Source organism: Chiloscyllium plagiosum, unplaced genomic scaffold (genome assembly GCF_037043375.1).
Source record: "Chiloscyllium plagiosum isolate Xiang-an unplaced genomic scaffold, Cpla_swu_hap1 HiC_scaffold_46, whole genome shotgun sequence".
Classification (NCBI taxonomy): domain Eukaryota; kingdom Metazoa; phylum Chordata; class Chondrichthyes; order Orectolobiformes; family Hemiscylliidae; genus Chiloscyllium; species Chiloscyllium plagiosum.
In genome coordinates this window covers 63,199,034-63,343,212 of record NW_028270184.1, presented here as the reverse complement: position 1 = coordinate 63,343,212, position 144,179 = coordinate 63,199,034, and positions in this window count along the sequence as shown.

The following is a 144,179-nucleotide window of genomic DNA, read 5'->3' as shown; positions in this document are numbered from 1 at the left end:
TGTTTCTGTGTATATCTGTTTAAGGTCAGTAGGCAGGGTGCTCGTGGAAGGTTGTATGTGTGTTTCTGTGTATGTCTGCTTACTGGCAAGAGACAGGCTGGTGGTAGAGGTTTATGTGTGTGTTTCTGTGTATATCTGTTTACTGTCAGGAGACAGGGTGGTGCTCGAGGCTGGTGTGTCCGTGTTTCTATGTATACCGATTAAATGCAGGATATAGGCTGGTGGTGGAGGGTGGTATGCGTTTGTTTCGGATTATATCTATTTCATGACAGGAGACATGGTGGCGGTTGAGGCTTGTGCTTGTGTTTCTGTGTATATCTGCTTAATGGCAGGCAACAAGATGTTGGTCAGGGGGTCTGTGTGTGCATTTCTGTGCCCATCTGTTTGATGGCAGAAAATAATTTGATGGTTACAGTTGTGTATTTGTGTGTTTATATGTATATTTGATTAATGGCAGCAAACAAGTGGTGGTGGAGGGTTCTGTCTGTGTGTGTGTTTCTGTGTATATATGTTTATTGGCAGGAGAAAGGGTGGTGATGGAGTGTAGAATGCCTGTTTGTGTGTATATCTACTTAATGGCAGGAAATAAGGTGGTGGTGGAGGGTTGTGTGTGTGTGTTTCTGCATACATCGGTTTAATGGCGGGTGATAGGGTGGTAGTGGAGGGTTGAGTGTGTGTGTTTATGTATATAACTGTTGAATTGTAGGAGACAGGGTGGTAGTTGAGGGTTGTGTGTGCGTATTTCTGTATATATCTATTGAATCACAGCAGACAGGAAGGCAGTGGAGGGTTGTGTGTTTCTGTATATATCTATTGAATTGCAGGCGACAGGGTGGTAGTGGAGAGTTGTGTGTGTGTTTCTGTGTATAAATGATTTATGGAAGCAAACAGGGTGGTGTTGGAGGGTTCTCTATGTGTGTGTTTCTGTGTATATCTTTAATTGCTGGAGACAGGTGGGTGGTGGAGGCTGGTATGTGTTTGTTTCTGAGTATATCTGTTTCATGGCAAGAGACTTGGTGGCGATTGATAGTTGTGCGTGTGTGTGTGCATATCTGCTTAAAGGCAGAAAACCTTGGTGGCGTGCCGTTGTGTGTGTATTTCTATGTATATCTGTTTAATGGCAGGAGACAGGGTTGTGGTAGAAGGTGGTGTGTGTGTGTGTTTCTGCGTATATCTGTTTAATGATAGGCGAGAGAGTGGTCGTGGTGGTGTGTGTGTGTCTTTGTGTCTATCTGTTTAATGACAGGCGACAGTGTGTGAAGGATTGCCTGGATGTTTCTGTAAATATCCGTTTAATTGCAGGAGACAGTGTGGTTTTGGAGGTTGGTGAGTGTGTGTTTCTGTATATAACTGTGTAATGAATGTAGACATGATGGTCGTGGAGGGTTGTATGTGTGTTTCTGTGTATATCTGCTTCATGACATGAAACAAATTGGTGGTCAATGGTTGTGTGTACGCGTGCGTGCGTCTGTGTTTCTGTGCATGTATGTTTAATGGCAGGAGACAGGGTGGGGCTAAACATATGCGTTTATGTTTCTGTATATATCTGTTTAATTGTAGGAGACACGGTGGTGGAGGAGGGTGGTGTGTCTGTGCGTTTGTGTGTATTTATGTTTAAATGCAGGAGACAGAGTGGTGTTGGAGGATTGTGTGTGCGTGTTTTTGTGTATATCTGTTTAATGACAGGAGACCGGGTGGTGGTGGAGGGTTGTATATATGTTTCTGTAAATATCTGTTTAATTGCATAATGACAGGAAACAAATTGCTGTTGAAGGTGTGTGTGCGTGTGTTTCTGTGTATGTCTGTTTAATGGAAGGTGACAGCGTGATGGTGGAAGGTTGTGTCTGTGTGTGTTTCTGCATGTATTTGTTTAATGGCAGGAGACAGGGAGGTGGTGGAGGGAATATGTGCGTGTTTCTGTGTCTACCTGTTTAATTGCAGGAGACAGGTTGGTGATGGAGGGTTGGGTATGTGTGTGCGTGAGTTTCAGTGCATATCTGTTTAAAGACAGGGGACAGGTTGTGGATTGTGGGTTGTATGTGTTTGTGCTCCTGTCTATATCTGTTTAATGACAGGAGACAGGGTGGTGGTGGTGGGTTGTCTATATCTTTCTGTAAATTTCTGTTTAATAGCAGGAGACAGCGTGGTGGTGGAGAATGGCGAGTGTGTGTTTCTTTATATAACTGTCTAATGGCCGGAGACAGAGTGGTGCTGGTGTTTTGTGTGTGTATTTCTTTTGTATCTGCTTAATTGCAGGGTGGTCGTGGAGGGTTGTGTGTGTGTCTTTCTGTGTATATCTGCTTAATGACAGGAAACAAATTGGGTGTCAGGGGTTGTGTGCGTGTGTATCTCTTTAATGGCAGAAAACAATGTGGTGCTGGAGGGTTGTGTGTGTGTGTCTATTTCATGGCAGGGGACAGGGTGATGGTGTCAAGATGTGTGTGTGTTTCTATTTATACCTGCTTAATCGCTGGAGAGAGAGTGTGTGTGTGTGTGTGGGGGGGGGGTTCTGTGTATATCTGTGTAATGGCAGCAGACAGAAAGTTCGTGGAGGCTTGTATGTGCGTGTTTCTGTGTATATCTGTTTCATGGACGGAGAGGGAGGTGGTTTAGTTTTGTGTGTGTTTCTGTATATATCTGTTTATTGACAGGTGGCAGGGTGTTAGTGGAGGGTTGTGTATGTGTGTGTTTCTGTGTATATCTGCTTAATGGCAGAAAACAATGTGGTGGTGGAGGGTTGTGTTGTGTGTTTCTGTGTATGTCAGTTTAATGGAAGGTGACAGCGTGATGGTGGAGGGTTGTGTGTGTATGTTTCTGTGTATATCTTTTTAATGGAAGGTGAGAGCGTGATGATGGAGGGTTGTGTGTGTGTGTTTCTGCATATATTTGTTTAATGGCAGGAGACAGTGTGATGGTGAAGGGTCGTGTGTGTGTGTTTCCGCATATATCTGCTTAATGGCAGGAGACAGGGTGGTGGTGGAAGGTTGTGTGCTTGTGTTTCTGTCTACATCTGTTTAATAACAGGAGACAGGTATTGGTGCAGATTGGTGTGTATGTATTTCTGCATATCCCTGTTTAATGGTGGGAGTCAGGGCGGCGATTAGGGGTTGTGTGTGTGTGTTTCTGCGTATGTCTGTTTAATGGCAGGTAACAAGTTGGGAGTCAAGGGTTGTGTGTGCGTGTGTGTGTGTGTGTTTGTGTGTTTCCGTGTATATCTGTTTAAAGGCAGAAAACAATGTGGTGGTGAAGGGTTGTGTGAGTGTGTTTCTGTGTATGTCAGTTTAATGGCAGGAGACAGGGGGATGATGTCGAAATATGTGTGTGTTTCTGTTTATACCTGTTTAATTGCTGGAGAGTGTGTGATGGTGGACCATTTGTGTGTAAGTGTGTTTGTGTGTTTATGTGAAGATCTGTGTAATGGCAGGAGACAGGATGGTCGTAGAGGATTGTATGTGTGTGTTTCTATTTATATCTATTTAATGGCAGGAGACAGTGTGGTCGTGGATGATTGTGTGTGTTTCTGTGTATGTTTAATCACAGGAGACAAGGTGGACATGGAGTGTTTTGTGTGTGTGTTTCTGTTATATTTGTTTCATGGCAGGTGACCGAAGGTGGTTTAGAGTTTTGTGTCTGTTTCTGTGTATATCTGTTTATTGACCGTAGGTAGGGTGTTAGTGGAGGGTTGTTTGTGTGTGCGCGCGTGTGTGCTTCTGTGTAAATCTGCTTAATAGCGTGACACAACGTGGTGGAGGAGGGTTGTGTTGTGTGTTTCATTGTATATCTGATTATTGGCAGGAAACATGGTTTTGGTGGAGGGCTGTGTGTGTGTGTTTCTGTGTATATCTATTTAATTGAACAAGACAGCGTGATGATGGAGGGTTGTGTGTGTGTGTATGTTTCTGTATATATCTGTTTAATGGCAGGAGACAGTGTAGTGGTGGAAAGTTGTGTGCTTGTGTTTCTGTCTATAACTGTTTAATAACAGGAAACAGGTATTGGTGCAGATTGGTGTGTATGTGTTTCTGCATATTTCTGTTTATTGGCGGGAGACAGGGCGGCGGTGGAGGGTTGTGCGTGTGTGTTTTTGCATATATCTGTTTAATGGCAGGAGACAGTGTAGTGGTGGAAGGTTGTGTGCTTGTGTTTCTGTCTATAACTGTTTAATAACAGGAGACAGGTATTGGAGCAGGTTTGTGTGTATGTGTTTTTGTGTATCCCTGTTTAATGGGAGAGGCATGGCGGTGGTGGATGGTTGTGTGCATGTGTGTTTTATTTATATATCAGTTGAATTGCAGGAGATAACGTGTTTTTAGAGGGTTGTGTGTGTCCATTGCTGTGTATTTCTGTTTATTGGCAGGAGACAGAGTGCTTGAGGGGGATTGTGTTTGTGTGTTTCTGTATATATCTGATCAATAGCAGGAAACAACTTGGTGGCGTAGGGTTGTGTGTGTGTGTTTCTGTGTACAACTGCTTATTGGCAGGAGACTACGTGGTGGTGGAGGGTGGTCTGTCTGTGCTTCTGTTGTGGTTCTGTTCACCGAGCTGGGAATTTATGTTGCAGACGTGTTGTCCCCTCTCTAGGTGACATCCTCAGTGCTTGGGAGCCTCCTGTGAAGCCCGTCTGTGATGTTTCCTCCAGCATTTATAGTGGTTTGTCTCTGCAGCTTCTGGTTGTCAGTTCCAGCTGTCCGCTGCAGTGGCAAGTACATTGGGTCCAAGTCGATATGTTTGTTGATAGAAGCTGTGGATGAGTGCCATGCCTTCAGGATTTCCCTGGCTTTTCTCTGTTTGGCTTGCCCTATAATATTAGTGTTGTTCCAGTCGAACTCATGTTGCTTGTCATCTGCATGTGTGGCTACGAAGGATAGCTGGTTGTGTCGTTTCGTGGTTAGTTGGTGTTCATGGATACAGATCGTTATCTGTCTCCCTGTTTGTCCTATGTAGTGTTTTCTGCAGTCCTTACATTGACTCCATCAAGTCACATTTCAAAAATCATTTTAATCCACGTGCTCAGACATATAATGAAACATCTCTGCGTGATGTGAACGTTTAGGCTCAGAGGTTGGAGCACTATCACCACTCAACATTAGGCCCTAAAGCTGCAACGTGATTCTCCTGTGTGTTTGTTCATCAGCTTTCTTTGAACATACTGTGACACACCCCACAAGAGAATCGAGATCATCTGTTCCAGAGAAAGTGACACTACCACAAGTTCATGGAAGGGAATCGAATCCAGAGCTCTGCCCCAGGGGCAGGGGCGCTATCCACCACACAAGACTGATACCATGCTCAGAATTGTAAGTGTCAGTTTTAAGCTCTATATCGATTTATTACATTCTGATTAACATTACTGAAAAACACAGGAACAGTTCTCATTGTTAAACAAATAAAAGGTATTAGCCTCAACTATAGGATGATGAGTGCACGTGCTCTGCCAAGCAACTTGTTTAATTGCTTGGCTATGATTTCCAGCTTAAATGGCTATTATCTGTAATCTGCAATATTAGCGCAAGAAATATTGCAGAAACACTCTGCAATATGAGGGATCGCGAATAGATATCAACACTGAACACCAGAGATGAGGAAAGAGCACAATTTCTGGCCAAAAACACTGGCCACTATTTCCAACCTCTGACATGTGGCTTCCCTCTTCCTGAAATTATTAAGTGATACAAGGCATCGGTTTACTTTCCAGCCTCTCCTTACCCTCTCCTCCCTCAGCTTGCACATAGCAAATCAAGCTCTTGGTCTTTGGTAAACTCAAGGCCTGTGATGTAGGCCTTCTGGAGAGGGGAGGGCCTTTTAAACCTGAAGCAGGAGGGTGAGGGGGCAGTAATATCACTCACTGGGCTGAGGTGTGGCAGTTCAAGTTTAACTTGGATAAATGCGAGGTATTGCATTTTGGTAAAATAAAAAGCGAGGGCTTATGCAATTAATAATAGTGCGTTGGTAGTGTTGTAGAAAAGAGGGACCCACAGGTGCTGATCGAATTTACAGAAGTTTGTGGCACTTATAGACAAGCTGTTTAAGGCTACTTCATTGCTCAGATATTTGGGGTTAGAAATTGAGAAGTCATGCTGAGATTGTGCAGGACATTTATGAAGCCTCTTCTGCAGGACTGTGTGAAGTTCTGTTATTGGAAGGAGATTATTAAGCTGAAGAAGGTTCAGAAGAGATATACCGGGATGTCGCCATGAACACCTCATCTTCTGCCTCGGGATCCGACAAACACACGGCATGAACATTGAACTCACTAATTTGCAAATCTCCCCTCGACGACCCAGATCCCAGAGCCAACCCTTCTACTCAGATCCACCCTCTCGTGGGAACCTAACTGTCCATCTTCCTTCCTACCGATCCGCTCCAACTCCCCACCGACCTATCACTATCACCTCCTAGCTTCGCCCACCTATCACCAACCTTTCCCCCAGCCTCACCCCCACCACCCATTTATCTCTCAGCCCCTTTGCCCCTTCGCAGTTCTGAAGAAGTGTCCTGCTTGAAATGTTTACTCTCTTGCTCCTCGGATGCTGCCTGACCTTCTGTGCCTTCTCCACTATCATGCTTTATCTACACTGAATTCTCCTTACATCTGGAGTCCCCATTGTCATTTAGGTACAATTCTCTGTTACCATATCAATGCTGTCTGTCTGTTATAACCCCACGCTGTCTTAGGTACATATTGTCTCTTTTGGGCGGGACGGTGGCACAGTGGTTAGCACTGCTGCCTCACAGCGCCTGAGACCCGGGTTCAATTCCCGCCTCAGGCGACTGACTGTGTGGAGTTTGCACGTTCTCCCCGTGTCTGCGTGGGTTTCCTCCGGGTGCTCCGGTTTCCTCCCACAGTCCAAAAAGATGTGCAGGGTCAGGTGAATTGGCCATGCTAAATTGCCCGTAGTGTTAGGTAAGGGGTAAATGTAGGGGTATGGGTGGGTTTCGCTTCGGCGGGTCGGTGTGGACTTGTTGGGCCGAAGGGCCTGTTTCCACACTGTAATGTAATCTAATCTAATCTAAAAAAAATCTAATCATGACCTACAAAAGTTCTCTCAATCTCTTCCTGATATTGTCATGCCTCAGCAGTAGTTACAGGGTCTATGTTTCCATTTATAAGCAGAGAAAAATGTTGGTGTTACGATAAACCTTTGGCATTACTTTCATATCCAATGCAGACTGAATGGTTACACACAATTAATCTACCAGACTCAACATTCGTTCCCTCAGTCACCCTCGTACATCCAAACCAGACTGAGCAAATGTTAATCATTATTTTGAATTTTAATAAAACAATATTGAATTGAAAGGCGTTGGCTGCAGCTATTTGTTCAGTGACTGTGATTAATGTCAATCTCCGTGGATCCTAAATGTGTCACTGGAGGGCTTGCCTCTTTTATTAATTGAGGATTCAGTTCAATGTGTTATCCCATAGTATGAGTGGGAGCATCGCCGACAGTACTAACAGGGATCAGCAGCTCCAGAGAGACAGGGAGGAGATATCAGAATCTGAGAACACTAGACTGGAATGATCCAACAACGGACAGGAGTTTTTCCACTAGTCTTTCCTGGCTTTCCAAAGTTTGGATATCATTAGTATGGGGGATCTATGATGTACTGATTGTCATTCAAGCTGGTTACTATCCCATCCTCGCTATAGTTGGTGTTCCTGGTAAGTCATTCTAACTGTCTATTAAAGCAGGTGAAACTGAATTGTTGTTCATATTATTAACATTAGGAAAGGTGGAAGTCATCGTTTTCAGCTCCAATGAAAAGTCCCATTCCTTACAAATTATAATGAGCAAATTACTACTTTCAAATGACTCACCAATATGTGAGGAGAAACTCTAAAACTTCATAATCCTTCGAGCCCTGCACAGATCGATATCTCCATATCCTCCCCATTCGCTAATTCTGTTCAATATCACCTTCGTGATATCCCAGTCTCCTCCTCAGCCACAGTGCACCTTCTGAGTAAACCAGCATTTGAGACGCTGTAAAATTCGGAATCACCTGTTTCAAGCCCCTTCTAACCACACGGCAATCACAAAATAATTGCACTTGAAATGTTTAACTTGTTCTCTGCACAGAAACTGTCTGACGGGAAGATAATGCATCGTGCTCAAGTCATTGACCCATGATCTAGAGTCACAGAATAATAATCTGTTAATATGAAGGAAATTGGTGGCATTGAAGTGAAACCATCATCATCAAATATAAAAAGCCCATCTGCTTGCCTCATGTCCTTTAGTGAAGGCAATGGGTCATCCTTCCCTCATCAGGTCTCTGTGTGACTGCAAGCCCACAGCAATGTGTTTTACTCTTTAGTGTCCTGTGGAACAGCTGAACCAGCCGCTCAGTTTAAGATAGGCATAACATGTTGGCCTGACCTATGAGGGAAAAACAAAAGGAAATATAGCTCCCTTTCTCTGCCTGTTTCCCATATTCCTACAGCTCAATTCCATTCAGGTGGGTGACCATTCCTTAGTTCAAGTGCATTCTTTCTTAGCCTTTTCAATGCGTGTGATGTTCATTTCCCGTAGCACCTCTGGTGTTGGCTCTGTTGATGCTCACATATAGGTACAAGGAACTTTTAAATTCCACGTCAGTAGCAGTGTCGCGAGAAGGCAAGGCTTTTTACACCATAGGAAAAAAAACGGAGATGTCTCAGTGAGGGAAAGGAATTATTGTGATCAAACCTGAGAGCGTTGTTGAGGCAGTCTTGGGAAATTGTGGACAGATTTCCTTTCCTTTATAAGAAATAATCGTCCTGCCACGGAGAGAGTGCAAAGGTTTTTCACCAGACTAATCCCTGGGATGGTGGGAAAATGAGGGGTGAATGAAGATTAATCTTTAGCGCTGAGAGAGAATAAAAGATGATTGCATTGAAACTTAAGGGGAATGGACAGTTTCCCATGATGTTCTAAACAGATATTGATACGGTGATAAAATCCATGGCTTGTTTTTACTCGGATTACAAGAGCCTCTGAGGACGTTCCCCTCACCTCACCCCCACTCCCTATATCGACAGAGAGAGAGCGAGAGAGAGAGAGAGAGAGAGAGAGAGAGAGAGAGAGAGGGTCAGACTTTGAATATAGTGCATTTGGTGTGTGATCCTACATTAAACATCACGTTAACCAACATCCTGACAGCAGCCACAATGCCTTCATTCTAAAACAGTTAACTATTCCCATCATCTTCTGACCTCCATGGAGAACATAGGTCTGTCTTCTCAGAGATGGAAGATGCCGCTTTGAGACTTGATGCAAAACATCTGGCTTCCCTCCTCACTGCTAGCAAACCACGTTAAAGTAGCAGAGGTTCCACCGGCAAGTGACCCACGAGGAACCTCGTACGGCCATCCCCGAGTGCAGTCTCTGCTCCATTGGTTTGTTGTATTGGAGCATCAGTGACATCCTGTTCATGTATAACAAACTCGTGGGGCTGAATGGCCTCTTCCAGCTCCCATGAAACAGGTTCAAGGGTCTGATTGGACTCTACCTGATCCTGTTTAACAGCTCAATGTACTAACCAGACCCTTTCTCTTCCTATGGAACAAGCAGGAGTATTGAATGGGCTGTCCCTCTTCTTGTTCAATAGTTTCGATGGGCTGAATGGCTTCCACATTTATGTATGTAACCAGCTTGAGATGTTGAATGAGCTCCTCTTTTAACTGTGTCTGACAGCACTGTTACATGAATGTTACTGACACTTTAACAGCACAAGCCCAAATGCTGTCCGGGTCTTACTGAATACGGACACAGGCTGCATTAGCAGCTGATGGGAGAGAAAATGTTCTGAACATTGTGTGACCCTCAATGAACATCCCCACGTCCGGTCTTATGATGGCGAAAGACATTGGTGAAGCAGCTGAAGATGTTTGTGCTGAGGAAGCTACCCGGAGGATCTCCTGAAGTGATGTCCTGGGACTGAGATTTTCGGCCCCCAAACAGGCATCTTCCTTTGTGCTCTGAAAGACCCCAGCCAGTGGGGAAGGGACACCTGATTCCCATTAAACTCAAATAAGATGGCGCTTCCGATGACATTCTCAGTCAAATACTGCCTTGATATCAAGGCAATTCACCCTTTGCTGAGCCCCTGTGTTCCCGTCTTGTTCATATCAATAGGTGACGGTATCTGTGTGGGGAGTGTTTTCCTCTCACAGAGGGTAGTGAATTTCAGGAATTATCTTTTCTCGAGATCTAGGGGAGCTACATCACTGAAAGTATTTTAAAAAGGACGTGGATGGATTTTTGACCTGTCAGAGAGCTGAGAGGGTGTGAAGAATTGGACATGAAAGATGAGTTAATACGAACAGTAGATCGGCCATGATCGTATACAATGGCTTGATTATCCGAACTACCTGATCCTGTTTCTTATGTTCTCATATTCTGTAATTACAAAGTTAATGGTTGTAATTTTCCTGCACGTTCTGTTATTTAATGTTGCAATCAGAGAGAGCAAAGTACTTTCTGAGTCATTTCTTAGTGAGGTGGTCCTACTACGTAGGGCCTGGGGTCGAGAACACACCCACTCATATATCAATCACTTACCTTCCCGACCAGCTCTGTGCTCCAACCTCACTTCCGCCGAGCTCGCACAACTTTCTGCTGTGAAAAGACCGTTGGTGTCGAGGTAAGTTCTTTATATATATATCACTTACCTTCCCGACCAGCTCTGCAGGAAATGCAGTCAGATCCTACTCCTCACAGAACGAGTTAGGAAACTGGAATTGGAGTTGGATGAACTGAGGATTATTCGAGAGGCTGAGAGGGCGATTGATAGGAGCTACAGGGACATAGTTACGCCGGAGAACAGAGGTAGCTGGGTAACAGTTACAGGTGGGAAGGGGAGGAAGCAGGCAGTGCAGGGATCCCCTGTGGTCGTTCCCCTAAACAATAAGTATACAGCTTTGGATACTGTTGGGGGGGCGAGGGGGGGGGGGGGGGGGGGGCTAGCAGGGGTAAGCTGCAGTGACCGGGTCTGTGGCGCGAGGTCTGGCTCTGAGAATCAGAAAGGAAAGGGGGAGAGGAGAAGAGCGCTTGTTCTCGAAGACTCTCTCGTGAGAGGGACGGACAGGCGGTTCTGTGGACAAGGGCGAGACTCTCGGATGGTTTGTTGCCTCCCGGGTGCCAGGGTCCGAGACGTCTCGGACCGTGTCTTCAGAATCCTTAAAGGGGAGGGTGTGCAGCCAGAAGTCGTGGTACACATTGGCACCAACAACATCGGTAGGAAGAGGGGTGGGGAGGTCATTCAAGAGCTCAGGGAGTTAGGCTGGAAGCTAAAAGCTAGGACAGACAGAGTCGTCATCTCTGGGTTGTTGCCGGTGCCACGTGACAGTGAAGCAAGGAATAGGGAGAGAGTGCAGTTGAACACGTGGCTGCAAAGTTGGTGTAGGAGGGAGGGCTTAAGGTATTTGGATAATTGGACTGCATTCTGGGGAAGGTGGGACCTGTACAAGAAAGACGGGTTGCACCTGAACCAGAAGGGCACCAATATCCTGGGAGGTAGGTTTGCTAGCACTCTTCGGGGGGGGGTTAAACTAATTTGGCAGGGGGATGGGATCCGGGCCTATCGTCCAGCAAGTAGGCTAGCTGTTTGTCAGGATGTCCAAGAATGTAGGGAGGAATTGAAGGTGATAGGTCAGGGTGGAGATCTAAGGCCCTAAAGGAGCCTTTCATATCCATCAAAGTTTTACCTGCACATCCACGAATATCATTTATTGTATCCGTTACTCCAGATGCGGTCTCCTTTACATTGGGGAGACTGGGCGCCTCCTAGCAGAGCGCTTTAGGGAACATCTCCGAGACACCCGCACCAATCAACCAAACCGCCCCGTGGCCCAACATTTCAACTCCCCCTCCCACTCTGCCGAGGACATGAAGGTCCTGGGCCTCCTCCACCGCCGCACCCTCACCACCAGACGCCTGGAGGAAGAACGCCTCATCTTCCGCCTCGGAACACTTCAACCCCAGGGCAAAAATGTGGACTTCAACAGCTTCTTCATTTCCCCTTCCCCCACCTCATCCTAGTTTCAAACTTCTAGTCCCTTGACTTGTCCGGACTTGTTCGACCTGCCTAGCTAGTTTCCACCTATCCACTCCACCCTCTCCTCCCTGACCTATCACCTTCAACTCGTCCCCCACTCACCCATTGTACTCTCTGCTACTTTCTCCCCACCCCCACCCTCCTCTAGCTTATCTCTCCACGATTCAGGCTCTCTGCCTTTATTCCAGATGAAGGGCGTTTGCCCGAAACGTCGATTTTGCTGAGGCTCCTCGGATGCTGCCTGAACTGCTGTGCTCTTCCAACGCCATTGATCTAGAAGACATACTTGTTAGGAAGGAAGATATATAGGACATCTTGAAAAATCTCAGGATAGACAAGTTCCTCGGACCTGACGGGATATATCCTAGGATTATGTGGGAACCAAGAGAGGAAATTTCAGTACCGTTGGCAATGATCTTTTCGTCTTCACTGTCAACGGGGGTGGTACCAGGGGACTGGAGAGTGGAGAATGTTGTGCCCCTATTCAAAAAAGGGAATAGGGATATTCCGGGAATTACAGGCCAGTTAGTCTTAGTTCTGTGGTAGGCAAATGGAAAGGGTACTGAGGGATAGGATTTATGAGTATCTGGAAAGACACTGCTTGATTAGGGACAGCCAGCACGGATTTGTGAAGGGTAGGTCTTGCCTTACAAGTCTTATTGAATTCTTTGAGGAGATGACCAAGCATGTGGATGAGGGTAGAGCAGTGGATGTACTGTACATGGATTTTAGTAAGGCATTTGATAAGGTTCCCCATGGTAGGCTTATGCGGAAATTCAGGAGGCATAGGATAGTGGGAAATTTGGCCAATTGGATAGAAAACTGGCTAACCGGTCGAAGTCAGAGAGTGGTGGCAGATGGCAAATATTCAGCCTGGAGCCCAGTTACAAGTGCAATTCCGCAGGGATCAGTTCTGGGTCCTCAGCTGTTTGTAATTTTTATTAATGACTTGGATGAGGGAGTCGAAGGGTGGTTCAGTAAATTTGCAGATGATACGAAGATTGGTGGAGTTGTGGATAGTGAGGGGGGCTGTTGTCGGCTGCAAAGGGACTGAGATATGATGCAGAGCTGGGCTGAGGAATGGCAGATGGAGTTCAACCCTGCCAAGTGTGAGGTTGTCCATTTTGGAAGGACAAATAAGAATGCGGAATACAGGGTTAATGGTAGGGTTCTTAGTCAGATTGAGGAACAGAGGGATCTTGGGGTCTATGTTCATAGATCTTTAAAAGTTGGCACTCAGGTGGATAGAGCTTGTAAGAAGGCCTATGGTGTATTAGCGTTCATTAGCCGAGGGATTGAATTCAAGAGTCATGAAGTGATGTTGCAGCTGTACAGGACTTTGGTTAGGCCACATTTGGAGTACTGTGTGCAGTTCTCGTCGCCTCACTTTAGGAAAGATGTGGAAGCTTTGGAGAGGGTGCAGAGAAGATTTACCAGGATATTGCCTGGAATGGAGAATAGGTCGCACGAGGATAGGTTGAGAGTGCTAGGCCTTTTCTCGTTGGAACGGAGAAGGATGAGGGGTGACTTGATAGAGATTTATAAGATTATCAGAGGAATAGATAAAGTAGACAGTCAGAAACTTTTTCCCCGTTACAACAGAGTGTTACAAGGGGACATAAATTTAAGGTGAAGGGTGGAAGGTATAGGGGAGATGTCAGGGGTGGGTTCTTGACCCAGAGAGTGGTGAGGGCATGGAATGCGCTGCCTGTGGGAGTGGTAGAGTCAGAATCATTGGTGACCTTTAAGCGGCACTTGGATAGGTACATGGATGAGTGCTTAAGCTAGGACAAATGTTCGGCACAACATCGTGGGCCTAAGGGCCTGTTCTGTGCTGTATTGTTCTATGTTCTATGTTCTCGGTCTGGGGGCTGATTCACAGTGAATCTGGGTCTATACCATGACCAACAAATGAAGCACAAGTTGCAGGGCGGAGACACTCTGCAAAGAGACCAGAGTTGTCTTTCGAACCCAGCCTGGGTTTTGAAGTAACATTTTCCAACCCACACCAAACTATGCGTGACAGCTTGGAGGGAATGAATGACAGCCTGTGTTACTGTGGACCAGGTATTTGGAGCAAGATGCCCCCGTCAGTACCAATGCAGGAGGTTTGCGGGGCTGAATTGAACATAGGAACATAGGACTGAGGAGCAGGAGTGGGTCATTAGACACATTGTCACTGTTCCACAAGGCACTAAGATCGTAGATGCTCTGATTGTGGTCTCAGCAGCACTTTTCTGTCTGTATACAATTTTCCAACGTGCACTTATCTGTCAAATGTTTGAATACAGCACAACCTTAAACAAATGCATACATCCAGGCACCATAAACATTTGGTAAAGGGAAGTCCCACTTGAACAGTCCAATAAGAATTTCTCATTCGTGTTCCGACAAATGTTGGAGGGTCACTGTTTCCTGTTCCAGTCCCACTCCTCCACTGGTTACAACAAATTTTAAATGTAGCCAGTTTAGTGATATGACCAATTGTATAGGACTCAGGCTGGGTCATTTTTAAGAAAAATGTGAAATGCAGGAAGTTGAACTCACAGCAAATGGTAAAATAATAGTGTCCCAAATGTTCTTCTGCCTTTGAAATTATTCTGCTCACACAAGCTGCTGGTAATGGGATTTATTTGTGGAACAGTTGGATTCGGCTCAACTACCTTTGCTTCCAGCAGTGGAGAGGTTCCAATGAGTCCTCACCAGTAACCCTTCACAAGTGGTGAAGATTGCTCAGGGCTTTTATGGTCTCACATTTTGCATTCGGGTGGACAAATTAAGAGAGAGGGATCAATCATCTGCTGCTTCTCAGCCCGGGAACATTTGTCTCACTCTCTGTAATGAACCATACAATAATGTCAACTGAACATCAAACTGGGCCATGTGTGCTCTCCTGGAGCATTCTCTGGAAGGGATGATAATGGACGATAATTGAGAGAACAACACAATGGGTAGGAGCAGCTGTATATCTCTGTAACAGCCTCGAGGGGTGGATTGAGGGAACAACCCAAGCGGTAGGGGCAGCAGTATATGTCTGTGATAACCTGGGGGTGATTGAGGGAACAACACATGGGGTAGGTGCAGCAGTATAACTCTGTAACAGCCTCGAGGGGTGGATTGAGAGAACAACACAATGGGTAGGGGCAGCAGTATATCTCTGTAACAGCTTCGAGTGGTGGATTGAGAGAACAACACAAGCGGTAGGGGCAGCAGGATATCCCCGTGATAGCTTTGAGTGGTGGATTGAGGGAACAACGCATGGGGTAGGTGCAGCAGTATAACTCTGTATCAGCCTCGAGGGGTGGATTGAGAGAACAACACAATGGGTAGGGGCAGCTGTATATCTCTGTAACAGCCTCGAGGAGTGGATTGAGAGAACAACACAATGGGTAGGGCTACCTGTATAACTCTGTAACAGCCTCGAGGGGTGGATTGAGGGAACAACACAAGCAGTAGGGGCAGCAGTATATGTCTGTGATAGCCTGGAGTGGTGGATTGAGGGAACAACACATGGGTTAGGGGCAGCAGTATATCTCTGTGATAGCCTGGAGTGGTGGATTGAGGGAACAACACATGGGGTAGGGGGAGCAGTACATCTCTGTAACAACTTCGAGGGTGGATTGAGGGCACAGCGCATGTGGTAGGGGCAGCAGTTGGTCATTCAGCTGCACCATTCAGAGTGCTCATAATTGATCCGATTGTGTCTGACCATCCGTCTCCTGTCTGTTCCCAATAAACATTGGCTCTCCTGTCCAGCAAAGATCAGTCAACCTCAGAGTTGAATATCTTCAATAACCGAGTCTTCACTGCTCCCTGAGGATGAGGACACCACAGATAGCACAACACTAAAGTGAAATGAACATCCTTGTTTCATTGTGGGACCCGTTATTTTAAACCGTGTTAACCTCACATCAAATTACCACTTCTTTTCAGACATAAGGACACAATAATTAGGAATGAACATAAAGCATTCTGGACTTCAAACCTGTCCCACATTCCCACTGACACTTTCCAATCAAATGTGTATCAAACCCAGCCTCTGCTACTGTCTCAGGAAGAGAATACCCGAGAGCATAACACCACAAGAACATTCAAGCAAGGAGCAGAATGAGGCCATTCGGCCCATCGAGTCTAAAATTCATTTCAATAATGTCTTATATGTACCTCAACCTCATCATTCTGCCTTCTCCTTAGAATACTTGATCTCCTTACTAATCCAAAGCATATCGATTTGCGTCTTAATGACACTAATTTCTGTTCCTGTGTGACTGCATGTGTTTGTGTGTGTCTCTATGTGTGTGTGTGTGTGTATACGTATATGCGTGTGTGCCTGTGTGTGAATGTGTGTGTACATATATATGCGTGTGTGTCCATGTGCCTGTTATCTGTGTGTTAGTGTCTCTATTTCTCTCTGCCTGTGTATCAGCCTGTGTGTTTCTTAACTGTGTTTGTGTCTATTTGTATGTGACTGCATATGTCTCTGTGTGTTTATACTTGTGTGTATGCCTATCTCCTTGTAAGTAATGTGCGTGTTCGCATATTGGGGTGTTAACCAATACTTCTGTGTATTTCTCTGTCTGCGTCTCTGTGCAGTGAGGTACCTGTGTCTTTTTTGGAAGTGAAAGGACTGCCGTTGGAACTGCCAGTGGGTTTAAAGTGAGAATTGTCTTTCACAAGACATTATTCCTTAATCGGTCGGTGGTACATGGATGTTTCAGAATCTCACACGAGGCGTCCCAGTCCTCTCTGGCTCATACCAGTGTCCTACCCACATGGCTGGGGGAGCGGGTGAGCGAATGGATATCAGGCACTCCACCACCCGGCTTTGCCTTTCTGTCCTATTCCAGGCTCTTCTTCCTCGAATGGGAGAAAAGGAGGATGGGAGGGAGAGTGGGAATGGGTGATCCTGCTGTTAGTGCTGGCGTAGTTGGGGGGAATTTTGAGTTGTCTGGAATGAATCAGTCGACAGTTTTGAATCCATATAGTATTATTATTGTGGGGTTATTGCGTAGGTGACAGAGAAAGTGAGGAAGAAAGTTGCTGAATTCAATAGTGAGAGTGGTTGTGCCTGACCCTTATTTGGAGATAGAGCATGAGCCTTGTTCAGGGGTCGGTGCTATAACAGATGCACAGTGAGTGTGAGGGAGCATGAGCTTTGTTCGGGGATCGGTGCTATAACAGATATACAGTGAGTGTGAGGGAGCAGAGAGTATACGGTAACTCTTATCCTGACAGAGCAGGGAGGATATTGATGCATATCCTGTATTGCAGGACATTTATTCAGATCATCTCAGTGTCGAGGTGAGCCCCCGTGTATATCTTGTCCAGGTCTATCACTAATAACGACACAGACCTGTCCCTCAGCTTAAACAGGATCAGTTTTGGTAGAGCTTACAGATAGCAAGGAGAAGCAAATATTGGTGTGTTATATATCAAAACCAAAACGCTAGCAGAAAATCTCAGCATCACATGCTCTGGAAATTAGATATGCACGTATTGTGGATGCCGCAGTCTTATTGGATGCTCTCAAGTTGCATCTAAACTGCGTTAGCAAAGTGACTGCTCATGTTGTGAAAAATAAATTCCGTAAGTGTATATAAGGTTGTAGAGTATGTTGTGAAGAGAACTGGAGAGTAAGTTATTTTGGATTTGGTATTATGTGGTCAGAAGGACGAATTAATAACCTTGTACTGAAGCAGCCTTTAAGGAATAATAACATTAATAAGGTGCATTTTACACGGCGTCTGCATACAAAATAGAATGCTTGAACTTTCTAGTTTAACATCATGGATGACTGGAGGTTAGAGGGTCAAGATAGCTCCAGTGAATTTTGAAAGTACAATATAACATTCAGTGGGAAACAAGCAATAGTGTCTCAGTGAGTGTGTCTCAGTGAGTGTGTGTGTGTGTGTGTCTCAGTCAGAGAGAGTGTGTGTGTGTCATAGAGTCCGACAGCACGGAGACAGGCCCTTCAGCCCAAACTGGTCCATTCTGACCAAAATGTCCATCCACGCTAACCCCATTGCCTCGTATCCTTCTAATCCTTTCCTGTCCGTGTATTTGGCCAAATGCCTTTTAAAGGTTGTTAATGTATCCACCAAAATCACTTCCCCTGGCAGCTCATTTCATATGCATACCAGCCCCTGTGTGTAAAAAGGTTGTTCCTCAGGTTCCCTTTCATTCTTTCTCCTCTGACCTGACACGGATTCTCTCTTGTTTGTGACTGCCCAACCCTGGGAAAAAAGACTGGGTACATTCACTCTATCCATGCCTGTCATGATCTTACAGACTTCAATAAGATCCTTCCTCAGTCTCATACACACAAAAGTAAAAAAGTTCTAGCTTGTCCAACCTCTCCTAATAACTCAGTCTATTGAGTCCTTGGCAACATTCTTATAAATGTTTTCTGCAATCTTTCCAGTATTATAACATCCTTCGTGTAGCAAAGTGAACAAAACTGAGCATAACACTACTAATATGGCCTCAAAAGCGTCCTGTATAACTGAAACATAACTCCCTAATTTCGATACTCAGTGAACTACACTGAATCAGGCCAATGTGCCAAAAGCTTTCTTCACTGTCTTCCTCTGAATCAGCTTCCAGAGAACCATGCACCTGAATTCCGAGGTCACTCTATTCCACTCCACTCCTAACGACCTAACCATTAACCATGAATTTCCAACCTTGATTTGACTTTCTAAAATGTAAGAACTTACACTGAGCTATATTAAAATCCATTTGCGATTTCTCAGTCCACTTCCCCAGCTGATCAAAGCACTGCTGTAATTTCTGAAATTTATGATAACCTTCCTCACTCTCTATGATGCCGCCTATTTTAGTGTCGTCTTCAAACTTACGAATCATGCCTGTACATTCTCATCTAAATCATAGATTTCTGTAATATGCAGTGGTCCCGGCATCAACCCCAGATGCATTCCACTAGTCACAGGCCTCCAATCTGACCTGCATTCTTCCAGTATTAATCTCTGCTTCCTACCATCAAGCCAATTTTGTACCTAATTTGCCAGCTCCCCTTCAATTCCATGTGATCTAACCTTCCAGAGCAGCGCACTATGTGGAACCTTACTGAAGGCCTTACTGCAATCCATATGGACGATGTATACCACCCTTCCCTCCTCAACGTTGCTGGTGACTTCATCAAAGAACGCCAACACATTTACGATTCAAGATCTCCCATGCACAAAGCCGTGCTGAATTTGATGAAGGGATTTTGCCCAAAACATCGATTTTCCTGCTCCTTGGATGGTGTCTGACCTGCTCTGCGTTTCCAGCACCATTGTAATCTGACTTCGAATCACACCCTGTCTTTCCAAATGCAGGTGTATCCAATCTCTCCGAAACTTCTCAAGTAACCTACCCGCTAGATTTAAGTTTTACTGGTCTCTCGTTCCCAGGTTTATCTTTGTAGCCTTTCTTGAATATGGGCTCAGCATATGCTACAACCAGTCGTATAGGACTTCACTTGTTGGCCAGCAATGACTGAAAAGAACCAACCCAGGAGCCCGCAATTTCTTCTCTGTCCTCCTCTCCTCCTGCACTGTACATGAATGTATCTGGTCAGGACCAGGAGTTCTTAGAAATACTGCAAAGTCTGAAAAATACGTCATTTCTTTTAGGTGTAAACACGAAAGAGTGAGAAAGTGACTCAATGATCGTTAACATAACAAATTAGAAAATATATTAATCATAGGAAGTGACTTGAGAAGAATTCCAGATATTGTGAAAAGCTGATAATTCTCAGAAATTAACAATCCAGAAAAGGAGGGCCATGAATCTGAAAAGGAAATCAGAAAGAGAACATACCTGCTAACAAACAGGAACACTAATACTGCATCAGTCTACAATCTATATTTCAAAGGAAACAAAATGAAAGCAAGCTCAAATGTGGAAATTTGTCATCGGGAGAGGAGAGATCATTGTGGAGAACAGGGAAATGGCCAAGAAAATAACCAGTTACTTTGCATCTGTCTTCATGGAGGAAGATCCAGAAAATCACCCAATAATACCAAGTGATCATATCGGACTTCTGGAGCTAAAGACATAAAGTCAATTCATATCAGTAACAAAGTAATACTTGAACATGTAGCTGGATTGAGCATTGCTAAGTCTGACGAAACAGATGTACTTCATATCAAAATGTCAGAAATGAATCACCAATAGAAGTATTCATTGCACTGCCGATGACTGTGTTTTATTTTCCTGCACATTCTGCAGAGACCAGAAACTATTGTGCGTAAACATGATCCAAGCACTTTAGATGAATGGAAGGGATCTAAACAGCTACAAAGGGAAAAAGACATAGTGTGGAGAACTTCAGATCAATTAACTTGACATTCGTAGGGAAACTGTTCGAATCTATTACACAGGATGACATTTTTGATATTTAAAAATTAACAGCAACAATGGAGAGAATCAGCATGTACCTCTGATCGAGAAATCATACTTGATAAACTTTGGAATTGTTTGAAGTTGTTTCTTACAGCACAGATAACGGGGAACCTAGTAGAAGTGGTATATATTGGATTTTCGGAAGGGTTTCCATAAGAGCTCAGTGAGTTCGTAAATGCAATGAATGTGAAGGGTATTTGGAGGAAGAAATGCAATTGGAAAGTTAAAGTGTGGTTCGCCTTCATTTCAGGGAGTCAGAACATTGATGTAAAGACATATTGAAGCAGTTTCACAGCGTGTTGGTGGGACTATACCTGGAGTATTGTGTACAGTTTTGGTGACCGAATCTCAGAAATAATATACTGTCCTGAGAGGAAGTGCAATGGACATTCTCCAGATTAATCCCTCAGATGGTGAGCTTGCCTGATGAGGAAACTCGGCCTGTGTTCTCTGGAGATTCAGAGAATGAGAGGTGGGTCACAGTTAAATTTAGAAAATTCACAAAACATCTGACAAGTTGGAAATGAACAGAACGCTTCCCTCGCTGTCTATTCCACAGTCAAGGCAAATAATGGCAGGATCTGGGACAGGCCAGTTAAGGCTACAATAAGGAGGAAATTCATCAGTTGTAGGTGACTGTCTAACACAGGGGCATGGAAAACTACTGGCAGGCAAGGTTAGTGAGAATCTCCAGATATTCCCTAAGTGTGTCCAGCGGAACAGAATAACCAGTGAAGAGGTAGGACTCATTAGTGACTTGCCAAGCTGCATCCAAATCAACTTTAATGGTAGGAGACGGAGGGTAGTGGTAGAAGGCTGTTTGTGTGATTGGAGGCCAGTGTCCAATGGTGTACCAGGGGCATCAGTGCTATGTCTCTTATTATTTCTGATTCGGAGGTGTTGGTGTTGGACTGGGGTGGAAAAAGCTAAAAATTGCATAACACCAGGTTATCGTCCAAAAGGTTTATTCGGTGGCACTAGCTTTCAAAGCGCTTCATCAAAGCGCACAGCCAACTGATGAAAAAGCAGCGCTTCGAAAGCTCGTGCCTCAGAAAAAAGCAGTTGGACTATAAGGTGACGTTTTCTGATTTTTAACCTTATCATAAAGGATGCAGCTGTGAATATGGACGAGTGGTGGGGGGTGTCATAAGTAAGTTTGTGTTTGATACGAAGATTGGCCGGGTGGTTGACAGTGAAGAGGAAGGCCTTATGTTTCATGAAGATACATGGAATGGTCAGTTGGGTGAATCAATGGCAGATGGAAAGTAACCTTGACAACTATGAAGTGATGCACTTTGCAAGAAGGAACAAGACAGGGGAGTACTAAATGAATGGCAGCACATTAGGAAGGTGTGGAGAAGCACACATCACTGAATGTGATGGACAGGTTATTGCACATCTTGGGAACGCATAGGGGAGCGTAAACACAGCCTTTATACATAGATTATTAGAGCTATGCGGAAATTTGATTACGCCAAGATGGAATACTGTGTGTAGTTATGGGAGCCACATTACAGGAAGGATGTGATTGCACTGGAGGGAGTGCAGAGGAGATTCACCAGGATGTTCCCTCACCAGCTATGGAGAGAGGCTGGATAAGCTATGGCTGTTTACTTTGGAGCAGAGAAAGCTGAGGGGGATGTGAATCAGAAGGATAAGATTACGAGAGACATGGACAGGTTGGACAGACCGCAGCTGTTCCTTTTAGTCAAATGGCCACATTTTTTAAGTGAAGGGTTTAAGGTTTAGTGTGGATTTGAGGACTGCTTTTCACCCAGAGTTTGTGGGGTCTGGAATGCACTGCTTGAGAGGGGAGTTGTCATGGTAACCTCAAAATCTTTAGAAAATACATGGTTGTGCAGTTGAAATGCCATAAGATTCACAGGTACGGGTCTTGTTCGGAAAGTGGGCCGAATGTAGACCGTACTGTATTTCTGATGGAACAGAGACTGTGCTTCTGGTATTGTATGGATGTGGGAGGTCAATCATTGAGTAGCTTAAGATAAGAATTGATGGGTTTCTGAAGAATATCTTACCAAAGAATGTAAGAGGGAACTTGTAATGTCTTTTGAAAATATGTCAATGGCAAAATCAAGGGAAAAAGTTGCAGCTTTCTTATAGTCTGATACCAGGTAATTGAGGACAGGGAAATAGCAGAACTATGGAATAAATACTTCAGTTATCCCTTCACAGAAGATTAAAAAAACAAACAAAAAATATATTCCTAGAAATACTAGAGAACTTTAGTGCGGTGAGAAAAAGGGAATAGCAACTAAATTAGCAACTAAACAGTTTTACAGAAAAATATTGGACTGAAAAAATGAGCATAGACAAAGTAGACAGCGATTTATGAAATGGGAATCATATTTGAGAAAGTGGCTTTTAACAAAATTATGAGGCGGTATCAATGCAATACTATTGGAATCTCAGAAAGATTTTTGATAAAGCCCCAAGCCTATTGTGCAAATTCGAATCCTGTGGGACTGGGGCTAATATATGGTCATGGTTTTAGAATGAGAGAGCTGGCAGGAAACACTGAGTAAGAATAAAACCATGTTGTTTTTGAATGGAACACTTCGAGGATATAACAAGGATATATCGAGATTTGATATTCAGCTATTCCCAGTACACATCATATCTTTGGTTGAGGGGCTCATATGCTATATTCCCCAGTCTTCTGACAGTACTAAACGTTGTCAGCTTATGAGTTGATGAGGAGGATGTAAAAAGACTCCAAGGTGATTGAGACATGTGGAGAGACTGGGCAAATTCATGGTAGATGGAGAGCAATTGGAGAGATGAGATATTGTGCACTTTGATGGGAACAATAGAATGGCAGCCTATCATTTGCAAAGGGAGTGGTTGAAAAATGTTGATATAAAAATGAACCTAAGCTGCATATTCATTTTATTTCTGCGCAGCCCTCCGAGTTCATGTAAGTGAGTTCTGAAGTCAGGAGTCAATACTAGGAATAGCATTGGCACGTTGACCAGTGTATATAGACCCAAGAAGTGGGGAGCTATAACATTGAAAACGACCTGTATGTCCCTGTACACCAATCACTGAACGTAATATTGTAGGAGCAGAAAGCAGGTAGGCAGATAAATGGTGTATTCAACTTCATTTCAGGGAGATTTTAATACACGAGTAAGGGTGATTTACTGCAACTGTATAGGACCTTAGTGGGGCCCCATCTCAAACATTGTGCAATATTGTTTGCAGTTTTGGTCTCCTTGCCTAGTAAAGGACATTGAGGGAGAGCAGTGGAGGATGACCAAACTGATCTCTGGGATGACAGGCTTGTTGAGGGATCAGCGATTTGGGGTGACTGGGCCTGTATTTCATGGGGTTTATGAAAATGAGTGGAAATATCAATAGACAATAGACAATAGACAATAGGAGCAGGAGTAAGCCATTCTGCCCTTTGAGTCTGCACCACCATTCATTATGTTCATGACTGATCATCCTTAATCAGTATCCTATTCCTGCCTTATCTCCATAACCCTTGATTCCACTATCCTTGAGAGCTCTATCCAACTCTTTCTTAAATGAATCCAGAGACTGGGCCTCCACTGCCCTCTGGAGTAGAGCATTCCACACAGTCACCACTCTCTGGGTGAAGATGTTTCTCCTCATCTCTGTCCTAAATGGTCTATCCGGTATTTTTAAGCTGCGTCCTCTTGTTTGGCACTCATCAGTTCACCCATCAGTGGAAACATGTTTCCTGCCTCCAGAGTGTCCAATCCTTTAATAATCTTGTGTGTCTCAATCAGATCCCCTCTCAGTCTTCGAAACTCAAGGGTATACAAGCCCAGTCACTCCAGTCTTTCAGTGCAAGGTAGTCCCGCCATTCCAGGAATTGACCTCGTGAACCTACGCTGCACTCCCTCAATAACCAGAATGTCTTTGCTCAAATTTGGAGACCAGAACTGCGCACAATACTCCAGGTGTGGTCTCACCAGGACCCTGTACAGCTGCAGAAGAACCTCTTTGCTTCTATAGCCAATCCCTCTTTTCTGGAGACCACCATGTTTCACTACCTGCTGTACCTGCATGCTTGCCTTCATTGACCGGTGTACAAGAACACCCAGATCTGTTTGTACTGCCCCTTTACCTAAATTGATTCCATTTAGGTAGTAATCTGCCTTCCTGTTCTTGCCACCAAAGTGGATAATCAAACATTTTTTCCACATTAACCTGCATCTGCCATGCATCTGACCACTCACCTAACCTGTCCAGGTCACCCTGTAATCGCCTAACATCCTCCTCACATTTCACCCTGCCAACCAGCTTTGTATCATCATCAAATTTGCTTATGTTATTACTCATGCCATCTTCTATATCATTAATATATATTGTCAAAAGCTGCGGTCCCAGCACTGATCCCTGCGGTACCCCACTGGTCACTGCCTGCCATTCTGAAATGGAGCTGTTTATCAGTATACTTTGTTTCCTGTCAGCCAACCAACTTTCAATCCAAGTTAGTAGTTTGCGCTCAATACCATGCACCCTAATTTTGCTCACTAACCTCCGATGTGGGATTTTATAAAAAGCTTTCTGAAAGTCCAGGTACACTACATCTACTGGATCTGTCTCGTCCATCTTCAGAGTTACATCCTCAAAAAATTCCAGAAAATTATATTTCCCCTTCATAAATCCATGCTGACTCTGACCTAGCCTGTTATTACTATCCAGATGTGTCGTAAGTTCGTCCTTTACAATTGACTCCAGCATCTTTCCCACCAGTGAGGTCAGACTAACTGGTCTATAATTTCCTGTTTTCTCTCTCCCACCTTTTTGAAAAAGTGGTACAAAATTAGCCACCCTCCATTCCGCAGGAACTGATCCCGAATCTATGAAATTCTGGAAAATAATCGCCAACGCATCCACGATTTCTCGAGCCACCTCCTTCAATACCCTGGGATGTAGACCATCAGGCCCCGGGGACTTATCAACCTTCAGACCTAACAGTCTCTCCAACACCAATTCCTGACAAATATAAATTCCCTTCAGTTCGGGTCCTTCAGCCACTGTTACCCCAGGGAGATTGTTTGTGTCTTCCCCTGTGAACACAGATCTGAAGTACCAATTTAATTCTTCTGCCATGTCTTTGTTTCCTGTAATATGTTCCCCTGTTTCTGTCTTCAAGGGCCCAATTTAAGTCTTAATCATTTTTTTTTTTGCTTTGCACATACCTGAAAAAGCTTTTACTACCCTCCTTTATATTTTTGGCCAGTTTACCTTCGTACCTCATTTTTTTCTCTATGTATTTCCTTCTTAGTAATCCTCTGTTTTTCTGTAAAAGCCTCCCAGTCCTCCGTTTTCCCACTTATCTTTGCTACGTTATACTTTTTCTCTTCTAACTTTATATGTTTCATAACTTCCCTCGTCAGCCACGGCCACCCATGCCTCCTCCCGGGATCTTTCTTCCTTTTTGGAATGAACTTACCCTGCATCTTCTGCATTATACACATAAATATTCGCCATTGCTACTACACTGTCGTCCCTGCAAAGGCATTGCACCTTGAACTTTGGCCAGCTCCTCCATCATAGCTCCATAGTTCCCTTTATTCAACTGAAATATTGTCACTTCCGATTGTACCCTCTCCCTTTCAAATTGCAGATTGAAGCCTATTGTATTATGGTCACTACTTCCCAATGGCCCCTTCACTTCGAGGTCCCCGATCAATTCTGGTTTGTTGCATAATACCATATCCAGAATTACCTTCTCCCTAGTAATCTCCAGCACTTGCTGTTCGAAGAATCCATCTCGGAGGCACTCCACAAAGTCTCTTTCTTGAGGTCCAATTCCACCCTGATTCTCCCAGTTTACCTGCATATTGAAATACCCATAACAACTGTAGTAACATCTTTGCGACAGGCCAATTTCAGCTCCTGATTCAACTTAAATCCGACATCCAGACTACTGTTTGGGGGCCTGTAGATAATTCCCAAGAGTGTCTTTTTACCCTTAGAATTTCTCAGCTCTATCCACACTGACTCTACATCCCCAGATTCTGGGTCCCCCCGCGCAAGGGACTGAATATCATACCTTACCAACGTAGCCACCCCACCCCCTCTGCCCGTCAGACTGTTCATACGATAGCACGTGTAGCCTTGAATATTCATTTCCCAGGCCCTGTCCACTTGAAGCCACGTCTCAGTTATCCCCACAATATCGTATCTGCCAATTTCCAAAAGAGCCTCAAGCTCATCCATCTTATTTCTAATGCTTCCTGCATTCATATATAGTATTTTTAATTTGTTAACATCCTCAACCTTCCCAAAAACTCCTATTTCACTCAACCTTACAGCATGATCCCTTTTTGAGTTTTCTGCGTCATTGATACAGTTGTCTTTCTTGACTTCCCTTTTTCTAACTTTCTCTTTAATTTCCTTCGTAAACATTCAGTTTGTCCCCTCCCCTCCGCCCCGCTATCTAGTTTAAATGCAGCTGTGTTGCAGTAGCAAACCTGTCTGCCAGAATGCTGGTCTCCCAACCTATTAAGGTGCAAACCATCTCTCTTGTATAATTTATGCTTACCACAAAACATACCCCAGTGATCCAAGAATTTAAATCGTTGCTTCCTGGGCCAGTCCCCCAGCCACAAGTTCAAGTCCATTATCGCCCTATTTCTGGCCTCACCAGTCCGAGAAAATATATCAAACACTGACAGTGTGAGACAGATTGGAAGCAGGGATGATAGTTCATTTTAAAGAAAACAGTCAAATCGTATTTAATACACAAGCCTTATCAAAGAACCGCGTGTATATTGAATAGAGAATCAAACTTGATGGGCCGAAAGCACTACATCAGTTCTTGTTTTATATTTCACAATGTTTAAACATATTATGTGATATGAACATTGTATGGGGAGAGCTGCATTGAGGAGATATTCGGTCATGAACTAGCATGAGGAAAGCTCAACGTATTGAATGACCTCCTCCTTTCCAGATGTTTGTGTGCAGTCTGTGGGAATGCTCTGTAAATGTTTTCACAAGCTCTCAGATGTTAGGAAGGAGGCCTCTGCAGGATCAACAGGACTGTGTTTCCCATTCCATTTTCTGATAACGAGGCTGGTGCCAGGTGTTCTGTCCGGTTTTATCCTTTAAGACCCCAGAGCAGTTTGATCCGATTGAGTGTCTTACTTGACCGATTCAGAGACCATTGAAGAGTTGATCTGTGCGTCTGGAGTCACGTTTAGGTCAGACTAGGAAAGCACGGGAGATCCACTTCCAGAAAGTACATTGGGGAAGGAGATCAATGTTTAAAATCAACATTGGACACAAGCTCAATATTACTGATACCAGATTTTCGGACTCGATAGTTTATTATTTTTTCTTAACTTCCACCAACTGCCAGAGCATTACCCTGGTCTGGATTCGTAATCCAATGATAGTTCCACAACAACATCATCTCCACATGGGGAACTATCGGAAAACAAACGGACCTGATTATTTGGGTGCTACGTGACAGCTCTGTCAAAAATAATTCCCACCAATTTGACTGTCGTGATGGGAGTTCTAGGTGGCAATTGGTCAGATTGTAATTATTCTCCTCTTCGGGGACTGGACATAGCTGAGCAATTTTCCACACTAGCAGGTGATGTCAGAGTTGGAGCTGGAATGAAACAGCTTCCCTCGGGACGCGGCTTGTTGTGCAGCACAAGTCTTCAGTCCCATTGCAGGAATGGTTTCAGGGCCCATTGCCTTTATCGTATCTACTGTGTCCAGCTGTTATTTCATGTCACGTACAGCAAATCGAATTGTTTGAATACTGGCATCTGTGAGTGTGTGGGCATCATGATGAGGGTGAGTTTGATCATCCAGTCAACACCTCTGGCTGAGGGTAGTGCAGACACCATGTCCTTGACCTTTTTTCACTGATTTCGAGTTGTTACGATATTTAGCATGAGGATATTTGTGACGTCCTCCGCTCCAGTAAATTGTTTAATAATCCATCGACATTTATGATTGGATTTAGCAGGACAACAGAGCTTAGATCGGATCTGTTAGTCTTGGGATCATTTCCCCTTCTCCATCAGACGTTATTTCTGCTGTTTGGAATGCAAACCAATCATGTGTGGGTTGTCAACAGGTTTAGGTGCACATGATACCGACATTGGCATCAACCCTGTATTCAGTGGCCTAACCTGGTTTCTGATGCGGTAACACTTCCATTTTTATATTCTCATTCTGCTGATGGCATCTCCCTGGTTTCACGCCCCCAATTTGTTACTTTATCTCAATCCATTTAAGGTAATAACCTAAATCGTTTCTTTTCCACAATGTCAACTTCTGTATTTGAAGTGAATGTGTTTCCCTCTGTTTTTCTCTCTGACCATGATTAAGAGCTCTGTAGTGTCAGTGATGTCAGTCTTATGCAGTTTCAGAGTCAAGGAACTTGTCCACCATGCATTATCGTTCAGTTCCCAGTGTACGGCGCTCCAGGTTGGACGGGATGTTTGAGCATCATTGACATCCTTCTTTGGAAATTGTCCAAAAACAGTAATTGCTGAAGAAATTAATAAAAATGTTGCAGCATCTTCTGGAATGAATGCAGAGGTAAACTTTCAGGTCCAGTGGCCCTTTATAAAACTCCCAGTTTCTCCAACAATTTTTGTACTTTTATTTCCAGTATCCATAGTTATTTGTTTTAGTGAAAATTTGTTCTGTGCCTATTCATTTGTGGAGAAACTCACCAGGTCTGTCACCATCTGCAGAGACAGAGAAACAGCGTTAGCGTTTCAAGCCCAGTGTGGCACTTCTTCAGAACTGAAAAGGATTGGAACCTGGGATTGTTAATCCCTTGTCAGAGGTGGGATGGGTGATAGGGAAAAGAGGGTGTGGGAAAGATAAACGGGCTTTTAGCACAGGTGAACGAGTGGATGATGTAAAATGTGTTTAATTTAAGGTGTGAATGGGGAAAGGGGTTCTCTCTATTGAGTGCAAGATAAAGAAGACACAACCACACAAGGTCATAGGGAGACCAAGAGGCAGAATGTTAACTATGTGGCATTATATAGATCTGGCCATAGATACGTTTTCACTGTCGAGATCATCGCCCCATTTAGACAAAGGAATCCAGGTGTTTGCCTTCTTATTGGCACTCGTAAGCGTTTCATGCTGCCTTAGTATTGTAATATGGAGAAAAACAAATCACCATATGAAGTTGATCTGAGTATAATTTACCTGTCATGTTTAATATTGTTTAAATTTGCAGTGGTTATCTTTAAATGCTTGTTCTTGAAATTAATATCAGATGGAGTGTACGAGGTTGGGTAGTGACATTGTAAAAGTTTCGAAAACCATGTGTGATATGGATAGGGTGAATAGCCAAGATCTTTCCAAAGGCATGGGGGAGTTCAGCCATAGAAGGCATAGGTTTTAGGTGAAAGAGGAAAGCTTTAAAAGGAACGAAGGGGCAACTTTTTTACACAGTGGGTGGTTGGGTATGGAATGAGCTGTCAGAGCAAGTGTGGTAGATGCCAGTACAGGTACAACATTTAAAACTCATTTGGACAAACATATGAATGGGAAACATTTCGAGGCACATGGACCAAATGAAGGCAGGTGGGAGGAGCTTAATTTGGAAAACTTGGCCAGCATGGACATTTAGAAAAGCTTCACGCAGGGTCCGAGTGGGTTTGTCAAAGGAAAATTATACTTTGCCGTGTAGAATTATGCAAAGTATTTCTTGAGACGCCTGAGAATGCAACAAGTAGACTTGATAAAGGGGATCTGGTAGAAACCAGGCTTTCCAGAGATTTTTGACAAAGTATTACAAAATAAAAGTTCTTACACATGACAGAAGGTCGTAGGATGATGGATAATGAATTAACATGGGATGATGATTGGTTCGCACATAGAAATCGGAGAGTCAGGATAAATGAATCTTCATGATAAAGGGGAACTGCTGGAGAACCACAGCTATGAGTCCAATGGCATCAGTTATTTACAATCTATACTGCTGGCCTGAAAGACGTAGTTGAGTGCAACATACATCCGAGTTTGTGGATGACACTGAGAACCAAAGGCAGGCTGTTATTGAATGGAGATGACTTCCAGAAAAGGAGCAGTACGATGGGATTGGAGTCTTCCTGTGTATGAAACATTAAGTTAGCAAGCTGATGCAGCAAGTAACTGGGAGTGATACTGCTGAAAATTACAAGACACAGAGAGGGGTTGACACTGTAGATGTTGAGAAGTTGTTACCATTCCTGGGTGGAGTCCCGAACTTGAGGAGATAGATACCGAATATGGAACTTGGATTTCAGTCTGAGATGCAAAGTGATGTCTTCTCTCAGAAAGTAGTGAATGTCTGGAATTCCCTGACCCGAAAGGGTGTGGAGGGACAACAAATTTGGACTATACAAACACCCAGCAGGTATATACCTCATTCACTCTCCTCAAGGAGTCGGCAAGAAAGTGGAGTCGAGTCCTGGAGTAGATCAGCCATGTCTGCATTAAATTACAGGGCAAGCTTGAGGGACCAAATAGCCTACTGTTGTTCCTCTTTAATAATTTCACATGTTATGCTTTTGGAAAGTAACTGATTATTTTCCTGGAAGTTGTGTTGTGTAAATGCTACATTCGGATGAGCAGAGGATTTGTTTGAGTTAACCCTGGGTTGGGTATGGGGGATGTAGTCACAGCGAATCTGGGTCTGGGACATGACTTAAATATAGAGCAGAAGTTACAGAGATGGGAAGCCTGGAAACAGGGATTGGGGGTGAGGGTCACTTCCTGATCCAGCCTGGATTTTCCAAGTACATTTCCAAAACTACACCTAACCATCGGAGTGGCCTCGATTCGCAGGTCCGAAGGGCTGAATGGAACATCAGAACACAGGGCTGAGTGATAGGAGTGGGCCAATCGGCCTTTTAACACGACTCCACCAGTAGGTAAGGTCATGGCTCATCTCATTGTGCTCCCTTCGGCACTTTGCTCTCCATGAACCATTATCCCTGATTCACCTGTCTATGGAAAATCAGACGAAGCCAGCCTCGATATAATATAAAGATTCAGCCATCTCAAACTTCTGGGAAAGAGGATTTCCACTTGACTGAATTCCCACTTTCTGAATTTCTTCTCACTCCATTTGTGACTGAGGATGAAGGGTGTCACTATTTCCTTTTCTAGTCCCACTCCTCCACTGCTCACAACAAATTTCAAATGTAACCAGGTTGGTGAGATGGCCAATGATAAAGGTCTCAGACTGGGTCTGGTTCAGTGATAAGAACAAGTCAGGCAGATTTCTTTAGTCAGCCACAAGTTACTTACAGAACTAACGGAGGAGTATGGTGGATCTGTGGGTAGCACTGCTTCCTCACATCACCAAGGGGCTGGGTTCAATTCCAACCTCGGGCAACCCTCTATGTGGAGTTTGAACATCCTCCCAATACCTGTGTGGGTTTCCTCCCAGTGCTCCAGTTTCCTGCCACAGTCCAAAGATGAGCACTTTAAAGTGGATTGCCCATAGTGCCCAGGGATGTGTAGGTTAGGTGGGTTAGTTGTGGGAAATGTAGGGTTACATGGATAAGGTAGGGGGCCACATCCAGGTAGGATGCTGTTTGGTGCATCAGTGCGGACGTAATGGACGGAATGCCCTGCCTCCACACTGAAGAGGTTCTATGACAATGACAACAAATTTGGACTATACAAACACCCAGTGGGTATATTCCTAATCCACTCACCTCAAGGTCTTCTATGTTTCATTCTCATTCCAAGAGTAACCTGTTAAAGCCTTCATAATATAAGCACTTCACCCCAGGAATACATGAAATGAAACATCTCTGAACTGCTTTCAATGTAATTATATCTTTTCTCAGATAACGAGACACAAAAAAACAAATCTCACACTCAGATCATAACGTCTATAATTGTTTTCTCAAAGTGCTGTGAGTCTTTGGAACACTCTTCCCCACATCTATTGGAGGCAGAAATATTGAATATTTTTGAGGCACCGACAGAAGGTTCATGAATCACAACAGAGTCAAGGATTATCGAGGAATGGGCAGCAATTTGCAGCGTAGGGGAAAATGTAGACAGTGGTATCAAATTACACGGGTCCAGAACATCCAGGAATATAATGCAAAATTAAATGATAATATTGATAAAACATTAAGTGGGAATCCAAGATGGCGGCGATGCGGAAGGTCTGCTTTGCTGGGCTCTGCATCACAGCACGGGCAAAGTGGTTCTCTAACCCATCGCATCGCAGCCATTTACATAAAATGCAACACTAAAAGAGCGATAGAATCTTTATAATCCCGTTTTGTCAAGTGGAAATGACAAAAGACGGGAAAGCATCGAGTAAATCCCAACAAGCGGTGCACCCGTCAGAAGCATCGAGCATGCCTGAGGCTGTAGCTGCAACGCCCTCTGCTCGTTCAATAGATCCAGTTACTCACCAGGCCTTGGTTACTGAGTTCACCAAGTTATGTGAAATGATTGAAGCCATGATTGAAGAAGGGTTCAGCCGTGGCGAGAGCCGCTCTCAGCCGTGCTCCAAAAACATGGGCAGCAACTTGACAGCCTTTGAAACAGAACAGACGATGTCAAGCGCCAAACTGCAGCGACAGAGACCGGGATCGATTCCTTTCAGGAGAGGATCCGCGCCTTTGAAAGCCAGGTCCATACCTTAACTGAACATTACGGCCACCTCGAGAACAGGGGTAGGATGAAGAATGTTCACATCGTCGGTTTGCTGGACCGGACGGAAGGTGGTCAGCGGGTGAATTTATTGAGAACTGTCTGCAGCGATTCCTTCATTTCAAAACTGAAAAGGGACAGGTGAAGATGAGACAGTTCGTCGGGTTACGGTGCGGAGGTCAGACTCAGACCAACGCCTTCGCCCTGTCCTTGTGTGGTTACATAGTTATGGGGATAAACAAAGACTGATGGAATCTTCCAGAACCCAGGGGAAAGATCCGATTGCTTTTATTCACGAGGGCTCCAGGATTATGTTCGTTCAGGACTTTTCAACGGTGGTGATTCAGAAAAGAAAGTCTTTTGATGATATCAAGAGAAGAGTAAGGGAACTCGGCAGTCAGTATTCCTTAAGGTACCTAGCGGTGCTCCGTATTGCTTTCAATGGATCCATACACTCGTCTGACACTCAGAGAAAGTGAAAACTTTGTGACATTTTAAAGTACGATGGATGTTTAGATAATCATGTTTCTCTCTTCAAGAAATTTTCTTGTATTTTCCTGGTGTTAAATTGTAGTCCGGGATGGGTAGAGTCTTCAGTCTTAACTTCTTCATTAGGATTACTACTCTTTTTTTTCTTTCCTTGCTTGTGTCTGGGGTGCGACTCAAGCTGGAGCGGGTTACAAAGGTACTTGTGATGATTAAATACCGACCAAAGGGCAGTTGAAGCCCGGTTTTTGTCGTTAATTGCCCTGAAGGTCATATTGGTAGCAGGCAGAAGATGACGTTTTGGGGTATGTAACCGTCCCCACTGGTCGGGCGTGGTGGTTGGAGGGGGAGGGGATAAATTCCCTATGGAGTGTCATTGGCACTTTGGATTTTGTTTCATTTTTTGTTTTTTGTGTGTTTAGTTTTGTAAAGTTTTGAGAGCTTGTTAGATGTAGTAGTCTTAGTTTGTGTTGTTATTAAGCTCTATGAGTCTTGTTCATTCATGATCAGTGATGTGTAATTCGGGTTCTTCCTCTCTAGAGCTCAAATGTTGCTACAGTGTGTGATGCATAATGATGTTCTTAAATGGTGTACCTGGAACAAGAAGCGGAGCCATCGTCCAGTCAAGAGCAATAATGTACTTTCTAGTCTTCGAAAGGAGAGGGTGGATGTTGTCCTATTGCAGGAGATGCCCCTTGATGACAAGGAACATTTGACATTACAGCAGGGCGGGTTTGGTCGGGTTTATTTCTCGTTTTATTAATAGTAGGAGTAGGGGAGAAGCCATATTGGATAGAAAGAATCTTCCAATTGAATTACTAGATTACATTAGACATTCACAGGAGGATCATAATCCCCAAACCCTTGAACTGTGGGAAAGAATACAGTATTTTGAATGGCTACTGCCTCCCGGCGCACCCTCTTAAAACTGTGTTAGATGCATTCTCCAAATTAAGTTATCTTGTCTCTTGGTGCATTAGTGTAGATGATTTCAACAGTCTTATGGACCCCACAGTGGACAGAATGTCCAAAGGTCACCCAATACTCTCGTCATAATGTAAGCAATTAGTTGATTCTTGTGCAGAACTAGAGCTGGTGGATGTCTGGAGGCAGATCCACATCACAAGTAGGGATTTTATTTTCTCCTATAATTCGCACAAATGCCACACGAATGTTGAACTCTTCTCCATCCCTGCAACAATCTTAGATTCGGTGGCATCCTGCACAATTGGGAAAATTACCATTTCTGACCATGAAGCAGTATAACAGTTTCGAGACGCTGGCGAATGGATCCTTTTTTTTCTTAAGGCTAGTTAGTTCATTGAGTATTTCTGTAAAGATTTCAGATCTTTCTTAGCCATTTCTGCAGATTCAACCAGTAACACATCCATTCTATGGGAAACTGCTTTTGCACATGCCAAGGGAATAGTCATTCCTCAGGAAGAGACAGAAGGGGGAGCAGGAACGCTGGCTTGAGGCACAGCTGAGGACAGCCGAGATGGAATACTGTGATAGCCCCTCAGTGCCTAATCTGCAGAGGATCACAACGCTTCTGTTTACAGTGAATTCCTCGCTCACACAAACAGCCAGGAAGGAACTTACTTTTGAAAAACAAAGGCTGTTTGAACATGGTGATACGCCAGGCAAGTATTTAGCCTAACTTGCCAGGAAAACGAGCCCCCCCCCCCCCCCCCCCTTAAGCCATTACCTCAATTAGGGAAGGTACTGGGATCCTTCCCTCCGATTGCAAAAAGATTAATGCAGCCTGTCCGAGATTCTCCTCCGAATTATTTCAGACTGAACATTTTGAGGATAGATGGATTAAGATGGAGTCATTTTTCAAATACCTGGGTATTCTAGGTAACCCCTGAATAAGTATTGTGTCTTAATACACCCTTGTCAGCACGGGAGGGTGGAAAGCAGCTTCAGAATGCAAAGGTCCACGTTCTTGATGGATTTCCTAGTGAATTTTATAAATAATTTATAAACCTATTGTCAGGGCTGATGTTTAACATGTTCTGTCACTCATACAGCCAGTAACCCCTCCCCCCATCCTTAAGAGAGGCTCATATCTCTCTGATGCTTAAGAAAGGAAGACCCTGGAGGATTGTGCTTCTTACACGCCAATCTCACTTTTAAATGTTGGTTTCAAAATCCTGTCTGAGACACGTGCATTAAGGTTGGAAACTTTGCTGCCTTCTCTAACCAAAGAGGACCAAACAGGCTTTATAAAGGGCCTCAGATCTTCCGACAATGTTAAGAGGTTACTCAATATGATCCAAGAGTGTCAACAACAATCTGTCCAGGGATTATTGATCTCTTTAGACGAGAGAAGACATTTGATTGGGTTGAGTGGCCGGATCTCTTCTGAACATTAGAATGGTTTGGTCTATGCAAAGTTTTTATCAAGTGGGTGAGGTTCCTTTATTGCAATCCTCTGGCTGCAGTTCTCACTAATGGTGTGCCAACCAGTAATATTAATATTTCTCCAGGCAGTCGACAAGGCTGACACCTTTCACCATTGTTGTTTACGTTGGTGATTGAGCCACTGGCGGAGACCATCCGTCGGGATGCCAACATATCTGCCCCAGAAGTGGGATAGAAGTCGCGTGAGATTACATTGTATGCAGATGAGGGTCTTATGTTTTTTGTCAAATCCCGCAATTTCGGTATTTCATGTGATGCAATGCATTACTTCGCTTGTTGACTTTCCAGGCAACAAGATTAATTTTACAAAGTTGGAGGCCATGCCTATGGGAGGTCTTAGGGAAATACCTGATACTGAGGGCAAATACTGGTTTCCTTTTAAATGGTCACGGGGGTGGTTTCCCTATTTCAGTATATTCATTACATTTGTCTTTGATCATTTACTTAATGTGATCTATGACCATTTGTTTGACAAAATTAAACAAGACCTTCAAAGATGGGAGGCATTTTCAATATCCTGGCTAGGTCCGATAGCTTTTATTAAAATGAATGTCCTTCACCCCGTGCGAATGCCTTCTATGATGTTTCCCAGACAGATATTTCGGAAACAAAATGGCTGATTTAGCTCTTTTATTTGGCACCATAAACGATTCTTTATCTAGCTATTAAAATTGCAAATGCCCCCAGTAGATCTCCCCGATTAAAATCAACCAATTAAGTTTTTTTTAATCGTATGTTAGTGCCTGGGCTGCTGATGTCTCAGCATCAATATGGCTAGACATTGAGCCCTCTCAGACAAAGTGAACCCTTATTAGTCTGTTGTTCTTAGGTAAAATGACAACATTTATGGAATATTGTCATAAAATAATGATTATCAATACTGTTAAACCTTGAACGACAATGCCTCAGATCGAGGCAATACAGCTAAAACCATGTTTCTTAACCTGTAATTGGTATACCGGGGATAATGGATTCCAGGTTTAAACTGTGGGCAGCGAGGGGGATACCTTGTTTGGGTGATTTAGAATTAGTAGCATCCCTACAGATCCTTTGGCCCAGCAAGTCCACTTCGATCCTCTGAAGAGTAACCCACCCACACCCATTCCCCTACCATCTTATATTTACCGTGATTAATGCCCCAACTTACAGATCCTGGAACACGATGAGTGATTGAGCAATGGCCAAGTCATCTAACCTGCACATGTTTGTGACTGTGGGAGGAAACCTACGCAGTCACAGTTGAGAATATACTAACTCCACACAGCAGTCACCCAAGGCTGGAACTAAACCTGTGACCCTGGTGCGGTGAGTCAGCAGTGCAAACCACCGAGCCACCACGTGTTACTTGAAGGAGAAACAATGATACCGTTTGATCAGGTAACTCGTAAGTATGGACTACAGAGTAGAGACTTCTTCTGTTTTTTTTTTCCAGATTAGAGATTTGATTAAAAAACACAATTTTAAAAGACACTTACAGATCCAATACAGAGAAGCAGGTGATTATTGTAAAGAATACACTCTCTGTCAGTACCCTTTACCATTTGTTGGAGTGTGTCCCCTCAGACAAGACTCGTGACGTCTGTGCGAAAGAGTTGGGGGTTGAGATCTCTTCGGAGACATGGGAGGATATTTGTGAAAATGCTCTAAGGATTTTGATCTGAAATAGGACCCATTCCATGCAGTTGAAAATTCTTCACAGGGTTTCTCTCAAAATTCAAAGTGGGACTATCTTCAGCGTGTCCTAACTGCAGAATGACGACAGACACTCTTACTCATTGCTTGTGGTCCTGCTGCAGGCCTTGTATATATTGGAGCACTGTTTTCGGTGTGGTAGAGTGGGTCTTGGGGACCGAATTGGAGATGGACCCGGTTTCTCTTTTCCTGGGCCTGCCCAGAGTATCTTACACAGATGCACATGGGAAAAAAATATATCTTTACTTTCTGGGCTAAGGAAAATATTATGTTGTGTTGTATGTCTGAAAAATCTCCGGGTCTGTTCGGGCTTTGTAAGCTCATCATGGAGAATATCCCTTTGGACTTTCACACCAACATGGTGCAACAAAAAACAGAGATTAATATAAGTCATAGGGTCATAGAGTCATAGAGATGTACAGCACAGAAACAGACCCTTCGGTCCAACCCATCCCTGGTATCCCAACCCATTCTAGTCCCACCTGCCAGCACCCGGCCCATATTCCTCCAAACCCTTCTTATTCATTCACCCATCCAAATGCCTCTTAAATGTTGCACTTGGACCAGCCTCCCCAACATTACCTGGCAGTTCATTCCATGCACGTACCATTCTCTGTGTGAAATAGTTGCCCTGTAGTTCTCTATTATATTTTTCCCCTCTCACCCTAAACCTATACCCTCTCGTTCTGACTCCCTGAACCCAGGAAAAATACTTTACCTATTTACCCTATCCATGCCCATCATAATTTTGTAAAACTCTATAATGTCAGCACTCAGCCACCGACGCTCCTGGGAAAACAGCCCCAGTCTGTTCAGCCTCTCTCTACAGCTCAAATCCTTCAACGCTGGCAACATCCGTGAAATCTTTTCTGAACCCTTTGAAGTTTCACAACATCTTTCCGATAGGCAGGAGACCAGAATTGCACGCAACATACCAACACTGGCCTAACTAGTTTCCTGTACAGCCGCAACATGATCTTACAACTCCTGTACTCTATACTCTGACTAATAAAGGAAACGCCTTCATCACTATGCTATCTACGTGCAACTCCCCTTTCAAGGAGCTATGTACCTGCACTCCAAGGTCTCTTTGTTCAGCAACACTCCCTGCGACCTTATCCTTAAGTGTATAAGTCCTGCTAAGATTTTCTTTCGCAAAATGCAGCACCTCGCATTTATCTGAATTAAACTCCATCTGCCACTCCTCAGCCCATTGGCCATTTGGTCAATATGAAGTGACCCTCTTCGCTCTCCACTACACCTCCAGTTTTGGTGTCATCTGCAAACTTACTAATTGTATCTCTTATGCTTACATCCAAATCATTTATGTCAATGACAAAACGTAGTGAATCCAGCACCGATCATTGTGGCACAGCACTTGTCACAGGCCTCCAGTCTGAAAAACAACCCTCCACCACCACCCTCTGTCTTCTACCTTTGAGCCAGTTCTGTATCCAAATGGCTAGTTCTCCATGTATTCCATGAGATCGAACCATGCCATTCAGTCTCCCATGGGGAACCTCATCAAAACCCTTGTTGAAGTCCATATAGATCACATCTACCCCTCTGCCCTCATCAATCCTCTTTGTTACTTCCTCAAAAAACTAAATCAAGTTTGTGAGACATTTTTCTCAGGCACAAAGCCATGTTGACTATCCCTAATCAGCCCTTGCCTTTCCAAATACATGCACATCCTGTCCCTCACGATTCCCTCCAACAACTTGCCAATCACCAACGTCAGGCCCACTGGTCTATAGTTCCCTGGCTTGTACTTAACACCCTTCTTATACAATGACACAGGGTTTGCCAACTCCAGTCTTCCGGCACCTCACCTGTGACTATCCATATTACAAATATCTCAGCAAGAGGCCCAGGAAGCACTTCTCTAGCTTCCCACAGAGTTCTAGGATACACCTGATCACATACTGGGGATTTATCCAAATTTACCCGTTTCAAGACATCCAGCACTTCCTCCTCTGTAATATGGACAGTTTGCAAGGTGTCACCATCTATTTCCTACATTTTATATCTTCCATATCATTTTCCACAGCAAATACTGATGCACAATACTCCTTTCGTATCTCCCCCATACTTCCTGTGCTAGAAAAAATATTCTGTTGTTTTGGATGTCTAATAAACCTCCGGGTCTATTGGGTAGTTGTAAGGTCGTCATGGAGAATATCCCTTTGGACTTTTTCACCAGGATGGTGCACCGAAAAGCAGAGATTTATATAAGATATGGCAACCCTTTTTGGATTACCGCGATACAGGCTTATCTGCCACTCTAAAAAGGGCGTTTATATAGTCATGACGATATTGTCTAATGAATCACATATTAGGAATTATGAACGTATGAATGTGTATCAGTTAATGCTCTCGAAGAACGAGAGCTATCACTTTGTTATGCTGAACCGTATATTTATTTATTATTTATTGTTTAATTTTGTTTTTCCTCTGTCCGTTGAGAGACTAACTTATTTTGTATATACATGCACATGGGTGTAATTTTGTTCAGTTATTTGAGTTGTTTTATTATTGGTTTAATATAATAATAAAAATATCTTTTTCAATAAAAAAATTTGCTAAAAAATTAAAATGCTCACATTGATAGATTAGAGTCCCAAATAACTTTCATTAGAGAGACCACTCGTGGTGGTTTACGTTGAAAGTCACCACACGGGTGATGGGATGAGGTTGAGAGAGCATCCCCTTCAAGGTAACCTCTGTCAGTGTGGGGAATTGAACCTGCGTTAGTGGCCTCCCTCTGCACCACAAACCAACCATCCAGACAACTTAGTGGGAGATGGTGCAACTGCTACACACAGAATTAGCCGCAGAAAAAGGGCAAGAGAAATTTTAATGACAAGGAAAAACGTGTATTTGAGACAAAAATGTTCTCTGCTAGAAATTGTATTTTATAATGAGACAAATGTTTGGAAGCTGTCTTTGGCTGAATCCAATAAGGTGAGACAAGTGAAATAACCAGGATGACTAATTGTGATTGGATACCGATAACCATAAAATAAGTGCATGTTTATGAAAGATCTGTGGAAAGCATGCTGATTGTTGCATGAATGTATAAATCAGATGAAAGATATTGTGAGGAGAATCAGTCCCCATGGGAAATGCCTTCTGAACACATGCTAGAAGAAACCCGGGGTATGAAGTGTCTGAGAATCGTCTGCTCGGTAACAGGAACCTGGGGGTTGAATGACTGAAAGTTCCTGTAACGTGGAGCTGAGAAAACCATCAGATCACCCCAAACGTATTGAATGCTGGAACATATTTGAAGTACTGAATGGCCTCATGATGGATTTTGATTGTGTGTGATTTGAAAAACGTACATCTCTACTCCATCCTGTTTCGTGTTACACACTGGGGCACAGCCGTTTTCCTGAAACTGGGAATATTTTGGAATAATACCTAGAATATTCCATAATTGATATTCCCCAGAATATCCTATAACTATGTGGGGGTATTAGAAAGGCAAGAGAGAAAGAGAGGGAAGGTGCTGCATGCAGTACTGAGAGTAGTGGACCATGAGCCTTGCTCGGGGTCGGTACTATAACAGATATATAGTGAGTGTGAGGGAGCAGAGAGAATACGGTGACCCTTATCCCTTCAGAGTGGGGAAGGTTATTGATGCTTGTCCTGTATTGATGGACATTTCTTCAGACCGCAGATACTGCACTGAGCTGGGTGGTGAGAACAGACCATGCTCAGTCGGTCTGGTAGTGTGGCCCCCTCTGGGAAGAGCATGGTCCCCTTTTATACTAGCCCATCCACCAGGACCTCCGTGCTGCTGTCGACAAACCGTGGTGCAATTTCCACTTCGCTGCCATGCTTGGGGAAAATGTGCTGGGCAGGTCCAAACTGAGAAAGTGCAACCGTGTGCCCATTGGCCTTTTAAATATGGCACCAGTGTCACGGATCACAGAATATCTAGGGGCATCCGGGCGATTGCGAGAGGTCTGTGTCTTCGCCTGGAGTCAGATCGGGCTTGTTCCCAAAGTACGAGCTCATAAAATACAGCATTAACTGACTGCCTCCAAATTTTATGTTTTTGGAACAAAATAAAAGTGTATCTGCAAATGCAAATGTGCACATGCAAATTCACCCCACAAATTTATGCGTGCATACATATGTGTGTGAAAGAGGGTGTCTGTGTGAAGGGCAGCGAGACAATGTGTGTAAGTGAGAGAGTCTAAGAGGGTATGTGTGACTGAGTACAGGAGGGAAACAGAGTGGATGTGGGCTTGGGTGTGACAGAGCAGAGTGTGCATGTGCACATGTGAGACAGGATGATTATGAACGTGCGCGTGTGTGGAGCGGGTGAGGAGAGTGTGCATCAGTGTATGGAAAGGGGAGAGTGAGAACGTGTGCTTGCCCAGGCTAAGACACAGACAAATTTGGCAGCTCCATTTCCCCACACACTCACTCCGTGGTTTCAGAGCTTCCCCTCTCTGCAGCCTCTGCTCCATTGTTATCCATGTTGTCGACACAGATGTTGTAGGCACAGACACAGTCCTCATGCTCCATCGAGAGTTGGGTCACCAAATCCTCAGGTCTCCCTGAATGTCTGAGGTCGCTCACAGCACAATATCCAGGAAATCATCCCCAGCAGCTCCACTAACTTTTCAATAACAGGAGACAGTCAGAAGCCCCTGAGCTACAAGATCGATGCCTGCTCCTTTACAATAATATTCGAGGGGCTTCCTCGTGTAACTGACCGCACGATCAGCTGAGATGGACAAACACAGGTGTTCAGTGGACAGGCACAGAACAAGTTTCAAAGGCGTGAGTCAAAGCTACTGGAATCCCCCTGCCTACATGGAACACCACATGGGACACAGCGGGAAGTGAACAACAGCCCGACACACACCATTTCAATGTTTTTGAGCTTCATAATGCCACCAGTCGATGCACGAGGTAGCCAAAAACCAAAGCCAGGGAAAGATACAGAAAGAAAAAAAAAACAAATAATTAATAAACTGATAACTTCGAGAAAATATGATTAAGGAGGCATGGGAATGAACGTAACTGGAGAAGGGAGAAAATGATGGGACACATCACAAGAATGCAAACATTGAATAAAGACATTGCCAGATCAGCTGGAATTTCCATTGCCTCAAAGTCTGAATCTGCCGCACAGAACCAGTCCTGACACCATAAACTGGGACAAGGTAACAGCCAGGATGGAGAGCTGTGCAGACCGTGCTCAGGGATTACTCCATAAACTGGACTATTTGCCCAGTATTGCAAACCTTTGCCGGTATATCGCAAACCTCCACCACTACCGTCTGTCTCCTACCTTTGAACAAAATTTATATCCATATGTCTAGTTCTCCATATATTCATATGAACCAACCGTGTTAACCAGATGCCCATGCACAACATTATTAAACGCCTTACCAAAGTCTATATTGACAATGTACACCTTTCTGCTGCAATTAATCATCTTAGTCGCTTCTTCAAAAAAACTCAGACAAGTTAGAGAGACACAATATCGCTTGCATAAAGCCATGTTGAAGATCCCTAATCAGTTATTACCTTTCAAAATGCGTACAGATCCAATGCCTCATAATCCCCTCCAACAAATTACCCACTGCTGACGTCAGACTCACTGGCTTTTTCCTATCACCCTTAAATCTTAAATCATTTAAGAAGTGTCATCACATTAGGCAACCTCTAGCGTGGGATATAGGTAAAGTAGTGTTACTTCCACAATTATAATTACTTTCGCAAGGTAAATGAACTCACACCAGTGTTTAGTGTGATAGATTTAAAGGATGCCTTTTGGTCTTGTCCCTTGGCGGAGGAAAGTATGAACTTGTTTGCCTTTGAATGGGAAGACCCCAAGACAGGACGGAAACAGGTGGACTGTGGACTGTGCTCCCCCAGGGGGTTATGGAATCCCCGAAATTATTTAGACAGATGTTAAAACAAATATTGGAGAAATTTAGCAGCCCCAAGGGGACAACCCTGTTGCAGTATATAGACTACCTCTTAGTAACAGGAAAATGATTCATTCCCTAATACCTACTGTCTCAGGTCCTCGGGAAGCTCCTCTATTTACTGAAAGAGAGGAAAAAGAATTGAAAGATTTACGGGCTTCAAAAACAGTAGATTGGATGTTACCTGATAGAAGGGAAAAGTTAAACAAAATGATGATGCAAGAGATGATGCGAGAAATGATGATGTCCTACACCAAGGCAACCGTTGGGGAGTACAAGCATTGTGTGATTTAGGTCTTAGGGAATATGGATGTAAAGGAATATATACAATTGCAAAACAAATATGTGAGGGCTGTATAATATGCACAAATGTAAATTAGAAAGTCTTGAGAAAACAGACCCCAGGAGGAAGAGACCCAGTATTGAGACCCTTCCAGAGTGTACAAGTAGATTATACTGAACTAGCCAGAGTAGGAAGACTAAAATATATGCTGGTCCTAGTAGATCATCTATCTGGTTAGTTTGAGGCATACCCTGAGCTGCTGCCACTGCAAGTGGGGTGTCTAAAACAATATTAGAGCACATAATTCCCCGATTTGGGCTAGTGAACTGTATAGATTCCGACCAATGAACTCATTTTACCTCTAAAGTGTTACAGGGTGTAATGAAATTGTTGGTCATTTCCTGGGAGTTCCATACTCCATGGCACCCGCCATCATCAGGAAGTGTTGAGAGAATGAACCAAACACTCAAACGACAGCTCTCTAAATTGATAATAGAATCCAGACTCCCTTGGACCAAATGTTTACCTACAGCTCTCTTGCGAGTACGAACAGTCCCAAGGAAAGATTTGGGACTGTCCCCCTATGAACTCTTATTTGGATTTCCTTATCTGAGAAGGAATGGAGAATTGCCAATTCCCAAAACTAAAGACTTATTCTTAAAGAAGTATATACTGGGCTTGTCCTCCTCTTTGTCTTTCCTCAGGAAACAGGCTTTATTGGCACAGACTCCATCCCTAGAATTCACCGTTCATCCCATCCGGCCGGGCGATTGGGTCTTAGTAAAATCATGATCAGAGACTAAATTTCAGCCGGACTGGGAACGGGCATATCAGGCTCTTTTGACTACCGTAACGGCAATAAGGACGGCGGAGAAAGGTTGGACTCACTACACTCGGATCAAAGGGCCAGTGGACTCTTCAGTTGAGGAAGAAGTCTGGACAGCCGAATCAACACAAGACCCGCTGAAACTCAGGCGAAAGAGACTTTGAGTAACTGACTATACAGTGGCGATGCGAGCGCGGGATTATTTCCATATGATTGTATATTAAGTCTTTTTTGTGCTTCAGCACAATTTTTAGAAAACTGGGAATACTTAGAGTCATGATGCTAGCCCTCTTAGTGTTGTGATTTTGTCAAATATCATTTTCATATGTATTATTAACGGTTCCTGAGTCAGATAATCCACAAGTAATAGATGCTGATGCATGCTGTTTAGTAAATTGTGGTGATGTAGATAATCAGAGACAGTACCGCAGCTCAGTGATACATCTTAAGTCCTTTGGAGATGGTACTTGGTATAATGGTCTTGTCACAATACACAGGGCCACCTTCCGATCACCTTTCGATTGTTCCGATATTGTTCCAATATACCTAATGATAAAGAAAACCACATGGCACAAAGCAATTCTGGGAGTGGGGGGGGGGGGGGGGGGGGGGTGAATCGATGAGGTATAATTCGATGAAACATTTCGGATAGAAATGTAAGCAAACGGGAAGGATTTCTCGGGCTGCTGTTTTCAAATTAGCGTAGGACAGGGAAAACGGGCAGAACTATTGGATAATAAGGTACGACCTTTCACCCCTCCCGATGACCCTAAAGTAATAAAAATTATACAGATAAAGGACTTGAAACAGACCATTGAAATAGAAACTGGATATGGGGATGCAAATGCCTGGTTTGAATGGGGAAAGTATACTGTTAAAAGTCTGAACAAGAGCAATTGCTATGCTTGTGCCTCCGGAAGGCCAGTGGCCCAGGTGGTTCCCTTCCCGCTCGGGTGTAAGTGAGACAGGAAGGGCATGAAATGTATGATAGCCCTGTATCAAGATAAGACAGCATGGAATGATAAGAATTATACCTCCCTATCTCTGATGTTCGCTCCCTTGGAGAATAAAGATTCAAAAGCCCCCCCTACGTTTTCAGCTGCAGTCAGAAATCACACGACGTGTGTGCATAGACAAGGTACAAATCGGTCTAGAGATTTAGGGGAGCTGAAAGTATGTACAGAGATTAAGAATGTCACCGAAACGGACAAGGGAGGGAACTACTCAGCACCAAAGGCTCCCCGAGCGGATATGTGGTGGTACTGTGGAGGCAAAATATTGAGACCCACCCTACCACCGGATTGGAGAGGGATACGTGCAATGGTACAATTGGTAATTCCATTTACCCTGGCATTTGAGAAGGAAAAGGTAGTGGGGAAAAAGGGAAAGAGTAAGAGATCACTGTTAGACACATCTTTCGATGACAGGATTTATCTCGGATCTGTAGGAGTCACTAGGAGGGTACCTGATGAGTTCAAGGCTCGTAATCAGATTGCAGAAGACTTTGAGTCAGCTCTCTTTTGGTGGGTAACAATTAAAAAAAATGTAGATTGGATAAATTAATTTTCTAAAATCAACAGCGATTTATAAATTATACAAGAGATGCGGTTAAAGGAATATCAGAACAGCTTGATGTGACAAGTAGGATGGCATGGGAAAACAGAATGGCCCTTGATATGATTTTAGCAGAAAAAAGGTTGTGTATGTGTGATGTTAGGAGGAAGCTGTTGCACCTTTATTCCTAATAACACTGCACCTGATGGTTCAATTACTCAGGCGTTAAGGGGATTGACTACCTTAGCAGGGGAACTGGCTGAGAATTCAAGAGTAGACATATCTCTCACGGGATGGCGTGAATCATGGTTTGGAAAATGGAAGGGGGTGGTGGTTTCTATCCTTACTTCCCTGATAGTAGTAGCCGGGGTATTGGTAGCCATTGGCTGTTGTATCATGCCCTGCATACGAGGACCCACCCAAAGACTGATTGAGACAGCCTTAATAAAACAGATACCCCTAAAATAGAATCAGGAAGAGGAACTTTGTCGATTAAATAATGAGGGGATGAGTGAGAAAAAGATGGATGAAATCTCCAGAATGATGCTTGCGAATTTTGGGGGCAATGTTTAAAAGAAAAATTCAGAAAATAACAAATGGTAATTAAAGAAAAAGGGGGAAATTATGGGATATAGGTAAAGTAGTTTCACTTCTGCAACATAATTATTTATGCAATGTTTATGCACTCACACCACTGTATAATGGTTTCAACCAAGAGCTGAGTTAATAAGAATGAAAACTAGGTAAAAAACAATGACTGCAGATGCTGGAAACCAGATTCTGGATTTTGGTTCTGGAAGAGCACAGCAGTTCAGGCCGCATCCAAGTAGCTTCGAAATCGACGTTTCGGGCAAAATCCAGAACAGCTGTGCTCTCCCAGCACCACTAATCAAGAATGAAAACTATGTGAAGGAAATATATAATTGTTTTTGTATTAGCTAAAATGTGCATACAAGAATGAAACGTGCCTGCAAACAATGGTAGATGTTACAGACAAATAGATAAGATGCTATGAGAATGTAGGTTAAGCCAGATATGCTTGTACAGGCAGTCGTTATAAGCATCTGTTTCCCACTTCTGCAAAAACACAAAAACAAACCCCAAATAAAGGTCATAAGGATCAATATGGTTGGGGAAAGGGAGGAAATGTCACAGTTGGGGGATTTAGATAGTGGTGATGGAGGATATACCTAACAATGGACCACAGCAGGATGTGGTGAAACGGCCCAGTAAAACTTGTAATTTGTTAAGCACAAGGTCGGATAAGCCAAGCGAGAAACAATAGTAATGGGCACCGGAATAGTGAATCCTATATAAGATATGTATATGCTAAACCCTGTGTGCCTTATTCCAGGCACCAACTTGCAAGAGTCTAATAAACAAACTGATTACTTCAGATCTTGTCTTGGGCTGAAATTATTGAAGTGAGTGAGCTTTGTTTCTCACAGTCTGTAATTTAAATTTACTGTGCTTTCTATTCTCTCAAGTTCTCATATTAATTGATCCTCGTTTTCTTCTTAACTTTGAGACAAATCTCAAAATTCCGGGCACAATAAAAGCGATATGAATTATAAATTAGTATCTGGACAAGAGAACCAATGAACAGCTACATAGACCTCTTGAACATGGGGGCTGGGCATTGAGAACAGAGGATCAGTGGTTAGCACTCGTGTCTTACAGTGTTGTGCACTTGGGTTTGATTCCATCCTCGGCCACGTTTGTGTGGAGTTTGCATGTTCTGGTTTTCTCCCACAATCCAAAGATATGCAGGTTAGGTACATTGGCCATGCTAAGCTGCACGTTCTGTTCAGGGATGTGTAGGTTATGTGCATTAGTCAGGGGTAAATGTCCAGTAATCTGAGAGCAGAATGGTGCTGAGTGGATTATTCTTTGGAACATCAGTGTAGACTTGTTGGGCCTAATGGCCTGTTTCCACACAGTAGGGATTCCATAAATTTAGAATTGTGTTTCGCTCAACAAAACTGACAATGTTTTTAAATGTTGCATTTAAAACTTATCTTTAACAGTCAATTGTCAATCTTGTAAAATATTTCAATGCTACTGAAATCAATGTTCAAACAAAACACGGCACATAAAGCCACTCAAGGATCTTCATGATCATCTAATTACTGTTCAGTGGAATAATCACAGTAAATATCTTACTGTTCCTGAGATCAATCACCACTATCACAGTAAGGATCTGGTTATCATTCCCTTCAATAAATGCAATCGTTGTCCCTCTGGTATTTCAGTTCAGTCGTTATACACCATACTGGTTGTTCAAAGCATGGTTATTCTTTATTATGAAGGGCCAATGGTTCTAACGGCAAGAGATGTTGTTCGATCTGATTTGTTGTATGTTCTCAAACAAGTTTTCACTATAAATATTGCAAAAAATGTGTTTATTTGATCTTGTTCAACTGCTGATGCTAACATTTTCAGTTCATGTTCATTAAGCATATTTGGAGAAAGTGAGGAAAGCTGTGGTGTTGAAAAAGTGCAGGCACATTCAAAGAGCAGGAGTATCGAAAAGATTCCTGATGAAGGGCTTATGCTCAAAATTGATTCCCTGAACAGAACGTGCAGCTTAGCATGGCCAAAGTTGATTCTGCTTCTCTTGAATGCTGCCTGACCTGCTGTGCTTTACCGGCACAACACTCTTGCCATTAGAAATATTTGACTGAACATTCAGAGACAATACTAAAAGTTACCTCTGTCAATTTATTTACTGCGCTTTCTATTCACTGAAGTTTTCATGTTAATTGCTCCTCTTTTTCTTCTTAAATCTGAAACAAATTTCAAAACACAGAACACAATAAAATTCACATGAATTATAAATTTACATTCTGGACAAGAAAACCAATGCAAGGCGATGTAGAATTCTTGAACAGCCTACACATTTGAATGAAAAAGCAATTCCTTATAAAATAAAATTCCACGTCTGTATCGTTTTCTCAATTCAATAATCCTGCAAGTAGTTTATAATTGTCAGTTGATGTCTCTGAATGAGTACCTAATCAATGTCAATGTAACAGCTGAAACATTAACAACAGATTGATAACTGGGTGTTAAAGACCTTATTTGAAGCCAACAAATGTTTGGTATTTACTAGAATCCCACCAGAAAACATTCTTGAATCATAATACAAGAAGTGAGATATGTGAGAGATGTGCAAACCTTATTTTTAAATGAACAAACTCCAATATTTTCAAAGCATTGCAATCTTACGGTCAGAATTAACGTGTGAATTGAAAAATAAAAACAAGTTTCTGACATTTCATAAACTGAACAACAATTACAAAGTCACTTTGATCAAATGACAGAGTAATATTTAGATGAATCACAACATTTAGTTAAATCATCGGTAGCCAGCTGACTGACAAGTAATAGGTGGGAGCATTCAGGGAGTATCCTGAAGAAGATATCAAGTTTATTTCCAATTTATAGCACGTCAGAATAATGTTTAATGTGTATCAATTGTTTGAATTTGCCCCTTTGCAACAAAATAAAGGATCAATCTCATCGTAATCTTTAATTCTGCAACATTTTCAAATATTCTCCAGGAACTTATAAGCAACAGAATTAGATACAGGTATCCCCACTATCTGAAAGTAGAGCGTTATTATGAAACCTTACATAAGCTGAAAAGGCTTAAATCGAAGAAGCTTTAATCTTTTTCGTTTTTTTTTCGTAAAAGTGAAAATCCTCTTCAGATTTCTTTCAGTTAGAGAAAGCAGGGACAGATGGAAGTCTTTTGTAAAAGCAAAGTGGCTAAAGCAAACTTTCCAAAAGTGGGGGATACGTGTACACATATTTCATGGTAACGTGACACAAATAAGTATCAGATTTTGTGATTATTCTTATAATAGATAAAAGCAGATCTAATGTTGGATTGAAAAGCAATTCAATCTGTGCTTGGGTACTCTCTAATCACCATTCAGAGCAGCTCTTGATATATTTCTGTTGAAGGTGTGATGTGAAACATTCCCTCGGGTCTAGTAATTGAGACCCTGCCACAGCTCCACAAGCTCCTTTCATAATGTTCCCACTCAGGACGGCAGGACTGCAATATTATGTTTAATGTGGTAACTCAAATCAAAACTAATCAGCTGTTTATTGCAGTAATTTGGATGGGAATTAATTAGGTAGTTTCTGTGTGTAATGGACTGGAAATTAAACAATATTTTACAATAACAATAGAATAAAGGAATGATAAACTTAAATAAACAGGAATCTCATGACAATTCTTTGAAAGACAAATTGACAAAACTGCGTGATCATTGTACTTTGATTTCTAATATGCATCAGTCACTCAATGTGAATATTCAGCTGAAGACAATTTCCCTTCCTTTCAACAACGTACAACTTTCACCAATTCAAAATGAGCAGGCATTGAAAAAGGAAGGAACACGCAGATGGTAATTCGATTTTCTTTACATAAACATGCGATTAATGTTAAGTACGTTTTATATATGTAAAAAGGAAACTCTTATTGTGGTTCGAAATACAATAAATGTGAGCATGAAGTGAAATATAATCAAATCAATTTAACTGTGTTTTCGCAGTTAAAATACAGTTCAATATTCAAAGTAATCGAGTAATTGTACACTGCAATATCTTTAATTCAGTGCTGAGACATAATTCCACATTTATACCCCTTATAGTGAAGCAAACTTGTGCCAGGAGTCAGAGGAGGTAGGGGAGTTTCTGAATGAGTACTTTGCTTAAGTATTTACGAGTGAGTGGGACCTTGTTCTTTGTGAGAACAATGTGAAACAGGCTGATATGGTCGAACAGGTCGATATTAAGATGGAGAATGTGCTGAAAATATTGAAAAATCATGGGGATAGATAAGTCCCCTGGGCCAGAAAGGATATAACTTTGGTTGTTATGGGAAGGGAGGCAAAGGATTACTGTGTTTTGGCACGATGATCATTGCATCCCCACTGTCCACTGGAGTCATACCAGATGATTGGAGGGTGTCAAACGTTATTCCCTTATTCAAGAAAGGCAACTGAGATATTCCTGGGAATTATCGATGAGTCAGTCTTACATCACATGTGGGCAAATTATTGGAGAGGATTCTGAGAGACAGAATTTATGATTATTTGGAAAAGCATAGATTGATTAGAGATGGTCAGCATGGCTTTGTGAGCGGCAGGTCATGCCTCACAAACTTTATTGAATTATTTGAGGATGTGACAAACACATTGGTGACGACAGAGTAGTGGATGTGGTGTATCTGGACTTTAGCAAGATGTGTGATTAGGTTCCCCATGGTAGCTCATTTAGAAAGTAATGAGGTCTGGGATACAGGGAAACCTGCCTGGTTAAATAATAAATTGGCTGGCCCATAGAAGACAGGGTGAGATTACATGGATAGTTTTCAGCTTGGAGCACGGTGACCAATGGTGTTCTGAAGGGATTAGTTCTGGGGCCTCTGCTCTTTGTGATCTTTTATAAATGACTTAGATGAGGAAGTGGAAGGGTGGGTTAGGAAGTTTCCAATGACACGAGAGTTGGTGGAGTTGTGGATAGTGTGGAGAGCCTTTGTAGGTTGCTAGAGGACATTGACAGGATGCAGAGCTGGGCTGAGAAGTGGCAGATGGAATTCTACCTGGGAAAATGTGAAGTTAGTTATTTTGGAATTTCAAATTTGAGTGCATATTTTCAGGTTAAATGCAGGATTCTTGACACTGTGGTGGAAAAGAGGGATCGTGCGGTGCACTTCCATATATCCCTCATAGCTGACATCCGAGGTGATAGGGTTATTAAGACGGTGAATGGTGTGTTGGCTTTCATCAGCAGGGAGATTGAGTCTTAGTGCCACGTGGTTATGCTGCAGCTCTGTGGATCAGTGGTGAGACTACACTTAGAATGTTGTGTTCGGTTCTGATCACCTCATTATACATAGGATGCGGAAGCTTTAGAGAAGGTGCAGATGAGATTTATCAAGATGTTGCCTGGACTGGAAGGCATGTATTATGAAGAAATATTGAGGGAGCTGGGACTTTGCTCATTACAGTGAAGAGGGTGAGAGCTTACTTGATAGTTTTGTGTTAGATGATGAGAGGCATAGATAGAGTGGATGATGAAAGATTTTTCCCCACAAAGTGGCATAATTTTAAGGTGAATGGGGAAAGTTGTGGGGAGATGTCAGAGATAGTTTCTTTATAGATAGTGTTTGGTGCGTGGAATGCACTGCCAGTGGTGGTAGTAGATTCAGATCCATCAGGGACATCTAAGCGACTCTTGGATAGGCACATGGATGATAGTAAATGAAGGGCATGTTGGTTAGTTTGATCTTAGAGTTGGATAAAAGATCGGAACAATATCGTGGCCAAAGGGCCTGTACTGTGCTGTACTGTTCTATATTCTATGGATGGAAATGAACATTTATATATTAGCAACGTACAGATTTTCAAAACTCTATTAGCATACTTAAGAATAATGATAAATTTCATCTTGCTATTTGACTGCGCTTTCTGCAAAAATGACCAGGAATTATTACAGGGAAAAGTAATTAGGTTTTTCTAAATTTATGAGGCTGGGATTACACAAATCATTCAAATGAGCAAAAGTCATATTTTTAACAGTGCGTGTTGCAGCAGAAAAAAATGATTCTTTTGTAGGTGCATTGATTGGAAATAAAATTTATTTTTATATTACTGTATAGGTGGTGGGGAATATTGGATTAAATTCAGATATAAACTTCACTGCTGTTGTTAGCAAGACTAAACTAAAGCATATAATAATTATTATCATGCAAATGCCTTAATAATTACTGTTAGAATTCTGAAAAAAGATATATTGCACCATTTTTCAAACATTCAATAAATTAAATTGTGAATCTCAGTATACTTGTTACCCAGATCAATTATTATGCAAATTATTGTAATGGTAATTACTTAAAAACTAATGCTAAATCCTAAACAGATACATTGGTTCAATAATTTGTCAGCCTGTTGATCTGAAATTAATTGGATAATTATTAAGATCCGTAAACTGAGGGACAAAATATATTAGCTCGCTTGATAGAATTGAGGGAAAAAATGAGACAATGTTTATTGAAAAGGATTGTTTTTGTTTAAAAATGCAATTGATGCAAGAATAATATATTTTCCTCCATTGATTTTCTTGTAGAAACTTTTTTTAAATTGTCATGATTCAATGTTGAGACACTTGTGTCAGAGTCTGCAAAGGGGAGAGTGAGAGAAAAAGAACTTTTTTAAAAGCTGAAATGAAAGGAACTGGCGAGCAGAGGAGCTCCAACTGTAGTGTCTCACCCTGCCAACATCTTATTGGGTGAGCTGGAATGCAGACTAGTCAAGGAACAACCTGACACAGTCATACGCACAGAACTTTAGCTTACAATGTCCTAGACACCACCGTCACCATCCCTGTATGTCCTGTCCCACCGGCAGGACATGGATGTAACTGAAATGCTGGAACATGCAGGGTTTTGGACTAAGATCTACAGAATGTGATCAATGTGATTTCTTTGACATTTCTCCAGAATGTTAAACTCCAGTCCAATTTGAAAAGTTATTAGCGTCATCAGACTTGAACTACAAATGTCAGAAAAACAATTATCAGGAAGTTGCAGCACAGATCGAGGCCACTTGGCCCGTCCTGTATGTGTTGACTGTAATAGAACTCCCCAGGCTTTACAGCTTTTTGTACACACCATTGAAAGCAACAATTTCAGCCTGTGAACTCTGCCCAATATGCTTTTATAATCTGTTTTATAAATGTATTTCTTTGACAGCTGCACACCTTGTTTCCTTGTTTCTTTCCCAGACATAACTCCATTCCCCGTGGCCTTGTGGGACGACCATTTATGCTGTTTAATCTCTCCTTCCTTCCCCCGTGTGACAGACTGTCTTTTTGTCCTTGTCTCACCCCCACCTTGCTCACAGCCTATTACATTTCTGATGGTTCCCAGGCCTCTCTAACTTTCACTGCGCCCCCTGGGTCAATGGCACGAGTTTTGAATTCTCTTCCTCCTGAGATAATCAGAAATCTTTCCGGTTGCAGTTTCCCCCAGTTTTTATTTCGAAAAGCAGAGCATCTGTGTCAGACTCAAGTATTTGTCAGCCTTCATCCACAATTCCGAGCATTTGGATGTAATTTGTGACCCTCCCACAGATGTGTAACGTTACTAGATTGGTCATGTTAACACGGCCGCAGTGTGCAATATAGTTGGGTTGGGCTAGCCATGGGTAATGTAGGGTTATGGGGGTAGAGTGGGTGAGCAGGTCATTGCAGACTCGATGGGCCGAATAGACTCTTTCTGCACCCACGGGATTCTGTGATTCTAACGAGTTGTGGTTGTTGTCCCATTTTCCTCATGCCAGGTTCATTCAACTCAGATACGTATGATTCTGTGGGTGCTCACTCACTGTTTCCCTTCAGTTTTACATCAACTTCACACTGTATGTGAGGGTGGGAATGGGTGTGTAAATATAAATACTCCAACCGAAACCCCTCACAGGTCAGGAACTGTTTCTGCTACTTTCATCACTCACAAGGAACAGGAAAATAAAAGTTCTGTCACAAATCTTACTGGAACATAGCGGTTATAATCACCAGGAAAGGCTGAACAGCTCAAAACTCTTTTCTCAAGAGGAGGCTCAGAGACAGCGTGGTACAAGTAGAAAGCTTTGTGTCTGTGTTTTCCGAGATTTGTGGTTGAAGTCATTGGATTGGAAGTATGTTTCATTGCCCCAGATCATCAAAGGTGCGATCTAAATGTGCATCTTTCCTTCTATCTCTCTGAGTTAACAATCAGATGGACAGGTCAATGTCTGAGTGTCTTACCAAATCCCTGATTGAATCTGTTTCCGCCCACAAACTCAGGTGCCTCGCCACTCACTGGGTCACGGAGAAACTCTGCCGTTACAATGAGAACTGTCTTTGCTGTCACCGCTCATCGTGCTTCTGCCTAAATGCCCACTTCCCTTCATTAAATCCCAGCTGCCTCTAGCCCACCCACATGGGCATGTTGAAGAGCATGACAGGAGAACGGATTGAAACCGAGAGTTCAATAACAAGAATGAAAGAGGAAGAAGGAAATAAACGGTGATTGTGGATCCCAGGGGATACAGACTCCAGGATTAGTCCTTGTGGGCATTCCCGCAGTAATACAAGACAGCATTCCATGATGAGAGTTAAACCCGGGTGGCAGGAGAGGGAGCCACTGAACATGAGCAGGTTTAGTTCAAACACAGGAGGTCTGTTCAGTCAGTTAACAGTGTGTTCGATATGGATGTGAAGTGAGCAGTGAGGGGTAATGTTAACACAAGCTGCCGATGGATAACTTTCATTGGAACAGGAGGAGGCCATTCAGCCCCTCAACTCTGCTCTGTCATTCATGATGATCATAGCTGATGTGTGACCTAACGTACAACTTTCAAACCCCTCTAATTTCATCAATATACTCCTCTGGAACAGACAAGATGAGTATTGGAAAACTAAACATCTGCAAATACTGGGAAATCTGAAATAAAAACAGGAATTGCTGGAAAAAATCAGTAGGTCTGGCAGCATCTGTGGAGAGTGAACCGTTCATGTCCAGTGACCAGTCAGGTGACCAGCTGCAGCTGACCACTCTGCTGTTCCTTTAACACTGGAACAGGTTCTGGTGCGAGGGAATGAGATTGCCATAACAACTGAGAAAAGAGGAGGACGAATTCAATCAGAATTAAGAATTCACTCCCAGTGGGACACTCACCGACAAAGTCACACTGCGGAGTGGCCCCTCAACTGCCCCACGTATGGGAAGGGACACTCGATCTTACAATCTGATGAGGCACCAGAGATGGCACAGTCGATTTAGACCCTTCACCTGCTCCATGTGTGAGAAAGGATTCATTCAAATCTCTCACCAACGGAGACATTAGTGCATTTCCACCAGGGAGAGGCTATTCACTGCTCAGTGTGTGGGAAAGCATTCACTCAGTCCTCTGACTTGCTTAACCACCAGCGAGCTCACTCTGGGGAAAGGTCATTCACTTGTACCCAGTGTGGGATTCACTCAAATGCAGCAGCTACGGAGTCCCCAGTGAGCCCACACAGGGGGAGAGGCCATTAACTTGGATGTGTGTGTGAGAGGGGATTCAGTGATTCATCACTCCTGCTGAGACCGCAAGGAGGCCACACAGGGGAGAGGTCATTCAGATGTGCAGTGTGGGAGAAGGGATTCAGTGATTCATCCTGCCCCCGAGACCCCACTGAGCCCATACAGGGGAGAGGCAATGCAGATGCTCAGTGTGGGAGAAGGGATTCAGTGATTCATCCTGCCCCCGAAACCCCAGCGGGTTCACTCTGGGTAGGAGCTGTTCACCCCTCTGTGTGACACGGGATTTGCTGCGTCTTCAACATGATTGAGAGACCAGTGTGTGCTCACAGCGAAGTGGTCATCCCCCTGCTCCGTGCGGACTGCAGGACTCTGATTCTGATGTTACTGTCCATCAGAGCTGGAAATGTGTTGCTGGAAAAACGCAGCAGGTCAGGCAGCATCCAGGGAACAGGAGAATCGACGTTTCGGGCATAAGCCCTTCTTCAGGAAGTCCATCAGAGTCAGGAGTGGACCTTGTACATGATGACACTGCTGGAGTATTGATGTTGTTGTTGTTAACCACATTAACTGGGCTGGAGTTGACTGAACTTACATTGCCACTTTCTGAATCTCAGCATGTCTCTCTGGACAGTAAGTCTCCACATACAGCAATGTGACAATGAGCAAGGATCATCTGTTTTAATTTAAATTATGATTGTAGCACGGCTGCTTCACAGCATCAGGTACAAGGTTGGAGTCCAACCTTGGTCAAAGGCCTGTGTGGAGTTCCCACATTCTCCCCATGATAGTGTGGATCCCCTCCAGGTGTTCTGGTTTCCTCCCACAGTCCAAAGATGTGCAGGTTAGGTGGATCAGTCGTGCTAAATTGTCCATGGTGTCAAGGATTGTGCAGACTAGGTGGATCAGCCATGGGAAATGCAGTGCTACAGTGATAGAGTGCTCTGGGCTTGATGTTCTTCAGATGGTCGGTGAGGTTTGATGGGCCAATGCTCTCCTTCCATACTGTCGGGATTCTATTCTATGATTGAGGATAAAGGCTACACAGCAGGGTGTCCTTGGAGAAGGAGCATGTGGTGTGCATCAATACTCTCGATGCCTATAGATAGGGGATAGAGTGCTTTATCTCCACCGCTGCCCCCTCCCCACAACTCTACTTTGATTTAGTCCCTTCTCACTCTGCCATTTGTAATGGCTTGCTTGGACTATAAGAGGCTTGTTTGGGAATATTCAATTGGTTATACAAATGGTTTACTGCTGGTGATTATATGTGTAGATTAGAGTGGTGCTGGAAAAACACAGCAGGTCAGGCATGATCCGTGGAACAGGAAAATCAACATTTTGGCAAAATCCCTTTTCCAGCACCACTCTAATCTAGGTTCTGGTTTCCAGCATCTGCGGTCCTCACTTTTGCAATGCTGGTGATTCTATGTTAACCAAAAGCAAAATGGCGTAATGATGATTTTGATGGTGGGAAGATTGCTGTGATAACACTTCTGGGTCGGAGAAATGGGGGAAAAAGAACGCTTCACAGCTCACAGAACGAGAACTGAAAAGCAGTTAAATCAAACCAAAGGTTCAGACAGGGAGAGAATATTTCCCTGGAGTTTGAGTAGCTGGAAAGTGATGGTGTCCGGGACGAGACAGGATTTTTTTTTTTACAGAGGTGAATGCTTTAAAACTGTTATATTCAGACAGTTTAATTAATTTTCTTTAATTTTATTTGCTGTGCAAAAAACTTTTACAACATTTTAAAACCAAAATTTACAAACCTTGTGTTAAAGATAAATGTTAAATAAAATCTATCAAACCATCCCTCACTGAAAACTGTTGTGGAATGCGCTGTTACTGTGTGGGTGTAGGTGGGGATAAGGTGTTGGTGCTGCCTCCTGGAGGATGCACTCAGCATCCCTCATCATCCTGCAGTAACATCAATTGGGTTTCAGCAACTAGATATGGGCATCACTGGCTCAGCCAGCATTTGTTCCCCATCTCTAGTTACCCTTGAGAAGATGGTAGTGAGCTGCTGTCTTGAACCATTCACAGTCCATTTGGCGCAGAGAGACCGACAATGCTGGGAGGGAGAGTGTTGCAGGATTTTGGCCGAGTGATTCTCTATCTTTGCTTCTTAAAACGCTGGTTAACGTAATCACAATCTGCACATGATTTTGAGATTTCAGTCTGCAAATCTTCACCATCAACAACTTTTATAAAGGAATATTTACAGATTAGAAATTCAGAACAGACAATTCTAATTTCTCTGGAATATCTTTTTTTCCCTTTCTTCCCCAAAAGCTGTAAAACTTCAGCCCACTTACTCTCTCCCACCATTCTGACTCTGCTACCCCCTAATATACACCCTCCACATTCTCACGGAGTGCCTGATAAACAGATCCATGCCACCACTTCCCGTCCCTGGTTAGACTCTGCACACTTTCTGGGTTCATTTCCTTTCCCTTCAGTTGCTGCAAGTCAATAATGTAAAAGCAGAATGAAACAAAAGGAAACAGAAAGGGAGGTGGCAGATCCTGGACAGAAGAGGAACCTTCAATCTGGGAGAATGGGTCACATCCTTCTTTGTTTCCCATTAGTTGATTCCCAGCGTTACAATGAGTTGGGGATGGAGGGTGGTCCTATATGAGTGTGGTGACACTTTGACCCCCCGACAGATCAATACTCTTAGCACATGCATTCCTCCTCCAGCCAAACACAGTGTGAAATACTTTCTGCAAAGTATACTTACCCAAAGCACACGCTCCAAAACCCGCCCACATTCTGTGCATGTATAGTGCCGGGTTTCCCCACACATGTGTGGTCCCTGCTTCAGGGATTGTGGGGGTTGTTGTCCCCATGAAACCACTGCCGCCCTGTCTCTGGAAAGTGAACGAAAAGTGTGGACTGGAGGGTGTTGTGTATAGGATTGCCATTCAGACATACAGAACATATGGCTGTAATTGGGTTTTACTGAGACATCTGCTTCCACAACCTGATTTCTGATGTTAGGAATATAGATTCAGCCAACTGGGGCGTGGGGAGGTTAATAGGATGAGCAGATTTTAAGCAGATGTGATTCAATGGTTAGCATTGCTGACTCACAGCGTCAGGGACCTGGATTTGTTTCCAGCCTTAGGCGACTGTGTGGAGTTTACACGTTCTCCCTGTGTCTGTGCGGGTTTCCTCTGGGTGCTCCAGTTTCATCCTACAGTCCAAAGATGTGCAGGTTAAATGGATTGGCTATGCTAAATTCCCACAGTGTCCATGAATGTGCAGGTTAAGCCATTAACCATGGGAAATACAGGAACTTGGTGAGTCTGAATGGGATGCTCATAAAAGGCTTGGTGTAGACTCCATGGACGAATAACTCTGTTTCTGCACTGTAGGGACTCTATTCAATTCTCATGAAGAAGAAGGTACTTATCTCAATGTGCTGTGAATCTGTGGAATTCCCTATTCAAAATGCAGTGGATGCTAGGACAATGAGCAAATTTAGTGAAGAGACAGAGATGTTGAATTTGCAATGAGATGAAGAGTGAGAGAGAGCAGGTGGGAAAATCCAGCTGAGATCGAGGTGAGCTCAATCATCACCGTATTAAATGGTGGAGCTGGTTGGAAGGGCTGCATTGCCTCACCTGTGCCCAGTGCTTATCTTCTTACGGTAATAACTGGAAAGCTGAATCCAAAACTCACCACCTTCCCCAAAGGAGATTTCTGGAAAAAGCAGGATAGTCAGGTAGATTAGCGTTCCAGACTTAGATAGTGAGGAAGCATGTGGGAGATAATGATTTTGCAATTTTCAACTGAGGTGAGTTAAAAATCACACAACAACAGGTTTATTTGGATCATGATGAAGGAGCAACGCTCCGAAATCCAGTGTGCTTCCAATTAAACCTGAAGGAATATAACCTGGTGTTGTGAGATTTTTAACTTTGTACACCCCAGCATCTCCAAATCATGTAAACTGAGGGGAGACAGTGATTTATGATTTTAGACTGTGTAATACATTCACACCATCCAGAATACTCTGTTGTGAATATCTATGTTGTACTTTATTACAAAACCAAGGTCTCTGACAATGATAACCAAAACACCCAGGTAACATCGCCTCACCTCGTAGTCTGATAAAAGACTTTTGATAAGTATGGTTGAATTTAGAATACAGAAGGAGAGCGGGAAGATTAAATTCAATCCCAAGATCCTGTGCTTAAACAAAGGATACTACAATAGGATGAGGCAGGAGTTGGCTAATGTAGACTGGAAGCAAAGACTTGACGGTGGGACAGTTGACAGACAGTGGAGGAATATCAAAGAATTTTTCAAACTGCTCAGCAACAGTATATATCAGTGAAAAGGAAGGACTGTAGGAAAAGGAGTAATCTGCCATGGGTGGCTAAGGAAATAAGGGAGTCTATGAAATTGAAATAGAAAGCATACAAATTGTCAAAGACAAAGGAGAAACTAGGAGATTAGAAAAACTTTAAAGATCAACAGAAAGCTAGATGGGATTGGGGTAGAAAAGTGATGAGTTGCTATCCCCAGGGCCAGAATAGCAGTTTACACTGCAAGAGGGGAACCTATTGTGTGGGGAACATATGGCCTCTGTAATTGTTGAAGCACTTCACTGATACCATAGAGATAATCCTGATCGAGTTACAAATAGCAGCACACTCCAAAAGCTTGTGTTTCCAAATAAACCTGTTGGACTATATCCTGGTGACGTGTGGTTTTAAACTTTGCCTCCCCCGCTCCAACACCACTTCTTCCACATCAGAATCCTGGAACTGAAGTGCCTGTCAGATACAGGGGCGTGGAGGTGGGGTATGTGGTTTAACCACAAAGTGCTGAGCTGAACTTGACTTTTTAACTACCATTGCCATGGAGATAATATTGAGAGACAGCTTCCATTCAAACCCACAAACCACAAAGGTATAAGAATGGGAGCCATACATCGTTAAGGCGGGGAGTTACCTGATGCTGCCTGGAGGTGTTCTGCATGTACACTATCCAGGTAACTGCCATGTCTCATCAATAAAGACTCGAAGAGGACCTCTCGGAGTTCTGTGCCTCGTTACTCCTGTCAAACAGGGTTTAGCAATATGAGTACACAGCAGTCAGTCTTCACAGTGGAGGATACGAAGAATATGCCAGTAATTGATAAGGAGACTAAGGAAGGTGAGGACCAAGAAACAATCATTAGAAAGCATTAGAACTGGGCAAGCTAATGGAGCTAAAGAGAGATAAGTCTCTTTGCCCAGATGGAATATAGCCCAGGTTGCTCCCAGAGATAGCGGGAGTAATAGTAAATATACCTGGAGTCAGAGTCCTACAACAGAGGCAGGCACTTCGGCCCAAACTGGCCCATGCGGGCCAGAGTGTCCATCCACGCTAACCCCATTTCCATGCACTTGGCCCATCTGCTTCTGACCCTTTGCTGTCCATGTATTTGTCCAAATATATTTTACATGTTGTTAATGTACCCACCTCAATCACTTCTATTGGCAGCTCATTCCATTTCCATACCACCCTCTGTGTAAAACAGTTGCCCCTCAGGTTCCCTTTCATAATTTCTCCTCTAACCTTAAACTGATGCCCTCCACTCCTTGATTCCCTGGGAAAAAGACTCATGGTCTTATACACTTCCAGAAAAGCTTCCCCCCTCTGGTTCCTCTGCTCTAAACAAATAAAAAAAGATTCCTCGCTTATCCAACCTCTCCCTATAACTCAGACCACTGAGCACTGGCAAAAATTCTCGTAAATTTCGTCTGCACTTTTTCCAGTTTAATAACTGAAACCTACATTACATTCATCACATTTCCAGTGTTTCCCCACGGCACTGGAGCCGACGTGACAACGCCAATGGATTACAAGCCATGATCGATAATTAACTCCTTTACAACAATCCCGTTTTCATAGTTATTTTTCCAATGGTGCAGGTATCCTTGTGTCTTTCTGGTTGCATGATTAATTAAAAACTTGTCCTCATACAAAACAAATCTCTAACTTAATTGTTCCTGGGAATTGTGCCATGTTTTTTCAGACTATTAAAAACAAATGAACTCTCTCTCCACCGTCATCATAGAACATAGAACATAGAAAAATACAGCGCCTTTGGCCCTCGATGTTGCGCCGATCCAAGCCCACCTAACCTACACGAGCCCACTATCCTCCATATGCCCATCCAATGCCCGTTTAAATGCCCATAAAGAGGGAAAGTCCACCACTGCTACTGGCAGGGCATTCCATGAACTCACGACTCGCTGAGTAAAGAATCTACCCCAACATCTGTGCTATACCTACCACCCCTTAATTTAAAGCTATGCCCCCTCGTAATAGCTGACTCCATACGTGGAAAAAGGCTTTTATGGTCAACTCTATCTTAACCCCTAATCATCTTGTACACCTCTAACCTGCACTTCCTTCCTGAGCCTTTTACTTGAGCTGATGATCACCCATTCCCTTTCTGCCTGTGTAATCCTCACCTGCAGTGTGAATAACTCACTAAACGTGCTGTCCATAACATTCGCAGTATTGTTCCACAGTGAGTCCGGTCTCAGCTCCAGGTCTGAAAAGCAGTTTCCCAGTAGCTGCACACTTCCTGCACACAAAACCGTCAAGGACACTGAAAGCGTCCGTTATTTCCCACATTGTGCAAGAGGAGCACAGCACGGATCTGAGGTCTCCTGTCACAACGTCTCTCCAGTTTCAGCTAGTTACTCCCATTAGGAGAATTTAAATGAGCTAGCAACCTTCCTTCTCTTCAAACATTTCCATTAAAATCAAAAGCCCCGATCTTCATTTAAGTTGACATTTTATAAATTAAAAACTGTTAAAAAAAACTCAGCAGGTATTGCTTACAACTTGGCTGTTCCCATTGGGACCATGTGAATTTCTGAATGGCCTGAACTAAAACTGAAGCTGTGTGTCACCTTCTCCCTGTCTCACCTCGCTCTGTTTACGCCCATTTCCAAAACACTCTCATTGAGCCAAGCAGCCCTCACAGTGCAGCCCTGTCATTTTCATTGTCTGCTCATACCTACACTGCCCTCAGCTTCCTGTAATGTTCCAATGCATCTCAATGGGAGCTCAGGGACAGCATCTCATCTTTCAATTCAGCCCTTTGTAACCGCAGTGTCAACATGGACTTCAGCAGTTTCTGAATGAGCAGACAGTTGACAGAACCTGGAACATTTCACCCGAAATGGTGAGTCCACAAAGCATTTTAATGAAAAGTTTGCAGGGAATTGAAAATGAGGAGTTTGCAGGTTAACATCATGACGTGGGTGACTGGGTCTAAATCTGACAGTTCTTATAAAGAGATGAGGTGTAATTTGGATAATCCTGCGCTCCCTCTCAGGTCAATACCTCCTTCCACAGCTGTAGGGCCCAGAACTGGGCACAAACCCCAAGGGTGGTCCAACCACAAATTTGAACATCTTTCTGCTTTTTGCTTGAAAAGAAAACAGATACTTTCCCACAGACAGAACAGACACACCTTTCTCCTTCCAAGTAAAATGTCAATGGTATTCAGATCCTGCTGACCCTGCTGACAATAGATGTTTTTTTAAGATCCCTGTCTCATTTATTCTCAATTAATATCCTATAAAATGAATTCACAAAACAAATCTCACACTCAGTGCAGGCTGAACAGTACAGACAAATATTTACCTTGGTATGTGTTTGCTGTGTAAATGCTCCTCTTCAAATCACTCCTCCCCCACCCAGGAAGAGGACATGTCCATGCGCCTCGCTGTACCTTGCCCCAAATAAAGATGGTGGCCATAAACCATAACCTATCACTGACTGAGGCACTCAGCCGTTTTCCCATTTGCTGTAAACGTGGGACCAAGAGTTTCTAATTCAGGCCTAACTACCTGTACAGAGTGTAATTACACACTCCCAGTCTAAACTGGATCCAACTCCCTTATCCCATTCCCTGCACACACCGACGGTCATTCTAGTTCCAGTGACCCTTCCTCAGAACCGACGGCAGCTGGGAAAATTAGAATCCCAACAAGTCCAACCCCCCCCCCCCCTCTGAAGAGTTTCTCAACCAAACCCATTCCCCGACCTTATTATTCTACATTTCCCCTGACTAATGCACCTAACCTTTTCATCCCTGAACACTATGGGAAATTTAGCTTGGCCAATTCACCTAACCTGCATATCTTTGGACTGCAGGAGATAGGGGTTAAAGAATAAATAATAGGTGGGGACAGAGCCCAAAAGAAACAGTAACATTTGGATAGACAAAGGAGTGGATTAAATTCTGGTTGGGAGGGTGCATAGCTGTTAATGGAGGGGACAGGAACCTGTGTCTGGCAACATCTCAGTGGAGGTGCTGGAAATGGCAGCTGATGATGATCTACCTTCTGCTACAAAAAAGAACCTGAACTTCCAGCTGCCTGCTACTTTAACACACGAGTCTGTTCCCTGACCAACATCTCTGTCGCATGCTCACTGCAGTGTTCCAGTGAAGCTTGATGCAAGCTGGCAGAACACTCCAGAACACACCAAAATGCCCCGTATTTCAAGGACTGCAAATCGCCTCCCATGTGGTCAACAATACTCTCCAGTGTATCACCACCACTTCCCGCACATCTGACATTGAACCACACCTCTCCAACTGCAACAAGGATAGAACCCCCCAGTCCTCACCTTCCACCCAGATACAACGCATCATACTCCGCCAATTACACCACCTACAATCAGATCCCACCAGAGATATATTTCACTCTCCATTCCTTTCAGCATTCCACAGAGACCATCGCCTGCGAATTCCTAGTCAGATCCATGCTCCCCACCAACACACACTCCACTCCCAGCACCTTCACTTGCCAATGCAAGAGTTGTAAAACCTGTGCCCACACCTCCCCCTCACCTCCAAAGGACACTTCCACATCCAGCAGAGATTATCTAGCACGTCCAAACACCTCACCTATTATGGTCTTTGCTTTCGATGGTCTCCTCTCCACTGGGGAGTCAGGACACCAACTTGCAGAATGTTTCACGGAACATTTCTGGGACACATGCACTAACCAACCCCACCATCCTGTGGCAGACCACTTCAACTTCCCCACCCACTCCGCCAAGTCCTGGGCCGCCTCCACCACCAAATGCCAGCCACCCGACGCCTGGAGGAAGAAAACCTCATCTTCTACATTGGGACCCTTTAACCACAAAATCAAGGTTTCCTCAGCTCCCCTCCCTTACCATACCCTAGATCCAACCCTTCAACTCGACACCACCCTCTTGAACTGTCCCACCTGTCCATCTTCCTTCCCAATTATCCACTCCACCCTCTCTCCATTACCTTCCACGTACATCTACCTATTGCCTTCCTAGCTCCCTTCCCACCATCCCCACACATCCCTCTTATTTATCTCTCAGCCCTCTTACTCCCTTCCCACCCCCCCCCCCCCAATGATCCCGGCATTCCTGATGAAAGGAATATGCCCCAAATGACGATTCTCTTGCTCCTGAGATGCTGCCTGACCTGCTGTGCTTTTCCAGCGCCACACTTTAACACAAGCTGGAAGAACAACACCTCATCTTCTACTTGGGGGCCCTGAACCATGCTAGCCCCAGTATCAAATTCAATAATTTTAGTTCCTGAACTCTCCAATGTCCTAGCGCCCTAGACTCTTAACCCACACACCAGGCCTTGTTATCACATAGCCTGTCATTACACACTACCTATGGCTAGCCGCTAACAGTCCCCGTATACAGTTATTCACCCTCCCCAGCCAGATCGTTATCCATTCCTTTGTCCAACTGCTCCTATCTCTTTTCTTGGACTCGACCACCACCTATCATTTACTCCTTAACTCCTACCTTCTGCATATAAACCTACATTTCTTTTCAGTAACATCAGTTCTGAGGAAGGGTCAGCGAATCCAAAATGTTAACTCTGATTTCTCTTCACAGATGCTGCCACACCTGCTGAGCTTTTCCAGTACCTTTTGGCTATTGCGTGAGATTTACAGCATCCGCAGTTCTTTTGGTTCTAATTTACAAGGAATTTCTAATTCAGGTCCAGCAGCCTAAAACCGTGTGTTTATAACACCCCCCCACCAGTCCACACAAACTCCATTTCCCTCCCAGGATCTGCTGTCTCTCTCACTCCCTTCACACTCACTAGGTTCCCCACCTCCTCACAGTGACACTGCACTGCAACACCTCGTGGTCACGTGTTGGCCTACTGGACACATCGCTCATTCACTCCCATTGGCTGGAGGATCACACCAACTCTCCTATTGGTCTGAAGCTGCCGTCAATCACCCGGGCCCCATTATGACACGAGTGGTGCACTCCTCCCAGGAGTATTGGAGGCTGAAGGGTGACCTTACAGAGGTTTATAAAATCATGAGGTGCATGGGTAGGCTAAATAGACAAGGTATTTACCCTGGGGTGGGGGAGTCCAGAACTAGAGGGCATAGGTTAATGTGAGAGGGAAAGATTTAAAAGGGATCCGAGGGTCAACTTTTTTCACAGCGGGTGGTGCGTGTATGGAATCTTCTGTCAGGGGAAGTGGTGGAGGTTGGTACAATGATACCATTTGGCATCTGGATGGGTATATGAATTGGAAGGGTGTAGTGGGATGTGAGCCAAGTGTTGGCAAATGTGACGAGATTGATTAGGATATCTGGTCAGCATGAACTAGTTTGACCAAAGGGGTTGTTTTCATGCTGTACATCTCTATGGCTCTGCCCTGACATGAGCTTCAACATTCACAGTGAATGGGGCAGATTCAAAGAGCTCAGTGGTTGGGGGCTATTGAGCCCATTGGAGCTGTACTCTATCCCTCTGTACATGGTGCCAGTCTGTCCCAACTCACCTCCCATTTGCCTGTAGTCCTCCAAATCCTTCCTTTAAAAAAGCTAAATTACCAATTTGTTTTAACAATAACTACCGAATCTGCATCCAGCTGTCGTTCAAACTGTTCCAGATGATCAGAATTTACTGAGAAAAATAATCTTCACATTTTAACCTGCATTATTTGCCAATTACTTGAAAGTAGTTACGAAAAATTGTGACGTTAATAATTTCTCTCTCTGCCTCTCTGTAAATTAAATATCCTGGAAAGAAATCTGCTCCTGGTTGAATTCACTGCTTAAGCTTCTGAGCTCCAAGGAGAATTATCCGACCTTCTGCTAACTCTCCACATAGAGAAACTTATCTTCATTTTAATGTTTCAGTGTTATCGAGATGCACAGCACAGAAACCAACCGTTCGGTCCAATTTGTCTATGCCGACCAGGTATTCTAAATTAATCTCCTCCCATTTGCCAGCACTTGGCCCATACCCTTCTAAACTTTTACTAATCACTTACCCAATCAGATGTCTTTTAAATGTTGCAATTGTACCAGCCTCCACACTTTCTCTGGCCGTTCATTCCAGACACATACCACGTTCAGTTTGAAAACGTTGCCCCTCAGATCCCTTATAAACATTTCCCTCACTGCTTAAGCCTGTACCCCATAGATTTGGACTCACCTAACCTGGGAATAAGAACCTGGTTGTTCACCCTATCCATGTCCCTCACAATTGTATCAACCAATGAGGTCACCTCTCAGCATCCGATGCTCCAGGGAAAACAGCCCAGCCTATTCAGCCTATCCCTATATAGCTGAAACCCTTAAGCCTGGTATCATCTTTGCACATCTTTTCTGAACCCTTTCAAGTTTCATAATATCATTCCGATAGCGAGGAGACCAGGAGTGAAAGCAGAATTCCAGAAGTGGCTGAATCATTGTGCTGTACAGCCACAAAATGACATCACAACTCCTGTACTCAATGCACTGACCAAAAAAGGCAAGGATACTAAACGCCTTTTCACTACCCTGCCAATCTCTGATTCGACTTTCAAGGAACTATAAACCTGCACTCCAAGATCTCTTTGTTCAGCAACACACCCCAGGACCTTGCCATTAAGTGTATAAGTTCTGCCCTGATTTGCTTTTCCAAAATGGAGCACCTCACATTTTTCTGAATTAAACTCCATCTGCCACTCATCAGAACATTTGCTTGAAGTCCCATTGTACTCGGAAGGAACCTTCTTCCCTGTCCACTGCAACTCCAATTTTGGTATCTATGTAAAGTCAATAACCATACCTCCTATATTCACATAGAAATAATTTACATAAATGATGAAAAGCAGTGGACCTAGCAATGATCCTTGCAGCATATTGCTCATAGAACATAGAACATTAAAGCGCTGTAGAGGCCCTTCGGCCCTCGATGTTGTGCCGACCTGTCATACCAATCTGAAGTCCATCTAACCTACACTACTCCATGTACGTCCATATGTTTGTCCAATGACGACTTAAATGTACTTAAAGTTGGCGAATCTGCTACCGTTGCAGGCAAAGCATTCCATACGCTTACTTCTCTCTCAGTAAAGAAATTGCCTCTGACATCTGTCCTATATCTATCACCCCTCAATTTAAAGCTATGCCCCCTCGTGCTGGCCGTCACTATTCTTGGAAAAAGGCTCTCCCTGTCCATTCTACCTAACCCTCTGATGATCTTATACGTTTTTATTAAGTCTCCTCTCAACCTTTTCTCTCCAACAAAAACAGCCTCAAGTCCTTTAGCATTTCCTCGTAAGGCCTTCCCTCCGTACCAGGCAACATCCTACTAAAACTCCTCTGCACCCTTTCCACATCCTCCTTATAATGTGGTGACCAGAACTGTATACAATACTTCAAGTGCAGCCACACTCGAGTTTTGTACAGCTGTGGCATAACTTTATGGTTCTGGAACTCGATCCCTCTATTAACAAAAGCTAAAACATTGTATGCCTTATAAACAACCCCGTCAACCTGGGTGGCAACTTTCAAGGATCTGTGTACCTGGACACTGAGATCTCTCTGCTCATCTACACGACCGAGAATCATACCATTAGCCCAGTACTTTGTATTCCGGTTACTCCGACCAAAGTTAATCACCTCACACTTGTCCGCATTAAACTCCATTTGCCACCTCTCAGCCCAGATATGCAGCCTATCTAAGTCTCAGTGCGGGGACCGCAGCTTTTTACAATATATATTAATGACATAGAAGATAGTATTAGTAATAACGTTAACAACTTTGGTGATGACATTAAGATGGGTGGCAGGGTGAAATCTGAGGAGGATGTTAGGAAATTACAGGGTGACCTGGACAGGTTCGGTGAGTGGTCAGATGCATGGCAGATGCGGTTTAATGTATATAAATGTATGGTTATCCACTTTGTTGGCAAGAACAGGAAGGCAGATTACTACCTCAATGGAATCAATTTAGCTAAAGGGGCAGTACAAAGAGATCTGAGTGTTCTTGTACACCAGTCAATGAAGGTAAGCATGCAGGTACAGCAAGTAGTGAAGAAGGCTAATAGCATGCTGGCCTTCATAACAAGAGGGATTGAGTATAGAAGCAAAGAGGTTCTTCGGCAGCTGTACAGGGCTCTGGTGAAACGACACCTGGAGTATTGTGTGCAGTTTTGGTTTCAAAATTTGAGGAAACACATTCTGGCTATTGAGGGAGTGCAGCGTAGGTTCACGAGGTCAATTCCTGGAATAGCGGGACTACCTTACACTGAAAGACTTGAGCGACTGGGCTTGTATACCCTTGGGTTTAGAAGACTGAGAGGGGATCTGATTGAGACAGAAAAGATTATTAAAGGATTGGACACTCTGGAGGCAGGAAACATGCGTCTGCTGATTGTTGAGTGCCAGACCAGAGAACACAGCTTAAAAATATGGGGTAGACCATTTAGGACAGAGATGAGGAGAAACTTTTGCATCCAGAGAGTGGTGGCTGTGTAGAATGCTCTGCCCCAGACGGCAGTGGAAGCCCAGTCTCTGGATTCATTTAAGGAAGAGTTGGATAGAGCTCTCAAAGATAGTGGAATCAAGGGTTATGGAGATAAGGCAGGAAGAGGATACTGATTCAGGATGATCAACCATGATGATAATGAATGGTGGTACAGGCTCGAAGGGCAGAATGGCCTACTCCTGCACCTATTGTCTATTGTCTCTCTGTAACCTACTACATCCTTCGTCACTATCCACAACTCCACCGACCTTAGTGTCGTCTGCAAATTTACTAACCCACCCTTCTACACCCTCATCCGAGTCATTTATAAAAATGACGAACAGCAGTGGACCCAACACCGACCCTTGCGGTACACTACTGGTAACTGGACTCCAGGATGAACATTTCCCATCAACCACCACCCTCTGCCTTCATTCAGCAAGCCAATTGCTATATTTCCCACAATCCCATTCCTCCGCATTTTGTACAATAGCATAATGTGTGGAACCTTATCGAACGCCTTGCTGAAATCCATATACACCACATCAACCGGCTTACTCTCATCTACCTGTTTGGTCACCTTCTCAAAAAACTCAGTAAGGTTTGTTTCGCACGACCTACCCTTCACAAAACCGTGCTGACTATCCCTAATCAAATTATTCTTTTCTAGATGATTATAAATCCTATCTCTTCCAACATTGCCCAACACTTTGCCAATAACTGAAGTAAGGCTCTCTAGTCTATAATTACCAGAGTTGTCTCGACTCACCTTCTTGATCAGGGGAACCACATTTTCTATTCTCCAGTCTTCTGACACTATACCTGTAGACAATGACGATTTAAATATCAATGCCAAAGGCTCGGCAATCTCCTCTCTGGTTTCCCAGAGGATCCTCGGATAAAACCCATCCGGCCCAGGGTATTTATCTATTTTCACACGCTGCAGGATTTCTAATATCTCTTCCTTGTGAAACTCAATCCCACCCAGTCTAGTAATCTCTATCTCAGTAATCTCCGCGATATAATTGTCGTTTTCTTGAATGAATACTGTTGAAAAATATTCATTTAGTGCTTCCCCGTAACCTCTGACTCCACACACAACTGCCCACTATTATCCTTGATTGGCCCTAATCTTACTCGTCATTCTTTTATTCATTGAATACCTATAGAAGGCCTTAGGGTTTACTCTGATCCTCCACGCCAACAACTTCTCATGTCTCCTCGTGGCTCTTCTGAGCTTTTTCTTTAGGTCTTTCCTGGCTACCCTCAAGCGGCCTAACTGAGCTTTCACATTTCATCCTAACATAAACCGCCTTCTTCCTTTTGACCAAAGATTCAACTTCCTTCGTAAACCGCAGCTTCCTCCCTGCCTAGGAGGTACATACTTATCGAGCTTTTCTTTGATCTTTGAGGGTCCCTATTCTCTGCCTCGTTACTCGTTTATCCTTAGTGTATTTCTGGAATCTCTGGATTCTCCTTGAACCTATTTCCCAAAGCCCTTCCATGTCCCGTTTTTGTTCTCCTGGTTTTCCTCGAGTATACTCCTACTGCCCCTATACTCCTCCAGGAATTCACATAAACACAGTTGTCTGTACCTGCCACATCCCTCCTTCATTTGCTTGACCAGATCCTCAATTTCTCTCGACAGGCAGCATTCCCTACACCTACCAGCCTTGGCCTTAACAGGAACATACTGTCTATGTACTCTCATCGTCGCAGGCATCTGGATGCAATGGCAGATGAGGACAGAAAAACAATCATTCTCAGTAAAGAGGTCGTGTTGGGAAAGCTAAGAGCCGAAACGTAGATGGGTATCCTGGTCGTGATGGAATGCATCCCAGAGAACGATAACAGATGGCAGAGGCTAAATATCAAATGCACTCGTGATAATTCACTAAAATTTGCTGGACTCTGGGACAGTTCTGACAGATTAGCAAGCTACAAATGTGACGCCAATATATTAAAATGGACCTGCTAGCATAACTTCTGTAGTGGGAAAAAAAGCCTGATCTCTCAAGGAAGAAATAGTGATCTATGTGGATTGAAATTGTCTCATCGAGCAGACACAGCATCGATTCATGAAAGGTAAACGACACTAAGATGAGTGGTAGAGCAATGTGTGCAGAGGCCGCTGTAAGTCTGCATAGGGATACAGGTAGGTTACGTGAGTGGGTAAAGATCTGGCAGATGGAGTACAACGTTGGGAAATGTGAGGTCATCCATTTTGGTCGGACTAACAGCAAACTGATGTTGAAATGGTGAAAACTTGCAGCATGCTGCTGTGCAGAGGGAGCTGGGTGTCTTTGTGCATGAATCACTGGAAGTTGGTTTGCAGATGCAGCAGGTAATTATGGCAGTGAAGGGAATATTATCCTTCACTGCTAGAGGGATGGTTATGCTGCCTCTGTACAGGGTGCTGGTGAGGTCACACCTGGAGTACTATGTACAAGTTTGTTCTACTTTCTTCAGGAAGGATGTATTGACACTGGAGGGAGTATAGAGGAGGCTCACTAGTTTGAGTCAGGGTTTTAGAGGGTTGGCGTATGCTGAGAGATTGAGGAAACTGGTACTATACTCATTGGAATTTCGAAGTATTGGAGGTTGGATAGTAAAGAAAAACAAAATTATGAATGGAGTCGATAAGATTGAAGCAGAGAGGTGAGTTCCACTGGAGACTGAACAAACTAGGGAGCAGAGCATCAAAATAAGTGGTTATCAAATTTAGGACTGAGTTCAGGATGGACTTCTTCAGCTAATCTGTAAATCTGTGGAATTTGCTGCAGAGTGCAGCAGTTGAGGTTATCGACTTGACTATCTTTAGGTCAAAATGTAGATTTACGAACAGGAAAGAAATTAAGGGTTATGGTGAGAGATCAGGAAAGTGGAGCTGAGGCCATGAAAAAATCAGCCCTGATCTTATTGAATGGCAGAGCAGTCTTGAGGGGTCAGATGGCCCACTCTTGCTCCTATTCCTTGTGTTCTTATGTTCCCACTTTCCAGCCATCCATTTACCTGGGAATAGCAAAGACATATTGGAAGTTCTCGCCTTGTACCGCCAAACTTTGCCTTGTCAAATTTAGAACACCTTTTAGATTTGGTCTATTATTTTCTGTAATTACTTTAAAACTAGTAGAATTATCAGAGAATCCTGACAGCGTGGAAGCAGGTCATTCGGGCAATCACATCCACACTGACCCTCAAAGCCTCCTAACTTACCACTGTGACCCTGCATTTCCCATGGCTAATCCATCTAGCCTGCACATCCCTGAATACTATGGGAAATTTCACATGGCCAATCCATCTAGCCTGCACAGTATGGGCAATTCAGCCTGGAATATCCACCCAACCTGCATATCTTTAGATAGTGGGACGAAACCAGAGCAATCAGACGAAACACACGCTGATAATAACAACAAGGTGATCATCCCTTTCTTATCACCCAAATAACTTCACTGGACGTACTCCCAGGAATATCCTTCCTCAGCACAACTGTAATGCTACCCCTAATCAAAAAGACAACTCCGGTTCCCCTCATGACCCCCTTTCTATCTTTCCTCTTGCATCGATACCCTGGAACATTAAGTTGCCAGTCCAACCCATCCCTAAGCAACGTTTCTGTAATACTCATGATATCCCAGTGCCACGATCAAAACCGTAGTCTGACCTCATCTGCCTTCCGTCAGGCATCTTGCATTGAAGTAAATGCAATGTAACTTGTCAGTTCTACCTGGTTCTGTGACTTGTCCTTGCCTGCCTTGACCGTTTGGCTTCTGAACTGTACCAGCCTCAGACTTACCTCTTCTCTCAGGATCTCTTTAGGTTTACCCACACTCCCTCACTGGTTTAATGCCTCCCGAGTAGCACTAGCAAATCCCACTGCCTGGATATTAGACACCTTCCAATTCAGGTACAATCCATCCTTCTTATGCACGTCAACTCTACTCCAGAGGAGATTACAATAATCAAAAGATGCGAATCCTTCTGCTCTACACCAGCTCCTTAGCCAATCATTCATCTCATTATTCCTGCTATTCCTACTCTCACTAGCATGAGGCACCGGGAGTAATCAAGATATTATGACCGAGGACCTACTTTTTTTATATTCCAGGCTAATTTGCTATATTCTCTGATCAGGACTTTATCTTTTCCCCTTCCGATGTCATTAGCACCAATGTATAATGACCTCCCACAGGTCATTCTTCCCTTTGAGAATATTCTGCTACCTTCCAAAACATCCTTGACCCTGGCACCAGGAAGGTACCACCCTATTCTGATGTCTCACTGTCAGCTGCAGAAACAGCAGTCTGTGCCCGACTAGAGAGTCCCTTATCATCATTGAGCGTTTGGAATTGATTTACTTCTCATTATAGTAGAGCCCATCTCAGTACCAGTAATTTGGCTGTCAGTGCAACATTCCCCTGAGCGTCTATGACCACTTACATTATCCAAAGCAGTATACTTGTTTGAGATGGGGATAGCCACAGGAGACTCCTGCTCTACCTACCTCTCTCTCCTACCCTTCTGAGAGGTAACCAATCTACCTGACTGTATCTACAGTTTTCCGGCCTGAAACTGCCACCTATCACACCACCTGGTTCTTGTAAATTCTTCATTACCATTAAGCACTGCTCCATCTGATCCACGCGATCCAAGATGATTTGCATCATCACTTCCTGCAGACTATCATCAGGATCAAACTCTCCCTAATCTCCTCCAGGAAGTGCACATCACTGTACGAATGGCCATCTCTGCACCTTAATCTGTAGACCAAGAAAAAGGCAGAATCTTACAGTTTTACAAAAGACTACTCTCGAATACATTACTACCTGTATTTTATATTGAAAACATTCAACCAAAATATAACAGAGGCACTTAAACTAATAAACACTCACCCTACTGAATGTTGCGGCTGTTTAAAAATACAACAGAGTAAGATTTACCTTTCAAATTACTGAAACCCACTGAGCTGATCTCGGCTCTGAGTCATAGACATACATCATGGAAACAGATGCTTCGGTCAAATTCGTCCATGCCGACCAGATATCCGAACCTAATCTCGCCACATTTGCCAGTACTTGGTCGATATCCCTCCAAGCCCTTCCTAATCATATACCTATCCAGATGCCTAATAAATTTTGCAATTGTACCAGCCTTCACAACTTGCTCTGGCAGCTCATTCCATAGGCGCACCACCGTCTCGTGAAAAAGTTGCCCCTTAGGTACCTTTTATACCTTTCCCCCTCAGGTTAAATCTATGCCCTCTAATTCTAGACTCCCTCACCCCAGTGAAAATATCTTGCCTATCTATCCGATCCATGCTCATGATTTTATAATCTCAGATCGTCCTCAGTCTCCAACGCTCCAGGGAAAACAGCCCCAGCCTATTCAGCCTCTCGTTATAGCTCAAACCCTCCGACCCTGGCAATACCTTTGTAAATCTTTTCTGAACCTTTCAAGTTACACAACATCCTTCTGATAGATGGAGAACAGAATTGCACACAATATTGCAATAGTGACCAAACCAATGTCCTGAATAGACGGAACATGATCTCCCAACTCTTGTACTCAATGCACTGACCAATAAAGGAAATCATGCCAAACACCTTCACTATCCTGTCTACCTGCGCCTCTACTTTCAAGGAGCTATAACCCTGCACAGTAAGGTCTCTTTATTCAGCAACACTCTCCAGGACCTGACCATTATGTGTATCAGTCCTACTAGCCTTTGCATTTCCAAAATGCAGCATCTCACATTTATCTAAATTAAACTCCATCTGCCACTCCTCAGCCCATTTGCCCATCTGATCAGGATCCCATTGAAATCTGAGGTAGCCTTCTTCACTGTGCAATCCACCTCCAATTTTGGTGCCATCTGCAAACTTACTAACTATACCTCCTATATTCATATCCAAGTCATTTATATAAGTGATGAGAAGTATCAATCCTTGTGGCACTCCACTGGTCACAGGCCTCTAGTCTGAAAAACAATAATTCACCACCATCCTCTGTCTTCTGCCGTTGAGCCGGTTCTATATCCAAATGGCTAGTTCTCCGTGTATTCCGTGAGATCTAACCTTGCCTACCAGTCTCTCATGGGGAACCTTGTCGAATGCCTAACTGAAGTACAAATAGATCACATCTTCACCTCTGCCCTCATCAATCCTCTTTGTTACTTCTTCAAAAACCAGCTCTATCAAGTACGTGACACATGACTTCCCACACACAAAGCCATGCTGACTGTCGCTGATCAGTCCTTGTTTTTCCAAATACATGCAAATCCTTAGGGTTCCCTCCAAAAACTTGTCTAGCCACGACGTCAGGCTCGCGCGTCTGTAATTCTTGGGATTGTCCAAACAGCTTTCCTTAAATAGTAGCACCATATTAACCAATCCGCAGTCTTCTAGCACCTCAGCTGCGACTATCAATAATACAAAGGTCTCAGCAAGGTTCCCAGCAATCACTTCCCTAGCTTCCTACAGATTTTAAGGTACACCTGATCAGATCCTGGGGATTTATCCACCTTTATGCGTTTCAAAACATGCAGGGCGTTGTAGTATGGACATTTTTCAAGATGTCACCATTTATTTCTCCACATTCTACATCTCCCATTTCCTTCTCCACAGTAAATATTGCTGCAAAATATTACATCTTGATGAAACAAACGAGGGCAGGATGTACACTAATTAAAAGTAGGGCCTTGAGTTGTGATATGGAACAAAGAGACTGAGGGGTTCAGGTTATTTGTAGTTTGTGTCACATGTAGAGAAGGTGCTTAAGAAGGTGTTTAGCACACTTACCTTCATTGCTCAGACCTTTGGGTATAGGAGTTAGGACGTTGTGTTGAGTTTGTACAGGATGTTGAGGATCATCCAAGGAGGAGAATCGAGGTTTTGGGTATAGGCTCTTCTTCAGGAATGGGAAGGGTGTGCCAAGTAGGCTAAGATAAAAAAAAGTATGGAGGAGGGACTTGGGGGAGGGGCGTTGGAAATGCGATAGGTGGAAGGAGGTTAAGGTGAGGGTGATAGGCCGGAGAGGGGGTGGGGGCGGAGATGTCGAGAGGAAGATTGCAGGTCAAGAAGGCAGTGCTGAGTCCAAGGGTTGGGACTGAGATAAGGTTGGGGAGGGGAAATTAGGAAGCTGGAAAAATCTGTATTCATCCCTTGTGGTTAGGGGATTCCTAGGTAGAAGTTGAGGCGCTCTTCCTCCAGGCGTCGTGTTGCCATGGTCTGGCGATGGAGGAGGCCAAGCACCTGCATGTCCTTGGTGGAGTGGGAGGGGGGGGTTAAAATGTTCAGCCACGGGGTGGTTGGGTTGGTTGGTCCGGGTGTCCCAGAGGTTTTGCTGAGGAATGCGATGTGGCTGTGGTAGCGAGTCTGTTTGAGAACGTGGCTGAAGAGCTTCAGTGCAGATTTCTCCAGCTTCCTCATTTCCCCCTCCCCCCCCCCTCACCCCCCCCCCCCCCATCTTACCTCAGTCTGAACCATCGGACTCAGCACCGCCTTCTGGACCTGCAATCTTCTTCCCGAACTCTCCACCCCCAGCCCCTCTCCAGCCTATCACCCTCACCTTAACCTCTTTCCACCTATCGCATTTCCAACACCCCTTTCCCAAGTCCCTCCTCCCTACCTTTTATCTTAGCCTGCTTGGCACACCCTCCTCATTCCTGAAGAAGGGCTTATGCCCGAACGTTCGATTCTCCTGCTCCTTGGATGCTGCCTGACCTGCTGCGCTTTTCCTGTAACACAATTTTCAGCGCTGATCTCAAGCATCTGCAGTCCTCACGTTTTCCCGGATGTTGGGGAGGCCTCTTTGTGCTGTTATAAGAAGGACATTGCTAAATCGGAGCGGGTTCAGAAGAGTTTTACCGGGATGTTTCCATGAATGGAAGGATTGTGTTATTAGGAGAACCTGGATAGGCTGGGACGCTTTTTCACTAAAGCGTAGGAGGTTGAGGGGTGACCTTAGAGTTTTATAAATTCATGAAGAGTGTCGATAAGGCGAATGGCCAGGGGAGAGGGGGGATTCAAGACCTGTGTGCGTACAATTTGAGAAGAGATGAGAAAGTCTCAAAAAGTAAATTTGGGATTTGTTTTTACTTTTACATGTGTGAAGTGAACTCCCAGAAAAAGAAACAGCTGTGAATACAATTACAATGTTTAAAAGTCATTTAGAGCTGAAAATGTGTTGCTGGAAAAGCGCAGCAGGTCAGTCAGCATCCAAGGAGCAGGAGAATCGACGTTTCGGGCATGCGCCCTTCTTCATGCCCGAAGCGTCGATTCTCCTCATCCTTGGATGCTGCCTGACCTGATGCGCTTTTTCAGCAACACATTTTCAGCTCTGATCTCCAGCATCTGCAGTCCTCACTTTCTTTTAAAAGACATTTAGACAAGTATATAAATCGGAAATATTTGGATGAATGTGGACCAAGCGGAGGCAGGTGCGATGAGACTATTTGGGAATTATGGTCGACACGGCCTGGTACAACCACAGGGTCTATTTCTGTGATGTATAGCTTTATGACTAACTCTCGCTATCTCTGTGAATTCCTCCATCCTCACAACTCTCCCGATCACTGTCATCTCACCCAGACTAAACTCTTCCTTATCTCTGGAATTCCTCTCTAACCTCAGAAACTCTCGTATCACAAACGTCTGAATCTCTGTAACGTCGTCCAATCTCCTCCCGTCTCATCACCCTCATTAATTCTAATCTTTACAACCCTCACAAATCTGTCCTTCTCCACAGTAAACACTGATGCCAAATGCTCGTTTAGTATCCCACCCAAAACCCAATCTCCTGCGTCTCCACACATAGGTTGCTTGCTGATCTTTGAGGAGGCCTATTCTCTCTCTAGTGATCCATTTGCACTTAATGTATTAAAAAAACATTTTGGATTATACTTAACCCTATTTGCCAAAACTATGCACTGTCCCCTTTTTCGCCTTACTGATTTCCCTCTTTAGTATACTCCCACTGCATTTATACTCGAAGGATGTTTTGGATTTTTGGATTGGAATAAATGCAAAATATTACACCTTGGTAAAACAAAAGAGGGCAGGACAGAGACTGATTAAAAGTCGGATCATGGATAGTGATATGGAACAAAGAGACCAAGGGGTTCCGGTCTTTAAAGTATGTGTCACATGTAGGCAGGGTGGTTCAGAAGGTGTTTAGCACATTTTCCTTCATTGCTTAGATCTTTGTGTATAGGAGCTGGGAAGTTATGTTGAGGTTGTACAGGATGTTGCTGAGGTCTCTTCTGGAATTCTGTGTCCAGTTCTGGTTGTGCTGTTATAGGAAGGATATTACTAAATCGGAGCGGGTTCAGAAGACATTTACCAGGATGTTATGGGAATGGATGGTTTGAATTATAAGCGGAGGCTGGATAAGCTGAGACTTCTTTCACAGGAGCGCAGTAGGCTATGGGGTGACCTTATTAGAGGTTTATAAAATCTGGAAGAGCATAGGTAATGTGAACAGCAGGTGCCCTTTCCAGGAGGGGGTGCAATTCAAGAACAGGTACTTACTTTTTAAGGTGAGAGAAGGAAGGCTTTAAAAAGACGTTCCGGATTTTATTTTTTGTTTGTGCACAGAGTGTGGTTCACGTGTGGAATAAACTTGCAGAGGACGTGGTATCTGTGAATAAAAATGACAATGTCAGGGTGGCACAGTGGCTCAACGGTTAGCACTACTGCTTCACAGCGCAAGGGACACAGGTTCAATTCTCGCATTGGGTGGCTGTCCATGTGGAGTTTGCATATTCTTCCCCATGTCCGCGTGTGTTCCTCCAGGTGCTCCCGTTTCTTCCCACAAACCACAGATGTACAGGGTAGATGAACTCGCCGTGCTCAATTGTCCATAGTGTTCAGGGATGATTAGGTTTAGTGAATTAGTCAGGGATAAATGCAGAGTAAAAGGCTCGGGGAATGGAATTTTAAAAGGAAAAAAACATTTGGACTCGTACATCAATCGGGAATGCTAGCATGGATTTGGATCAAGTGGAGGCAGATGTGATTATTTCAGTTCGAATTTAAGGTCAACGTGGACTGGTTGGACCATAGGGTCTGTGTCGATGCTCTGTAACTTTATGACTCTAACGCTCGCTACTTCTAAATTCCTCTATGCTCGGATCTCTCCCTGTAAATGCCACCTCATCCAGCCTTACAACTCTTCCTTATCTCGATAATTCCTCTCCGGCCTCAAAACCTAAAAACCTCTATCTCAAATATCTCTATCTCTGTAACATTCTCCATCCTTTCCAACTTTCATCTCCTCCAGCTTCATTATCTTCCCTATCTCTAATGCCCTCCCGTCTCTCAAATCTCTGTTATATATGTCTTTCTTTATTTCCAGCTTTCAGGATGCCCAATGTTTATTTCTCACTTGATGACGGCCCTTTCTGATTCCTGCGCTGAGCTTCTGAATTTGCTCTTAAACCTCTCCGTCTCACTTTCCTCCCAAAAACTTTGACTAACCATGTGTCATCTATTCTAGTATCACCTTTTCTGACCTGATGTCCAATGGAGCCTGTCATATTCTTATAATAAACATCTCAGCGGTCTACAGAACAGAAAAAGGCTCTGGTGGTCCATCGGGTCTGTGACAAAGAACTACCACCGAACTATCCTGATCTATTTTCTAGTACTTGTGGAAAAGGGTTATCTATCATGGCATCGCAAGTGCACACTAAATACATCTTAAATGTTTTCGGGATTTCTGTGTCTCCCACCCTTCCAGACAGTGAGGTTTAGTGCAATTGTTGCTCGATGATGACATCACCCACAGGAACACAGGGCAGCTGAGTCTGTGCAAACCACAGATCGCCCACACATTGGGAAGGATGCCAGGGTCCCTGAGAGGGAGCACAGGAGATTTACCGGGATGGTTCAAGGAATGGGGGATTTTAGTAGCAGGGACATGGATGTTAATGATACATATCAAGAATATGCATCTACAATAGATGAACGCTCCTTCTCAGACTCTTCCTTGCCTGGGCTGGCGAACCTTCATTTTAAACCCATCAGACATCTCCCCCTAATGAGAGAGCAGCCCGATGGTGTGGGAGGACAATTCTGACGTTACCTTTCACACAGTGATGCCACTGTGCTTCGGGGGTGGAGAAATGGAATGCTGAAGGTGGTGGATGGGACACTACTCAGGCATAGTGCTTGTCCTGGAGGATGTTCGCTTTCTATAATATTGTTGGGGTTGCACTGATGCAGGCAAGTGGATAATGTTCCAACATGATCCTGATGTGTTCCTTATAGAGAGCAAGCAGACATTGGGGAATCAGGGGTTTAGGGAAACAGAGATTGTTCTCCTTGGAGCAAAGGAAATTGAGGGTGAGCTGTGGCAGAAGGGTTTACAAACGATATAAATTAGAATGATAAACCTTACACTCATTCACTCATCATAAAAGGATTAGAGAACACATTGAAGTTTTGGGGAGATTTTTTGGGGATAAAAGAACAGAGTGTTATTTAAGTAGTGGAAACTGTAGAAAGTCGCACCACAAAAGGACCGAGCGGGTAATTGTGCAGGAAACACAGTTACAGAAGGGAATCAGGAAGGGGAATCGAATGTTGTTCGTTATTGCAAGGAGTTTTCAGTGTAAGAGTCTGGACTTTATACCTGAGTACAATTTTATAAAGTGCGAGTGAGACAACATCTGGAGTAATGAGAGAAGTTTTGGTCCCTTCATTTAAGGAAAACATCACTTCATCGGACGCATTCAGAGATGATTGACTGGGATGATCCCTGGTTTGCAGGTATACTCTTTTAAGAAAGGGCTGAAGAAGTTGGGATTCTACTCACTGGATTTGGGAAGAATGAGAGTTCATCATTTTGAAACATATAGGAATCTTAAGGGGTTTGACAGGGTAAATACTGAGAGGATGTGTCCCATCATGAGGGAACCTGGAACCAAACTCTGGGTCAGTCACGGAATCAAGGGTTCGCTTTTGAATTCGTCAAGTTTAAGACAACACTGACATGGGTAACTGGATTCAGTAACAATGGAGCTGGGGTGAGATGGAGACAAGCAACAATTTCAGAGATTGGAATTCCTGGTGTTTGTGATTGTGTAGAGGTCTGATAAGAAGGTCACCTTGGTGACAGAATATGAGAGCAATATTGTGAAGAGTGGAGTTCTGCCTCAGACTGTTCCCAGGGAGAGGGAGGGGTTCAGCAGTAAGGGAAAGTGATTTGTAACAGCAACTGAAGGGAATGGGTTTCAAATTTTGCAACGCTCCATTGCAGGAAATTGCAGCCAATTGAGTAATGGGAGCATAATAAGCATTTTGATAACTGAGTAACAGTGGAGCAATGGAGAGGGTTGATGGGGAGGTCGAGCTGGGCATTGTCAGTGTACATGTGAAACCTTACACGGTGCTTTTAGACAATGTCATCTCTTGGCTGTATGTCGGTGAGATACAGGAGCGGCCAAGGATAGATCCATGAGGGACACCATAAGGAATTCAGAAAGGAAAGGGAGAGTGGAGATGGAGCAGGATTTTCCAACAACCTTGAGGTCAAATATTACTTTGTAGCAGAATGGGTGAGCAGGACATAACCAGAAAAGACAGGCAGAACAAGGAACAATATCTGTGAATTGGTGAGGAGTAGTGATGATGATGATGATGATAAGGAGGAGGAGCCCGACTCCAAAACTGCTATTTCTACATTAGTGAAATCACCCAACTCCATCTTAGTCTCAACTCACTTACTGAAATACTCATCCAACCCTGTGTTATCTCCAGACTTCATTTTGCAAACACACTCCTGACCAGCCTCCCACATTCAACTTACATATAATCTGAAGAATATCTAAAACTCTGCTGCCCAAGTGCTCACTTGTACCTAAAACAGGTTGATCCAACAAAAGGCTCCTATTAACAAGCAACAATTTAAAATTCTCTCCCTTGATGTAATTCCTGGCTGTGAACATCCCTGTCTCCCTGCACCACACAACCTGTGAGACCTCGACAACTCATTTTCTTTCAGACTCCCAACGATGCATTTATTCGCTGCTTCACCGGTCTGGCTGTTTCTACTGTTGCCAACGCAATATGGTCTGCAATTTTCACCCTGTTAGAAACGAAATGAAGTGTTGTTTTTGCAGATGTAAAGAAATGAAGAAAAGGGGTCCAGCAGAAAAAAACTATTAAATCTGCAGGTACTTAGGGAAGTGTAGCTTTACTTTTAATAAATAATTATGGTTAATTAAATACTAATTCTGGAGTATAATATAAGCAAATTAACTCTATTAAAATAAGTTTTCAACATAAAAACAGATAACTAAAATGCCTGAGTTGTACAACAATGATGCAAAATTGATGAAATGTACAGAGAATGGAATGTACTAGCAGTATTGATTTAAAATGTTAAACGATATCTTGATGTCCTGTCGACAAAATAATAAGCATGTCAGCACTAACAGAGAGGAAGGTTGCCAACATGGGGAAGGGGAAATAACAAGGGTGGAGCGAAGATGGGCAGTTGTGTCGCCTCGTAAGAGAGACTGGGTAATTAAGCGTCTGGAGAGGTGATCTCACTCAGCTCAAAGGTATAATTGTAAATTCACTCAAGTCTAATTTGCTCAATTGCTTTTTGCAGTTGCAGCCCGTACTTGCAAGTCCGTAATAAATTGTCTTGTTTCCAGATTTGTTGATCTCCTCTAAAGTTTTGTTGAGTTTGTTTCTAACAGATTTGGGTGCTTGTGCTGGGATTCCAAGCTCCGGTCGATCGGCAGTTTTGGAATAATCGGGGAAGGTGCACCCCGCCGATTTCGGTGGTCTCTACATTCCCCCATTGCCACGGCGGCTCGGGCGAGCGAGATCGGACTTAGAGACCCTGGAAACAAGATGGGCAGGTTTTGTTTTGTTGTCGGTCTTTGCCACGAGCGAGGCACACTAAGACACGGCGGGTTGGTCCGGTAACTCTTATGAAGTTAAGACCCGCATTCGCGGGGGGCCGGGATTTGTAGCAGTACTTGCTGTTTCGCCGTGAATCTAGGTGCGCTGAGATGTGGTGGTTTGTCGGGTAACTCTTATGTACACAAGACCAATCTAGATTTGCAGCGACATTTGTTGTTGGTCTTTGCCACAGACAAGGTGAACTAAGACGTGGCAGGTTGCCACGAGCGAGGCGCACTAAGACACTGCGGGTTGGTCGGGTAACTCTTATGAACGTAAGACCCGCATTCGCGGGAGGCCGGGATTTGCATCATTACTTGCTGATTCGTCGCGCTGCGAAGGGTCCTAAGATGTGGTGGTTTGGTCCGGTTACTCTTGTGTACATAAGATCGGGTAAGGGTAAATTTCGGGCGACCTAAATTGACAACGGTTCTTGCTGTCTGGTATTGCCGCAGGATGGGGTGCGCATTCGACCAGGTAACATTTGTGCACAGACAAAGGTATGAAAATTGACCTTTAAGTATTACCTTGGTGGTCGGTTCCGTACGAGAACTTAAAAAAAGAGAATAAAGGTCTTTAATTGGATAGATTAATCTAACAAGTAAGGTGTCTAATTGATTCGATCACCCAGCCTTAGACCGGTTGTTAAGAGGGGAAATCCCCCACGCGAAGATCATGTGAGAAATAAGAAAGTGCAATGTTTTTGCAGAAAATTAATAAAGCTAGCAAGCTAAATATTGCAATAATTACGACTCAATTAATAAGCTTTTAGACAAATAAGAATAAGTCCTGTGGGATAAGGGGAACAATAAGCCCAAGCAGACAAACAACTGCAAGGAGCGGAAAGTTAGCAACCCCTTGTCCCGTCGGAATAGAGGGACAAGGTGAGACCACAAATGTAACATGTGATAATAGTGGTTAAAGTGTATGTCTAAGAAAACAGACATAGAGGTTAATTTAGATAACACAGGGAAGTCACGTAGCGACAGCTAAGATGATTGGATAATACAGGGGGAGAGAGAGGTGACCTCATGCGGCTCAAAAAGTATAACTGTACATGTATCTCAATGCTTATTTGCTTATTTGCTTTGTATTTGATATCCTTACTTGCAAGATCGTCATAAATTGTCTTGTTTCCAGACTTTTGGTGTGCTCAGTTAATTTTGTTAATTGTGTTTCTAACAGATTTGGGGGCTCGTGCGGGATCCCAAGCTCTGGTCGCTCGGCATTTTTTTGGGAAAAACAGTGAAGGTGCACCTCACTGATTTCGGCGGTGTCTGGTTCACCTGGTTGCCGCGGCGGCTCCGGGGAGCGTGATGTGGACTGAGAGACCCTGGAAACAAGACGAGAAGAAAAACGCGGTGGGTTCAGTCGGACAACTCATGTGCACACCCGGGTCTTGAAAAGGTCTTAAGGTCTGAGAAAAGACGTATCCGAGCGACTGGGGGCGGCAGTGGCCATTAAAAGCTGTGGAGTTTTGCGGTGCCCATTAAGGATCGCAGGTATTGCCACGCAGTGTCCTTTAAAACTGTTGGTTAGGAGCCGCACAACCAGATAATTCTGTGCACAGACCAAGGTAAGAAAAATGACCTGTACCCGTATTGCCTTGATGGTCGTTGACGCACGGAAGGTGCGGGAATTAGCAAAGTAAAATTAAGAATAAATAAGATCGGGAAACGTACGGGAAGTACGGGGAATTGGCGAGATCTAAATTAAAGCATATGTCAATGGAAAATAGCCCGTGTCCGAAAAGCTAGTAGCTGAAGGGCTAATAATTGGTCAAGTTGATCGGAAGCGTAAAGTGATTCGAGCACCCAGCCTTAGAGTTGTTAAGAGGGGAAATCCCCCACGTTTAGGTCAGGACCCTGAAGTGGGTATGGAAGTAGGTGACACCAAACCTTTGTAAAGTCAATTTTAAATTAGTAAAATGTAAGGTAAAGGAAGTCGCATGACTAAGGATGGGTCAGTAAACAGCGCTAAACTCGAGTATATACCATCAGATACTCCCTTGGGAAGAATGTTGATAAACTGGGAAAATAACCTCCCGACGCGGGGAAAGGATAGAACTCTGAAATAAAATATTTTTGTTTTGTTTGGACCCGTGAGAGTTTAAATCCACCTAATGTATTTTGGCCCAAATATGGGTCCGATGAAGATTGGCTGTGTCAAAACTGAAATATATATGTTAACTGAAAACAAAATCAAGGCCAGGGGGAGTCTGATTATGCGGCCTGTTGGATGGGAAGTTCATAAATCTTTGTCCTGAGAGCGCCAGAGGAGGAAGTAGTTGAAAAATATGTTAAACCCTCTAGTTGGGATCCGTTGTCCAATTTACCACCCCTGTCCAATTGGCCACTATTACCAAATTTATTCCCCACGCCTCCTCCTACTCCCCCTCCACACCCTGAAAACGCTGGCGTGTCGTCCAAACCCACAGCACCTCCCCCTGAGGAAAATAAGTAGGATTCTGAAGTGAGGCAAACGAGATCAATGGTGATTCAGAAAGCTAAAATGAGGGTGGAGGCAGTCGAGAAAATAACAAGGAAAAGGTTAGAGTTAGGAGATAATAGAAAGGATAAGGATAGAGAAGGACCCGAAAGACAAAGATCAGATATCTGGAGAAGGGAGAAGACAGTATTTCTGGTGGACACGGGAGCAGCCCAGTCATCCTTAAGTTTCAGATCTACTGGCGTCAAAGTATTACTCATCAGAGAATCAGGGTTTTTGGAGTAAAAAAAAACCGAAGAGTTTCCAGTAAGTATTTTTGAGCCAACTTCAATTCAGGGTAGTAGTGAGGAAATCATAGGGCAATTCTTATACATCCCTGACCTCGGGAGCAATTTATTATGTAGAGATTTGATAATTAATTTAGGTCTAAAAATAGAGGTAGAAAATAGTAACGTGACAGTAAAAATGGCCATACTAACACTGAGCGATGAAAAACAAATCCACCATGATGTATGGGCAAAAGATGGTCATCCAGGTCGAGTAAATATTGAACCGATAAGAATTACGTTAAATCAAGGAAATCAGATAGTTCGTATAAACAATACCCAATATCTTTAACTGGATGCAGAAGTTTACAGCCAGTTATAGATTCATCGATAAAAGCTGGCTTATTGGAACCATACATGTCACCCTTTAATACTCCGATATTGCCTGTCCGCAAACCAGACGGAACTTATCGACTGGTACAGGATCTTAGAGCAATAAATCAACTGGTTCGAGCATGACACCCAGTGGTACCCAATCCATATACTCTGTTAGGTAAAATACCGTATAACCACCGCTGGTTTAGTGTGATAGATTTAAAAGATGCATTCTGGGTTGGCCTCTAGTCATAGAAATCCGTGAATAACAAGACTTCCCCTACCAGACACCAAAAGAGAGTTACGGAAGTTATTGGGGTTCGTGTGCTATTGAAGATTATGGATAGAGGCATATGCTCAGAAAACGAAAGGATTATACTACAAATTGACAGAATCTGAACATGAAAAATTACAATGGACAGAGAAAAAGGAAGAGTTACAGGAAATAAAACGAAGTTTAATACAAGCTCCAGTTTTTGCCCTCCCATCCCTTGAGAAACCCTTCCACCTCTTTGTGACAGTAAATAATGGAGCAGCCTTAGGAGTGTTAACTCAGAAAACAGGAGGAAGGAAACAACCTATAGCCTTCCTGTCCAAAATGTTAGACCCTGTTTTGAGAGGTTGGCCTGAGTGCATTCAGGCAGTGGTGGCCACTGCTATTCTAGTAGAGGAGAGCTGCAAGTTAACTTTCGGAGGAGCGCTAGTTGTTCGCACTCCCCATCAAGTCAGAACAGTGTTGAACCAAAAGACAGGAAGATAGTTGACAGATTCAAGAATTTTAAAATACGAAGCCATTCTGATGGAGAGGGATGACTTGGTTTTAACAATAGACACCTGTTTGAACCCAGCTGCCTTCATGTGGAGGGGACAACCCCTTGACACGCGAGAAGTAGAGCATGATTGCTTAGATATTATTGAATATCAAACCAGAACAAGAGCAGACTTACAGGATGTTCCTTGACATGAAGGAGATAGGCTGTTGAGAGACGGGTGGTCAAGGATAATACAAGGAAAGAGTCATAATTGATATGCAGTAGTAGATGGCAGTGAAAATCACACAGTTGAAGCTGACCGGTTATCTAACAAGTGGTCAGCTCAAACTTGTGAATTATATGCTTTAAACCAGGCCTTAAAACGAATAGAAAATCGGGATGGGACAATTTACACTGACTCTAAGTACGCCTATGGGGTGGTTCATACCTTCGGTAAGCTATAGCAAGAACGTGGGCTAATCAATAGCCGAGGAAAGAAATTAATACATGAAGAGTTAATAGGGCAAGTCTTGGAAAATTTGAAATTACCGCGAGAAATAGCAATAGTTCAAGTACCGGGCACCAAAAGGGGAACACTCTAGAAGCAAGAGGAAATAGGCTAGCGGACGAAGCAGCTAAGAAGGCAGCTATGAACCTCAACGTGATAAAAATGCAGGTTCTCACACCCGTGAACCCTGTGTACACGGAGGAAGAGGAAAATGAATTTCATGAAAAAGGAGCCATGAAGACGGGTGAGTGAAAATGGATTCTCCTGGATGGGAGGGAAATGCTGAATAAACCGGTAATGAGGAACATTCTGAATACTTTGCACCGAGGCAGCCACTGGGGTCACCAAGCCATGTGTGACATAGTGTTGAGAAAGTATAGATGTAAGGGAGTCTGTATCTTAGCCAAACAAATATGTGCGGGATGTCCGACTTGCCAAAAGATCAACAAGCATGTAACAAGAAGGGCAGAAAGGGGCAGAAGAAATCCTGGGGTGAGACCCTTTCAGAACATACAGATAGATTACACTGAATTACCTCCTGTTGGAAAGCAGAAGTACTTATTGATCGTAGTGGACCACTTGACTGGGTGGGTGGAAGCCTTCCCAATGTACTCAGCCACCTACAAAAGGGTGGTAAGAATCCTCCTTGAACATATAATCCCACGATATTGATTAGTAGAAAATATAGATTCAGACCAAGGCACTCATTTTACATCGAAAGCATTACAGAATGTAATGGCAGCATTAGAAATCTCATGGGGATTTCACACTCCTTGGCATCCTCCCTCTTCAGGAGGGTGGAACGAATGAACCAAACCTAAAAAAAAGGTTGTCTAAACTAATATTGGAGACTCGTTTACCATGGACTAAATGTTTACCTATTGCACTATTACGCACTCGAACGGCACCGAGGCGAGATATCAAACATTCCCCTAATGAAATGATGTTTGGGCTGCCATTCCTGGGAGGGAAAGGAGAGGTACGCACGACCGAGTTTAACGACAAATTTTTGAAAAACTATATTGTGGCTCTTGGTTCTTAATTGTCTTTTCTTAGGAATAGGGGTCTATTGGCACAGACACCGCCTTTAGAGTTCGCAGTACACCAGATGAAGCCAGGAGACTGAGTTCTGATAAAGACTTGGAAAGATACCAAACTACATCCGAATTGGGAAGGGCTGTTACTCACTCTCCTGACTACCGAAACGGCAGTACTGACAGCAGGAAAAGGGTGGATCCATCACACTCGCGTTTAGGGTCCGGTAGACACACCTACTTCTTTGGTGGCGTGGCAAGTTCATCCTACGGAGGATGCTCTGAAAATCAAGCTGAGCAGAAAGACTGAACTGAAATAAGAGACTTTTAAAACTACTGCCATTGATTTAAAGAAAATTGCTGCTATTAGTTGCAAGAGATGTGTGGACTAATTTCTCCCAGACACCTGAAAAAGACGGTAAATGGACAAGTGAACAGAGGAACGGGGTGGGTAAGTGCAGTAATAATATTATAAAAGAGGTAGTATGTTTAGAATTACCAACTTCATCCTCTTCATGGTGAGACTTTATGTAGTAATGATAAAGGTCCCTGTATCTGAACACCAGCAGGTAATAAAGAGTGACGTTTGCAACCTAGTAGACTGTGGAGACGTAAAGAATCAAAGAGAATTCAGTTCCTATGCAATTAGTGTCATGAGCCAAATGCAGACAAAATTGGTAGGATGGGACCGCCACCAGAGACCCCTTCCGTACATCTTTAGAATGTACTGATAAGAAATGCAACCCAATATGCATCGCTATTAAGAATACCTCCTCTGAAGAATCCTTTCCTGCTTGTTTAAATTTGAGTTGACCCCTTAGTAACACCCTTATGTTACTAATGGAAGCCCCAGGGGACCCCCTGAAAATATGTAGGGGTGCGTTGATTGGAAGGCACCCTGGGAAGTGTTTTATGGGCTGATGTCTCCGAATAATGGTAGAAAAGGGAAAACGGAAAGAACAGAAATCTTATATCCCTGATGGTGACCCGAAATTGCTAAAAGTTATAGAGGCCAAAGACTTACGACAAACCATTGAGATAGAAATTGGATCCAGAGACACAAATGCCTGTTGAATGGGTGAGATATACAGCAAAAAGTTTAAATAAAAGCAATTGCTATGCATGTGCCCCGGGAAGACCGGTGGCTCTGGGTGGTTCCCTTTCTGCTCGGGTGGAAGCAAGACAGGACCAGGGTGCTATGCATGATAGCCCTGCACCAAAATGATGCAGCATGGGGAAACCGTTGTTGATGAACATTGATGTCGATGTTTCCTTCCCTAAAGAAGGGGGAGTTGAGACAACCCCCTTCATTTGCGAATGTGGTTGGGAATCATACCTCCTGCGTACGGAGGAATGGGACAGGCCAGTCCCAATACCTAGGAGACTTAAAGCTATGCTCGAAAATTGAATCAGTCTCTGAAACAGAGTTGGGAACTAACTATTCAGCCTTAAAAATACCCCGAGCGGATCTGTGGTGGTACTGTGGCGGAAAGACTTTAATACCCACCATGCCCTCTAACTGGCGAGGCACTTTTGCAATTGTCCCATTTATCTTTGCATTTAAGAAAAAGGAGGAGGCAGCAAAGAAGGGTGAACGAAGTAAGAGACCGTTGCTAGATACTTCCTTTGATGACATGATTTATCTAGACTCCATAGGCGTCCCCAGAGAGGTGCCTGACGAGTTTAAGGCCCGCAACCAGATTGCAGCAGGCTTTGAATCATCCCCATTTTGGTGGGGAACGATTAATAAAAACATAGACTGGATAAACTGCATTTTTTATAACAACAAAGATTTATTAACTACACTAGAGATGCAGTCAAGGGAATAGTTGAACAGCTTGATGCCACTAGCCGTATGGCTTGGGAAAACAGATTAGCCCTCGACGTCATTCTGGCCGAAAAGGGTGGTATATGTGTAATGCTAAAGGAAAGCTGCTGTACCTTTATTCCAAATAACACATCACCTGATGGGTTAATCACTCGCGCATTGCGAGGATTGACCACCATGTTCCAAGGATTGGCTGAAAATTCGGGAGTGGACACTTCATTCACGGGATGGCTAGAATCATGGTTCGGGAAGTGTAAGGGGGTGATGGCTTCTATTTACACCTCATTGATAATAGTGGCAGGGGTCCTAACAGCAGTTGGCTGTTGTATTATACTTTGCATATGAGGATTACCCAAAGATTAATTGAAACAGCCTTATCTAAACAAAAGACCTTAAAAGGTAGTCAAGCTGAGGCACTCTACCTACTAAGTGACAAAGAAATGGCCAATTTTGAGGGGATGGTTATGATACGTGAAGAAGTAGTGGTCAGACAGCCAAGGGAGAGTCAAAGACTGCTACCTGAATTCGAAACAAGATTGTGAACCTCTGCCCTTAAAGTGAAAAGAGGGCAGGAAAATGCAAAAGCAATAAATTGTAAAAGAAAAGAAATGGGCGAGTTGTGAGAAGTAGGACATTATATTGTTTTTGCAGAAAAATTAATAAAGCTAGCAAGCTAAATATTGCAATAATTAAAACTCAATTATTAAGCATCTAGATAGATAAGAGTATGCCCTGTGGAAAAGAGGAACGATAAGCCCCAGCAAAGAGACAGCTGCAAAGCGAAGAAGGTTAGCAACCCCTTGTCCGGTGGGAAAAGAGGAACAAGGTGAGACCACAAATGTAACGTGAGATAATGGTGGTTAAAGCGTATGTCTAAGAAAATAGACATAGAGTGTAATTTAGATAATGCAGGGAAGTCACATAGCGACAGCTAAGATGATTGGATAATACGGGGGTGGGAGAGGTGACCTCATGCAGCTCAAAAGGTATAACTGTACATGTATCCCAATGCTTATTTGCTCATTTGCTTATGCAATTGCAGCCCTTACTTGCAAGTTCATAATAAATTGTCTTGTTTCCAGACTTTTGGTAGTCTCAGTTAATTTTGTTAATTGTGCTTCTAACAATCTTATTGAAGGGCAGAGCAGGCTCGAGGGGCTGAATGGTCTCGTCCTGTTCCTATTTCGGATGGTCTTATGTTCTTAATGCTGTCTCCCAGCTCCTGACCCACCCACACAAGGGCCTGATCTGAAGAGTGCTGCACTCTTCTGTGATTCTCGGAGGGAACCAGCCTGATTTGGATTAGAGTTGCAGTCTCCCGGTGAGAAGTGAAATCTCCTCCAGGTTCGCCTAAGGCTCTCACTGTAAGGTGGAGCAAGCCAGTCCCGGGGAAGCAAACAGCAGGTCAGATGTACTCTGTCCTCCAGCTCCATTTCAGAATGCCACGTGAGAGGGGCTTGTTTCCTTCATCAGCTTCCCATGTTCTCCGTTCTGGGTTAGGATGGCGGCCAAATTGCCTTGCTCCTGGATCCTATTGAGATGCAGGCTGGCTATGATTGGGTTATACAGGGCATGCCCCTGGAGTGAGGTCGGTTAGCTCAGTTGGCTGGGCAGTTAGCTTACCATATTAGCGAGAGTTACTCTGAAGGACTCTCCTTCCCAACCTGTCCCCTCAGCTGGGCATGGTGACCCTCTGATTAAAACGCCACCAGACACCGCTCTCTAATGAGGAGCTGCCCCATGCTCTGGTAAGTCTACGGTGACATTACATTGGTTTGCAGTTGAAGCACTGTGTGCAGGACTAGTCACTGCACAGCCAGAGGGATGTTAGTTTGTGGGGAACAGTTCAGAGAACGTTTACTGTATGAAATCCCATTGCTTTTGTGTCTTTGGTGACACAAAGACACAAAACAGTTCACCTAAACAGCAGCTGGGCACACGATAAGACTGCTAGTTTACTCTCGCTCTCTTTCTCTCTCTCTCTCACACACACACACACACACACACACACACACACACACACACACACACACACACACACACACACACACACACACACACACACACACACACACACACACACACACACACACACACACACACACACACACACACACACACACACACTCACTGTCTCAAATACACACACATGCTCACTCCCTCAACACACATTCTCTCTCATAGACACTCTCTCTCAAACACACACACACTCACTCCCTCAAACACACACTCTCTCTCTTATACACGCACATTCCTCTCCCATACACACTCTTTCTCTTTCAAACATACACACACTCTCACTCCCTTAATCACACACACTCTCCCTCGCACACACAGATTCCTCTCTCCTACACACACACACCAACACACACTCAGACAGACACATATACAATTACATAATCTCTCACACACTCAGACACACAGAGATACACACACATGAACTCTCTCTCACACACACGGACACACAGTTGCTCTCGGTCTCTCTCTCTCTCACTCACACACACACACAAAACCACAATTACTGTAAAATGCTGGAGGAAGGCTCGATGGAGAGGTTACTTCTCCTGGGACTGAACCCTGATCTCGCATGATGACTGCTCTCGGAAGACAGACAGCAACTGCAAATAACTTGTTGGATTTTCCTATGCACCACTTCTTGCATCGACAGCGTTGGTCTCTTAGGGTTTCTGCTTTTCTAAAGCGTCTCGAAGCATCAAGTGACCATAGATTGACAACAGTTTTCCTACAACCCATGTTTAAGACACATGGTGATGTTATTTTTCACTGATTGTTTAAAAAGATCTGAATCTTCTAAAATGCCCCCATCCCAAACTACGACACCACCGTTCCTTGCGTACCCTGAGGAAATGATCAGGGAAGTGTATCTGTAACTTTCTACCTTCTGCACCTTCTACCGCCAGGTAGTGCTCCCTCATACCTCAGAAAGCACCACTCTATTGTGTTTACCCCCAGCGTCCCTCAGACAGTACCTCCACAAAAGATTCACACCCTCAACACGTTAGAACACAGCCCAGCCCACTCCTCACACTGTGTTCATCCACAAACTCCTTAGACTGTAAAGATCCACATCCACCACAGTCCAAGATTGGAGCCCTGGTCCTCAGAACATTATTGGGTCACTGCATTAATCGCAGAATTCCTACAGTGTAAAATCAAGACATTCAGCCCATCAGGTCCTGACCGACCGTCTGAAAAGCATCCACCTACACCCCCTGTAATTTTGCATTTCCCATGCCCACCTCACCTAACCTGCACATCTTTGGATTGTGGGAGGAAACCGGAGCACCTGGACGAAACGCACAGATACAGGGAGAATGTGTAAACTCCGCACAGACAGTGGCCGGGAGCTAGAATCAAAGCTGGGTCCTTGGTGCTGTGAGGAAGCAGAGCTAATCACTGAGGCACTGTGCTGTCCTCTCTCCTTGGATGTCATGTTATCTAACATTTTACTAAGCAGTCTCCCATGTAAAAACTTCTCATCTATCTTTTCAGTCAACCCTTCAAAAAGTTGGACAAACCATTTTCACAAGCCAATCTGACCATGCCTATTCGATTCTTGTTTTTCTAAATGAATGTAAATTGTCTCTCAGAATGCCCTCCAACAGCTTACCCACCACTGCCATCAGGCTCTCAGCTTCTTAGTTCAATGGCTGTTCCTTGCAGCCTTACTTCAATAATAATCACCCTCCAGTATTCACGCACCTCACCTATTGTCGCAGATTGGTCCAACTGACAAGACCATCTCCATCCTTCTGTAACCTAAGGCTATCCTCCTCAGTATTTATCACCCCACCAATCTTCATATCATTCATGAACCCAAAGATTAAGAATTCACCATTCAAATCTAAATCTTTTCTCTCAGTCACATCGGCAGGACCCTCAACAGTAACTACTGTGAGGCATGAACAGACAGAGATTTCAAATTGGGCCATTACTGTCTGCTTCCTGCCACACAGCATTCTGTAATAAATTCCTTGGAACTTGAGTTTTTACGTTCATTATCAGTTTCCAGTATGGGCCATGATAAAAGCCTTACTGACCTCAAGCAGACAACAGGAAAGCATTGCCCTTAATTAACCACCTGGTCACCTCCTTAGAAAGTGCAATCCCATTGTTCAGACCTGACCTCCCCTTAACAGAACCATTCTGACTGTTTTTCATGAACTCCAGTCTCTTTAAATGCTGATTAATTGTATCTCCCAACATTGCTTCCAAAAGGCGCCCCACCCACGACATTAGCCTGACTGGCCTGTGTTACCTGGTATATCCCATGCTTCTTCTTGAATAATGGTACCACATGATCAGTCCAACGACACCTCTCCTGTGGTCAGAGGGGATTTGAAAAAGTTTACAAGTGTACCTACTGTTTCCTCCATTGCCTCACTCAGTAAACTGAGACACTGTCTTTGGAGATTTATCGGGTTTTAAGAAGGCCAGACCACACAGAACCTCCTCTCTCTCTCTATGCTAATTCATTTAATTGCATCACAGAACATCTCCATGACTTCAAAGCAACGAATGAGCACCGACAAAATTCACTATAGCCTCTCGGTCCATGCACAAATTCTCACTGTGTTCTCACATTATCAATTCATCTTTAATGTCACTGTAAGGTACTTTAAGATTTCTATTTCTCCTCTTAGCACTCCTCTCTCCCAGGCAATTAGCCTGCCATGCGATTTGGAAGAGTGTGGGATGTCAGTCTGGATGTGGATTAGCATTGGGAAGTTCAGAAGTAATGAACACTCTACTCTGCTGAGTGTGGTGTAGTGGGATTCATTCCGCATGAGCACACGGAAGATGAGGAATAAAGCTCAGTCCTGCAACATGAAAATATCCCTTTGAGCTGGCAGGTCAGTACCGTGAAATGAAACCGCCAAACCGGGGAAAAAAAAGGTGAAACCTCTTCAGTTCAATATCCAATTGAAGACGGTCTGTTTGAGCACATTCTGGAACCTGGACGAGTGAATCTTGCTGAGCACGGTCTGTAGGAAGCAGAGGCAGAAATGTACTGAACAATTTCAGATATTCCTCTTCGATCACATAACATGGGAGCAGAAATTAGGTCATTCAGCCCATTTGATAGTGTGGCACTCACTCAGTAATGACTCTTAAAATGCAAGTGTCCCTCAGACTGATGCAATAACAGTGCAGCGCTCCCTCAGTACTGACCCTCTGACAGTCTGGCAATCCGTCAGTGCTGAGCTTCTGACAGTGCAGCACTGCCCCCACGTTGACCGTCTGACATTGTGGCAATCCCTCAGTACTGACACTCGGACAGTGCAGCACTCCCTCAGTACTGACACACTGACCATGCATCACTTCCTTGGTCCTGCACGCCTGACAGTGCAGCACACCCTCAGTACTGACTCTCTGACACTGCAGTGCTCCCTCAGTACAGATCTTCTGGCAAAGTAGCAGGCCCTCTACACCTCTCTCTCACTCACACCCTCTCTCTACCCCTCACTCTCCCTCGCCTCTCTCTTCACTAACTCTCTCCCCCACTCTGTCACCTAACTAGCAGTCTTATCTGTGCCCAGCTGCTGTCACCTAACACTCTCCCCTCTCTCTCACTCACTCTCTCCCTAACCCTCTCCCTCCCACACTCTCCCCTCACACTCTCCCCCCACTCTCTCTGCACACTCTCCCCAACTCTCTCCCCAACTCTCTCTCCCTCTCTCTCCTCTCTCTCCCCCTCTCTCCCACTCCACTCTCTGTCGCCCTCCCTCTGTCACCCTTTCTCTCCTCTCTCGCCCAACTCTCCCCTGTCTCTCCCCCACTCTCCCCCCTCTCTCCCCACTCTCTCCCGCCTCTCTCCATACCGCACTCTCTCACCCCCTTTCTCTACCTTCTCTCTCTATCCCACTCACTCCTCTCGCTACCCCTCAATCTCTCTCTCCCCTTCACTAATTCCACGAACTCTCTCCCTGACTCTGTCGTCTAAATTTCTCCCCTCTCTCCGCATCTCCCTCCCTCCCTCTCTCACTTCACACTCTCCCCCTCTTCCACATTTTTTTCCTCACTCTCACCCCACTCTCTTCCCCACGCTCTTCTCCCACTCTCACCCCCATCTCTCTCATCTCTCTCTCCCCGTCTCTCACCCCCTTTCTGTCACCCTCTCTCTCCTCCCTCCCTCGCCCACTTCATCTCCCTCCCCCTCCCCTGTCTCTCCCCCTCTCTGCCCGTCGCTCTCCCCGTCTCTCTCCCCTTTCTCTTCCCTCTCTTCCCACTCCCTCTCCCCTCTCTCTCCCACACTCTCTCCCCACTCTCTCCTCTCTCCCCCACACGGTCTCTCACCCCCGATCTCCCACACCCGCACTCGCGCCTCTCTCTCGCTCTCTGTCTCACTGCCCTCACTCTCCCCCACACTCTCCCCTTCTCTCTTCCACCACTTTCTACACCCGCTCTCTGCCAGCTCACTCCCGCCCTCTCTCCCCTCTATCTACCCGTATGTCTCCCCCTCTCTCTTCCCCTCTCTCCCCTCTCTCTCGCCTCTCTCTCTCCCCGTCTCTGTCCCTCTCTCTCTCCGTCTCTGTCCGTCTCTCTCACCCCTCTCCCTTGCCCCTTCTCCCTTGCTTCCTCTCCCTCCCCACTTTTGCCCTCCCTCTCTCGCCCCTCTCTCTCTGCCCCTCTTCTGCCGTCTCTCTACTTTCACTCTGTCACCTCCCTCCCTCTCTCCCTCCCTTCCTCTCTCCCCCTGTCACTCACTATCCTCTTTCTCCCCCTCTTTCTCCCTCTCTCTCCCCTCTCTCTCCCTCTCTCTCGCTCTCTCCCGATCTATCTTCCCCCTCTCTGTCTCTCTCTATTGCCTCTCTCCCTCTTCCTCCTCTCTCCAACCCAGTATCACCCCTTTACCCCTTCTCTCCACCCTCTCTCCACCCCCACACGCCTCTCTGCCCTCCTCTCTCCCCTCCTCTCTACCGTCTCTCTCTCACACCCTCCCTCTACACCGCTCTGTCTCACCCCCTCTCTCTACCCATCAATTTATCTCTCCTCTCTCTCTCTCTTCACTAACTCACTCACCCACTATGTCGCCTAAATCTCTCCCCTCTCTCTCTCCCTCTTTCATTCCCTCCCTCTCTCACCCTCTCCACTCTCTCTCCCACTCTCTTTTCCCACTCTCTTCCCCACTCTCCCCCCAACTCTCCCCATCTCTCTGACCTGTCTCCCCTTCTCTCCCCACTCACTCTCCCCCTCTCTCCACCTTCTCACTCCCCCCCTCTGAACCTCTCATTTTTCCCCTCTATCTCCCCACTCTCTCCCCACTCTCTCCCCAATCTCACTCCCCCTCTTTCTCTCCCCCTTTCTCCCCTCCATTTCTCTCCCCCTTTCTCTCCCATTTCTCTCCCCCTTTCTCACCCTTTTCTCTGCCCCCTGTATCTCCCCCGACGCCCCTCGCTTCCCCTTATCACCCCCACCCCTCTCTCTCCTCCCCTCTCTCACCCTCCCTCACACAATCTCTCCCACACCCTCTGTCTCCCCTCTCTCTACCCCCTCACGACAACCTCACTCTCGCCCTCTCTCTCCCTAAATTCTCTCTCCCCCTTTCTCTCCCCCTCTCTCCCTCGTTTCTCTCCCTCTCTCCCCCTCTCTCTTCCGACCTCTTTTGCTCCTCTCTCTCGCCTCTATCACTTACCCCTCTCTCCTCTCTCTCCCCTCCCTCTGACCCCATCTCTCCCCCTCTCTCTCCTATCTCTACCCCTCTCTACCCCCGCTCTCTCGCCTCCTCTCTCTCACCCCCTCTCACTCAACTCCTCTCTCTCGCCCCCCTCTCTCGCCCCTCTCTCTCACCCACTCTCTCTCAGTCCCTCTCTCCATCCATCTCTCACCACCCATCTCTCTTCACCCATCTCTCTCCCCTCTCTCGCCCCCTCTCTCCCCCTCTCACCCCCTCTCTCCCCTCTTTCTCCCCTCTCTCTCCACTCTCTCTCCGCATGTCTCTCCACCCTCTCTCCCCCTCCCTCTCTCCCCTTCTTCTCTCCCTCACCATCTCTCTCCCTTCCTCTCTCCACCACTCTCTCCCCTCTCTTTCCCCTTACTCTCCTTCCTTTCTCTCCCCCTTTCTCCACCGCCTCTCTCTCCCCCTCTCCCACTCTCCCCACTCTCTCTCCCTGTCTCTTCCCCTCACCCCCTCTGTCGTACCTCCCTCACACACTCTCTCTCCCCTTCTCCCGATCCCCAATCTCTATCTCGCCGAACTCTCTCTCCCCATTCTCTCTCCCCACTCTCTCTCCTCCCTCTTTCTCCCTTCTCTCTTCCACCTCTCTCTCTCACCCTCTCTCTCTCCTCACTCTATACCCGCTCTCTCTATTCCTCTCCCCTCTCTATAACCCTGTTTCTCTACCCTCTCTCTATTCGCTCTCTTCCCATTCCTCTCTCTTCCTCCTCTCTAACTCCCCGCTCTCCACCTCCCCTCTCTCCCTCCCCTCTCTCTCCCCCCGCTCTCTTACCCTGTTCTCTTAGCCCGCTCTCTTACCCCAGTCTCTCTTCCCCTTTCTCCCCTCCCACTCTCCCAAACCACTCTCCCCACCCACTCTCCACCCCATTCTCCCCCACTCTCCCTCCCCCACTCTCTCTCCGCCACTCTCTCCCACCACTCTCTCCCCCAATCGCTCCCCCCTCCCACCCCCTCTCTCTCTCCCCCTCGCTCTTCCCGCTCTCTCTCCCTTCTCTCTCAACCGTCATCTCCCCCCTCTCTCCCCGTCTGTCTCCCACCCCTCTCTCTCCCCACTCTCTACCCCCACTCTCTACCCCTCACTTTCTCCCCGACTCTCTCCCCCTTTCTCCACTCTCCCTCTCTCTCTCCCCACTCTCTCCCACTCTCTTTCCCCCTCTCGCTCCCCTCTCTCTCCCCTCATCTCTCTATCCCCTCTCTCTTCCCCTCTCCCCGCCTCTCTCTCCGCTTCTCTCCCCCTTCTCCACCCTCTCTCCCCCCCTCCCTCGACCCCTCCCTGGGCCCCCCTCCCTCTGCTCCACTCTCCCTGCCCCCTCTCCCTGCTCCTCTCTCTCCCCCTCCCTCGACCCCTCACTCTGTCCAGCTCGCTATTCCCCCTCTCTCTCCACCTCTCTCTCCTCTCACCCCTCTCTCTAATGTCTCTGCTTCTTCCCCCCTCTGTCAACAGCCTCTCTATCTCCCCCTCTCTCTCGTACCCCTCTCTCCCCCTCTCCCCTCTCTCTCCCCCTCCCCTCCCTCTCCCCCGCTCTCCCACTCTTTCTCTACCCCCTCTCTCTCTACCCCCTCTATCTACCCGCGCTCTCTCCACGCCTCTCTCTCTATCCCATCTGTCCTCCTCCGGCTCCCTTTCCCCCTCAGTCCCTCTCTGTCTACCCCATCTATCTCTTCGCGCTCTCTCTCCCCGTTTCTCTCTCTCTCCACGCCTCTCTCTATCTCCGTCTCTCTCACCCTCTCTCTACCCCTCACTCTCTCTCTCCCCCTCACTCTCTTCACTAACTCTCTCCCCTCTCTCCCCCTCACCCCTTGCCTCTCCCAATCACTCCCTCAATCATTCTCTCACTCTCCCCCGTCTTCCCCACTCTTATCTGAGCTGAAAATGTATTGCTGGAAATGCGCAGCAGGTCAGGCAGCATCCAGGGAACAGGAGAATCGACGTTTCGGGCATAAGCCATTCTTCATTCCTGAAGAAGGGCTTATGCCCGAAACCTCGATTCTCCTGTTCCCTGGATGATGCCTGACCTGCTGCGCTTTTCCAGCAACACATTTTCAGCTCTGATCTACAGCATCTGCAGTCCTCACTTTCTCCTTCCCCACTCTTATCCCTCTCTCTCCCCTCTCTCCCCCACTCACTCCAGCTCTCTCTCTCCAGCTCTCTCTCCCCTCACCTCGCCTACTCCGGTCTCCCCCTGTCTCTCCCTCACTCTCTCCCCTATTCTCTCCCCATCTCTCTCTTCCCCTCTCCCTCCCCGTCTCCCCATCCCATATACCCCTCTCTCCCTCCTCTCTCTCCCCTTCTCTCTCCCCCTCTGTCTTCCCCTCTTTCCTCCCGTCTCTCTCGCCCCCTCTCGCTCCCCCTCTCTCTCTGTCCCTCCCCTTTCTGTTCTCCCTCTCTCCTGTGACCCACTCTCACTGTGCCACAACTCTGTCCCCCCTCACTCTCCACCCATCTCGATCCCCCTCTCTCTCTGCCCCCCTCCGTTCCCCCCTCTCTGTCCCGCCATCTGCCTCCCCTATCTTTACCCCAGTCTCGGTGCCCCCACTCTCTGTCCCCAAGTCTCTGTCTCCCTCTCTCTGCCCCCCTGTCTCTGGCCCCGTCTCTCTGTTCTCCCACTCTCTGTCCCCCTCACTCCGTCCCCCTCTCTCTGTCCCCCTCCCTCCGCGCCCACACTCTCTGTCCCCCTCTCCCTCTCTCTCTCTCACCCCAATCTCTTGTCCACCCTCTCTCTCTGACACTCTCTCTCTGTCCACCCCTCTCTCTGTCCCCGTCTCTTCCCTCTCTCTCTGCTCCTCTCTCTGTCACGCCCTCTCTCTGCCCCCTCTCTCTGGGCCTCCACTGTCTGCCCCCCTAACCAGCCCATCCCACTCTGGCCCTGTTTCTCTGTCCCCTCTCCCTCTGCCCCCACTCGCTCTCTGTCACCCCCTCTCTGACCCCCCTCTCTCTGTACCCCCCTCATTGTGTCCCCATCTCTGTTCCCCTCTCTGTCCTCCCTCTCTGTCCCCCTCTCTGTCCCCTCTCCCTGTCCCCTTCTCTCTTTTCCCCTCCTCTCTGTCTCCCTCCTCTCTGTCCCGCTCCTCTCTGTCCCCACTCTCTCTGTCCCGTCTCTCTCTATCTCCCAATGCTCCCCTCTTTCTGTCCCCTCTCTCTGTCCCCCCACTCCGTCCCTTCCCTCTCTGTCCCCCTTCTCTCTATGCCCCTCTCTCTGTTCCCCACTCTCTGTCCCCCTCATCTCTGACCCCAATCTCTCTATCCCCCTCGCTCTCTGTCTCCCTCCCTCTGTTCCCCATTTCTGCGCGCTCTCTCTGTCCCCCTCTCTCTCTGTGCCCTCTCTCTGTCCCTTCTCCCTGTCTCCCTTTCTCTCTGTCCCCCTCACTCTGCCCCGATCTATCTCTGTCCCTCCCTCTCTCTGTCCGCCCCTCTCTCTGTCTCCCCTCTCTCAGTCCCCCTCTCTCTGTCCTCCTTTCTCTCTGTACCCCCTCTCTCTGTCCCTCACTCTCTGCCCCCCTCTGTCCCTCCCTCTCTCTGTCACCCCTCTCTCTGTACCCATCTCTCTTCCTCCTCTCTCTGTACTCCTTCTCTCTGTCCCCCGCCCCTCCCCTCTCGACTGCGCCCTGTCTCTCTGTCCCCCTCACTCACTGCCCTCTCTCTCTATACCGCTCTCTATCTGTCCCTCCTCTCTCTCTGTTCCCTCTCTCTCAGTTCCCCTCTCTCTCCCTGTCCCTCTCCTCTCTGTCCACCCTCTCCCTGCCTCCCTCTCTGTATACCCACTCTGTCCCCATCTCTTTGGTCTCCGTTTCTCTGTCCCCGTCTCTCTGTCCAACCTCTCTGTCTCCCTCTCTCTCTGCCACCCTCGCTCTGTCACACCTCTCTCCGTCCAACTCTCTCTGTCACCCTCCTCTCTCTTCCCCTCCTCTCTGTCCCCACTCTCTCTGCCCCTCTCTCTGTCAACCCCTCTCACTTTACCCCCGTCTGTCTCCCTCTCTCTGTCCCCATCTGTGTGCCCCTCTCTCTGCCCACTCTCTCTCCCCCTTTCCTGTCCCACCTCTCTGTGACCCCTCTCTCTCACCTCTCTCTGCCCCATCTCTGTGTCCCCCTCTCTCTGTCCCCCTCTCTCTGTTCCCCCTTCGCTGTCCCCCTCTCTCTGTCCCCCTCTCTCTGTCCCCTCTATCTCTGTCGCCTCGCTGTCTATCCCCAACTCTCTCTTTCCCTCTCTCTCTCTTCCCCGTCTCTCTGTCCCGCTCTCTCTGCCCCCGCTCTCTCAGTCACCCTCTCTCTCTCTGTCTCCCTCTCACTGTGTCCCCTCCCTCTGTCCTCCCTCTCTGTCCCCCTTTGTACCCCCTCTCTGTCACCTCTCTCTGTCCCCCTCTCTCTGCCCCCTCTCTCTCTGTCCTATCTCTCTGTCCATCGTCCACCTCTCTCAGTTCCCCCTCTCTGTTCCCTCTCTCTCTATTCCCTCTCTCTCTCTCCCACCCTTACCTCTGTCCCCCTCTCTCTGTCCGCCCCGCTCTCTGTGTCCCCCACTCTCTGTCGCCTTTCGCTCATTCCCTCCTCTCTCTAACCCCCTCTCTATCCACTACTCTGCCACGCCCACTCTGTCCCGACCTCTCGGTGTACCCCCTCTCTGTCCACACCATCTCTTTCCCCCTCTCTCTGTCTCGCCCTGTCTCTGCCTCCCTCTCTCTGTTCCCCTCTCTCTGACCCCCTCTCTCTGACCCCCTCTCTGTTCCCCCTTCTCTCTGCCCCCTGCCCATCTCTCTGCCCCCCTGTCTCTCTGTCCTCCCCTCTCTGTCCCCCTGTCTCTCTGTCCCCCTCTCTCTGCACCCTCTCTCTGTCACCCCACTCTGTCTCCCTCTGTCCCCCTCTCTCTGTCCTACCTCTCTCTGTCCCCCTCTCTGTACAACTCTCTCTGCCCGCCCTCTCTCTGTCTCCCTCTCTGACCCCCTCTGTCTCTGTCCCTTCTCTCTCTATCCCCATCTCTCTGTACCCCATCTCTCTTTCCCCTTTCTCCGTCCACCCTCTCTCTGTGCCCCTCTCTCTGTTCCCCTTCTCTCTGGCCCTTTCTCTGGCCCGACCTCTCCCTATCCCACCCGCTCTTTGGCGCCGCTCTCTGTCTTGCCCTATCTCTGTCCCCCTCTCTCTGTACCCCTCTCTTTCACCCTCTCTCTGTCTCACCCTTCTCTCAGCCCCCTCGCACTTTCCCCCTCTCCCTGTCGTCCCCTCTCTCTGTCCCAATTTCTCTGTTCCACCCCCCTCTATCTACCCCTCTCTCGGTCCACCCTCTCTCTGTCCACCTCACTCATCCCCACTCTGTCACCCCTCTCCCTGTCGCCCCCTCTCCCTGTCGCGCCCTCTCTCTGTCCCAATCTCTCTGTCCCCCACTCTCTATCACCCCCTCTCTCGGTCACCACTCTCTCTGTAACCTCTCTGTCCCCCCCTCTGACCCCCACTCTCTCACCCGCCCTTCTCTGTATCTCCCTCTCTGTCCCCTCTCCCGGTCCTTCCTCACCCTGTCCCCCTCTCCCTGCCCCCCTCTCTCTGTCCCCCGCTCTGTGCCCCCCTCTTTCCCCGTCTCCATCCCCTCTGTCCCGCCTCTCTGCCTGTCCCTCTTCTCTCTGTCCCCCTCTGTCTGCCCCCTCTCCCTGCCCCCCGTCTCTGTCCCTCTTCTCTGTCCCCCTCTCTCTCCCCACTCTCTCTCTCCCCCTCTGTCCCCCTCTCTCTGTCCCCCTCTCTGTGTCCCCCTGTCTCTGTCCCCCTCTCTGTTCCACCCTCTCTGTTCCCATCTATCTATCCATCTCTCTCTCTATCTACCGTTCTCTGTCCCCCTCTCTCTTTACCTCATCTCTCTCTATCCACTTCTCTGTCACCCCACTCTCACTTTCCACCCTCTCTCTGTCCCCCTCTCTCTCTGTACCCCTCCCTCTACCCACCCTCTCTATGTCCCCCTCTCTCTGTCACCCCCTCTCTTTATCCACCCCTCCATCTGTCCTCTCCCTGTCGGTCACCCTCCCCGTTCACCCCTCTCTCTGTCCACCCCTCTCTCTGTCCCACCTCTCTCTTTGTCCCCTCTCTCTATGCCACCCTCTCTCTGTCCCCCTCTCACTGTCCCCCCTCTCTCTGTCACCCCTCTCTCTGTCGCCTATCTCTCTGTCCTCCCTCTTTCTGTCCCCCTCTCTCTGTCGCCCATCTCTCTGTTCTCCCTCTCTCTGCCCCCCGTCTCTCTGCTTCCCTCTCTCTTTCCCCCTTCTCTCTCTGTCGCCCATCTCTCTGTGGCCCATCTCTCTGTCGCCTCGCTCTCTGTCCCCCTCTCGCTGCCCTCCATCTCTCGGTCCACCTCTCTCTGTCCGTCCTGCCTCTGACACCCCGTTATCTCTCTCTGTCCCCCTCTCTCTCTGTCCCTTCTCTCTCTGTCACACATCTCTTTGTCCCCCTCTCTCTGTCCACTCTCTCTGTCCCCCCTCTATGTCCCCCTCTCTCTGTCCACCGTCTCTCTGTCCCCCCTCTCTCTGTCCCCCTCTACCAGTCCCCCCCTCTATGTCCCCTCTCTCTGTCCACTGTCTCTCTGTCCCCTATATCTGTCCCCTTTCTCTGTCCCCCCTCTCTGTCCCCCTCTCTCTGTCCCCCTCTCCCTGTCCACCCTCTCTATCTGTCCCCCTCACTCTGTCCCCCCTCTCTGTCCACCCCTCTTTATGTCCCCACTCTCTCATTCCCTCACCTCTCTGTGCCTCCCTCTCTGTCCCCTCTCTCTCTATTCCCCACTCGCTGTGCCCCTCTCTCTGTCCCCTCTCTCTGTCCACCCCTTCTATCTGTCACCACTCTCTCTGTGCCCCTCTCTCCATCCACCCCCTTTTTATGTCCCCACTCTCTCATTCCCTCACCTCTCTGTGGCTCCCTCTCTGTCCCCCCGTCGCTATCCCCCTCTCTCCCGCCTCTCTGTCTACCCTCTGTCTGTCCTCCCTCTCACACTGTACCCCTCCCTTAGCCCACCCTCTCTCTGTGTCCCCACTATCTGTTTCCCCTCTCTCTGTTACCCTCTCCCTTTGTCCTCCACCTTCTGTCACCCCTCTCTCAGTACCCCTCTCTCTCAGCCGCTCTCTCTTTCACCCTATCTGTCCACCCCTCTGTCTGTCCAACCCTCTCTCTGTCCCACCTCTCTGTCCCCTCTCTCTCTCTCTCTCTGCCGCCCTCTCTCTGTCCTCCTCTCTGTTCCCCTCTTTCACCCCCCCCTCTCTCTCTCCCCCTCTCTCTCTGTCCCCCCCTCTCTCTCTGTTCCCCTCCCTCTGTCGCCCATCTCTCTGGCCCCCTCTCTCTGTCCCTCCTTAATCTGTTCCCCTCTCTCTCTCTTTCCCCATCCCTCTTTCCGCCTCTGTCTCCCACTCTCTGCCACCACTCTCTGTCCCCCTCTCTCTGCCCCCCCCTCTGTCCCCCTTTCTTTCAGTATCCCTCTCTCTCTGTGACCCCTCTCTCACTGCCCCCCATATATCTGTCCCTCTCTCTATATGCCCCTCTCTCTGCCCCCTCTCTCTGTCCCCCTTCTCTCTGTCCCCTCTATCTGATCCCTTCTCTGTCTCCCTTCTCTCTCTGTACACCATCTCTCTGTCCCCCTCTCTCAGTTCCCACCTCTCTCAGTCCGCCTCTCTGTGTCCCTTCTCAATGTTCCTCTCTCTCTGTCCCCCTCTCTCTCTGTCCCTCTCTCTCTGTCACCTGTCTCTCTCTATCCCCTCCCTCTCTCTGTTCCCCCTCTCTCTGTTCCCCCTCTCTCTGCCCCTATCCCTATCCCCCTCTCTGTCCATTCTCTCTGTCCGCCCTCTCTGTACCCCCATGTCTGCCCCCTCTTTCTGTTCAACCCTCTCTGTAGCCCCCACACTGTCCCCTCTTCCTGACCCCCTCCCTGTCCCCATCTGTCACCCCCTACTGTCAACCCTCTCTCTGTCCACACTCTCTGTCCTCCCTCTCTCTGTCCCCCGTCTCTCTGTACCCCTTTCTCTCTGTCCCCCTCTCTCGGTCCCCCATCTCCATCCATCCCCGCTCTCTCCCCCCTCTCTCTCTGTCCCCCCCTCTCTTCCCCCTCTCTCTGTCCCCCTCTCTCTCTTTCCCCTCCCTCTGTCGCCCATCTCTTTGTCCCCCTCTCTCTGTCCTTCCTTAATCTGTTCCCCCCTCTCTCTCTCTTTCCCCTTCTGTCTCCCACTCTCTGCCCCCACTCTCTGTCCCCCTCTCTCTGCCCCCCTCTGTCCCCCTTTCTTTCAGCATCCCTCTCTCTCTGTGACCCCTCTCTCACTGTCCCCATATATCTGTCCCTCTCTCTATATGCCCCTCTCTCTGCCCCCTCTCTCTGTCCCCCTTCTCTCTGTCCCCTCTATCTGATCCCTTCTCTGTCTCCCCTCTCTCTCTGTACACCATCTCTCTGTCCCCCATCGCTCTGTCCCCCTCTCTCAGTTCCCACCTCTCTTAGTCCCCCTCTCTGTGTCCCCTCTCAATGTTCCTCTCTATCTTTCCCCTCTCTCTCTGTCCCTCTCTCTCTGTCACCTATCTCTCTCTATCCCCTCCCTCTCTCTGTCCCCTCTCTCTGTTCCCCCTCTCTCTGCCTCTCTCCCTATCCCCCTCTCTGTCCACTCTCTCTGTCCGCCCTCTCTGTGCCCCCATCTCTGTCCCCCTCTCTCTGTCCCCCTCTTCCTGACCCCCTCCCTGTCCCCCTCTGTCACCCCCAACTGTCAACCCTCTCTCTGTCCAACCTCTCTGTCCCCCCCTCTCTCTGTCCCCCGTCTCTCTGTACCCCTTTCTCTCTGCCCCCCTCTCTCGGTCCCCATCTCCATCCTTCCCCTCTCTGTCCCCCCTCTCCCCCTGTCCCCCTCTCTCTGTCACCCCCTCTCTGTCCCCAACCTCTCTGCCCCCCTCTTCTCTATCCCCCCTCTCTCTGGCCCCTGTCTCTGTCCAGATCTCTTCCTGGCCCCCCCGCTCTCTGATCCCTCTCTCTGTCTCACCCTCTCTCTGTCCCCCTCTCTCTGTCCCTCCCTCTCTCTTTCCCCCTCTCTCTGTCCCGATATCTCTCTGTGTCCCCCTCTCTCTTTCGCGCTCTCTGAATCGACCTCTCTCTGTCCCCCTCTCTCTGTCCCCCTTCTCTCTGTCCCCCTCGCTCTTTCCCCCTCTCCCTGTCTCCCCCTCTCTCTGCCGGCTCTCTCTGCCCCCACTCTCTATCAACCCCTCTTTCGGTCCACCCTCTCTCTGCTCCCCACTCTCTGCCCCCCTCTGTCCCCTCTCTCTCTGTCCCCCTCTCTCTGTCCCTCCTCTCTCTATCACCCCCTCTCTTGGTCCCCCCTCTCTCTGTCCTCTCTCTCTGTGTCCCCTCTGCCCGGCCTCACTCTGATCCCCCCTCTCTGTATCCCCCTCTCTTTCCCCTCTCCCTGTCCCCCTCTCCCTTTCCCCCCTCTCTCTGAGCCCCCATCTCTGTCCCCCTCTCTATCTGACCCCCCCCTCTGTATCCCCCTCTCTCGGTGCCACCGTTCCCCCGCTGTCCCCCTTTCTCTCTGCCACCTCTCTCTCCCCATTTCTCTCTCACCACGCTCTGACCCCCTCGTCCCCGTCTCTCTGTCACCACTTCTCTGTACCCCCCTCTCTGCCAGCCCTCTCTGCCCCCTCTCTCTCTCCCCCTCTCTTGTCCCCTCTCTCCGTTCCCCTCTCTCTGTACCCATCTCTCTCCCCCCCTCTGTCCCCTCTCTCTCTGTCCGTCTCTCTCTATCCCCCCTCTCTCTGTTCCCCTCTCTCTGACACCCTCTATGTCCGCCCTCTTCTCTTCCCCCCTCTCTCTGGCCCATCTCTTTGTCCCGACATCTGTCTGTGCACCCCTCTCTCTTTCCCTCTCTCTGTCTCGCCCTATCACTGTCCCTCCTCTCTTTCCCCCTCTCCCTGTCGCCCCCTCTCTCTGTCCCCCCTCTCGCTGACACATCTCTCTCTTTCCCATCTCTCTGTCCCCCATTTTCTGTTCCACTCTCTCTGTCTTCTCTCTCTCTCTGTCCCCTGTCTGCCCCCTCACTCTGACACCTCCGTCTGTGTCCCCCTCTCTTTCCACTCTCCCTGTCCCCCCATCTCCCTGTCTCCTCTCTCTCTGTGCCCCCCTCTCTGTCCCTTCTCTCTGTCCCCTCCTCTCTGTACTCTCTCTCTATCACTCATTCTCTGTCCCCACTCTCTGTCCCCTCTCCCTGTCCCACTCTCCCTCTACCCCCTTTCCCTTCCGCCCTCTCTGTCCCACCGTCCCCATTTCTCTCTGTTCCCTCTCTCTGTCCCCGAACTCTGTTCCCCCGCTGTCTGTCCTCTCTGTCCCACTCTTTCTGTCCCGTATCTCTCTCTTCCACCTCTGCCATCCTCTCTCTGCCCCCCTCTCTGTATCCCCCTCTCTGTTCCCTATCCCTGTCCCCTTCTCTCTGTGCCCCCTCTCTGTCCCCCTCTCTCTCTGTCCCCTCTCTCTGTGCCCCTTTCTCTGTTCCCCCTTTGTCGACCCCCTCTCTGTACCCTCTCTATAACTCCCCTCTCTGTCCCTCTCTCACTGTCCACTCTCCCTGTCCCCCGCTCCCCGACCCCCTCTCCCTAACACCCTCTCTGTCCCTTCTCTGTCTCTCTCTGTTCCCTCTCTCTGCCGTCTTTCTCTGTCCCCATCTCTCTGCCCCCCTCTCTCTGTCCCGACCGCCCTCTGTCCCCCTCTACCTCTCCCCACTCTCTCTATCCCCTATTTCTTTCCCCCATTCTCTGTCCCCACCTCTCTGTCCTCCCCTCTGTCCCCTCTCTCTCTATTCCCCACTCTCTGGCCACCTCTCTCTGTCCACTCCCTCTTTCTGTCCCCACTCACTCTGTCCCACCTTTCTGTGCCTCTCCCTGACCCCCTGTCTCTATCGTCCTCTGCCCCACTCTCTCAATGTACCCCTCCCTCTGCCCACCCTCTCTCTGTCCCCACTCTCTCTGTCTCCCCTCTCTCTGTCCTCCCTCTCTCGGTCACTCCCTCTCTCTGTCCACCCCTCCATCTGTCCACCCCCTCTCTGTCACCTCTCTCTCAGTACCCCTCTCTCTGCCCCTCTCTCTCTCTGTCCCCCTCTGTTCACCTCTCTCTCTGTCCACCACTCTCTCTGTCCCACCTCTCTCTCTGTCCCCTCTCTCTCTCTCTCTACCGCCCTCTCTCTTTCCCACCTCTCTGTCCCCCTCTCTCCCCCTCTCTCTCTCCCTCTCTCTGTTCCCCTCTCTCTGTTCCCCACACTCCGTCGCCCTTCTCTCTGTTCCCCTCTCACTGTCCCTCCTCACTCTGTTCCCACTCTCTCTTTCCCAATTCTCTCTTCCCCCTCTCTCTGTCCCCCTTTCTCTCTGTCCCCCTCTCTTGGCCCGCGCTCTCTGTGACTCTCTCTCTGTCCTCACTCTCTCTGTCACCCCTCTCTCAGTTACGCCCCCCTCTCTCTGTGACTCTCTCTCTCTCTGTCTCCCATATATTTGTCCCCCACTCTCTGTACCCCCCTCTCTGTCCCCTCCCTCTGAGCCCCTCTCTCTCTGTCCCCACTCTCTCTGTCCACCATCTGTCTGTCCCCCATTGTTCTGTCCCCCTCTCTCTGTCCCCTTTCTCTGTCCTCCCCTCTCTTTGTCACCCCTATCTGTCACCTCTCTCTCTGTCCCCCTCTCTCTGTCCCCTTTGTCTGTACCCCTCTCTGTCCCATCTCCCTGTCCCCTTCTCCCTGTATCCCCTCCCTGTACCCCCCTCCATGTCCCCCCTCCCTCTGCCCCGCTCACTGTTCCCTCCCTCTCTGTCCCCTCTCTCTGACCCCCATTCGCTCTTCCCCCGCTGTCTGTCCCCCTCTCACTGTCCCCTTTCTCTGTCCCCCTTTCTCTGTCCTCCCCTCTCTTTGTCACCCCTATCTGTCACCTCTCTCTCTCTGTCCCCCCTCTCTCTCTCTCTACCGCCCTCTCTCTGTCCCACCTCTCTGTCCCCCTCTCTCCCCCTCTCTCTCTCCCTCTCTCTGTTCCCCTCTCTCGGTTCCCCACACTCCGTCGACCTTCTCTCTGTTCCCCTCTCACTGTCCCTCCTCACTCTGTTCCCACTCTCTCTTTCCCAATTCTCTCTTCCCCCTCTCTCTGTCCCCCTTTCTCTCTGTCTCCCTCTCTTGGCCCGCGCTCTCTGTGACTCTCTCTCTGTCCTCACTCCCTCTGTCACCCCTCTCTCAGTCCCGCCCCCCTCTCTCTGTGACTCTCTCTCTCTGTCTCCCATATATTTGTCCCCCACTCTCTGTACCCCCCTCTCTGTCCCCTCCCTCTGAGCCCCTCTCTCTCTGTCCCCACTCTCTCTGTCCACCATCTGTCTGTCCCCTATCGTTCTGTTCCCCTCTCTCTGTCCCCTTTCTCTGTCCTCCCCTCTCTTTGTCACCCCTATCTGTCACCTCTCTCTCTGTCCCCCTCTCTCTGTCCCCTTTGTCTGTACCCCTCTCTGTCCCATCTCCCTGTCCCCTTCTCCCTGTATCCCCTCCCTGTACCCCCCTCCATGTCCCCCCTCCCTCTGCCCCGCTCACTGTTCCCCCCCTCTCTGTCCCCTCTCTCTGTCCCCCTTTCGCTCTTCCCCCGCTGTCTGTCCCCCTCTCTCTGTCCCCTTTCTCTGTCCCCCTTTCTCTGTCCTCCCCTCTCTTTGTCACCCCTATCTGTCACCTCTCTCTCTGTCCCCCACTCTCTGTCCCCTCTCTCTGTCCCCTTTGTCGGTACCCCTCTCTGTCCCATCTCCGTGTCCCCTTCTCCCTGTATCCCCTCCCTGTACCCCCTCTCCATGTCCCCCCTCCCTCTGCCCCGCTCACTGTTCCCCCCTCTCTGTCCCCTCTCTCTGTCCCCCTTTCGCTCTTCCCCCGCTGTCTGTCCCCCTCTCTCTGTCCCCTTTCTCTGTCCCCCTTTCTCTGCCCTCCACTCTCTCTGTCCCCTTTCTGTCCCCCCCCTCTGTCCCCTCTCTCTCTATCCCCCACTCTTTGTCCTCCTCTCTGCCCCCTCTCTGTCCTCCTCTCTTTCTGTAGCCACTCTCTCTGTCCCTTTTCTCTGTCCCCCTTTCTCTGTCCTCCCCTCTCTCTGTCCCCCACTCTCTGTCCCCCTGTCTCTGTTCCACTCTTTCTGTCCTCACCCCCTCTCTGCCCCTCTCTGTCCCCCTATCTCTGTCCACCCTCTCTTTCCGTAGCCACTCTCTCTGTCCCCTTCTCTCTGAGCCCCTTTCTCTGTCGCCCCCACTCTCTGCCCCCCTCACTGTCACCCCCTCTCTCTATCCCCCATTCTCTGTCCCCCTCTCTCTGTCCTGTCTCTGTCAACCCCTTTCTGCCCCTCTCTCTGTCCCCCTCTCTCTGTCCAACCCCTCTTTCTCTCCCCCTCTGTCTGTCCCCCGTCTCACTGTACCCCTCCCTCTGCCTACCCTCTCTCTGTCCCCCACTCTCCATCACCCCCTCTCTCGGTATCCCCTCTCTCTGTCCCCTCTCCCTGTCCCCCTCTCTCTGCCCCCTCTCTCCGCCCCGCTTTGTATCCCCCTCTGTCCCCTTTCCCGTCCCCCTTCTCTCTGTCCCCCTCTTCCTCCTCTCCCTGTCGCCCCCCCGACCCCCTCTCTCTGTCCCATTTCTCTCTTTCCACATCTCTCTGTCCCCTCTTTCTCTGTTCCATTCTCTCTGTCCCCCACTATCTATCACCCCTTCTCTCGGCCCCCCTCTCTCTGTCCCCTCTCTCTCTGTGCCCCATCTGCCCCCTCGCTTTGACCCCACGTATCCTCCTCTCTTTCCACTCTTCCTGTCCCCTTTCCCTGTCCTCCCTCTCTCTGTGCCCCCTTTCTGTCCCTTCTCTCTGTGTCTGCTCTCTCTGTAGCCCCTCTCTGTCCCCTCCACTGTGTACTCTCTCTCTCTATCACCCACTCTCTGTCCCCTTTCTTTGTCCCCCTTTCCCTGTCCCCCTCTCTCAGTGCCCTCTCTCTGTCCCCCTCTCACTGTCCACTCTCTCTGCCCGCTCTATCTGTCCCCCTCTCTCTATCCTCACTCTCTCTGTCCCCCCTTTTTCAGTCCCCCCTTTCTCTGTGACCCCTCTCTCTCTGGCCCCAATATATTTGTCGCCCCTCTCTGTTACCTCTCTCTGACCCCCTCTCTGTCTCCCCCTCTCTGACCCCCTCTCTGTTCCCTCTCTCTCTATCCACCATCTCTCTGTCCTCCATCGCTCTGTCCCCCTCTTTCTGTCCCACCTCTCTCAGTCCCCCTCTCTCTGCCCTCGCTCTCTGACCCCCGTATCCTCCTCTATTTCCACTCTTCCTGCCCCCCTCTGCCTGCCCCCTTCTCTGTGCCCCCTCTCTGTCCCTCCTCTCTGTACACTCTCTCTCTATCACCCACTCTTTGTCCCCCTCTCCCTGTCCCTTCTTCCTGTCCCCCTCTCCCTGTACTCCCCTCCCTGTACCCCCTCTCCATGCCACCCCCCTGCCCCGCTCTCTGTCCCCCCTCTCTCTGTCCCCCTTTTGTTGTTCCCCCTTTCTCTGTCCTCCCCTGTTTGTCCTCCCTCTCTGTCCCCTCTCTATCTGTCCCCCTCTCTCTGTCCACCCTCTCTTTCTGTAGCCACTCTGTCTCTCCCCCCTCTCTGTCCCCTTTCTCTGCCCCCCCTCTCTGTCCCGTCTCCTCGTCCCCTTCTCCATGTACCTCCCTCCCTGTATCCCCTCTCCATATTCACCCTCCCTCTGCCCCGCCCTCTGTCCACTCCCGCTCTCTGTCCCCTCTCTGTTCCCCTTTCGCTGTTCCCCCTCTCTCTGTCCCCTCTCTCTGTCCCCCTCTCCCTGTCCCTCTCTCTCTGGCCCCCATATATTTGCCCCCCCTCTCTCTGTCCCCTCTCTCTGACCCCCTCTCTGTTCCCCTCGCTCCGAACCCCCTCTCTCTTTCTCCTCTCTCTCTGTGCCCCATCTGCCCCCTCTCTGACCCCGTATCCTCCTCTCTTTCCACTCTTCCTGTTCCCCCTCTCCTTGTCTCCCCTCTCTCTGTGCCCCCTCTCTGTCCCCTTCTCTCTGTTCCCCTCTCTCTGTTCCACCTCTATCTCTGTCCCCTCTCTCTATCTCGGCCCCCCTCTGTCTGTCCCCCCCTCTCTGTCCACCCTCTCTTTCTGTAGCCACTCTGTCTCTCCCCCCTCTCTGTCCCCTTTCTCTGTCCCCCCTCTCTGTCCCGTCTCCCTGTCCCCTTCTCGCTGTACCTCCCTCCCTGTATCCCCTCTCCATATCCACCCTCCCTCTGCCACGCCCTCTGTCCACTCCCGCTCTCTGTCCCCTCTCTGTTCCCCTTTCGCTGTTCCCCCTCTCTCTGTCCCCTCTCTCTGTCCCCCTCTCCCTGTCCCTCTCTCTCTCTGGCCCCCATATATTTGCCCCCCTCTCTCTGTCCCCTCTCTCTGTCCCCCTCTCTGTTCCCCTCGCTCCGAACCCCCTCTCTCTGTCTCCTCTCTCTCTGTGCCCCATCTGCCCCCTCTCTGACCCCGTATCCTCCTCTCTTTCCACACTTCCTGTTCCACCTTTCCTTGTCTCCCCTCTCTCTGTGCCCCCTCTCTGTCCCCTTCGCTCTGTTCCCCTCTCTCTGTTCCCCCTCTATCTCTGCCCCCTCTCTCTGTACCCCTCTTTCCCACCTGTCTGTTCCCCGTCTCTCTGTTCCCTGTTCCCCGTCTCTGTCCCCCCTCTCTGTTGCGCATCTCTGTTCCCTCTCTCTGCCCACCCTCTCTCCCCCAGACTCCCCGGCCTCTTTTCTCCTCTCTCTGCCCCCTTTTCCCCTTTCTCTGTCCCCCATCTCCCTGCCATCTCTCTCTGTCTCCCTCTCTCTGCTCCCAATTTCTATCTCCCCCGCTCTCTGTCCCCTCTCTCTGCCCCCTCTCCCTCTCCCCCTCTCACTGTCCCCCTCTCTCTGTCCACCCCTCTCTATACCCCCGACTCTGTCCCCCTCTCTCTTTCCCCCTCTCTCAATCCCCACCCTCTCTCTGTCACCCCTCTCTCTATCCCCTCTCTCTCTTTCCCCCCTCTCTGTCCCCCTGTCTCTGCCCCCTCTCTTTGTCCCCCTCTCTCTGATCCCTCTCTCTGTCCTCCCTCGCTCTGTCCACCCCTCTCTCTGTCACCCTCTCTCTGTCATCTCTCTCTGTGCACCCTCTGTCCCCCCCTTGGTCCCCCTCTCTCTATAACGCCTCTCTGTCCACCCCTCTGTCCCTCCTCTCACTGTCGCCCTCTCTGTCCCCGCTCTCAGTCCCCCGTCTCTCTGTATCCCTCTCTCTCTGTCCCTCTCTCTCAGTACCCCCTCTCCATCCCTCTATTCTCTGTCCCTCTCTCTCCCTGTCTCCTTATCACCCTGTCCCCTCTCTCTCTATCACCCATCTCTCTGTCCACCACCTCTCTGTCCCCAGTCTCTCTGTCTTCCTCTCTCTCTGTACTCCCCTTCTCCCTCTGTACCTCTCTTTCTATCAACCCTCTCTCTCTCTGTCCCCACTTTCTCTGTCCCCTCTCTCTGTCTCCTTCTCTCCGTCCCCACTCTCAATCACCCCCTCTCTCTGTCCCCCTTTCTCTGTCCCCCTCTCTCTGACCCCCCCTCTGTCCCCCACTCACTGCCCCCCCCTCTGATCCCCTCTCTTGTCCTCCTCTCCCATTCCCCCTTTCTCTATCCCCGTCTCTCTGTCCTCCCTCAATGTTACCCCCCGACCCACCTCTGTCTCTGTCCCCACACTCTCTGTATCCCCCCCGTCTGTCCAATCTGTCTCCCCTCTCTGTATCCCCGCACTGATCCCCTCTCTCTGTCCCCCACACTCTGTGCCCCCCTCGCTCTGCCGCCGACTCTCTCTCCCCTTCTCTGACCTCTTCGCTCTGGCCGCTCTCTCTGTCCCCCACTCTCTCTTTCCCCCTCTCTCTGACCCCAGTCTCTGCCCCCTGTCTCTGTACACCCTCTCTCTGTCCCCTCTCTCTCTTTCCCCCTCTCTCTGTCCCCCTCTCTCTGCCCCCTCTCTTTGTCCCCCCTCTCTGTCCCCCTCTCTCTGATCCCTCTCTCTGTCCTCCCTCGCTCTGTCCACCCCTCTCTCTGTCACCCTCTCTCTGTCATCTCTCTCTGTGCCCCATCTGCCCCCTCTCTGACCCCGTATCCTCCTCTCTTTCCACTCTTCCTGTTCCACCTTTCCTTGTCTCACCTATCTCTGTGCCCCCTCTCTGTCCCCTTCTCTCTGTTCCCGTCTCTCTGTTCCCCCTCTATCTCTGTCCCCTCTCTCTATCTCGGCCCCCCTCTGTCTGACACCCCCTCTCTGTGTCCCCTCTCTCTGTACCACTCTCTCTGTGACCCCTCTCTCTGTTCCCCTCTCTCTGTTCCCCCTCTATCTCTGTCCCCTCTCTCTATCTCGGCCCCCCTCTGTCTGTTCCCCACCTCTCTGTGTCCCCTCTCTCTGTACCCCTCTCTCTGTGCACCCTCTCTCTGTCCCCCTTTCTCTGTACCTCCGCTCTCGTCCACCTCTCTGGCCCCCTCTCTCTGTCCGCCCCCCACTCTGCATCCCCCGTCTGTGCCCTTCGCTTTGTCCCCCTCTCTCTGTCCCCCCACTCTCTGTCCCTCTTCTCTCTGACCCCCTGTCTCTCTGCCCCCTCGCTCTTTGCCCCGCTCCCTGTCGCCCACTCTCTCTGTACCCCTCTCTCTGCCTCCCGCTGCCCACGTCTCTCTCTGACCCTCTCTCTCTGGCCCCTTTCTCTCTGACACCCCTCTCTCTCTACCCCCTCTCTTTCTGATCCCCTCTCTCTTTCCCCCCTCTCCTAATCCCCACCCTCTCTCTGTCACCCTTCTCTCTATCCCCGCTCTCTCGGTCTACCCCCTCTCTGCCCCCTCTCTCTGTACCCCCTCTTTCCCACCTGTCTGTTCCCCGTCTCTCTGTTCCCTGTCCCCCGTCTCTGTCCCCCCTCTCTGTTGCGCATCTCTGTCCCCTCTCTCTGCCCACCCTATCTCCCCCAGACTCCACTGCCTCTTTTCTCCTCTCTCTGCCCCCTTTTCCCCTTTCTCTGTCCCCCATCTCCCTGCCATCTCTCTCTGTCTCCCTCTCTCTGCTCCCAATTTCTATCACCCCGCTCTCTGTCCCCTCTCTCTGCCCGCTCTCCCTCTCCCCCTCTCACTGTCCCCCTCTCTCTGTCCACCCCTCTCTACACCCCCGACTCTGCCCCCTCTCTCTTTCCCCCTCTCTCAATCCCCACCCTCTCTCTGTCACCCCTCTCTCTATCCCCTCTCTCTCTTTCCCCCCTCTCTGTCCCCCTGTCTCTGCCCCCTCTCTTTGTCCCCCCTCTCTGTCCCCCTCTCTCTGATCCCTCTCTCTGTCCTCCCTCGCTCTGTCATACCTCTCTCTGTCACCCTCTCTCTGTCATCTCTCTCTGTGCACCCTCTGTCCCCCCCTTGGTCCCCCTCTCTCTATAACGCCTCTCTGTCCACCCCTCTGTCCCTCCTCTCACTGTCGCCCTCTCTGTCCCCGGTCTCGGTCCCCCGTCTCTCTGTATCCCTCTCTCTCTGTCCCTCTCTCTCAGTACCCCCTCTCCATCCCTCTATTCTCTGTCCCTCTCTCTCCCTGTCTCCTTATCACCCTGTCCCCTCTCTCTCCTTATCACCCATCTCTCTGTCCACCACCTCTCTGTCCCCAGTCTCTCTGTCTTCCTCTCTCTCTGTACTCCCCCTCTCCCTCTGTACCTCTCTTTCTATCAACCCTCTCTCTCTCTGTCCCCCTCTCTCTGACCCCAGTCTCTGTCCCCCTGTCTCTGTACACCCTCTCTCTGTCCCCTCTCTCTCTTTCCCCCTCTCTCTGTCCCCCTCTCTCTGCCCCCTCTCTTTGTCCCCCCTCTCTGTCCCTCTCTCTCTGATCCCTCTCTCTGTCCTCCCTCGCTCTGTCCACCCCTCTCTCTGTCACCCTCTCTCTGTCATCTCTCTCTGTGCACCCGTCAGCCCCCTCGCCCCCCATCCCCCCTCTCTCTGTCCCCTCTTTCTCTGTCCTCATCTCTCTGTCCCACCCTCTCTGTTCCCCTCTCTCTGTTCCCCAGTCTCTTAACCCCACTCTCTCTGTCCCCCTCTCTCTCTATCCCCTCTCTCTCTGTGCCCCCTCTCTCTGTGCCCCCGCTCTCTGTCCCACCCTTCTATCTTGTCTCCTCTCTCTGTCGCCTTACTCTGTCCCCTTCTCTCTGTCAGCTCCGCTCTCTGTGCCACACTCCCTTTGTCCCCTTTCGCTCTGTTCCTCCTTTCTCTGAACCCCCACTCTCCACCCCCCCTCTGGTCTCCCCTCACTCTCTGTCCTGAACTCTCGCTGTACCCCCCTCTCTGCCCCCCCTCTCTCTTTACCGCGCTCTCTGTCACCCCCTCTCTGTCCCCTCTCTCTGTCTCCCTTCTCTGTACCCCCACACTTTCCCACTCTCTCTGTCCCGTCTCTCTTTGCTCCCTCTTTGTACCCCCCACTCTCTGTGCCCCGCTACCTGTCCCCCTCTGTCCCGTCTCTCTCTCTCTCCCTCTCTCTGTCCCCATCTCTCTATCATCCCTCTCAGTTCCACTCTCTGTCCCCCCGTCCTCCCTCTCTGTACCCAATCTCTCTCTCCCCTTCTCTCTCTCTCCCTGCTCTCTATCCCCGCTTTTTGTTGCCCCGCTCTCTGTCACCCCGCTCTCTGTCTCCCACTCTCTGTCCCACTCGCTCTGTCCCCCCTCAATCTATCCCCCTCTCTCTCTCTGCCCCATCCCCCTCTCTCTGTCCTCCCACTTTCGTCCCCCTCTCCCTGTCCCCATCTCTCGCTGTCCCCCATGTACCTGTCCCCCTCTCTCTCTGCCCCCTGTCTCTGTCCCCTTCTCTCTGCCCCCCTCTGTATCACCCTCTCTCTGTCACCCCTCTCTCTGCACCCGCTTCTCTCTGTCCCCCTCTCTCTGTCCCCTCTCTCTCTGTCCCAATCTCTCTATCCCCCTCTCTCTGTCCCCCTCTCTCTGTCCCCTCTCTCTGTTCCCCTCTCTGTCCCCGTCTCTTAATCTCACTCTCTCTGTCCCCCTCTCTCTCTATCCCGTCTCTCTCCATGCGCCCTCTCTCTGTGCCCCCTCTCTCTGTCCCACCCTTCACTTTTCCCCCCTCTCTCTGTCACCCCTCTCTGTCCCCCTCTCTCTGTCAGTTCCGCTCTCTGTGCCACTCTCCCTCTGTCCCCTTTGGCTCTGTCCCTCCTTTCTCTGAACCCCCACAGTCTATCCCCCCCCCCCCTCGGCCTCCCCTCTCTCTCTCTCTGTCCTGAACTTTCGCTGTACCCCTCTCTCCGTCCCCCCTCTCTCTTTACCGCTCTCTCTGTAACCCCCTCTCTGTATCCCCTCTCTGTACCCCCTCACTGACCCCCCCTCTCTGTCCCCATCTCTCTTTGCCCCCTCTCTGTACGCCCCCTCACTGTGCCGCTCCCTCCCTGTCCCCTGCTGTCATGTCTCTCTCTCTCTCTGTCCCCATCTCTCTGTGCCCTCCTCCCTGTCCCCCCGCTATCCCGTTTCTCTGTCTCTCTCCCTCTCTCTGTCCCCATCTCTATATCACCCCTCTCTGTCCCCACTCTCTGTCCCCCTCTCTCTATCCCCCATCTCTGTACAGCTCTTTCTGCCCCTCCTCTCTCTCTGTCCCACTCTCTGTCCCCCCCCTCTGTCCCCCCGTCCTCCCTCTCTGTGCCCCATCTCTCTATCCCCTTCTCTCTTTCTCCCTCTGCTCCACGTCCCCGCTTTCTGTTGCCCCGCTCTCTGTCACCCGCTCTCTGTCGCACCTTTCTCTCTCTCTCTGTCCCCCTCTCTCTGTCTCCCACTCTCTGTCCCACTCGCTCTGCCCCCTCCCTCTCTGAACCATCCCCCTCTCTCTGTCTTCCCTCTTTCTGTCCCCTTCTCTCTGCCCCCCTCTCTGTCACCCTCTCTCTGTCACCCCTCTCTCTGTCCTCCCTTTCTGTCACCCTCTCTCTGTCACCCCTCTCTCTGCACCCCCTTCTCTCTGTCCCTTCTCTCTGTCCCTCCTCACTCTGTCGCCCCCTCTCTCCGTCCACCCATCTCTCTCTGTACCCCCTTTCTCTGACCCCCTCTCTCTGTCCCCTCTTTCTGTCCCCACTCTTTCTGTCTCTCCCTCTCTGCCCCCCTCTCTTTTATCCCCTCTGTACGCCCCTGGCTGTTCCACCTCTCTCTGTTCCCCACGCCTATCCCCGTCTCTATATCACTCCCTCTCTGTACCACTCTCTCTGCCCCCTTCTCTCTGTCCCCCATCTTTCTCTCCCCCTTCTCTGTACCCCGTCTCTGTCCTTTCTCTCTCACTCTCTCCCCCTCTCTCTGCCCTCCGGCCCCGCTCTCTGCCCCCTCTCTCTGTCCCCCCTCTCTGTCCCCTTCTCTTGTCACCCCCCTCTCTCTCCCCCCTCGCTGCCACCCCAGGCCCGTCTCTCTGTCCGACTTCTCTCTGTCCCCATCCTCTCTCTCTCCCCCCCTCACTCTGCCCCACAGCCTCTTTCTCTGTCCCCCCTCTCTCGCTGTCCCCCATTTCGCTGTCCACATCTGTCTGTTCACATCTGTCTGTACCCCTCTCTCTGTCCCCTTCTCTCTGTCCCCCGACCCCTCTTTCTCTGCTCCCGTCCCCTATCTCTGTCGCCCTCTCTCTGTCACCCCCGTCCCCCCTCTCTGTTCTCCCTGTTTGTCCGACCTTTCTCTCTGTCCCTTACTCTCTCTGTGTCCCCCTCGCTCTGTCCAACTCTCTGTTCCCACCTCTCTGTGGCCCATCTGTCTGTACCACCCTCTCTCTCTGTACTTCTCTATCCACCTCTCTATGTCCCCCCTCTCTCTGTCGCGACCTCTCGCTGTCCACACTCTCTGCCTGCTCTCTGTCCCCCCTCTATCTGCCCCCTCGATCAGTCCCCCTCTCTCTGTCTCGCCCTGTCTCTGTCACCCCTCAGTCACCCTCCCTCTGTCAACCCTCTCTCTGCAGTCCCCTTCTCTCTGTCTTCTCTCTCTGTCGTCCCCTCTCTCTGTTGCCACCTCTCTCTGTCCACCCTCTCTCTCTGTCCCCTCCTCTCTCTGTTCCCCTCTCTCTGTCCTTCTCTCCCTGCCCCCCTCTTGCCGTCACCATTCTCTCTGTGCCCCCTCTCACAGACCCCTCTCTCTCTCTCTGCCCCCCTCTGTCCCCACTCTCTCTGTCCCGCCCTCTGTCCCGCCCTCTGTCCCACCTCTCTCTCACCCTCTCTCTATCCCCGCCTCTGTCTGTCCCCCTCTCTCTGTACCCCATCTCTGTACCACTCTCTCTGTACACCCCTCTCTGTACCACTCTCTCTGCCCCCTCTCTGTCCCCTCTCCCTCTGCCCCCCTTTCTCTCTATCCCCCGCTCTCTGCCCCCTCTCTCTCTCCCTTCTCCCTGCCCCCTCTCTCTGTCGCCCCTCCCTCTGTCACCCTCTCTCTGTCCCAATCTTCTCTCTGTGCCCCCCTCTCTCTGAACCCCCCGGCTCTGTCACAACTCTCTCTGGCCCCTCTGTCTGTCTCACCCTCTCTCTTTCCCCCCTCTATTCCCCCCTCTCTGTGCCCCCAAATGTCCCGATCTGTCGCTGTTTCCCCCCATCTGTCCCCCACTCTCTTTCCTCCTCTCTCTGTTTCGCCCTTTCTCTGCTCCCCACTCTGTCTCCCCTCTCTCTGTCCCTCTCTCTCTTACCCCCTCTCTCTCTGTCGCCAGGACTTTCTGTCCCCCTCTCTCTCTCTGTCCCCCTCTCTGTTTACCTCTCCCTGTCCCCAACTCTCTGTCCACCTCTCTTTTCCCCCTCTCGCTGTCCCCCCTTTGTCTGACCCCTCTCCCTGCACCCACCCACCCCCACCCTCGCGCTGTCCCCTCTCTCTGTCTTTCTCTCTCTGGCCCCTCTGTCTGTCCCACCTATCACTTGCCACCCTCTGTCCCACCTCTCTGCCCCCCCCTCTCTGTCCCGCCCTCTCTCTCTACCTCTGTCTAACCACCCCCTTTCTGTAACCGCATTCTCTGTCCACCCCCTCTCTCTCCACACTCTATACCCCCTCTGGCCCGCCTCTCTCTGTCCCCTCTCTCTCTGTCCCCTCTCTCTCTCTGTGCCCCCCTTACTGTGCCCCCCTCTCCGCCATCCTTCTCTCTTTCCCCCTCGCTCTGTCACCCCTCTCTATCCCCCTCTCTCTGTCAGCCCCGCTCTATGTGTCCCACTGTCTCTGTCCCCTTTCGCTCTTTCCTTCCTTGTCTGACCCCCCAGCCTCTCTTCCCCCTCTCTGGCCTCCCCTCTCTCAGTCCCGATCACTCGCTGTAGCCCCCCACTCAGTCCCCCCTCTCTCTTTACCGCGCTCTCTGTCTCGCCCTCTCTTTGTCCCCCCTCTCTGTCCCCCTCTTTCTGTCCCCCTTCTTTTTCCCACCTTCTGCTTGTCCCCGCTCGCTTTCCCCCCGCCGTGTCGCCCTCTCTCTCTGCCCCCCTCTCTCTCTGTTCCCTCTCTCTATGTGCCCCTATTTCTGTCCTCACCTCTCTGGCCCGTCTCCTTCTGTCCCCTTCTCTCTGTCCCCCGCTCTCTGTATTCCCTCTCTCTGTGCCCCCTCCCTGTCCACCCACTGTCCCGTCTCTGTCTCTCTCCCTCTTTCTGTACCCCATCTCTCTGTAACCCCTCTCTGTCCCCACTGTCTGTCCCCACTCTCTCTGTTCCCCATCTCTGTACACCTGTCTCTGCCGACCCTCTCTCACTGTTCCCCCTCTCCGTAAACCTCTCTCTGACCCCGTCTTTCTCTGTCCCACTCTCTGTCCCCCTCTGTGTCCCCGCTTTCTGTCATCCTCTCTGCCCCCCCACTCTGTGCCCCATCTCTCCGTCCCCCTCTCTCTCCCTGCTCTCTGTCCCCCGCTCCCTGTTGCCTCGCTCTCCGTCTCCCCGCTCTCTGTTGCCCCTCTCTCTGTCCCCTTCTCTCCCTGTCGCCCTCTCTCTCTCTCCCCCTCGCTCTGTCCCCCCACAATCTGTCCCCTCCCTCTGCCCCCTCCCCCTCTCTCTGTCCTCCCTCTTTCTGTCCTCCTCTCTCTGTCCCCATCTCTTTCTGTCTCCCAACTCTCTGTCCACCTCTCTCTCTGTCCCCCTTTCTCTATCTCCTTCTCTCTGTCCCCCCTCGCACTGTTCCCCGCTCTCTCTGTCCCCTCTCCCTCGGTCCCCTCTCCCTCTATCCCCTCTCTCCCTCTGTCCCTACTCTATCTGTCCCCACTCTATCTGCCCCCTCTCTGTACACCCTTCTCTCTGTCCCGCCCTCGCTGTCCACCCTCTCTTTGTCCCCTCCCTGCCCCCTTCTCTGTGCCCCTTCTCTCTGTCTCCCCTATCTCTGCCCCCCTCTCTGTCCACCCTCTCTCTGCCCGCTCTCTGCCCCCTTCTCTGCCCCCTTCTCTCTGTCTCCCCTCACTCTGTGCCCCTCTCTCTGTCTCCTTCGCTCTGTCTCCCTCTCTCTGTTACCCCCTCTCTGAACCACTCTCTCTACCCCCTTCTCTCTGTTCCCCATCTTTCTCTGCCCCCTTCTCTGTCCCCCATCTCTGTCCCATCTCTCTCACTCTCTCCTCTCTCTCTGACCCCGGCCCCTCTCTCTGTCCCACCTCTCTCTGTCCCCTTCTCTCTGTTCCCCCCTTTTTCTCTCCCCCTCTCCCTGCCCCTCGACCCCACTTTCTGTCCCTCATCTCTGTTCCCCCTCTCTCTGTCCCCCTCTCTTGCTGTCCCCCATCTCGCTGTACCCCTCTGTCTATACCCCCTCTCTCTATCCCTCTCTCTCTGCCCCCTCTCTCTTTCCCCTTCTCTCTGCCCTCTCTCTCTGTCCCTCTCTCTCTGTCTCCCTCTCTCTCGTTCCCCTCTCTCTCTATCCCCTCTCTCACTCTGTCCCCTCTCTCTCTGTGCCCCACTCTCTCTCTCCCCCTCTCTGTCCCCTCTCTCTGTTACCCATTTCTGTCCCACCCTTCTCTCTGTCCCCTCTCTCTGTCCACTCTCACTCTGTCCCCACTCTCTATGTACTGTTCTCTCCTGCCCCCTCTGTCTCCTCTCTCTGCCCCCAAATCTCCCTGTCCCCCCTCTCTCTGTCATCTCTCCCTGACCCCTCCCTGTCCCCTCTCTCTGTCCCCCCATCTCTGACCCCCTCTTTGTTCACTCCTCTCTGTACCCCCACTCTGTCCCCCTCTCCCTGTTCCCCTTCTCTGTCCCCCCCGTTGCCGCTCTGTCCCCCTCCCTCTGTCCCCCCTCTCCCTGTCCCCACCTCTCTGTCCCCCTCTCTGTCCCCCCCATCAGTCCCCTCTCTCTTTTCCCCCCTCTCTCTGTCCCCTCTCTCTGTTCTCCTCTCTCTGTCCCCCCTCTCTCTGGCCTCTGGCTCCCCTCTCTCTGTCCCATCCTTCTCTCTTCCCTCCTCTCTCTGTGCCCCCCCTCTCTGTCGCCCCCTCTCTCTGTCCACACTCTCTCTCTGTCCCGACCACTCTGTCCTCCTCTTTCTCTGTCCCCCTCTCTCTGTCCTCTTCTCTCTGTTTCCCCGACCCTTCTCTCTCTGCACCCCGTCCCCTCTCTCTGTCCCCCCTCTCTCTGTCCCCCACTCTCTGTTCCCCCCTCCCCTCTGTCTCCATCTCTCTTTGTTCTCCTCTCGCTGATGCCCTTCTCTCTCTGTTCCCCCCTTTCAGTCAACCCTCTCTGTCCCCCTCTCTCTGTCCCCTCTCTCTGTTCCCCCCTGTCCCCCATCTCTCTCTGTCCCCTCTCTCTCTATCCCCCATCTCTCTCTGTCCCCATCTCTCTGTCCACCATCTATCCGTACCCCATCTCTCTGTTCCCCTCTCTCTGTACCCCTCTCTCTCTGTCTCCTCTCTCTCTCTACCCCCCGGCTCTCTGTCCTCCTCTCTCTGTCCCCCTCTTTCTCTGTCCCCCTCTCTCTGTCCCCTCTCTCTCTGTCCACCATCTATCCGTCTCGCTCTCTCTGTCCCCATCTCTCTCTGTTCCTTTCTCTCTGTTGCCCTGTCTATGTCATCTTCTCTCTGTCACCCACTCTCTCTGTCCCCTCTCTCTCTGTCTCCTCTCTGTCTGTCCCCCACTCTCTGCCCCCCTCTCTCCCTGTCTCCGTCTCTCTGTCCCCTTCTCTTTGTCCTCCCCTCTCTGTGCCCCACCTCTCTCTGTCCCCCACCTCTCTGACCCCAGTCTCGTCCGCCCTCTCTCTGTCCCCCTTTCTCTCTGTTCCCCTGTCTATGTCACCTTCTCTCTGTCACCCACTCTCTCTGTCCCCTCTCTCTCTGTCTCCTCTCTCTCTGTCCCCCACTCTCTGCCCCCCTCTCTCCCTGTCTCAGTCTCTCTGTCCTCTTCTCTTTGTCCTCCCCTCTCTGTGCCCCACCTCTCTCTGTCCCCCTCTCTCTGCCTCCCACCTCTCTCTCCCCACTCTCTGTCGTCGCTCTTTCTGTCCCCTTTTCTCTGTCCCCGCCTGTCTGTCCCCTCTCTCTGGCCCCTTTGTTTGTCTGACCAATATCTTCCCCCTTCTTTCCCCACTCTCTGTCCCCCAGTGTCTGTCCCCCTTTCTCTCTGTCCCCCTCTCTCTGTTCCCGCCTCTCTTTTTCCCCCTCTGTCTGTCCCCCTCTGTCGGTCCCCCCATGTCTGTCCCTCTCTCTATATCCCCCCTCTGTCCCCCATCTGTCTGTCCTCTCTCTCTGTCCCCTCTCTCTGTCCCCCTCTCTCTCTCTGCCACCCCTGTCTCTCTGCCCTCACTGTCTCTTTCCACTCTCTCTCCCCCCGTCTGCCCCCACCTCTCTCCTCTCTATCTCCTTCCTCTCTCTGTCCGCCTCTCTCTGTCCCCCTCTCTCTCTCTGTCCCCATGTCTCTTTCCCCCTCTCTCTGTCCCCTCTGTCACTGACCACCTCTCACTCTGTCTCCCTTTCTCTCTGTGTCTCCCTGTCTCTGTCCCCTCGCTCTCTATATCCCTCCCTCTCTGCCCCCTCTCTCTGTCTCCTCTCTCAGTCCCCTTTCTATTGTCCTCTTCTCTTTGTCCCCCTCTCTGTGCCCCCTCTCTCTGTACCCCTCTCTCTGTCGCCCCTCTCTCTGACCCCCCTCGCTGTTCCCTCTCTCTATGTCCACTCTCTCTGTCCCCCTCTCTCTGTCCCCCCTCTCTGTCCCCCTCGCTCTGTCCATCCCTCCATGCTCCCCTTCTCTCTGTGCCCCCCACTCCATTAACCTTCTCTCTCTCTGCCCCCTCTCTGCCCCCTCTCCCTGTGCTCCGCTCTCTGTCCCCCTCTCTGTACCCCATCTCTGTACCCCCATCCTCCCTCTCTCTGTGCCCCGTCTGTCTGCTCCCTTATCTCTGTCCCTCTCTCTCTGTCCCCTCTCTCGCTCTGTCCCAATCTCTCTTTACCCTTCTCTCTCTGTCCACCCTCTCTCTGTCCCCCTCTCTCGGTCCCCTTCTCTCTGCCTCCTTCTCTCCCTCTGCCCCACTATCTCTGCCCCCTCTCGCTCTCTCTCCCCTCTCTCTCTCTCTATGTCCCCTCTCTCTGTAACACCCTCTCTCTGTAACACCCTCTCTCTGTCCCCGTCTCTCTGTTGCCTCTCTCTATCCCCCTCTCTCCCGCCTCTCTCTCTCCCCCTCTCTCTGTCACCCCTCTCTCTGACACCCTCTCTCCGTCCCCCTCTCTGCCCCTCCTCTGTCCCTCCTCTCTGTCCATCTCTGTCTCTCCCGCCCTCTGTCCGTCCCCCTCTCTGTCCCCTCTCTCTGTCGCCCATCTCTCTGTCCCCACTCTCTCTCCCCCCTCTCTTTGTCCCCTTCTCTCTGTCCCCATCTCTCTCTCTCTGTCCCCATCTCTGTCCCCCCTTTCTGCCCCGCAATCTCCCTGTCCCCCCTCTTTCTGGCTCCCCTCCCTCTGTACCCATCCCTCCGTCCACCCTCTCTCTGTTCCTCTTTCTCTGTCCCCCTCTCTCTGTCCCCCCGTCTGTCCACCCCTCCCTCTGTCCACCCCTCTCTCTGACTCACCTTCATCTGTCCCCCTCTCTCTCTCCTCCCTCTCTCCTCCCTCTCTCTCTCCCCCTCTCTCTCTCCCTTTCTCTGTCGCCCTCTCTCTGTCACTGCTCTCCCTGTGCTCCGCGCTCTCTACCCCTCTGTCGCGCCTCTCTCTCCCCCTCTCTGTCCCCCATCTCTCTGTCCCCTCACCTCTCTGTCCCCATCTATCTGTCTCCCTCTCTCGCTGTCATCTCTCTCTGTACTGCTTTTACTACCCTCTCTCTCTCTGTAAGCCCCTATCTTTACCCCTCTCTGTCCCCCTCTCTCTCCCCCCTCTGTCCCTCCTCTCTCTACCCCCTCTGTCCCCCCCTCCGTTTGTCCCTCTCTCTCTGTCCCCTTATCTGTACCCCTCTTTCCACCCCCTCTCTCTCTTTCCCCCTCTCTGTCCCACCCTCTCTCTCTCTCCTCCTCTCTCTGTCCCCATTCTCTGTCCACCCACTCTGACCCCATCTCTCTGTCCCCCGTCTCTGTCTCCCCCTCTCTGTCCCCCTCTCTGTCCCACCTCTCTGCCTCCCCTCTCTGCACCCCCCTGTCCCCCTCTCACTGCCCCCCTCTCTCAGTCCACCCTCTCTTTGTGCCCCCTCTCTGCCCGTCTCTCTCTGCCACTTTCTCTCTGTCCCTCTCTCTCTGACGCCCCTCTCCCTGTTCCCCTTCTCTCTGCCCCCCCCCCGCTCTCTGCCACTCTCTCTGTCCTCCCTCTCTCTGTACACGCGCTCTCTGTCCCATTCTCTCTGTGTCCCTCATCTCTCTGTCCCCCTCTCCCTGTCCCCCTCTCACTCTGTCCCCTTCTCCTTGTCGCCGACTCTCTGTCCCCGCCTCTCTGTCCCCCCTCTCTCTGTCCCCACTCTCGCTCTGTTCCCTCTCTCTCTGTGTCTCCGCGCTCTCTATCATCTCTCTTTCTCTGCCCCCCCTCTCTGTCCCCCCTCTGTGTGCTCCCCTCTCTCTCCCCCTCTCTGTCCCCTTCTCTGTCACCCCTCTCTGCCCCTCTCACTATCCCCTCTCTGTTCCTTACCTCTCCTTATCCCCCCTCTCTCTCTGTCCCCCATTCTGTGTGCTCCCCCCTCTCTCTTCCCTCTCTCTGTCCCCCTTCTCTGTTCCACTCTCTGTTGCCCCTCTCTCAGTCCCACTCTCTCTGTTGCCCCTCTCTCAGTCCCACCTTCTGGCACGCCTCTCTCATTCTCCCCCCCTCTCTGCGCCCCATCTCTCTGTCCGCCGACTTTCTGTCTCCCTCTCTCTGTCCCCCTCTCTGTACTGGTCTCTCTAACCCCCCTCTCTCTGTAAGCCCTTCTCTTTACCCCCTTCTCTGTCTCAATCTCTATACCTCCTTCTGACCCGCCTCTCTCTCTCCCCCCATCTGTCCCCATCTATCTGACCCCCTCTCTCTGTCCCCCCTCTCTGTCCGTCTCTCTCTTCCCCCTTCTCTGACCCCCCTCTCTCTGTCCACTCTTCTCTCTGACCCACCCACCTTTATCTGTTCTCTCCCTCTCTGTCACACCTCCCTGTCTCCCCCTCTCTCTGCGCCCTCTCTCGCTTTCCCTCTCTCTCTCTGTCGCCTCTCTCTCTCTGTTCCCCTCTCGCTGTCGCCCTTCTCTCTCTGTCCCCTCTCTCTGTCCCACCTCTCTCTCCGGCTCTCTCTTCCCCCTACTCTGTCCCCTCTCTCTGTCCCCCCTCTCTCTGGCCCCTACACTCTGCCCCTCTCTCTCTGTCCCCTCTCTCTGCCCCACTCTCTGTCCACCCGTCTCTCTGACCCACCCACCTTTATCTGTCCCCTCCCTCTCTGTCACCCCTCTCTGTCTCCCCTCTCTCTGCGCCTTCTCTCGCCGTCCCTCTCTCTCTCTGTTCCCCTCTCTCTGTCGCCCTTCTCCCTCCGCCCCCCTCTCTCTGACATCCCTCTCTCTGTCGCCCCAGTCTCTGTTGCCCCACTCTCTTTCACCCCTCTCTCTGTCCCACGGCCTCGGTGCTCCTATCACTGTCCCCCTCTTTCTGTCCCCCCTCTCTCCCCCTCTCTCTCTGTTCCCCTCTCTCTGTCCCTCTCCTTCTGTCCCGCTCTCTCTGTCCACCTCTCACTGTTCCGCCTCTATTTGTCTCCCCTCTCTGTGTCCCCTCTCTCTCTGTCCCTCTCTCTCTATCACACCCTCTCTCTGTCCCCCCTCTCTCTGTCCCCCCTTTCTATGTCCCCCCTCAAAACCCCGTCTCTCTGTCCCTCTCTCTGTCCTCCCTCTATCTGCCCCCACTCTCTGTTCCCCCTTCTCTCTGTCTCCCTCTCTCTGTCCCGGTCTCTCTCCATTCCCAACTCTCTCCGTCCCCCTCTCTCTCTAACCCCCTCTCTCTGACCCTTCTCTCTCTAACCCGACTCTCTATCCACGTCTCTCTGTCCCCCAATCTCTGTTCCCACTCTCTCTGTTCCCCCTCTCACTGTCACCCCTCACTCTGTCCCCCTCTCTCTCTGTCCCGTCTCTCTGACCCACTCTCTCTAACCCCACTCTCTATCCACGTCTCTCTGTCGTCAGTATCTCTGTTCCCCCTCTCTTTGTCCCCCCCTCTCTGTCCCCCTCACTCTCTGTACCTCTCTCTCGGTCCACGTTCTCTCTGTCCCCCTTCCTCTGACCCCACTCTCTCTGCCCACCCTCACTCTGTCCACCTCTCCCTCTGTCCACCTTCTCTCTGCCCCTCTCTCTGTCCACCACTCTCTCTTGCCCACTTTTACCTGTCCACCTCCCTCTCTGTCACCCCTCCCTCTCTCCACCTCTCTCTGCCCTCTCTCTCTGTCACTTCTCTCTTCGCCTTTCGCTGTCGCCCTTCTCTCTCTGTCCCCCTCTCTCTGTCCCCCTCTCTCTATCCCCATCTCTCTGCCCCCCGTCTATGTTCCCCCTCTCTCTGTCCCCCACTCTCTGTCCCGCTCTCTCTAACCCCCTCTTTCTGTCCCCCTCTCTCTCTGTACCCATCTCTCGGTCCACCCTCTCTATGTCCCCCCTCTCTCTGCCCCACTGTCTCTGTCCACCCCTCACTCTGACCGAACTTAATCCGTCCCCCCTCTCTTTCTGTTCACCCCGTCCTCTCTCCTCCTCTCTCTGAAACCCTCTCTCTCTCTGTTCCCCTCTCGCTGTCGCCATTCTTTCTCTGTCCCCCTCTCTCTGTCCCCTCTCTCTCTCCCCATCTCTCTATCCCCCCTCTCTCTGTGTCGCCCTTCTCTCTGTCCCCCTCTCTGTGCGGTCCACACGCTCTCTCCCCCTCTCTGTCCCTCCCACACTATCCCTTTCTCTCTAACCCCTCTCTCTGTCCAATCTCTCTCTTCCCCCTTCTCACTGTCCCACTGCCTCGGTCCCCGCTTCTCTGTGCCCCTCTCTCTCTCTGTCCCCCTTTCTCTGTCCCACTCCTTCTGTTCCCCCCTCTCTGTAGCCTCTCTCTCTTCTCCCTCTCTCTGTCCCCACTCTGTGTCACTTCTCTCTCAGTACCTCTCTCTCTCTATCCCACCCTCTCTCTTCCCCCCCCTGCCCACTTCTCTGTCCCCCTCTCTCTGTCCCCGTCTCTCTGTCCCCCACTCTTTGTCGCCCTCTCTCTCTAACCCCTTCTCTCTGTCCCCGCCTCTCTGTCCTCCCTCTCTCTGTCCCCCTCTCTGTTCCACCCTCTCTCTGTGTCCCCATCTCTCTGCCCCCTCTCTCTGCCCCCTATCTCTGTCTCCTCTCTCTGTCCCCCACTCTCTGTTCCCCTCTCTGTCTAACACCCTCTCTCTGTCTCCCTCTCTCTGTCCCCATCTCTCTCTCCCTCTTTCTGTCCCCTCACACTCCCCCTCTCTCTTGCCTCTCTCTCTCTGTCCTCCTCACCCTTTTACCCCTCTCTCTGTTGCCCCTCTCTAACCCCCTCTCTCTGTCCCCCTCTCTCTCTAACCCCACTCTCCATCCCTATCTCTCTGTCCCCTCTCTCTGTCACCTCTCTCTCTGTCCCCCTCTCTGTCACACCTCTCTGTCCCCCTCTCTCTGTCACCCCTCTCTCTGTCCCCTTTTCTCTGTCGCCCCTGTCTCTGTCGTCCCACTCTCTTTCACCCCTCTCTCTGTCCCCTCTCTCTCTGTCCCCCTTTCTCTGTTCCACTCCTTCTGTCCCCGCTCTCTGTCCCCTCTCTCTGTTCCCCCTCTCTGTGTCACTTCTCTCTCTGTCCCCTCTCTCTATCCCACCCTCTCTCTGCCCCCCCACTTTGCCCGCCTCTCTGTCCCCCTCTCTCTGTCCCCTTCACTCTGTCCCCGTCTCTCTGTCCTCCCCCTCTCTGTCCCTCTCTCTGTCCCCCCTCTCTATCCCGTCTCTCTGTCCTCCACTCTCTGTTCCCCCTCTCTCTGTCAACCTCTCTCTGTCCCCGTCTCGCTGTCCCCCTCTCTCTGTCTACCCTCTCTCTGTCCACCCCTCACTCTGACCCACCTTTATCGGTCCCCCCCTCTCTCTCTGTTCCCCCGTCCTCTCTTCCCCTTCTTTCTGCCCCCTCCCTGTCCCCATCTTTCCCTTCTCTCTGTCCCACCCTCTGTCCCCCTCTGTCTGTGTCCCCTCTCTCTCTCTGTCCCCTCTCTCTCTCTGTCCCCTCTCTCTCTAGCCCTCTCTCTGTGTCCCTCTCTCTCTGTCCCCCTTTCTGTGTTCTCCCCTCTCTCTCTCCCCACTCTCTGTGCTTTCCACTTTGAACCCCTCCCTCTGCCCCCCTTGTCCCATCATTCTACCTATCCCGGCACTCTCTGTGCCCTCTCATTCTCCGTCCGCCTCTCTCTGTCCGTCCTCTCTCCCCCTCTCTGTCCCCCTCTCTTTCTGTTCCCCTCTCACTATCGCCCTTCTCTCTCTCCCCCACTCTCTTTACCCCCCTCTCTGTCCCATTTTCTCTGACCCCTTACTCTCTCTGCCCCCTCTCTCCGTCCCCCCTGTCTCTGTCCCTCATCTCTCTGTCCCCTTTTTCTGCCCCCTCCCTGTCCCCCTCTCACTCTGTCCCCCTCTTTCCCTTCTCTCTGTCCCACCCTTTGTCCCCCTCTGTCTGTGTCCCCTCTCTCTCTCTGTCCCTTTTCTCTCTACCCTCTCTCTGTGTCCCTCTCTTTCTGTCCCCCTTTCTGTGTTCTCCCCTCTCTCTCTCCCCACTCTCTGTGCTTTCCAATTTGAACCCCTCCCTCTGCCCCCCTTGTCCCCTCCCTCTATCTATCACGGCACTCTCTGTTCCCTCTCATTCTCTGTCCCCCACTCCGTCCCCATCTCTCTGTCTGCCCTCTCTGACCACTCTCTCTCCGTCCCCCTCTCTCTCTGTCGCCTTCCTCTCTCTAGCCCCCCTCTCTCTCTGTCCCCTCTCTCTGCCACCCTCTCTCTGCCCCCCTCTCTCTGTCCCCCTCTCTAACTCCAGCTCTCTCTGTCCCCCTCTCTCTCTGTTACCCTCTCTCTGTCGCCCTTCTCTCTCTTCTTCTTCCTGAAGAAGGGCTAATGCCCGAAACGTCGATTCTCCTGTTCCCTGAATGCTTCCTGACCTGCTGCGCTTTTCCAGCAACACATTTCCAGCTCTTCTCTCTCTGTCCCCCTCTCTCTGTCATCCCTCTCTCTGTTGCCCCTGTCTCTGTTGCCCCACTCTCTTTCACCCCTCTCTCTGCACCCCTCTCTCTGTCCCCACTCTGCAACTTCTCTGTCCCCATCTCTCAGCCCTCTCTCTCACTCCAGCTCTCTCTGTCCCCTCTCTCTCTGTTACCCTCTCTCTGTCGCCCTTCTCCCTCTGTCCCCTCTCTCTGTCATCCCTCTCTCTGTCGCCCCTGTCTCTGTTGCCCCACTCTCTTTCACCCCTCTTTCTGTCCTCCTCTCTCTTCCCACTTCTCTCTGTCCCACGGCCTCGGTGCTCCCATCACTGTCCCCCTCTTTCTGTCCCCCCTCTCTCCCCCTCTCATCCTGTTCCCCTCTCTCTGTCCCTCTCCTTCTATCCCGCTCTCTCTGTCCACCTCTCTCTGTTCCGCCTCTATCTGTCCCCCCTCTCTGTGTCCCCTCTCTCTCTGTCCCTCTCTCTCTATCACACCCTCTCTCTGTCCCCCCTCTCTCTGTCCCCCCTTTCTATGTTCCCCCTCAAACCCCGTCTCTCTGTCCCCCTCTCTCTGTCCTCCCTCTATCTGCCCCCTCTCTCTGTTACCCCTTCTCTCTGTCCCCTTCTCTCTGTCTCCCTCTCTCTGTCCCCGTCTCTCCATTCCCAACTCTCTCTTTCCCCCTCTCTCTCTCTAACCCCCTCTCTCTGACCCTTCTCTCCCTAACCCGGCTCTCTATCCCCGTCTCTCTGACCCCTACTCTCTGTTCCCACTCTCTCTGTTCCCCCTCTCACTGTCACCCCTCTCTCTGTCCCCCTCTCTCTCTGTCCCCTCTCTCTGACCCCCTCTCTCTAACCCCACTCTCTATCCCCGTCTCTCTGTCGCCAGTCTCTCTGTTCCCCCTCTCTCTGTCCCCCCCTCTCTGTCCCCCTCACTCTCTGTACCTCTCTCTCGGTCCACGTTCTCTCTGTCCCCCTTCCTCTGTCCCCACTCTCTCTGCCCACCCTCTCTCTGTCTACCTCTCCCTCTGTCCCCCTTCTCTCTGCCCCTCTCTCTGTCCACCCCTCTCTCTTGCTCACTTTTATCTGTCCACCTCCCTCTCTGTCACCCCTCCCTCTCTCCACCTCTCTCTGCCCTCTCTCTCTGTCACTTCTCTCTTCCCCTTTCGCTGTCGCCCTTCTCTCTCTGTCCCCCTCTCTCTGTCCCCCTCTCTCTATCCCCGTCTCTTTGCCCCCCCTCTATGTTCCCCCTCTCTCTGTCCCCCACTCTCTGTCCCGCTCTCTCTAATCCCCTCTTTCTGTCCCCCTCTCTCTCTGTACCCTTCTCTCGGTCCACCCTCTCTATGTCCCCCCTCTCTCTGCCCCACTGTCTCTGTAAACCCCTCACTCTGACCGAACTTTATCTGTCCCCCCTCTCTTTCTGTTCACCCCGTCCTCTCTCCTCCTCTCTCCGAATCCCTCTCTCTCTCTGTTCCCCTCTCGCTGTCGCCATTCTTTCTCTGTCCCCCTCTCTCTGTCTCCTCTCTCTCTCCCCCATCTCTCTATCCCCCCTCTCTCTATGCCCCCCTTCTCTCTGTCCCCCTCTCTGTGCGCTCCACACGCTCTGTCCCACAGAGAGAGGGGTGACAGAGAGAGGGGTGACAGAGAGTGCCTCAGTCCCACAATCTGAGTCCCCCTCTCTCTCTGTCCCCTTTTCTCTGTCCTACTCCTTCTATCCATCCTCTCTGTCCCCTATTTCTGTTCCCCCTCTCTCTCTGTCCCCTCTCTGTGTCATTTCTCCCTCTGTCCCCTTCTCTCTATCCCACGCTCTCTCTGCCCCTTCCACTCTGCCCGTCTCTCTGTTACCCTCCCACTGTCGTCTTTTCTCTCTGTACCCCTATCCCTGAAGCCCCTCTCTCTGTCGCCTCTGTCTCTGTCGTCCCACTCTCTTTCTACCCTCTCTCTGTCCCCTCTCTCGCTTCCCCCTTCTCACTGTCCCACTGCCTCGGTACCTCCATCTCTGTCCCCCCTCTCTCTCTGTCCCTCTTTCTCTGTCCCACTTTTTCTGTTTCCCCCTCTCTGTACCCTCTCTCTGTTCCCCCTCTCTCTGTCCCCCTCTCTCTGTCACCCCTCTCTCTGTCCCCCTCTCTCTGTCACCCCTCTCTCTGTCACCCCTCTCTCTGTCCCCCTTTCTCTGACGCCCCTCTCTCTGTCGCCCCTGTCTCTGTCGTCCCACTCTCTTTCACCCCTCTCTCTGTCCCCTCTCTCTCTGTCCCCCTTTCTCTGTCCCACTCCTTCTGTCCCCGCTCTCTATCCCCTCTCTCTGTTCCCCCTCTCTCTGTTACCCCTCTCTGTGTCACTTCTCTCTCTGTCCCCCTCTCTCTGTCCCCGTCTCTCTGTCCCCAACTTTTTGTCGCCCTCTCTCTCTAACCCCTTCTCTCTGTCCCCGTCTCTCTGTCCTCCCTCTCTCTGTCCCCCTCTCTGTTCGCCCCCTCTCTGTTTCCCCATCTCTCTGCCCCCCCTCTCTCTGCCCCTCTCTCTGTCCCCTCTCTCTGTACCCCACTCTCTGTTCCCCTCTGTCTAACACCCTCGCTCTGTCTCCCTCTCTCTGTACCCATCTCTCTCCCACTTTCTGCCCCCTCACACTCCCCCTCTCTCTGTCCTCCCTCTCTCTGACCTCCTCACCCTATTGCCCCTCTCTCTGTCCCCCCTCTCTCTCTAACCCCACTCTCTATCCCCCTCTCTCTATCCCCCTCTCTCTGCCCCCCTCTCTGCCCCATCTCTCTGTCCACCTTTCTCTCTGCCCCCTCTCTCTCTGTCCCCCTCTCACTGTTCCCCCTCTCTCTGTCCCCCCTCTCTAATCCCCTCTCTACCTAACCCCACTCTCTATCCCCGTCTCTCTGTCCCCCTCTCTCTGTCACCCCTCTCTAACCCCCTCTCTACCTAACCCCACTCTCTATCCCCGTCTCTCTGTCCCACTCTCTCTGTCACCCCTCCCTCTGCCACCTCCCTCTCTGTACCCCTCTCTCGGTCTACCCTCTCTCTGTCACCCCTCTCTCGGTCCCCACTTTCTCTGTCGCCCCTCTCTCTGTCCTCCCTTTCTGTCCCCTCTCTCTCTGTCCCCCTCTCTCTGTCTCTCTGTCCCCACTCTCTCTGTCCACCTCTCCCTCTGTCCACCCTTCTCTCTGTCCCCTCTCTGTCCACCCCCTCCCTGACCCACCTCTATGTCCCCTCCCTCTCTGTCACCTCTCCCGCTCTGCCCCTCACTGTCCCCTCTCTCTCTGCTCCCCTCTCGCTGTCGCCCTTCTATCTCTGACCTCTCTCTCTGTCCCCTCTCTCTCTTCCCCCTTCTCACTGTCCCACTGCCTCGGTCGCACCATCTGAATCCCCCTCTCTCTATTTCCCCTTTTCTCTGTCCCACACCTTCTATCCCCCTCTCTGTTCCCTCTTTCTGTTCCCCCTCTCTCTTTCCCCTCTCTGTGTCATTTCTCTCTCTGTTCCCTCTCTCTCTATCCCACCCTCTCTCTGCCCCTCCCACTCTGCCCGTCTCTCTGTCCACCTCTCTCTGTCCCCCTCTCTCTCCGTCCCTTCTCTCTCTGTCCTCTCTCTCCCTGCCCCCTCCCTCTCTTTATCACCCCTCTCTTTCTATCCGCCTCTCTCACTGTCCGCTCTCTCTCTCCCCCTCTCTGTCCCTCTCTCTCTGCACCGTCTCTCTCCCCGACTCTGCCCCCTTCTCTGACCCCATCTCTCTGCACTTTCTCTCACTCCAGCTCTCTCTGTCCCCTCTCTCTCTGTTACCCTCCCTCTGTCGTCTTTTCTCTCAGTACCCCTTTCCCTGACGCCCCTCTCTCTGTCGCCTCGGTCTCTGTCGTCCCACTCTCTTTCACCCCTCTCTCTGTCCCCTCTCTCGATTCCCCCTTCTCACTGTCCCATTGCCTCGGTCTCTCCATCTCTGTCCCCCCCTCTCTCTCTGTCCCCCTTTCTCTGTCCCACTCCTTCTGTTCCCACCTCTCTGTACCCTCTCTCTGTTCCCCCTCTCTCTGTCCCCTCTCTGTGTCACTCCTCTCTCTGTCCCTCTCTCTCTGTCCCACCCTCTCTCTGCCACCCCCACTCTGCCCACCTCTCTGTCCCCCTCTCTCTGTCCCCGTCTCTCTGTCCCCCACTTTTTGTCGCCCTCTCTCTCTAACCCCTTCTCTCTGTCCCCCTCTCTCTGTCCTCCCTCTCTCTGTCCCCCTCTCTGGTCCACCCTCTCTCTGTGTCCCCATCTCTCTGCCCCACTCTCTCTGCCCCCTATCTCTGTCCCCTCTCTCTGTCCCCCACTCTCTGTTCCCCTCTCTGTCTAACACCCTCTCTCTGTCTCCCTCTCCCTGTCCCCATCTCTCTCCCTCTTTCTTTCCCCTCACGCTCCCCCTCTCGCTTTCCTCCCTCTCTATGTCCTCTTCAGCCTGCTACCCCTCTCTCTGTTCCCCCCTCTCTCTAACCCCACTCTCTATCCCCGTCTCTCTGTCCCCTCTCTCTGTCACCTCTCTCTCTGCCCCCCTCTCTCTGTCACCCCTCTCTGTCCCCCTCTTTCTGTCACCTCTCTCTCTGTCCCCCTTTCTCTGACGCCCCTCTCTCTGTTGCCCCTGTCTCTGTCGTCCCACTCTCTTTCACCCCTCTCTCTGTCCCCTCTCTCTCTGTCCCCCTTTCTCTGTCCCACTCCTTCTGTCCCCGCTCTCTGTCCCCTCTCTCTGTTCCCCCTCTCTCTGTTCCCCCTCTCTGTGTCACTTCTCTCTCTGTCCCCTCTCTCTATCCCACCCTCTCTCTGCCCCCCACTCTGCCAGCCTCTCTGTCCCCCTCTCTCCGTCCCCTTTTCTCTGTCCCCGTCTCTCTGTCCTCCCCCTCTCTGTCCCCCTCTCTCTCCGTCCCTTCTCTCTCTGTCCTCTCTCTCCCTGCCCCCTCCCTCTCTTTATCACCCCTCTCTTTCTATCCGCCTCTCTCACTGTCCGCTCTCTCTCTCCCCCTCTCTGTCCCTCTCTCTCTGCACCGTCTCTCTCCCCGACTCTGCCCCCTTCTCTGACCCCATCTCTCTGCACTCTCTCTCACTCCAGCTCTCTCTGTCCCCTCTCTCTCTGTTACCCTCCCTCTGTCGTCTTTTCTCTCAGTACCCCTTTCCCTGACGCCCCTCTCTCTCTCGCCTCTGTCTCTGTCGTCCCACTCTCTTTCACCCCTCTCTCTGTCCCCTCTCTCGATTCCCCCTTCTCACTGTCCCACTGCCTCGGTCCCTCCATCTCTGTCCCCCCCTCTCTCTCTGTCCCCCTTTCTCTGTCCCACTCCTTCTGTTCCCCCCTCTCTGTACCCTCTCTCTGTTCCCCCCCTCTCTGTCCCCTCTCTGTGTCACTTCTCTCTCTGTCCCTCTCTCTCTGTCCCACCCTCTCTCTGCCACCCCCACTCTGCCCACCTCTCTGTCCCCCTCTCTCTGTCCCCGTCTCTCTGTCCCCCACTTTTTGTCGCCCTCTCTCTCTAACCCTTTCTCTCTGTCCCCTCTCTCTGTCCTCCCTCTCTCTGTCCCCCTCTCTGGTCCACCCTCTCTCTGTGTCCCCATCTCTCTGCCCCACTCTCTCTGCCCCCTATCTCTGTCCCCTCTCTCTGTCCCCCACTCTCTGTTCCCCTCTCTGTCTAACACCCTCTCTCTGTCTCCCTCTCCCTGTCCCCATCTCTCTCCCTCTTTCTTTCCCCTCACGCTCCCCCTCTCGCTTTCCTCCCTCTCTATGTCCTCTTCAGCCTGCTACCCCTCTCTCTGTTCCCCCCTCTCTCTAACCCCACTCTCTATCCCCGTCTCTCTGTCCCCTCTCTCTGTCACCTCTCTCTCTGCCCCTCTCTCTCTGTCACCCCTCTCTGTCCCCCTCTTTCTGTCACCTCTCTCTCTGTCCCCCTTTCTCTGACGCCCCTCTCTCTGTTGCCCCTGTCTCTGTCGTCCCACTCTCTTTCACCCCTCTCTCTGTCCCCTCTCTCTCTGTCCCCCTTTCTCTGTCCCACTCCTTCTGTCCCCGCTCTCTGTCCCCTCTCTCTGTTCCCCCTCTCTCTGTTCCCCCTCTCTGTGTCACTTCTCTCTCTGTCCCCTCTCTCTATCCCACCCTCTCTCTGCCCCCCACTCTGCCAGCCTCTCTGTCCCCCTCTCTCCGTCCCCTTTTCTCTGTCCCCGTCTCTCTGTCCTCCCCCTCTCTGTCCCCCTCTCTCTCCGTCCCTTCTCTCTCTGTCCTCTCTCTCCCTGCCCCCTCCCTCTCTTTATCACCCCTCTCTTTCTCTCCGCCTCTCTCACTGTCCGCTCTCTCTCTCCCCCTCTCTGTCCCTCTCTCTCTGCACCGTCTCTCTCCCCGACTCTGCCCCCTTCTCTGACCCCATCTCCCTGCACTCTCTCTCACTCCAGCTCTCTCTGTCCCCTCTCTCTCTGTTACCCTCCCTCTGTCGTCTTTTCTCTCAGTACCCCTTTCCCTGACGCCCCTCTCTCTGTCGCCTCTGTCTCTGTCGTCCCACTCTCTTTCACCCCTCTCTCTGTCCCCTCTCTCGATTCCCCCTTCTCACTGTCCCACTGCCTCGGTCCCTCCATCTCTGTCCCCCCCTCTCTCTCTGTCCCCCTTTCTCTGTCCCACTCCTTCTGTTCCCCCCTCTCTGTACCCTCTCTCTGTTCCCCCTCTCTCTGTCCCCTCTCTGTGTCACTTCTCTCTCGGTCCCTCTCTCTCTATCCCACTCTCTCTCTGCCACCCCCACTCTGCCCACCTCTCTGTCCCCCTCTCTCTGTCCCCGTCTCTCTGTCCCCCACTTTTTGTCGCCCTCTCTCTCTAACCCCTTCTCTCTGTCCCCCTTTCTCTGTCCTCCCTCTCTCTGTCCCCCTCTCTGGTCCCCCCTCTCTCTGTGTCCCCATCTCTCTGCCCCCCTCTCTCTGCCCCCTATCTCTGTCCCGTCTCTCTGTCTCCCACTCTCTGTTCCCCTCTCTGTCTAACACCCTCTCTCTGTCTCCCTCTCCCTGTCCCCATCTCTCTCTCCCTCTTTCTTTCCCCTCACGCTCCTCCTCTCGCTTTCCTCCCTCTCTATGTCCTCTTCAGCCTGCTACCCCTCTCTCTGTTCCCCCCTCTCTCTAACCCCACTCTCTATCCCCGTCTCTCTGTCCCCTCTCTCTGTCACCTCTCTCTCTGCCCCCCTCTCTCTGTCACCCCTCTCTGTCCCCCTCTTTCTGTCACCTCTCTCTCTGTCCCCCTTTCTCTGACGCCCCTCTCTCTGTTGCCCCTGTCTCTGTCGTCCCACTCTCTTTCACCCTTCTCTCTGTCCCCTCTCTCTCTGTCCCCCTTTCTCTGTCCCACTCCTTCTGTCCCCGCTCTCTGTCCCCTCTCTCTGTTCCCCCTCTCTCTGTTCCCCCTCTCTGTGTCACTTCTCTCTCTGTCCCCTCTCTCTATCCCACCCTCTCTCTGCCCCCCACTCTGCCAGCCTCTCTGTCCCCCTCTCTCCGTCCCCTTTTCTCTGTCCCCGTCTCTCTGTCCTCCCCCTCTCTGTCCCCCTCTCTCTCCGTCCCTTCTCTCTCTGTCCTCTCTCCCTGCCCCCTCCCTCTCTTTATCACCCCTCTCTTTCTATCCGCCTCTCTCACTGTCCGCTCTCTCTCTCCCCCTCTCTGTCCCTCTCTCTCTGCACCGTCTCTCTCCCCGACTCTGCCCCCTTCTCTGACCCCATCTCTCTGCACTCTCTCTCACTCCAGCTCTCTCTGTCCCCTCTCTCTCTGTTACCCTCCCTCTGTCGTCTTTTCTCTCAGTACCCCTTTCCCTGACGCCCCTCTCTCTGTCGCCTCTGTCTCTGTCGTCCCACTCTCTGTCCCCCTCTCTGTTCCCCCTCTCTCTCTTTCCCCATCTCTCTGTCCCCCCTCTCTCTGCCCACTCTCTCTACCCCTCTCTCTCTGTCCCCCACTCACTTTTCCCCTCTCTGTCTAACACCCTCTCTCTGTCTCCCTTTCTTGTCCCCATCTCTCTCTCCCTCTTTCTGTCCCCTCACGCTCCCCTTCTCGCTTTCCTCCCTCTCTCTGTCCTCCTCACCCTGTTCCCCCTCTCTCTGTCCCCCCTCTCTAACCCCCTCTCTCTGTCCCCCCCTCTCTCTAACCCCACTCTCTATCCCCGTCTCTCTGTCCCCTCTCTCTGTCACCCCTCTCTCTGTCCCCCTTTCTCTGACGCCCCTCTCTCTGTCACCCCTGTCTCTCTCGTCCCACTCTCTTTCACCCCTCTCTCTGTCCCCTCTCTCTCTGTCCCCCTTTCTCTGTCCCACTCCTTCTGTCCCCGCTCTCTGTCCCCTCTCTCTGTTCCCCCTCTCTCTGTTCCCCCTCTCTGTGTCACTTCTCTCTCTGTCCCCTCTCTCTATCCCACCCTCTCTCTGCCTCCCACTCTGCCAGCCTCTCTGTCCCCCTGTCTCTGTCCCCTTCTCTCTGTCCCCGTCTCTCTGTCCTCCCCCTCTCTGTCCCCCTCTCTGTTCCCCCTCTCTCTCTCTCTTTCCCCATCTCTCTGTCCCCCCTCTCTCTGCCCCCTCTCTCTGTCACCCCTCTCTCTGTCCCCCACTCTCAGTTCCCCTCTCTGTCTAACCCCCGCTCTCTGTCTCCCTCTCTCTGTCCCCATCTCTCTCTCTCCCACTTTCCGCCCCCTCACACTCCCCCTCACTCTGTGTCACTTCTCTCTCTGTCCCCTCTCTCTATCCCACCCTCTCTCTGCCTCCCACTCTGCCAGCCTCTCTGTCCCCCTGTCTCTGTCCCCTTCTCTCTGTCCCCGTCTCTCTGTCCTCCCCCTCTCTGTCCCCCTCTCTGTTCCCCCTCTCTCTCTCTCTTTCCCCATCTCTCTGTCCCCCCTCTCTCTGCCCCCTCTCTCTGTCACCCCTCTCTCTGTCCCCCACTCTCAGTTCCCCTCTCTGTCTAACCCCCGCTCTCTGTCTCCCTCTCTCTGTCCCCATCTCTCTCTCTCCCACTTTCCGCCCCCTCACACTCCCCCTCACTCTGTGTCACTTCTCTCTCTCTGTCCTCCTCACCCTGTTACCCCTCTCTCTGTCCCCTCTCTCTCTAACCTCACTCTCTATACCCCTCTCTCTGTCCCCCTCTGTCTGCACCCCTCTCTGCCCCTCTCTCTCTGTGACCATTCTCTCTGCCCCTCTCTCTCTGTCCCCCTCTCACTGTTCCCCCTGTCTCTGCCCCCCTCTCTAAACCCTCTCCCTCTAACCCCACTCTCTATCCCCGTCTCTCTGTCCCCCTTTCTCTGTCACCCCTCTCTCTGCCACCTCTCTCTCTGTACCCCTCTCTCGGTCCACCCTCTCTCTGTCACCCCTCTCTCGGTCCCCCCTTTCTGTCCCCTCTTTCTGCCCCGTCTCTCTCCCCGACTCTGCCCCCTTCTCTGACCCCATCTCTCTGCACTCTCTCTCACTCCAGCTCTCTCTGTCCACTCTCTCTCTCTGTTACCCTCCCTCTGTCGCCTTTTCTCTCTGTCCCCCTTTCCCTGACGCCCCTCTCTCTGTCGCCTCTGTCTCTGTCGTCCCACTCTCTTTCACCCCTCTCTCTGTCCCCTCTCTCTCTTCCCCCTTATCACTGTCCCACTGCCTCGGTCCGCCCATCTCTGTCCCCCTCTCTCTCTCTCTGTACCCCTTTCTCTGTCCCACTCCTTCTGTTCCCCCCTCTCTGTACCCTCTCTCTGTTCCCCCTCTCTTTGTCCCCCTCTCTCTGTCACCCCTCTCTCTGTCCCCCTCTCTCTGTCACCCCTCTCTGTCCCCCTCTCTCTGTCACCCCTCTCTCTGTCCCCTTTCTCTGACGCCCCTCTCTCTGTCGCCCCTGTCTCTGTCGTCCCACTCTCTTTCACCCCTCTCCCTGTCCCCTCTCTCTCTGTCCCCCTTTCTCTGTCCCACTCCTTCTGTCCCCGCTCTCTGCCCCTCTCTCTATCCCGCCCTCTCTCTGCCCCCCCCCACTCTGCCCGCCTCTCTGTCCCCTTCTCTCTGTCCCCGTCTCTCTGTCCCCCACTCTCTGTTCCCCTCTCTGTCTAACCCCCTCTCTCTGTCTCCCTCTCTCTGTCCCCATCTCTCTCTCTCCCACTTTATGCCCCCTCACACTCCCCCTCTCTCTGTCCTCCCTCTCTCTGTCCTCCTCACCCAGTTGCCACTCTCTCTGTCCCCCTCTCTCTCTAACCCCACTCTCTATCCCCCTCTCTCTGTCCGCCTCTCTCTGCCCCCTCTCTGCCCCCTCTCTCTCTGTCCACCTTTCTCTCTACCCCCTCTCTCTCTGTCCCCCTCTCACTGTGCCCCCTCTCTGTGACCCCCTGTCTAACCCCCTCTCTACCTAACCCCACTCTCCATCCCCGTCTCTCTGTCCCACTCTCTCGGTCCACCCTCTCTCTGTCACCCCTCTCTCGGTCCCCACTCTCTCTGTCGCCCCTCTCTCTGTCCCCCCTTTCTGTCCCCTCTCTATCTGTCTCCCTCTCTCTGTCTCTCTCTGTCCCCACTCTCTCTGTCCACCTCTCACTCTGTCCACCCTTCTCTCTGCCCCCTCTCTGTCCACCCCCTCGCTTACCCACCTCTATGTCCCCTCCCTCTCTGTCACCCCTCCCGCTCTGCCCCTCACTGCCCCCTCTCTCTCTGTTCACCTCTCGCTGTCGCCCTTCTCTCTCTGTCTCTCTCTCTCTGTCGCCTCTCTCTCTCCCCATCTCTCTATCCCCCTCTCTCTGTGTCCCCCTTCTCTCTGTCCCCCTCTCTGTGCGCTCCACGCGCTCTCTCCCCCTCTCTGTCCCTCCCACACTGTCCCATTCTCTATGACCCCTCTCTCTGTCCCCTCTCTCTCTTCCCCCTTCTCACTGTCCCACTGCCTCGGTCCCACCATCTGAGTACCCGTCTCTCTCTGTCCCCTTTTCTCTGTCCCACTCCTTCTATCCACCCTCTCTGTTCCCTCTTTCTGTTACCCCTCTCTCCGTCCCCTCTCTGTGTCATTTCTCTCTCTGTCCCCTCTCTCTCTATCCCACCCTCTCTCTGCCCCTCCCACTCTGCCCGTCTCTCTGTCCCCCTCTCTCTGTCCCCCTCTCTCTCCGTCCCTTCTCTCTCTGTCCTCTCTCTCCCTGTCCCCTCCCTCTCTCTATCACCCCTCTCTTTCTGTCCGCCCCTCTCACTGTCCGCCCTCTCTCTCCCCCTCTCTGTCCCCCTCTCTCTGCACCGTCTCTATCCCCGACCCTGCCCCCTTCTCTGTCCCCATCTCTCTGCACTCTCTCTCACTCCAGCTCTCTCTGTCCCCTCTCTCTCTGTTACCCTCCCTCTGTCGTCTTTTCTCTCTGTACCCCTTTCCCTGACGCCCCTCTCTCTGTCGCCTCTGTCTCTGTCGTCCCACGCTCTTTCACCCCTCTCTCTGTCCCCACTCACGCTTCCCCCTTCTCACTGCCCCACTACCTCGGTCTCCCCATCTCTGTCCCTCCTCTCTCTCTGTCCCCCTTTCTCTGTCCCACTCCTTCTGTTCACCCCTCTCTGTACCCTCTCTCTGTTCCCCCTCTCTCTGTCCCCTCTCTGTGTCACTTCTCTCTCTGTCCCCTATCTCTCTATCCCACCCTCTCTCTGCCCCCCCATTCTGCCCACCTCTCTGTCCCCCTCTCTCTGTCCCCGTCTCTCTGTCCCCCACTCTTTGTCGCCCTCTCTCTCTAACCCCTTCTCTCTGTCCCAGTCTCGCTGTC